At 44.6% G+C, this 144,179-nt stretch overlaps 2 protein-coding genes and 1 pseudogene across 2 annotated transcripts; 1 reads left to right on the top strand and 2 right to left on the bottom strand.

The window, feature by feature from the left end:
- Window positions 1-30,169: 30,169 nt before the first annotated feature.
- Window positions 30,170-47,908, bottom strand: LOC145340761 (alpha-1,4-N-acetylglucosaminyltransferase-like). Its single transcript, XM_080185224.1, has 3 exons — window positions 47,738-47,908; window positions 35,827-36,287; window positions 30,170-31,321 (listed from the first exon to the last, which is right to left on the bottom strand). Exons 2-3 carry the CDS (start codon window positions 36,253-36,255, stop codon window positions 30,719-30,721), a joined length of 1,032 nt encoding a protein of 343 aa, XP_080041350.1. The 5' UTR covers window positions 36,256-36,287; window positions 47,738-47,908; the 3' UTR covers window positions 30,170-30,718.
- A 5,021-nt stretch (window positions 47,909-52,929) lies between these two features.
- LOC145341194 (lactosylceramide 4-alpha-galactosyltransferase-like) lies at window positions 52,930-104,671 on the top strand (annotated as a pseudogene).
- A 19,122-nt stretch (window positions 104,672-123,793) lies between these two features.
- Window positions 123,794-142,158, bottom strand: LOC145340769 (alpha-1,4-N-acetylglucosaminyltransferase-like). Its single transcript, XM_080185235.1, has 3 exons — window positions 142,009-142,158; window positions 129,554-130,014; window positions 123,794-124,950 (listed from the first exon to the last, which is right to left on the bottom strand). Exons 2-3 carry the CDS (start codon window positions 129,980-129,982, stop codon window positions 124,348-124,350), a joined length of 1,032 nt encoding a protein of 343 aa, XP_080041361.1. The 5' UTR covers window positions 129,983-130,014; window positions 142,009-142,158; the 3' UTR covers window positions 123,794-124,347.
- Between the last annotated feature and the right edge of the window lie 2,021 nt (window positions 142,159-144,179).

The following is a 144,179-nucleotide window of genomic DNA, read 5'->3' on the forward strand; positions in this document are numbered from 1 at the left end:
TCTGTTTTGGTTCTCAAGCGTTGTTTACGTGGAAAAGGGGGATGTGGTGTGTATACTTTTAAATGGGATGGTTAAGTTTCTAAGTATTCAACTTGACTAAAAAGGGTTCTGTACAGTGTAGACATCTCTGTCTATGTAGAAGTATCCTTGAATAAAGAATCCACATTAATGTGTCACTGATCCCATCTTGAATGGCCAATATCTTGTGTGCACAGTCACAGATATCACAGAGGCTGACAATACACAACATACTGGACAATGTACCATGGAAAGTGGGAGCAATAAATGAAAGCAGAAACGTAGTGTGGATGCTGAAACATCAGCAAGCTGTTTCTAATTTCAGGTGGTGTTGATGATACAGGGAGAATCTGCCCTCTTGTGGAAAAGAACATGTTTTGTTGTGAACAGCATTCAAATACATTCAGCACTTACCCCAGTAAGTTAGCTTTCACTTGTTAAAAATGGGGAGGGAAGAAAGAGAGGTCCAATTTTGAAACACTGATTGAAAAGTTCTGATTAAAAACCAACAAGGTTCAAAGAATTGAATTAAGATCAAAGACATTTCGAATACTCAGCAGCTCAGGCAACCATTGTGCAGAAAGAAAGTTAACATTTCCCTATGGCAGTTCATTAGAACTTGTTTTCATTATAGATTTGCAACAACTGTAGTATTTTCTTTCTAATTTAAAGCACTGCATTAGTGATAGGTGATTCGATAGTTAGGAGAATAGATAGGCATTTCTGTGGCTGCAGTAGTGAACACAGAATGTTGTTTTGCCTCCCTGGTGGGAGTGTTAAGGAGGTGGAGATGCCGGCATTGGACTAGGGTAAACACGGTAAGAAGTCGCACAACACCATGACTACCATCGATACCGCAAACTGCTGGCTCCAAATGGAGAGGATCTCCAAGAAGATTGCGATATCGACACGGAGGTTGGGCTTTAACCTGGTGTTGTGAGACTTCTTATAATGTTAAGGATGTCATTGAAAACACTGAGTAGCAGCCAGCCAGCAGTAGTAGTCCATATTGGTATGAACAGAGGCAAAAAGAGGGATGTGAAATGTGGTCCTGCAGTCAGAATTCAGGGAGATAGGTAGGAAATTAATCAAGAGTTGTAATCTCCAATTTACTCCCAATGCCATGCTTCTAATTTCATTGCAGTGTTAATGTAAGCCTACTTCTGACACTAATAAATAAACTAAAACTAAACAATTGAGTACAGAAATAGGATGATAAATCAGATGGTGTACAAGGGTGGGCTTGACATTTTTGGGACATTGAGACTGGCTCTGGAGGACATGGGACCTGAACAGGCCAGATGGGTTTCTTCTCAATAGATGTGGGATTCAGTTCCTCGTGGAATGTTTTGTTAGCCTTGTTGAGGAGGGATTAAACAAACTTAACAAGGATATGGGAACTAGGAAATAATAAGAACATAAGAACATAAGAAATAGGAGCAGGAGTAGGCCATCTAGCCCCTCGAGCCTGCCCCGCCATTCAATAAGATCATGGCTGATCTGTCGTGGCTCAGTTCCACATTCCCGCCCTCTCCCCATAACCCTTAATCCCCTTGCCTATCAAAAACCTATCAACCCGCGTCTTAAAAATATTGAGCGAGGCAGCCTCCACCACTTCAACAGGCAGAGAATTCCAGAGATTCACCACCCTTTGAGTGAAGAAGTTCCTCCTCAACTCCGTTCTAAACCGCACCCCCCTTTATCTTGAGGCTGTGCCCTCTAGTCCTAAATAATGTCACATGGCGTTGTTTACCGTCGCGTTGAGCCCAATTTTGGGTGTGAAAATTTGGTAAAGTGGGGTGTGAAGTGAGTAGCACAATCTGCGTTCGTTTTTGCATTGGTTCACACTTCACCATGGCCAAAATATCGGAATGATAGGCAACCCACCTAAAATGGGCGCAACATCAATTTAAATATTTTTGCATATATTTTAATCCAATTAGTGAGCTTCATTCCCCACTTTACCATCCCGTTCGCCCAATCTGGATCAGTCTGGAACAGGCATGCTCTATAAAAGCCGATTCTGGTGTTCCATCAGGGAGAGTTCGTGAGGAGGTAAGTGCCTACCATCAGACGGCTCTACCATGGCAAAATGGCATAAATTCAGAATAGATCTCGGAACTCAAAACTGGACAACCATGAGGGTAGATGGAAATTTGTAATCTCACAATCAATAGATCAGATCTAAGCTCTGCAGTCCTGCAACATCCAGCCATGAATGGTAATGGATAATTAAAAAACATCCTGGAGGAGCATGCTTCACAAATATCCTCGTTGGACTATCTACATAGTGTTTCATGAAGCCCTCCTGGATGCTCCTTACAAATTCTGCCCTATCCATGCCCCTAGCACTAAATGAATCCCAGGCAACATAGGGGAAGTTCAAATCTCCCACCACCACAACCCTGTTACTTTTTCACCTTGCCAAAATCTGCCTACATATCTGTTTCTCTATCTCCCGCTGGCAGTTGGGCGACCTATAGTGAACCCCCAGCACAGTGATTACAGGCTTCCTATTCCTGAACTCTACCCATATTGCCTCGCTGTATTAGCCCTCTGAGGTGTCCTCCTGCAGCACAGCTGTGATATTCTCCTTAACCAGTAATGCAACTCTCCCACCAATTTTACATCTCCCTCTATCCCACCTGAAACATCTGTATCCTGGAGTGTTAAGCTGCCAATCCTGTCCTTCCCTTCACCAAGTCTCTGTAATGGCAACAAGGTCATAGTTCATGTTATTAATCCAAGCTCTAAGTCCATCTGTTACACTTCTCGCATTGAAACAAATGCACTTCAGTCCACCAGATCCTCTTTGAGTAGCAACCACACTCTGCCTGTTATTCTCTGAGCCTTATTGGCCCTGCTCTCTGCTTCCCCTTCAGCCAATTCACTTTTGCTTTGGTTCCTACCCTTCTCCCCCCTGTAAAACTAGTTTAAATCCTTCTGTATGACAATAGCAAACCTCCCAGCCAGAATGTTGATGCCCTTCCAGTCCTTCTTGTACAGGTCCCACCTAGTGTGGAAGAGACCCCAAATGGGTCAGATATCTGAAACCCTCCCACCAGCCACGTGTTAAGCTGTACTGTCTCCCTATTCCTAGCCTCACTAATACGTGGCACAGGAAGTAATCCTGAGGTTACAACCCTAGAGGTCCTACTTTTTAACTTTCTAACTCCCTAAACTGCTGCTGCAGGATCTCATCACTCTTCCGACCTATGTCGTTAGTACCAATTTGTACCATGAGCTCTGGCTATTCACCTTCTCCCTTCAGAATATTTTCTCCCCAGTCAGAGACATCCTGGACCCTCGCACCAGGGAGGCAACATACCATCCTGGAGTCTCTTTCACGTCCACAGAAGCGCCTAACTGCACCCCTGACTAGAATCACCCCCATAACTATTGCTCTAGTGCTCAGGCCCAGGATATCACTGTAGAAGTTCCTCAAGGTAGTGTCCTGGTCCCAACCATCTTCAGCTGCTTTATCAATGACCTTTCCTCCATCATAAGTCAGAATTGGGGAGTTTGCTGATGACATTCAGCAATATTCGCAATGCCCCATATACTAAAGCAATCCATGTCTATATCCAGCAAGACCTGAACAACAGTCAGGCTTGGACTAATAAGTGGCAAGTAACATTTTGCCTCACATGTACCTGGCAATGACCAGCTCCAACGAGAACTGATGTAGCCATTGTCCCTTGACATTCAAATGGGCGGCACAGTAGCATAGTGGTTAGCACTGCTGCTTCACAGCTCCAGGGACCTGGGTTTGATTCCTGGCTTGGGTCACTGTCTGTGTGGTGTTTGCACATTCTCCTTGTGTCTGTGTGGGTTTCCTCTGGGTACTCTGGTATCCTCCCACAGTCCAAAGATGTGTGGGTTAGGTTGATTGGCCATGCTAAAATTGCCCCTTAGTGCCCTGAGATGCATTGGTTAGAGGGATTAGTGGGAAAATATGTAGGCTTATGGGGGTAGGTTTTGGGTGGGATTGTGGTTGGTGCAGACTCAATGGGCCAAATGGCCTCTTTCTGTGCTGTAGGGTTTCTATGATTTCTATGATTCAATGGCATTACCATTGCTGAATCCCCCATTATCACTGGGGGTGGGGTTACCATTGACCAGAAATGGAACTGGACCAGCTATAAAAATACTGTGGCTACAAAAGGAGGTCAGAAGCTGGGAATTCTGCAGTGAGTAACTCCTGACTCCCCAAAGCCTGTCCACCGTTTATAGGGCACAAGTCAGGAGTGTGATGGAATACTCTCCACTTGCCTGAAAGGAAAGTGTTAAATTAAAAGCGGAGGCGTTTAGAGTAGCTAAGAGTAGTGGGCGAGAAGAGGATTGGGAGAGGTTTAAATGTCAACAAAGATTGACAAAGAAGTTGATAAAGAAGGGGTGATAAAGAAGGGCAGGAGAAACTATGAAGCTGGGCTAGCGCTTAATATAAAAAAGGATAGCAAGAGTTTTTATAAATATATAAAAAGGAAGAGGCTGGCTAGGGTGAACATTGGTCCCTTAGAGGATGAGAAGGGGGACTTAGTGGTAGGGGATGGAGATATGGCTGAGGTCCTGAATAACTTTTTTGTTTCTGTCTTCATGGAGGAGGACGTGAATAATTTGCCGGGTGTTAGAGATGGAAAGGTGGTAGGACTGGAGGGTCTTAATGACATTACTGTTACTAGAGAGGCGGTGCTTGACAGACTGGAGGAGCTGATTGTGGACAAGTCGCCAGGACCTGATGGAATGCATCCGAGGGTTCTGAAAGAAATGGCGGAGGTGATAGTGGATGCCTTGGTGGTTATTTTCCAGACGTCGCTGGATTCCGGGGAAGTGCCGGAAGATTGGAAAGCGGCTAATGTTACGCCGTTGTTTAAGAAGGGTGCCAGGCAAAAGGCAGGGAATTATAGGCCGGTTAGTTTAACGTCTGTTGTAGGAAAAATGTTAGAATCCGTCATCAAGGAGGAAATAGCGAGGCACCTTGAGAGGAATTGCTTGATAGAGCAGACGCAGCACGGTTTCGTTAAAGGGAAGTCGTGTCTGACAAATTTACTGGAGCTCTATGAGGATGTGTCTAGGGTGGTGGATAGAGGAGAGCCGGTGGATGTGGTCTTTCTTGATTTTCAGAAGGCGTTTGACAAGGTACCTCACAAGAGGTTATTGCAGAAGGTCGGGGACATGGAGTTGGGGGTAGGGTGTTAGCGTGGATAGAGGATTGGTTGTCAAATAGGAGGCAGAGAGTGGGGGTCAATGGGTGCTATTCGGATTGGCGGATGGTGACTAGTGGAGTGCCCCAGGGGTTGGTGCTGGGGCCTCAGCTATTTACCATTTATATAGATGATCTGGAGGAGGGAACCGAGTGTAGGGTGTCGAAATTTGCTGATGACACCAAGATTGGTGGAACGGCAAATTGTGCGGAGGGTGTGGAGAGTCTACAGAAGGATCTAGTTAGGCTGGGCGAATGGGCCAGGAAATGGCAAATGGAATTTAATGTTGGCAAGTGCGAGGTGGTCCACTTTGGTAGGAATAATGGTAGGAAGGATTATTACTTACGTGGCGAAAAACTGCAGCAAGCGACGGTGCAGAGGGACCTTGGGGTCCTTGTGCATGAGTCGCAAAAACCCAGCTTGCAGGTGCAGCAGGTGGTCAGGAAGGCGAATGGGATGCTGGCCTTCATAGCGAGGGGGATTGAATATAAAAGTAGGGAGGTCTTGCTGCGGCTGTATAGGGCATTGGTGAGGCCGCAGCTGGAGTACTGTGTGCAGTTTTGGTCGCCGTACTTACGCAAGGATATTTTGGCCTTGGAGGGAGTGCAGAGGAGGTTTACTAGGCTGATACCGGAGTTGGGGGGGTTGAGCTATGAGGAGAGGCTGAATAAACTAGGCTTGTATTCGTTAGAGTTTAGAAGAATGAGGGGAGATCTCATTGAGACGTATAAGATGATGAATGGGATGGATAGGATAGAGGTGGAGAGACTCTTCCCGCTCAGAAAGGATAGTAGGGCTAGGGGGCACAGCCTCAAGATAAAGGGGGGCGGGGGCGGTTTAGAACGGAGTTGAGGAGGAACTTCTTCACTCAAAGGGTGGTGAATCTCTGGAATTCTCTGCCCGTTGAAGTGGTGGAGGCTACCTCGCTAAATATTTTTAAGACGTGGGTTGATGGGTTTTTGATAAGAGAGGCGATTAAGGGTTATGGGGAGAGGGCGGGAATGTGGAACTGAGCCACGACAGATCAGCCATGATCTTATTGAATGGCGGGGCAGGCTCGAAGGGCTAGATGGCCTACTCCTGCTCCTATTTCTTATGTTCTTACGTTAATACTCCAACAGAAACTGAGCACCATCCAGGAAACAGCAGTTCACTTTATTGATACCCCATCCACCATGGTAAACAAACACTCTCCCACTAACACATAATGACAGCAACGTGTACCATCGAAAAACACACTGCATCAACTCACCGATGCTCCTTGGAGAGCATTTTCCAAACCTGTGACCTCTACTACCTTGAAGGAAAAGGGCAGTGGATGCATGAGGTTCCCCTGCAATTTACTCACCATCTTGACTTGGAAATACATCACCATTCCTTCAGTCACGCTGCGTGTAAACTCCCTCCCTAACGACACTGTGGGTGTACCTACACCTGAGGGATGGCAGTTGTTCAGGAAGGCTTACCACCATCTTCTCAAGGGCACCGAGGAATGGGTAATAAATGCCCACATCCCTTGAAAGAATAAACAATGATTAAAAATTGTTTCTTTTGAAAGCTTAACCATCTTAGTTTCAGATATGTCATTGCTGCTCAGGTTTTACTTACCTGACTGAATCGACAAGGCGGCTGCCAGAGCAAGTCATCCTGACAAGCAAAGGTGGATTGCGTCTTCCTCAAAAGTTAAAGTTTACATCTCCAGGCAGGATGTGGGCAGCAACTCTGATATAAAAGGCCCGAGTCCCAGTTCTAGGCGTTTAGCAGATAATCTAGACATTGCAATGCTGAGGGAGTGCTGCATTGTCAGGGGTGCCACTGTGACAGTTAATCTTGTAACCTTATGCTGCAGCAACATGCAGCCACATCGATGCACTTTGTGGATTATTGGCATTTTAACCCTTCCCTTTATTCTGCCTGTAATTAGCGCTGCTGCTGCCGATCCCGCTCCAAGCTGCCGGGATCCCGCCAGTTTTGAAGCCCTCCTTCCAACTTTCCAAAGCGTCCCCGTCTCCAGGCAACCGGAAGCTCGCAACGTCCCGTTTCCATGGTAACGCAAGCTCGGTGTTCGATTGCCACAGGAACCATCGCGGGGGAAGGTTCGGGGGTCAGTGGAGAGCGGATTGCATTGACTGTCCGAGGCCGGGAGCACAGAGCGGCAACACTCCCCCCCCCCCCCTCCACACACCCCGAGAATCAAACCCCCACTCCCAGGGGAAACAACCCACCCCAGGGTGATCCCCCTCGCCCAGAGTAACCTCCTCCACTCCCCATTCCCGGGGCAACACCCCTCCCCCACCTCCAGGGCAGCCCCACTCCGCCAGCCCCAGTATAACCAACCCCCTCCCCCATTCCAGACTAACTCCCCCACCCCCACAGCAAATCCCCTACCCCAGCTCCAGGGCAAGCCCTCCCCCAGGGCAATTCGCCCATCCGCAGGGGCAACCTCCTAACCCCAAACCGCTGGTGTAACCCCCCCCTTCCCCTCCCCACACCTCCTCCAAGAGCAACACCCCCCCCCCACCTCATCCCCCGGGCCATAACCCCTCTCCACCACAACTCCCGCTCCACCCCCGGACTCCCAGGACAACCAGCAACAAACAAGACGCCCACCCTCATTCTCGACGGGGCAGGAATCGGCACCGAGTTCCAGGGTCATCATCATCCCTCATGAGTTCACCGAGCGAGCGCCCTGAGGAGAAGCTGGAGGCGGTTATCCAGGTTAGACACAGCTACTACAGCCCTTCCTCTCCCACTCGCCAGTTACCATGTTGCAGACACGGAGGGGGAATTGTCCCCGATCTGCGGCAGTAGAGGAGATGGAGGGAGTTTGCAGACTGTCTAGTCCTTATCACTGGGGGAACTGTGCTGCTATCCTGAGACTGGGGACATCCCGGACAACACATCTGCCCCTCTGCAAGAAATGATGTAGAGATGCCGCTGTTAGACTGGGGTAAACACAGTAAGAAGTCTCACAACACCAGGTTTAAGTCCAACCAGTTTATTTGATCGTAATCCCACAAGCTTTCAGAAACGCTGTCAGGTGTGTGGAAGGTTCTGATCAGAGAAGGGCATGTAAAGGCACACACAGTTTACAGAATACTGATTAGAATGCAAGTCTTTGCAGCTAACCTGCTATTCAAGTCTTAAAGGTGCAGACAATGTGAGTGGAAATAGCATTAAGCATAGGTTAAAGAGAGGTGTATTGTCTCCAGACAGCACAGTAAGTGAGATTTTACAAGCCCAGGCAAGTCATGGGGGTTACAGATAGTGTGACATGAGCCCCAGATCCCGGTTGAGGCCATCCTCATGTGTGTGGAAGTTGGCTGTCAATCTCTGCTCAGCGACTCCGTGCTGTCGTGTGTCGTGAAGGCTGCTTTGGAGAACGTTTACCCGAAGATCAGAGACCGAATGCCTGTGACCGCCGAAGTGTTCACCAACACTGGCATAAAAATTGAAAGCGGCCATCAATTTGACACCCACCAAGGCGGCAGGGGGGAGGGGGTTTGTTTCGTGGTGGTATTGTGAAATTGAGTTTGCGAAATCAGAATTTAATGTTGGTAAAGATGTAAGAAAAATTGTAAAAATGCTAGAGGAAAAGAAACATTGTGTGGTCCTTTTAAAAGCTGATGTTTTGTTTCAGCGCTTGGAGTTTAAAATGTCAAGTACACCCAGGGCCCGATTTTATCTTCGCATTGCACCTGTTTTTGGGACCAAAACTTGGTAAAGTTGGGCATGAGGCAAGTTGTGTCATCCACGCCCTCCTCTGTGTTGGTTCCCCCTTTACCAAAGCCTGAAAATTTGCATGCATTTAAATTGACTTATTGGGCTGCCCACCCAACTTTACTGGCACTTCCCGCTATCTGGAAGCGGCACGAAACAGACATGCTCCACATGAGACAGATTCGGGTGCTCCATCAGTGAGAATTAATGAGAAGCTAAGTGCCGAGCAGCCGATAGCTGTCTGCTTGAGATTGGTGGGACGGCGGAAGGTAGGTCTGATGCCGCTCTGCTTGAGATCGGTATGGTGGGAGGCTAGTTGGGTCCGACAGCTCTCTTCTTGAGATCAGTGCGGTGGGGAGAAGGTGGGTCCAGTGCCAGTTTGCTTGAGATTGGTGGGGAGGAAAGAGGGGTCTGCTGCCACTTTGCCTGATTGGTGAGGGGGAAGGGCCGTGATCTGTCTAGGTGGTGGGGGTATGGAGGGGATAAGGGAGTCATTAATGTTGGTGGGGGGGTGGTGGAGCAATATCAGTGGAGGCCAGTATCCGGCCCAGGAGGGATGTGGCAGGGGAACTGCATTCTATTATTCTTTTTCTGAGCATGCGTAGTTGGAGGTGTCGGTCGGAGCTGCAGTGTTTCGAGTGTGTTAAACCGCGCCCACAGGCTTGTGCAGTGTGATTCAGAATTGCTGATATTTTTACAGGCAGAGTGCATATGGGGGTGCCTCAGAACGGGTCGAAAAGTTGGATCAGAAACACTCCCAGTACTTAGAATCATAATGATAAAATAGGGCTCCCCAGAGTCCAAGCATTTGTATCAAAAAGTGGAACAGTGGTCCTGACAAGGCAGCCTGTTTTTTTAAATTTTGCCCATTCAATATAACGCAGGCACTCATCTACCAAGAACCTATAAGATTTCAATTTGATGATGTTGACAACATCAGACTAATCCTATTGTAGGAAAATTGATAGGTCATAACAGGTATAAAAGTGAGTGCAGAGGGGGAAAAAAACAGGAAAAATGGGGAGAGCAACAGATGAACTGCCACCTCTCAAGCCTCAAGAGATGGAGAGTAGCCCTCAACTCTGCGAACTTCAGATTTTTTTTGAGAACACACCATCTAATTAGTGGAAGGTATCAAATAAGTAAGAACTTAAAGTAAGAGGAATCAACAGAGGAACTGCAAAAGATTCCAAGAACCACATATTTTGAGAGTTACTGAATTCTATTCTTATTTTCTTTTTGGTTAATGAATGAATACTTATTGGAACAACGTTCCATGAGAATCTTATTTGATTCGATACATCACTTGTTTAAAGTTCCCTGTTAATTAAGTAAGTAAGTTGTTTGGTGTTCATTTTAAAGTGAGTGTCAGGTATTTCTGTTAGTTAACCACCAAGTGTTACTGAAGAACAGTTTACACCTCCCCATATATTTTTAACAGATTATAAGGCAAAGTATTTCTCTTTGGGGGATTCGTTGTTAGTCCTCAAAAGGGGATCAACCTCCACATCGTATGTTGCGTTTCGTGTCGTGGGGGGCCTACGAGTGTGTGAGGGGGTGGGGTGCTGCTGTTGTTGATGGGGCCTGATTTTGGTCTCTTAGGACGGACCCGGGTCAGAGCACTGACCTTGGGTGTTAGCACTGATTCTGGCTCCTTGTAGTGGCAACAGCAAGCAATGCTGCTGGTGGGGATGGCTGGAAACTCTCTGAAATGGAAGTGTGACAGCCTTGGGACTTCTTAAGCAGCACTGTCTGTGGCCACGACTGCATGGGTTCTGGGTGTGTGTTTGTGGTTTGGGGGGAATGGTTGTGGGGGAGGGACTGTGTTTTCATTGTGGGGGGGTATGGGAAATGTGTGTTGCAAGGAGACTGTGGGAGAGGATAAGGGGAGTGTGTGTTGCTGGATGTCTGCTTGGGGGATATGGGGAGTGTCTATTGCTGGTGGGCTATGCGGTGTACGGGCAGTGTGTGTTACAGGGCTGGGGTGAACAGAGTTCTCATTCTCATTCATTATCCTCTCCTCTTCCCTAAATTCCACCCCCCTCTTTATATTGAGGAGATCACTTTTGTAAAGCAACCCATTAATTTTTGGTTGTGGCTAGAGCTGAGGAGGAGGAGCAGGAGGATGAATTGTGAGCAGGGGAGGCCCAGGCCTTACCACTCGCAGGGGTAGAGGATGATGGCCACCGGAGGCAGGACGTGGCCTTCATTTGTCCTGAGGTTGAGGGGCTGGAGAAAGACAGAACAGAGGTTCTCAGCAGTTCCGCATGCGAGCGTCCTTCAAGCAAGTTTCGGGCATTGCTTGCTGCTGAAGGCTCCTGCTCTGAAAGGAGAGAGTGCGACACCTGTGCACTATAATGACTTTCCATCCCAGTGCTTCTTTTTCCTTTAACTGAGGATTCCCCTCCATTATGGTAGCTGGGGCCCTCAACTGAATCCATCCAATTTCCTGTATTTCTACCTTTCACCCTTTCGTTTCCTGAACTTCAAACTTTATCCCCTTGTCCTCATCTCTCCAACTCCCCAGCCTCCACTATTTTTGCCATCTCCAGTATGTTGCAACAACTTAATATATCTTTCCTCCCTCCCCTTTCAACATTCCAATGGTTTATTCCCTCAGTGAAATCCCTACCGACACACAATCATCTCTGACTTCTCTTTCCCACATCCGCAACACCTCTCATGCAAGTGCAGGAGATGCAGTCGCTGCATTTTTACCTCCTCCCTCCCACTGTGCAGGGCCCCAAACAAGATTCCTTGGTGAAACATGATTTACTTGTACTTTTTTTTCGAGTTAGTATTCTGTATTTGCTGCTCACAACGCAATATGCTTCACTTCATTCGGTGTTTGGACTCGATTTGCAGCCCAGTTGGATTATAACAACCATGTTTTCGGTACAGTCTGCTAACTTGGCAACCATACTTCAATCGGCATCACCTCATCCAACACAGGCCGTGATCTTCAGTCTGCTTCAACCCATCCAATATACGATGTGAGCTGCGGTCTGCTTTACCCCATCCAGTGTTATACTCATGTTGTAGTTGTCTCACTCCAGAGAGCATATGCAGTAATTTCACACTTGTCATCACCCAAACCAGGAGAAGTTTCCCAAAATTGTTGATCTGGGCAGGATCCCTCAATTTATCTCCATCTGGCTGGGGTATCCTCAAATCGCTACAATCCTGGATGAGGAGGGCAGAACGGTATCTTTATTCAATTCTCCTCTATTGTTTGCAGCAAAATTTAATCTGAAAAGGATCACGTTCCGTGGACACCTTTCCCCAGGCCCAATAGTTATGACTTAAAAAGAGCCGATTTAACCAGCCTTTCTTGAGTTAAAGATAAAGTGAGTTTATTATTTATGAAAGGCAAGAAAATGGGAAAACAAATGGGAAAAACATTCATACAGATTAGAAGACAGGATTGAGTTCAACGGAAGTAAATATATATAAAAAAATGTATGTGTAACAGCTCTTGACTTGTGAAGAATAGATGATTGACTGTTGCGGCCATTATGATTCACAACTTCAGCAGAGCTGACTTTAGTTGTCAAGTAGTGAGTTTTGAGGGTTCCAGTAAAGTTGACTTTCGCACATGAATGGTGGGCTTTGTGATTCTGGTGCTCTGTAGTGCGGCGGAGAAGTTTTGCGGTTTGGTTTTCAGCTGCGGCCTTTGCTGATTTGATTCACATCCAAGTCAGAGAGAATGAGAGACAGAGATTCCTGCAAAATGAGTATTTGTAGGCATACTGTGAATTACCTGAGTGAATCGATTTGATATTAATAATCAAATTTAGATGGGCATTTTACTGCTTCAGAAATAGGCGAATGTAATTTAAACACCAATAATTCAAAATCAGCTTTCCAGATATGATGGGGAAATTAATCAACACACAAGCATGATGGGTAAGCTGCAGCATACTGTGGGAACCCACATAAACAATTGTAGGTTGCACAAGTCTAATTGCTCTCACATCCATGTATGAACAAAATAATAAAGAGAAAGCAAATAGTCATGGATATCCTAGTGTGAGCCAGGAGGGTCAAATTACAATGATAAGGGGCTATCTGTCGTGCTTCCTCCACTACTAACTGAACAATCTATCTGTGTAAGCCATTTTTTTAATGTTTTAACTGATTTAGTGATGTATGTGTATGAGGCTTAGTGTTATAACCTAAAGATATAAATTGTGGTCCAAACGCTTGGAACTGGTGAGAAGTCCTCAGAGGACAGAAGTGCTATGCTTCTTGATATGTCTGTGAATAAATTTTAGTTACTGCAGCCTACAGAACTGAGTGGTTGCAATCTTTCAGCATAACAGTGCTTGCTGGCTTTAACTTCTGTGTTAAAACTTCCAGCACTCGTTGTCACAGCACACACACACACACACACACACACGCACAACTTGGGCAGCTTTTCAGCTGGCTTTTAACTCATTCTTTGTATATTCCAAGCAGGAAAGTAAATCCACAAAATCCATCTGGTTAATACATATAGAATCTCATGATGAGATGACCTATTTGTCTATTTTCCTCCACTGGAGATGGCAATTAGCTTCTGAATGATTTTTAGAAGTTGCCAAGTTGAGTTTACATCGAATGTAAAAAAAATGCTGGAAGGAAAACATTGCATGATCCCTTTAAAAGCTGGTATTTTGTTTTAGTACGTGGAGATTTAAAATACAAAGTACATCCAAAGTCAAAGCTGAAACATTTGTATCAAAAAATCAAGCAGTAGTTTTGACAAGGCAACTTCCTTGTGTTTGAATTTTGCCCAATCAATTTAAAGCAGGCATTCAGCTACCAAGAACATGTAAGATTTGAATTTTATGTTATTGAAAATAGGATTGGTCAAAATCCTATAGTAGGAGAAATGATAGGTCATCACAGGTATAAAAGAGACTGCAAGGGGAAAAACAGATAAAATGCCACCAGTCTCAAAGGGGTAGCTCTACACATTACCAGCTTTATATATCTCTTAAGAGAACACACCTTCTAACCAGCGAAAGGTATCAAATCAAAAAGAACTCACAGACAGAGAAATCAACTGATAAACTCCATTTTATTTGGCATGTTACTTGTTTAGTCAAAGTTCCCTGTTAGTTAAATAAATACATCTTTAAGTGTTCATCTGAAAATGAGTGTCAGATATTTCTGTTAGTTACGCACTAAACATTACTGAAGGACAGTTCAGCTTCCCACAGGGTGTTTTTTTCCTTCATTATGACACACTGAACATCACTACATGCAAGTAGAGCCTCTAAGTGCAGCATGGTGGCTGAGTGATTAGCACTGCTGCCTCACAGTGCCAGGGACCCAGATTCAATTCTAGCCTTGGGTCACTGTGTATGTAGAGTTTGCAAGTTCTCCCTGTGTCTACATGGGTTTCATCTGGGTGGTCCAGTTTCTTCCCACAGTCCAAAGATGTGCAGGTTAGACGGATTGGCCATGGTAAGATTGCCCTTTGGTGTCCCAAGCTGTGTAGGTTGGATGGATTAACCATAGTAAATGTGTGGAGTTAAGGGAATGGGGCAAGGGAGTGGGACTGGGTGGGTAATGATGCATATCTTCCAAATGCCAGCGGATATCCATGGTCCACCAGAAATGTTTGGGGGTTTGCCTACCCTGAAAAGTTGTGCCAGAACTCACGATGCGAGCAGAAGTCTTCATTCTTCAGTGAAGTCATCTCTGCAGACTCAGCGCAATGGAAGAAACCCTAATCATGTCTGCTTATGACACGGCCAGATTGGGAATGTCCATTGAAGTCCAGTTTGGAACTCACAGTTTTACATTGAAAACACAGAAGGATTTTCCTGCTGTGATTAAAGATATGTTATAGTTTTTAAAATTGTTTTTAAAACAATTTAAGTTAAGTAGTTAATACTATTGCTATTGGCTCATTTAAAAAGTACTTTTTTAGTGATTGAAGATGAGTATTATTTAATGTAAAAATAGGTTTCGTTATTTGTTCTAAATCTGTGAAACTATTTAACCCTGCATTATATTATTATACCACTTTCTATTTGGCATGCTTTAGTGTGCATATGTTTTAATTTAGAACATTCTAAATCTGGGAAACTATTTGAGCATGCATTTTATTATTATAATAGTTATATAATTGTACGTAATTTAGATTATGGAAGCTAAAAATTTAATTGAGAAGATGAGACGATAGAACTTTCTGGACCATGATTTGGATGCCTGCATGAGATTGAACAAAGGGGAGTTCACATTTTCCATTAAACTACAAAATTATGCAAATACTTTATTGAAATATACAGAACTCTTATATATTCCTAAACATAAGAATTATAAATGGAATAAGCATGCCAGAAGAATACTAATGATAAACACATTTAGATTTTCCATGGCCTAAAATGTTGCATAAGGTAGATTCTTAAAATAGGGTTAAACACTGCTGAACACTTGCAAAATCCAAATGCTGAAACTTATTCTAGACTCCCCAACCAGGGAAAACATTTTTTCTCTATCTACTCACACCAGCCTTGCTAGAACTTAATACGTTTCAATCAGATCTCTTCTCATCCTTCTGAACTAGCGAAGACAGGCCATTTGAACCAATCTTTCCTCATACAACAGTCCCACCAACCCTGGCACCAGCCAAGTGAACTTCCATTGCAATTGCTCTATGGTAAGTATTTGCTTTCTTAGGTGGGGAGAGCAAAACTGCATGAAATACTTTAGGTGTTGTCTCACCAAGGCCCTGTACAACTTCAGTAAGACATAAATCATTTTTAACTCATTTCTGCTGTTAAAAGGTTGTATCATGGTCAATGTAGAGTTGAGTGGACAAAAAGCAGAGTTGCCTCTCCATATGGTTGGCTGTAATTTTGCATCTCTATATAAGAGATCAAGGTTGGAGGAGATAAAGCTCAACTGGACTGCTGTCACCAGAGTGTTCAATGCTAAAACAGACCTACAGTGCATTCTGGATAAATACAAGAGTGTATTTGAAGAGACACCTGGCTCAATTGAAGGAGTTCAAGTAAATTCAAGATAAAGACTAATGCTCAACAAAATGTCTCAAAGCAAGAGCAGTGCCATATGCAATTCACCCAAAGGTCAAAGTTGAATTAGCATGACTTGTTAACTTTGGTGTGTTAGAGCCGGTTGCGATGAGTGACTGGGCTACCCCCATCGTACTTGACATAAAACCAGATGGTTCAATTCATATTTGTGGTGATTTTAAAACAACAATAAATCCAATGTTGTATGTTTATCAATATCCACTTCTTTTAATTGAAGATTTGTTTACTGGGTTATAAGGTGAGTAGAATTCAGCATGATTGATTTTTCACAAGCATGTAGCTGCTGAATTGCAGCCATTGTTTACTGTCGTAATTCATAAAGGTTCCTTGGGAGCACAACAGAGAGGGAGCGACTGGTGAGAGGAGAGCTTGTGAGTAAGTTACTGTGTTTTTTTTTAAACTAACGTCTCTAGCTTTTTTTAAAATTTTAAACCGGATACAGGAAGTGGGCATAGGGAGGCCTGGGAAGTAATTTTTTTTTCTCTGGACCCCCATAAATTGGTAGTTCCCAGCTGATTACAGCTGCAGGAGGTGCATCCATTTGCAGCTCCTTGAGGACCGTGTTAGGGCCCTGGAGCTGGAACTGGAGGAACTAAGAATTATTCGGGAAGCAGAGGCAGCTATCGACAAAAGTTACAGAGAGATAGTTACTCCTAAAAGTGATGCATGGGTGACTGCTAGAAGGGATAAGAAGCAGTCAGAGCAGCGATCCCCTGACGCTGTTCCTCTCCAAAATGAGTACTCTGATTTGGATGCTGTTGGGGAGGGAGACTCCACCAGGGTAAGCCATGGAGTACAGGTCTCAGGAGTAGAGCCTGTCTTTGATGCTCAGGTGGGAAGGGGGAAGAAAAGAACAGGATTAGTGATTGGGGATTCCATAGTTAAGGGGATAGGTAGGAGAGTCTGTAGGAACAAGCGAGACTCGCAGTTGGTATGTTACCTCCCAGGTGCCAGGGTCCATGATATCTCTGATCGAGTGTTTGAGATCCTTAAGGGGGAGGGGAACCAGCCCCACGTTGTGGTTCATGTAGGCACCCATGACATAGGTAGGAAAAGGGACGGGGATATAAAACAGAAATTCAGAGAGTTAGGGTGGAAGCTTAGGGCTAAAACAAGCAGAGTGGTTATCTCTGGTTTGTTACCTGTGCCGCGGGATAGCATGGAGAAGAATAGAGAGACAGAACATTTGAACTCGTGGCTAAAGGGATGGTGCAGGAGGGAAGGGTTCAGATACTTGGACAATTGGGGCTCATTCTGGGTTGGTGGGACCTCGACAAGAGGGATAGTCTGCACCTGAACCAGAGGGGTACTAATATCTTGGGGGGAAAATTTGCCAGTGCTATTCAGGGGGGTTTAAATTGATCCAGAGTGCGGATGGGAACCTGAATTGTAGCTCCAATGTACAGGAGGATGAGAATAGGGAGGTCATGGATAAGGTTTCTAGGCCACAGCAGTGTATTGGCAGGCGGGAGGATGGTTTGAAGTGCGTATACTTTAATGCGAGGAGCATACGCAATAAGGTGGACGAACTTGCAGCCTGGATTGGTGCCTGGGACTTCGATGTTGTGGCCATTTCAGAGACATGGATAGAGCAGGGACAGGAATGGTCGCTGCAGGTTCCGGGGTTCAGATGTTTCAGTCAGAGCAGAGAAGGTGGTAGAAGGGGGGGAAGTGTGGCATTGTTAGTCAAGGACTGTATTACGGTGGCAGAAAGGACGTTTGATGTGGACCTGTCCATTGAGGTAGTATGGGCTGAGATTAGAAACAGGAAAGGAGAGATCACACTGTTGGGAGTTTTTTATAGGCCTCCAAAAAGTTCCAGAGATGTAGAGGAAAGGATTGCAAAGATGATCCTGCATAGGTGCGAAAGTAACAGGGTAGTTGTTATGGGGGACTTTAACTTTACAAATATCGATTGGAAAAGCTATAGTTCAAGCACGTTAGAGGGGTCAGTTTTTGCTCAATGTGTGCAGGAAGGTTTCATGACACAGTATGTAGGTAGGCCAACAAGAGGTGAGGCTATATTGGATTTGGTACTGGGTAATGAACCAGACCAGGTGTTAGACTTGAAGGTAAGCGAGCACTTCGGTGATAGTGACCACAATTCGGTTACGTTTACCTTAGTGATGGAAAGGGATAGGCATATACCGAAGGGCAGAAGTTATAGCTGGGGGAGAGGTAATTATGAGGCTATTAGGCGAGATTTAGGATACATAGGATGGAGTCGGAAATTGCAGGGGCTGGGAACATCTGAAATGTGGAGCTTATTCAAGGAGCAGGTACTGCGAGTCCTTGATAAGTATGTACCTGTCAGGCAGGGAGGACGTGGTCGAGCGAGGGAACCGTGGTGTACTAAGGAAGTTGAATCTCTGGTGAAGAGGAAGAAGGAGGCTTATGTAAAGATGAGACATGAAGGCTCAGTTAGGGCACTGGAGAGTTATAAATTAGCCAGGAAGGAGCTAAAGAGAGAGTTAAGAAGAGCTAGAAGAGGACATGAGAAACTTTGGCGGATAGGATCAAGGAAAATCCTAAAACTTTCTACAGGTATGTCAAGAACAAAAGATTGGTTAGGGCAAGATTAGGGCCAGTCAGAGACAGCAGTGGGAAGTTGTGCGTGGAGCCTGAAGAGATAGGAGAGGTACTGAATAAGTATTTTTTGTCAGTATTCACGCAGGAAAAAGTCAGTGTAGTCGAGGAGAATACTGCGATACCAGGTAGTAAACTAGACGGGATTGAGAGTGTGAAAATAGATAAGTCCCCTGGGCCGGATGGGATTTACCCTAGGATTCTCTGGGAGGCTAGGGAGGAGATTGCAGAGCCTTTGGCTTTGATCTTCATGTCATCATTGGCTTCAGGTATAGTGCTGGAAGACTGGAAGATAGCAAATGTTGTCCCCTTGTTCAAGAAGGGGAGTAGAGACCATCCTGGGAATTATAGACCAGTGAGCCTTACTTCTGTTGTGGGCAACGTTTTGGAAAGAATTATGAGAGATAGGATTTATAATCATCTAGAGGGAAATAAATTGATTAGGGATAGTCAACACGGTTTTGTGAAGGGTAGGTCGTGCCTCACAAACCTTATCGAGTTTTTTGAAAAGGTGGATAAAAAGAGGTGGATAAGGGTAAGGCAGTTGACGTGTATATAGATTTTAGCAAAGTGTTTGATAAGGTTCCCCATGGTAGGCTATTGCAGAAAATGCAGATGCATGGGATTGAGGGTGATTTAGCAGTTTGGATCAGGAATTGGCTAGCTGATAGAAGACAGTGGGTGGTGGTTGATGGGAAATATTCAACCAGCAGTTCAGTTACAAGTGGTGTACCTCAAGGATCTGTTTTGGGGCCACTGCTGTTTGTCATTTTTATAAATGACCTAGATGAGGGTGTGGAAGGATGGATTAGTAAATTTGCTGACGGCACCAAAGTTGGAGGAGTTGTAGACAGTGAGGATGGATGTTACAGTTTGCAGAGGGACATAGATAAGCTGTAGAGCTGGGCCAAGAGGTGGCAGATGGAGTTTAATACGGAAAAGTGTGAGGTGATTCACTTTGGTAAGAGTAACAGGAGTACAGAATATAGGGCTAATGGAAGGACTCTTAGTAGTGTTGATGAACAGAGAGATCGTGGGGTACATGTGCATAGCTCCCTGAAAGTTGGCACCCAGGTTGATAAGGTTGTTAAGAAGGCGTACGGTGTGTTAGCTTTTATTGGTAGAGGGATTGAATTTCGGAGCCGTGAGGTCATGTTATAACTGTACAAAACTCTGGTTCGGCCGCAGTTGGAGTATTACGTACAGTTCTGGTCACCACATTATAAGAAAGATGTGGAGGCATTGGAAAGGGTGCAGAGGAGGTTTACCAGGATGTTGCCTGGTATGGTGGGAAGGTCTTATGAGGAAAGGCTGAGGGACTTGAAGTTATTTTCATTGGAGAGAAGGAGGTTACGAGGTGACCTGATTGAGGCATACAAGATGATCAAAGGATTGGATAGGGTGGACAGTGACAGCCTTTTACCTCGGATGGTGATGGCTAACACAAGGGGACATAGCTTTAAATTAAGGGGTGGTAATTATAGGACAGATGTCAGAGGTAAGTTCTTTACTCAGAGGGTAGTAAGGTCGTGGAATGCCCTGCCTGCAGCCGTTGTGGACTCGCCAACTTTAAGGGCATTCAAATGGTCAGTGGATAAGCATATGGATAACATTGGAATAGTTTAGGTTAGAGGGTCATTGGATTGGTTCCACTGGTTGGCGCAATGTCGAGGGCCAAAGGGCCTGTACTGCGCTGTAATGTTCTATGTTCTAGGTCTTTTTCCTTATGAAAGATTGCCCTTTGGAATAACACCCGCATCAGCCTTATTCCAAAGATCGATGGATCAGATTTTATGTGGTCTCTGTGGTACACAATGCTACCTGGATGATATTTTAATCACAAGGTCCAGCGAACACTTGAATAATTTAGAAGCAACATTGGAATGTCTTCAAGCATATGGTCTGCATATTAAAAAAGAAAAGCTGTGTTTGCACATCTAGATTCAAGCTAACATACAGCAAGCTTACTAAAAGAGATGTCGTGCACTTCACAGAATAAAAACAAAGTAAAACAGCAGCCTCTGCAGACGCCCTAATGGCATCACCATCAAATGATGTGATCAACTGTTAAAGTGAACAAGCAATCATTTTAAATCCATAAAATCCCTTTCATTGACTTCTATGGTCATGACAACAAATTACTACAATATTATGCATAGAATCAATAATACTCTGGACACAATACCATGCACCATTAATCAATATGCAGAATTAATAAAAAGGTAAATTAGGAGGATATCTATTCCTCTTTTGGCTGGATACGACATTCTGGGATTTGGCTGTCCTTGACTGTAGAAGTATGATTTGGAACGCCAGTAGACACTTCCCTTGGAATATTTCTGTATCATTCTCACTCAATATAGCAGCAGAGACATCAGACAACTTAGATTCAACTAAGTCTTCTGTGGTAATACAAAGGCATTGACTACCCTTGCTCCAGTGTTCAATCACCGAATGGCCAATTTTTGCACATTTGTGTCATGCTTGTTGCTGTTATGACTTCTTATGGGCAGTTTCCAGCTTGTGGATCTTCATTCTTGCACCAAATTGTAAATCATCTTTGGTATGAATTCCAGCAACACTGTGAATTCCATTGCTGTCTTTAAGGTCAAAACATGTTCAGTTAACAATCTTATTTGAATAGGCTCATTTTGAAGATGATGAACTAGACAATCTCAAACAGAATCTTCTAATAACTCGCCAAACTCACAGTGTTGTGCCAGCCTTTTTAATGTTCCACAAATTAAGCAATGATTTCTCCGTTCACTTGATTCCTTCGGGAGAACCTGAACCAATGCGTGAGGATCAGTGGCTTTGGTGAGTAATGCTCTTCAAGGATCTTTGTCAAGTCAATGTAAGTTTTGGTTCCTGGCTTTGCTGAATGAACCGAGTTTCATAACATATCGCAATTTTTACTTTCTATTGTCCTGAGAACAGCAAGTATGAACAGCCCGTTAACAATTTTATTCACGTGTACAAAGTACTGACAGCTCTCGGTATAGGGATTCCATGAGTTGTCTCCCACGGATCCTGGGCCAGGATTCTCCCAAAAAAATTCCAAGCCCCCAATTTCTGGGAAAATGGGAGTAACTCCTACTGCTTTTTTCAGTGTGATTTCCAGAATAAATCTCCAACACTCTGTGCATCAGAGTGCTCCATTAGAACAATCTGTGGACAGGGCCTATTCCCACCTGAAAAATCATCAGCATAGGGCTGAGCGAGTCATTGCGTATGTGCCAATCTTTAGGAGCAAAGTTCGGCGCATGTGCAATGGCCCCACCTTGTTGGCCTCCCCATCGCTAGCCAGCCTCACAACCCCCCATCACTGGTCTTCGGACCTCACCAAACCCTTGATCACTGGCCTCCTGGATCTCCCTGGGCCAGCTCCGATGCCCTCTTCCCCCAGTTAGCTCCAATCTCCCCAAACCAACCCCCCCCATCGCCCAGCCCTGATCCCCTGACTCCACCCCCCAATTTCCCCACAACAGCCCAGGTCTCCAACAGGCTGAACCCCAGTACAACAGTCCTGACCCTGTCCCTTTGGCAGCCCCGACACCTGCACCCCCACGAGGATTGGCCAGCCCCGATTGCCCTCCTCCATCCCTCTGCCATCAATCCCAAAACAAAATGGAAGCAGATCCCTACCATCAATTGCCTCCAATAGCCCCCACCCCAATAGGTCCCACTCCATCTGTCCCCACTCCTTGGCACTATCTGATGCCCAGTGGGCAGTGCCAAGGTGCCTCTTGGGCATTGCCTATTTACTCTTTTGGTAGTGCCCAAAGGACCTCCTTTGTCTCCAACATCAATGGACTGTAGTCCCTCCATATCCACCCTTGCCACCAACCACAATGGCTTCTGTTCCCTTCAACAAGGGTGACCAATTGTTCTCCATTGGTGGGAATCAGCTGTAAACGCTACTGGAGTGAACCACTCATGGTGGGGTGTGGGCAGATGCCAGCAGGTCTGGAGGCTTCAGTCCTGATTTCCGGCATGGAGCCGATTACACTGGAAACCTTTGGCTGGGAGACCTACGGATTTCATTGCAGGCACCAGCAACTTGAGACTATTCAGTTTTTATTTTTTATTTCATTGTCTTCCCAGTCCTCCTTTTTTTAAGGTGAAGACTTGATGCATTCTTTATTTCAAACACCCACAGCTTTACAGCATAGCATCCACTCTTTTCAAATATGTTAGATACTGCCTGGAATCTCAGCCTTCTCTGATCTGAAAAATAAAACCCTCTTTAAGAAGCATAGAGAGAGCTTTTTCTTACTTTGTCTTGCGGCACTGGCACTTCAATCTTTAATAGTATTGTTGCTCCTACCCAGGTTTCTAATATTCAAGTTATGAGGACACAATTATTTTTCTGCCTCGGGATATACTCTTGATATTCTCCATAAAGCAAAATCCCATCCTTGCCACCAATTTACTTTTTGGGTAATGTCCTAACTGCTCGGGGTTGAGGGTATTAAACAAAAAGAAAAACTGTGGTTTGCACATGTCGATTCAAACTAACATTCAACAGGTTTGAATGAGATGCTGTCCGCACTGCACAGAGTACAAAGTGAAAGTAAAACAATAGCCTCTGTAAACACACTAATGACATCACCATCAAATCAAGTGATCAACTCTTAAAGCAACTTGCAAATGTTTTAAATATATAACACATAACATTTGCCTTCCTAATTGCTTGTTGCACGTGTCTCTCCACATTGGTGTACAGGACACCCAGATCCCATTGTACATCTGCATTTCCCGATATATCGCTATTTAAATAATATTCTTCTTTTCTGTTCACATGCCAAACTTTATAACTTCAGATTCAGTCATGTTGTATTGTATCTGCCATTTGTTGCCCACTCACTCAACTTGTCCAAATCATCTTGAAGCCTCCTTACGTCCACTTCACAACTTATAATCCTGCCCAGTTACACATTGTCAGCAAAATTGGAAATGTTACATTTGATTGTTTCATCCAGGTCATTTAAATATATTCTTAACAGCTTGGACCCAAGCACTGATCCCTGTGGTACCAAACTAGTCATTGTTTACCAACTGAAAAACAAACATTTTTTTCCACTCTCTGTTTCTTGACTGTCAACCAATTCTTGATCCATGCCAATACATTATCCATATCCCATGTTCTTTAACTGTACTCATTAACCTCTTACGAAGGATCTTACTGAAAGCCTTCTGAAAGTTCAAACACACCGCAGCCACTGGTTCTTCCTTATCTATTTTACAAGTTAAAGTCCTCAAAAATTACCAGTGGGTTTGTTAAGCATGATTTAGTTTTCAAACAACATGCAGATTTTGTTCAATCCCATTAATTTTTTCAAATGTTCTATTATCATATTTTTTGAATAGACTCTAGAATCTTTCCTACTACCTATGTCAGGCTAACTTGTCTGTAATTCTCAATTTTCTTTTCTCCTCTCTTTTTAAAGACTGGGGTTACATTGTCACCCACCAATCTGTCAGCACTGCCCCAGAGTCTATAGAATTTTGGAAGATGACCACCATTGCATCCAATATTTCCAGGGCTCCTGCCTTTAAAACTCTGGAGTGTGGATTATCAGGCTGTAGTGATTTGTCTTTAATCTCATTAATTTCTCCAGCACCATTTTCTTACTAATACTGATTCCTTTCGATTCTGTCCTCTCACTAGAACCTTGCTTCCCTAACTTTTCTGGGAGATTATTTGTTCTCTCTCTTGTGAAGACAGAAAAAAAGATTATCTTCGATTCTTCAGCTTTTATTTTGTTACCCATTGTAAGTTCCCTGACCTCTGACTGTAAGAGACCTACTTTTGTCTTTCCTAATCTTTCCTCTTCATATATTTATAGAAGCTTTTACGATCGCTTTCCATGTTGCCTTCAATTTTACTCTCGTACTCTATTTTCTCCCAACTGATCAAATCTTTTTGTCCCCTTTTGTTGAATTCTAAAATGCTCCCAATCCTCAGGCTTGTTCCTCATTTTGGTAATTGAATATGGTTCTTCTTTTGATTTAATATTGTCCCTTATTTCTTTGGAAAACCATGGTTGAGATGACTTTCTTCTTTTTTCTTTGAGTCAGACAGGAATGAATAATTGTTACAATTCATGCACACGTTTTTTAAATATGAATCATTGCCTGTCCACCATCAATCCATTTGGTAAGGTTCCCCAATCTATCCTTGCCCATTAATGCCTCATATTCACAATATTTCCTTTATTTAGACTCAGGACCCTAGTTTCCGATTCAAATACTTCACTCTCTGCCTTAATGAAACAGTCTATCGTATTATGGTCACTCTTCCCCAAGTGACCTTGCACAAAAAAAGGTAATTAATCCTTTGTCATTGCACAGTACCAAGACTAGAATAATCTGTTCTCTTGTTTGTTCCTTAACATACTAGCCTAGAAAACCATCATATACATACTCTAGGAACTCCTCCTCTGCAGGTTTGAGCCCCATACCTAAGGAAGGAAGTGCTGGCCTTGGAGTGGGTCTAGAGCAAGTTCACAAGAACGAACCCAGGAATGAAGGGTTTGTCATTTGAAGAGCTGTTGAGGAGTCTGGATCTATATTTGATGGAGTTGAGAAGGATGAGGGAGAATCCTCACCTAGAAAGAGTGGACGTGAAGAGAATGTTTCCATGAATGGGAGAGACTAGAACTCGAGGGCATGAGCTGAGAGTGAAGGGACGCTCCTTTAAAACTAAGATGAGGAAGAATTTCTTCAGCCAGAGGATGGTGAATCTGTGGAACTCATTGCCACAGAGGTCTATGGAGGCCAGGTCACTGAGAGTGTTTAAGATAGAGATAGATAGGTTCTTGATGAATAAGGGGTTCAAAGAGTTATGGGGAGAAGGCTGGAGAATGGGGTTGGGAATCATATCAGTGATGCTTGAATAGTGGAGCAGACTCAATGAGCCGACTGGCCTAATTCTGCTCCTATATCTTACGGTCTTGTAGTCTTATATATTGCTAGTTTGATTTGTCTAAATTAATGCCACGCATGATTGCAGTCATTTCCTTACTGTATGCATCTCTGATTTCATCTTTGAGAGTGGTGGGGGTGGTCTATGCAAATGTCTATTGACTTTGGGTGGGATTTTCATGTTTTGGGCGAGAGCAGGCAGGAAATCCCTCCCAAGTTGTTAAGAACAAGTTGTAGTTGGTAGTAAAGCAGACTAGATGGCATGTGCGAGCCTCTACACTGATCATATATTATAATCAGGTAGATGTGCATCATCTATAATTGGTTATTGTATTTATACCTTATGCAAGATGTAAACCAAATCGATTGTTGCGAGTGGACGTAGATAACCCCTTTCCAAATGTACACCTCTGCTTGGTACCTGCTAATTATTAGTACTCAAATCTGGAAGTATATCTGTCTGTGTGATGCTGTATTCAGAGCTCAATATATCAATGTTCCTTGGGACTGGATCAACTCAGGCAACCTTCTCCCTAATGGCAATGTGGTAGTATGTCCAACTTACAGACCTCAGTGGCTCAAGTAGGCAGCTCACCATCACCACCTCAAGAGCAGTTTGGGAAAGGCAAAATGTTCAGGGTTTTGCCAATAAAATCATGCAGGATAACGATGAGCGAAAGGAGAGACTCATCAGCATTTCCTGTTTCAACAATCTGTTTGCAAGCATCCTGATGAATAAAAGCAGATTGCCACACTGTCATCCACAAGCAGCATCTGCTGAGTGCATCTCTTCATTGGAAGACTCTGGTCTTGTGTTCCACTTTCAGACACTCCCTCACCCTTATAGCACAATGCATCCCACCACCACACACACCTCCTTAATTCTGCCCACCCATCCCTTATCCCACCCACTCCATCACCTTCACATCCCTCCAATGTAAATTCTGATCAAAGTAATTAGTCAAAAGTTCAAATATTTGCTTAATTGCAGTGGCAATATCACCGTTATATTTTCCAAGGATGAATCATTTATGACTGTCTCTAAGTAGTCCCAAATGAGATCATCTGATTCCTCAGAACAACATTTCATGACTTTATTTGACGGATTCTCCTGCTTCAGTTTTTGCTTGTCGGCTGAAATAAACATGTGGCCATAGGTTAGCACTCTATCAGAGAGGCAATGATGTATGGTCTTGTGTTGTCACTTCCTACAAGCAGTGAAACAGAAGAAAAGTATTTTGTGAGCTAGGTGACCATCAGGGGAAGAATTTTGAAAAATTGAACTTTCTATCAGAGTTCTCAGATGAAATATAATAAAGGATTGTCTGTTAATGCATAGGAGAATTAAACTTCAGAAAATGGATTGATGTTACATGGAAGAAATTATTCTGGCTGTTAACAGATTGTGAATAAGAAAGCTGAAATCAACTTGAGGGTCTTTGTATTGGTATTAGTATTTAAATTAATGGATTATTTGAAGATGACTGATTTGGACATGTAACTTCTTTGAATTGGCCTGGAGAAAGCGATCCTGTTGGATCAAATGTCTGTCGCCTTGAACAAAAGTTGCTTGGATACCACTGCCTTCTTTCAGTGTCCATGGACATTTTCCGGTAACAAGACCTCCTCAGCAATTTAACTGGCTGTCCACAAGCCTGCAGAGTTTCTGGAAAATAATACTAACTCATGTGATCCTGAATGATGAGAATGAAATAGGATAACATATGTTTAATTGTAACAATAAAAGATTGAGCAAATGAGGGATAAATTAGAAATAATGTGTAAAAAATATTGCTTGTAAATTTGCTTCTGAAAATCACCATTTTGCAGAAAATATACATCAGAACTTACATTCTTCTGTCACGTATTTATTAGTGGTTATAATTTACAATATCAGAAAATCACCCGCAGTAGTTCTTAAAATAATCATCATAAATTCTTTGTTTCTTGAAACTGATATTAATCAAAAGGTTAAGCTCATTATAAATTTTCTTCACACTTATAGAATACACGATACCATCATTGATTTTATTCACTATCAGATTTATATTTATTCTCAGCCTTTAAGATGATAAAAACTGGGAGCAGGAGTAGACCATCTGACCCCTCGAGCCCGCTCCACCATTCAATAAAATCATGGCTGATTTTTTTGTGGGCTCAGCTCCACTTACCCACCCGTTCACCATAATCCTTAATTCCTTTACTGTTCAAAAATCTATCTTTCTTTGCCTTAAAAACATTCAATGAGGTAGCCTCAACTGCTTTACTGGGCAGGGAATTTCACAAATTCACGACCTTTTGGATAAATAAGTGTCTCCTCAACTAAGTCCTAAATCTGCTCCCCCTTATTTTGAGGCTATGCCCCCCTAGTTCTAGTTTCACATGCCATGGAAACAACTTCCCTGCTTCTATCTTATCTAGTCCCTTCCTAATTTTATATGTTCCTATAAGATCCCCCCTCATTTTTCTAAATTGCAATGAGTATAGTCCCAACCTACCAAGTCTACTTTCACTGCACTGCTAAAATATTGGTCATTTCTTCTTTTAGTATCACCTACCTCAGGCATTCTCATTTCCCCAGAATAAAGCTAAATATTATTAATCACAATATTCAAACATTGCATTGCTGAATTTTTTCTGGTTTCACAACTATACCAGAGAAGCTTCTAAAGGCACATGTTTACATTTTTAAGGCTATTTCCGAACATCAGAATTATATCAGTTTGATTTGTTTCACAGTTAGAGTAAGCAAAGGCACATTATCGGTTCAGCCTCTGTGTGATTCTGATGGTAATATTGTGATTGCAGTGCGATCTCTGGCTTTTAAAAGCTGACCATCATTGGTAAACGGAGATGTTATATGGATATCTCATTGGCTGCTATTGAGTGTAAGTGATCTCTGTAGTATTTGTTTGAATGCTATGTTTTACTTCAATACTAACATTCATATTTTGCAATCCTTCTGTTGAAACAATAATTTCATTTCCTTTGGATACTTTTACTGTTACTCAATAAGTACTGGCTTGAATTCAGTAACCTTAGTTGCTGAATTACTTTCAGGAGGAGCTTCCTTAATGTGCGATTTTTAATTCTTTGCCGTGTTCTCACTACAAGCACAAACAATGGTATATATTATTGCTTTCTCACGCACAAAAAAATTGTTCACATTTTGACAAAAAGCAATGAAATAACACACAAAACTCCTGCAGCTCAGAGCTGAATTACTCATGACCCAAACTGTCCTCACTGATAGCCTTGTAGTTTGTCCCATTATCACACCTTCATTTTAATCACAAACATGTGCAAATTCTGCTACTTTCCCTCCCTTCATTGAGCTAATGATAGAATAATTGCCAGCAGGTACACTAACCACCTGTACCAAAAGGCATTTGATAAGGTGCCTCACAAAAGGTTGCTGCAGAAGGTTAGGGTGCACAGAGTTGGGGGTAAGGTGTTAGCGTGGATAGAGGATTGGCTGTCTAATAGGAGGCAGAGAGTTGGTATCAATGGGTGCTATTCTGATTGGCAGTTGGTGACTAGTGGAGTGCCGCAGGGATTGGTGCTGGGGCCTCAACTGTTTACCATTTATATAGATGATTTGGAGGAGGGGGCTGAGTGTAGGGTAACAAAATTTGCTGATGACATGAAGATGAGTGGAAAAGCAAATTGTGTGGAGGGTGTGGAAAGTCTGCAGAGAGATCTGGATAGGCTGAGTGAGTGGGCGAGGACCTGGCAGATGGAGTATAATGTTAGCAAGTGCGAGGTTATCCACTTTGGTAGAAATAATAGTAGGAGGGATTATTATTTAAAAGGCGAAAAGCAGCAGTATGCTACAGTGCAGAGGGACCTGGGGGTCCTTGTGCACGATTCGCAAAAACCCAGTCTGCAGGGGCAGCAGGTGATCAAGAAGGCAAATGGAATGTTGGCCTTTATAGTGAGGGGGATAGAATATAAAAGTAGGGAGGTCTTGCTGCAACTGTACAGGGCACTGGTGAGGCTGCAGCTGGATTACTGTGTGCAGTTTTCATCGCCGCACTTGAGGAAGGATATATTGGCCTTGGAGGGAGTGCAGAGGAGGTTCACTAGGCTGATACCGGAGATGAGGGGGTTGCACTATGAAGAGAGACTGAATAGACTGGGTCTGTACTCATTGGAGTTTAACAGGCTGAGGGGGGATCTTATAGAGACGTATAAGATAACGAAGGGGATAGATAGGGTAGAGTTCGAGAGATTCTTCCCACTTAGAAAGGATAGCAGGACTAGAGGGCACAGCCTCAAGATAAGGGGGGTGCAGTTTAGATCAGAGTTGAGGAGGAACTTCTCCACTCAAAGAGTGGTGAATCTCTGGAATTCTCTGCCCGTTGAAGTGGTGGAGGCTACCTCGCTGAATATATTTAAGTCACGGGTAGATGGGTTTCTGATAGAAAGGGGAATTAAGGGTTATGGGGAGAAGTGGAAAAGTGGAACTGATCCACTTCAGATCAGCCATGATGTTATTGAATGGCAGGGCAGGCTCGAAGGGCTAGATGGCCTACTCCTGCTCCTATTTCTTATGTTCTTATTGTCACTCCACTAAGCAGCAGTTATTATTATTTGGCACTGAAATCAAATGTCAGCAAGTGAGATAGAGAACATCCTGACATTTAAGAATAGAGAAAGAGGTACCATTGTGAATGGATTGATTTTATTCTCAATGTGATTGTGCCTTATAAACATATGTTCATTATTCAATTTGCATTGTTAATCATTTCTTATTATTTTAACAACCATTTTCATGAGCATTGCACTCAGAAATATTACAGAACATGTATTTACAATTTAAATTATTTCCACTTTAACTCTCAGTTTTAGAAACCATGATATTTTCTCATGTAAGATTGATAATGTATAAAATTAAATGGTCGCAATTGTGACTCCAAAATAATGCCTTAAAGCCTGACAGCCGAAGATATAATTCATTCTAACACTATCACAGAGAACTCCAACACTGTTATTGGGAATTTGAAATGCTCCTCATGGAAGACAATGCAATGTCAGTGCAGATTTGGAGCATTTACAGCAGAACCCAGTTGTGCTCTCAGGTGCTGAGAGTTCGTCTGTGCCTAATCAAATTGTAATGGTGGAATTTCCAGATTCTGTCCCAAATTATACCTGCTTTTTGGATGTCCTGCATACTTAGCATCCTCACTAGTCCCCAAAATCTCAGGCCCTAAATTACTCTGAACTCTTTGGGGATTGAATTAAATGTCTATATGTAGTTGGACAATACATTTGAAAAAGATATTCCATTAATGATCCACTTCCAGCCATTACTTTTCTCTTTTTGTTGGAATTCATATAGTTCCAGACATGTGCTCCATATGTACCTGAGAAGAAGCTTTCTATATCGTCCTTTTTCCAGGGATCGTAGTAATGTTCCCAACTTGGATAGGGGATTGGATAGAACCGCCTTGGGATCCAGAAAGAGATCCCATTGCATCCTTTTGTAGTGAACTTGTCTGTGTTATTCAACTTGCACCATCGCTTCATAACACGGGTTATCAGTATAGGACCTTGATGACCCCAAATGTGCCCAATATAATTGGCCACAAAATCTTTCATGCAGTCCAACAAAAACTGATGATGTTTGAGATGAAATCCCATTACGCCATTACTGAAATCGGATTCCTGTTGCAAAACAGTAAAGTTAGCAAATGGCAAAGGCTTCATTGAGATAACATCGGTATCCAGATATGTACCACCATATTTCCACAGCAGAGCTAACCTGCAGCCATCAGCAAGGACATGGATCCAATACGTTTCCAAATCAGGATTCACCTGCGATAAGTGGACAAAATAAAATAAATCGTTAATGTTCTTTTACAGCATATTTAAACTTATTTCTTCACAGCCCATGTGCCTCCTCCTTCGGTCAAAGATAATTCTCAGTCGGTTTACTGGAGCTCCACATGTTGCCCAAGGATATTCTTTAATGAATAATGGGAGTGTTTTTGTGATGGTTTATTCCTAAATGGATTCTCCCTGAACAATTGTGGGTATGATTGGATCCCCAGCCACTACACGGCACAATATATAGCACAGAAAGTGTTTTTGAGGAAGTCTGTAAAGAAAGACATTGGCCACTGAGAACCTGCTAGAAATGTGGAAGTAAATGGACCCGTGACACACTGGGAAGGATGAGATCATAGTTATTGCTGAAACTTGCTTAAACGACAGGAATTGTAATTCATTTTGTTGACCATTGCCGATGTGCAGATTTGCCACATTCCACTGGTTTCCAACCATGTAGTATTTTTCCCACCCATATGACTGAAGTGGTAAGCACATGGAGCACAGCAAGTGAAGAGAAGTATGTGCTGATTGTACACAACATTGACCATCAGAGCCATGCACACTCTTTGTGTTCAAATACTTTTTCCACCACATGAAATTGACAGCTGTTTTAATCTATGAATGATTAAGCATTTTCTACAACTTGTTATGAAATATTAAATGCATTCAACCTTATTCAAGTATTATCGTTCGTGAACATGCTCGATTTCAATCTTGAGGCCCATTCAGATGAAGGAGGGCCACATGTGGCCCACTCATTAACCTAGGTTGCCCATCACTGATCTTGGCACTAGGCTCCATGTGCTGAGATCAGACTTTCACAATGATTGGGCTGAATTGTGTCCTTGAACATTGGAGGAAACACCCTCATTACAAAGGAGAAGCTAGTATGACTGAGGTATTCTGTTGCTAATGGCACCCAACCAATGAGTTGGCAGCTTTGCAGAGAACTGATGAAGGAGCCTCTGGACTGAGCAATGGGTCTTTCAGTGGAACGCAGACACAGTTGTCTCAGTGATACGAAGAAAGAAATGTTATGAGAGCAGGCAGCCAGGGTGAGGTAGTGAGATTTATTTCATTTGTACAGGTAGTTTCTAACATACATAGGCAGACACAGTCTACAAGTGCCTAACAATTGTGTCCATGCTGTGCACTGAGAGCTTCAGAACCTTTCTAACCTTACCGCTATGTGTTGGTGTGTCCCCAGGATCCGCAGCAGAGATAGAGTTTGCCTGCTTTCTGCAACACCCTGTTGTCTGAGATGATCTTGGTGGGCGTCCTCTGGATGGCAATGTGGCACAGTGGTTAACACTGCTGCCTCACAGTGCCAGGGACCTGGGTTCAATTCCCGGTTTGGATCACTGTGTGGAGTTTGCACATTCTTCCCATGTCTGTCTGGGTTTCCTCCAGGTGCTTCGGTTTCCTCCCACAGCCCAAAGATGTGTAGGTTCGGTGGATTGGCCATGTTAAATTGCCACTTTGTGTCAGGAGGACTAGCAGGGTAAGGATGTGGAGCTATGGGGATTGTGGCTGGGTGGGATTGAGGTTGGTGCAGGCTCAATCGGCCGAGTAACCTCCTTCTGCACTGTAGGGATTCTGTGATCTTGAGGATCCAACATGTTTTCGGGGTGCTGTTGGCAGTGTCAGCTTCCTCAGCATGAGGGGCTAGATCTGATTCAATCAGATGGGCTGGACCATCCCAGAATCTCCTGAGTGGAAGGCCCAGGGCTGTACACCAGCAGATCCTCTGCCCTAAGGGCCTTTATAAATCGGAGTATTGAGTATAGAAGTTGGAGTGTTACGGTAAGGTTGTATAAGGCATTGGTGAGGCCGAATTTAAAGTATTGTGTACAGTTTTGGTCACCTAGTTACAGGAAGGATGTAAATAAGGTTGAAAGAGTACAGAGAAGGTTCACAAGGATGTTGCCGGAACTTGAGAAGCTGAGTTACAGAGAGAGATTGAATAGGTTAGGACTTTATTCCCTGGAGCGTAGAAGAATGAGGGGAGATTTGATAGAGGTGTATAAGATTTTGATGGGTATAGATAGAGTGAATGCAAGCAGGCTTTTTCCACTGAGGCTTGGGGAGAAAAAAAACCAGAGGGCATGGGTTAAGGGTGAAAGGAGAAGAGTTTAAAGGGAATATTAGGGGGGGCTTCTTCACACAGAGAGTGGTGGGAGTGTGGGATGAGCTGCCGGATAAAGTGGTAAATGTGGGGTCACTTTTAACATTTAAGAAAAGCTTGGATGGTTTCATGGATGAGAGGGGTGTGGAGGGATATGGTCCAAGTGCAGGTCAGTGGGACTAAGCAAAAAATGGTTTGGCACAGACAAGAAGGGCCAAAAGGCCTGTTTCTGAGCTGTAATTTACAATGGTTCAACTACGGTTCCTTGGGATAGAGGAAGTTGAGAAGCTCCACCATCCTCCAGCATTGGCAATAGTTGATGCCCAAAAATGCCTGAACCATGTGGTGCACACCCTGCACGATGGAGTGCATATACTACAGTATGCAATGCACATCCTGTGCAATGAAGTGCACACCACGCATAAATGGAGTGCACATCCTGTGCTATGGAGTGTATGTCAGGTACGATGGAGTATACATCCTTCGCTATGGAGTGCACATCCTGCGTTGTGGAGTGCATATCCTTCACTATGGAGTGCACATCCTGCGCTGTGGAGTGTCCATGATGTCCTCTGAAGTACATATCCTGTGCTATGAAGTGCACATCTTGTGCTACGGATTGCACATCTTGCGTTATGGAGTGTACACTGTGCACTAAGGATCACACATCCTGTACTATAGATTCGTGCCCTGAATCAACGCATCGAGGTCTCCACTGCATCCACCACCCTCGCAATGTTGTCTTGGTTTCCTCTCAGTGCCGGCACTATCTCCTCAGATAGAAGGCATTGGGATTCTTCCACTCAGACTTTCAATCTGAGGGGTGTAGCTAACATCCCTTCCTGATGTTCTTGACTTTGAAGCTCCAGCAATTGAGGTATGACTGAGTCTAGAAGATTGTCATCCTATTGGGACTCTGCAGATTCCTGGCCTTCCGCAATCCTCTGAGTCCCAGTTTTCTGAGATGTCCCTGCCTCCATCTGTTGTTGATCAGAGAGAGTGAGGCGCTTACCAGATCCTGACCCTAGGAACTCTCCACTACAAAATCCCCCTGAAGTTATGTCTCTGTGCTGGTGCATGGGTAAAATCTGTGATGTCTCTTCCATTTCCACTTCTGAGAACTCGTCCTCCCTGGTGTCTGGGGGAGACACCTGTGTCTGGCTGATGGAAGCACGAAAAGGAGATGTTATTAATGCTTGGCAGGGGTATAAGGTTAGAAGGGACAGGGCTCACATTAGTTTGATCTGATGGATGATGGTGTACTGGGTGCTCGCTTGTTTTTTTGGCACATGTCTCAGCCTTGGTGCAGGGAAGTCTTCTTGCTTCCCAGTCAACTGGAGAGTTCTGTCCTCAAATGCAGAGAGGATTTTGAATTTGCGCATCCCTCCACCCAACTGGGATCTTTCCCATCTATTGTGAACCAGCCTCTTTTTCCAGAGAACAGATGGGGAATGTGGGAGCAGGCCACGTGCCAGGACAGATGGTCAGGAAGGTCTACGTGTGTGGTTGGTACAGACACCCTCACCCGATGAAGGAGCAGTGCTCTGAAAGCTCATGATTCTAAATAAACCTGTTGGACTACAATCTGATGTTGTGAGACTTCTTACTGTGCTCATCCCAGTCCAATGCTGGCATCTCCACATCATGTGTGGTTGGTGAGTGGGCACAGGGATGTGATGAGGAGACAAAGCCACTGGGGAGATGAGGAAATGAGTGGGAGAGTGAGTGGTGATGTCCCTTGAGCTGACAGTGAGTGAGTTCCTGTGGATGTGTGATGGGTGTGTGAGTGAGTGAGCGATGATGAATGAAAAATCGCACACCCTGGCTGAACAAAGGAGATCATTTGTCCTCCTGCTACATTGGATGGCCATTCTCTGTTGCAGGGTGCTGGTGCCACTGGTGCTGCCATCACCTCCCATGTGGAGGTGGCGAACCTGCTTGAGGCTTTCCACTCTGTTCATGGGTACAGGATGTGCGTCTCTCCTCCACGGTATCCAACATTCTTCCAAGAAATGTCTCTGAGAATCTCGGGGCAGAATTCTTCTCAACAATTCTCATTTTTGGAGTTTGGGCAAGTGCTGGGTGCACTGGGGACACTGATTTGCAGCCTTTATATGGAGCAGCTTAAAGCACTCAGCTGATGGCAGGGTGGGTGAGTAAGGATCTGCCTGCCACAGAGCTGGTGTGAAAGCTGAACAAAATGTTTTCTTTTCCAAGTGGCTAAAAATATGGCATGAAAACTTGCCACCATCAGGGACTACTCACTGTTTTAGCTGTCCAAAATCACACTTAGCCAAAAAAGATCACAAAATTCCACTCAATAACAACAAATATACTCATTAAAATGTTTCTGATAACTGATTACCTTTTGATGCCACTCACGCAAAGGAGTGTTTTCAAATAATTCACTGAGATTCAAGGGTAGAAGGACAACATTACTTATTGCAGATAACAGTGGAATGCCAGTATAATTAGGCTTTGGATATTGTGATAATGTGCCACTGAAACCCTTCATGAAATAATAGATGTGTTTGTCTGGATTTAACCGAGCAGCCGATTCCACTGAACACATCGCCAGTGGTGTGGGCTCAACTCTGTCAGTCGTCTCCACAAATATAATGCCAGGATCCATGACTCTTTCAGATAGACTTGGATCAGCTTTAATTTTCTTCTGTATTACTTCCAAGAAGTTGTTTGTAATAAACTGATAGGTGTCCGGCTTGTGCAAACCGTAGAGAATACCACACGTTGTAATGATAAGAGCGAGCAGGAACCACTTGTACTGGGATCCCATGATGTGGAACTGGACTGTTTCTTCAAAGGTTCCTGTGAAAGTGGAGAATATTATTTAGTAATGGAGCACTGTGATACAGGCCCATAACTTACTGTTTCCCCAGTGTCACATTTGGGGGGTGCTCCTCTGGGAAATCCCTCCCGGAAATTCCCACATATGATTTTACCCGGCAATTGCCCAGAAGTGCTAAATGCCTCTGGGAAATTGCAATGAGCTGGGAACCATCTGACAGAAGAGATTTAAATCACTAACTTCAGATGGTTCTGCCAGTCTTACTCCAACAATTACTTTCAATGAGTTAGAAGGACAAAAACACTCCTAACTTCAGGGTAAATATCTAAACACCCAGATTTAGCCTCGCAGTGGACGCGCTGCACACGCACACAGCCCAGCCGCACCCCAAGGGAACCCACCATGACACTCCCACCCCGACCTGAACCACGGTCCCTGACCCCTTCCTCATCAGGCCCACCCTGGCCTGGGCCCACCCTCACCCACCTCAGGCTCATAAATCCTCCCCCTCCCATAATCTGTGAAGCCCCTCACCTGCTTTCTGTCCTCAGAACTCTCTCCTCTGCCCTGGTACACATCACCTCCACCTCCTCTGGTTCAGGACACACCTCCCCCTTTCTGGTCTTCCCCCAATCCCTCGTCATGGTAGACCTTTTATCTTTGATAAGTATCTGCTCCCTTGTCCCTTTGAACATCCCCTTCTAGGCAGCTACTAATTCCTTTCCTCTCTGTGTCCAAGTTGTTCCACATCGATGTTGCAGGGGGGATGCTGTGCTTCTCCAGTCTCACTCAGCCTGAGTTTGGAAAGTACAGGAGACAGGAGTTTCGCAATCCCAGCGAGGGCAAATCGGTCATGAATGGCTATCTGACGGAGATTGTCCAGTCTGTGGAAGTCATGGGCCAATCATGCTCATCCTGAAATCAACCAAGATTTACACATTGCATTCCATTGCTGAACCAATCTCCTCAATATGATGAATCATTCCCCCATGATCCACAAACTCCACAAGGCCACAAGAAGTGCATGCATCTTGGGAGTCGATGGTGGAAGTCAGATGTTGGCTCCAAAGTGCGTTGCAAAGCCGAAAGGGCTCCAATACCAGGGTTGTTGAATTGGGAGGCCCCAAAACATTTGACGTCTTTAGGCCAAGTGGTTAATTGCCTCATTTCTGTGAAGTACCTGATTTGAATTATTGAGGGGGAGAGGGTTTATAATAGTGGGGAATGGCTGAAGTTGGGGGTGGAAGGAAAGTGGAGTTATATAAGAAATATATTCATTGTGCTTTGAAAATTACTAATGTGATTGACTATTTGAGATAGTTAATTATTGGTATTCTGTTCTTTGTGTAGTAATTCTTTTGATTTAAACTGTGATCCTTGTGGCTAAAGGAAAGGTGGCATGTGGCAGATTGGCTAACACTGCTGCCTCACAATGCCAGGGACAGGTTCAATTCTGGCATCGGATCCCTATCTGTGTGGAGTTTGCACTCCCCGTGTCTGAGGGTAATGCTGCCGGTTGCTTCGCAAAATTTAAGGACGTGTAGATTAATGAGGTCAGTACAAAGTGTTATATGGTTCGGCCTGGGTAAGATGCTCTGTTGGAGAGTCGGTGCAGACTTGATGGGCCAAATGGCCTGCTTGCCTGTAGGGATTGAATGAGTGCCCACAGAGTTCTGAATAAATATTTGCGATTCACCCTGTGAAATGCCTTCTCCTGATGGAACGACAGGAAGGAGCTCAGCAGACAAGGCCTCTGCAAATGTGGATCAGGTCAGGACCAGATGGATGTCATCATGAAGGTTTTGGCCCAGGATTGTACAGGACAGGTCAGGGTGGATCATGTGGCCCAGCACAGTGCCAAGGTGGGCCGACACTGCCCTGACAAAGTTTTGTAGTCCAGGCAAAGGAGGGAGACCGGATGACAACTCTTAAGATGGCAGAGGATACCCTCTTGGGCAGCAGGGTATTCACAGGCCTGCTCTATTCAAGGGGCAATTCTCAATTGCGATACTCTCCTCCAGGAAATTCAAGAACACCCTAAAGAATTCCACTGTCAACCAGACCAGCCCCAGGGTCTTACCCCTGAAGAGGCTGTTGAGAGCGCCATTCATCTCCTCCAGGCTGATAGGGGCATCACATTTTCCGATGCCGTCGAGGCCAAGCTGTGGCATCCTTGTTGAATGGATCCGAGACATTGTCGGCCAGCAGGATAAGGAGTTGCTAATGGATCCCATGTCTTTTTTCCAGTGAGTAGAAGAAGGAGGAGCCACTGTCTAGATCCTTGAGGAACCGGATTGGCAACTTCAAGTACACACCATGGCATCCGATAGGTTGCGGGTCCCTCAGCACACCCTTCTCACTGTACGCCAGCTGCAGGTCCGTGTCATAATTGGGCTGACAGGGCATGACTCCAGGTTGAAAGCATTCTGCTCCAACTCCGACTTTTTGTCGATCCCCTTATGTACTCTTGACATAAGGTACAGATGTGAATCTTGCCTGTATCCCACCATAGCCTCAAAGAGGAGAAGCTTCTCCAGCCTACCCAGAAACAATGAAACAAATCCAGTAGCTGTTCGTCTCCCAGCTACAGGTTGTTAAAGTGCCAGTAGGTGGACACAACTCGAATGCGAGATGGAAAGAATTCCGTCTACACCAGGTGGTGGTCTGAGCATGGCACTGGCTGCATAAAAGACATGATGTGGAGGTGCCGGTGTTGGACTGGGGTAAACACAGTAAGAAGTCTCACAACATCATGTTAAAGCCCAACAGGATTAATCGGTAGCAAAAGCCACTAGTTTTTGGAACACTAACATTCATCTGATGAAGAAGCAGCACTCCGAAAGCTAATGGCTTTTACTACCGAATAAACCCCGTTGGACTTTAACCTGGTGTTGTGAGACTTCTTACTGTGCATGAAAGATGACAGAATGCATGATAGGTACTCCTTCGAAATGTAAAAGCAGTTGATTCTGGACACTCTGATTCCAGGCCTCACGAGAGTGGACACCTGGAGTTTGGATGTGGATGTTGCCAGCCATCTACCAAGTCGAAGGACCCAACGAGGTCCCCCAACTTCACTATCATCAAAGCTTACTTGATGATAAGTAATTATACTTAATTATAAGGCAGTGTGTTCCTCAAGATTGTAGTTGCAATCCCCACTGAGAATGATCCACTCATTCATGTTGATGGAGTTGAGAAGAGTGGGCACTCATTCAAGGAAATTCATTTGCTGCTGGCCAACCAAGGGAGCGTAGAGTTTCATGAAGTGAAACTCCACAACCCCTCTCGTGGTCTGTCAAGTGCCGCAATCAGCCTGGTACAGGCACCTTGACTCCCAAGGTCTTTGGCTGAAAACAGTGCCAAGAAGAGAGCCTTACCGCCAGAATTGCCACTTCAGTAGCCACAAAGCTTCATCTTCCAGAACATATGGGTTGTTCCCTGAGTAGAAGAACAACCTGGGAACCTTCAAGAAGAAGAAAAGGTGGCATTCTACAGAAACAATTTACAACATGGGAATAAAATATGACTTGTGAAGAAGGGAATGCCCAGGAATATGATGAAGAGCTCCAACTGAATGTCTTATCAATAAAGGGTAGATCACATAGATTCTGGGGGATTTCTAAGTTAAGTGGACAACCTATTAGGATGGAAGTTGATACAGGTGCATCACCACTCTAAAAGAGAAAGTTGAGAGCTATATTTTATTTGGTATTAGCTCCAGAAACTTCACAGAAGTAGAGCACCAACAACAATCTCGAGTTGCCAAACAAGAAGTGAGGGCAAAACAATATCATTTCTATAACGAGATTGAATCTTAGTGTGTAATTATACCATGAATGAGAAATGGGTACCAACCATTGTTTTCGCAAAAAATTAAAGATGAACTAGTTTGGCAATGCAAGGATGTCCAATTGTTGTCATCTCAAAATGATTCTCAAAATTGTTGCATGTTTCTTTTAAGAGTTGATAGTGATGTCATTAGGGTGTTGCAGAGGCTGATGTTTTATTTTCAGTTTGTTCTCTGTATAGGCTTGAGCCCCGACCATAAACCTGTTGTGTGTAAGTTTAGATCTACATGTGCAAATCACAGCTGATTGCTTTTATGTAAAACCCACAACCTCTAACATGGTTATTAGTCTCAACACTATGTTGTGAGAAAGAATCTTGAAGTCTTGTAGCTGCTAGAATTACTTGTTTCCTGTGATTCGTGATCCACCTTGTTTAATAAAAAAAAGCACAGAAGATACATTCCACTTGGTGACAAAGTAATTTGGTTGAGATGTATCTGTCAAATTAAAAAAGATAAAAATTCATAATCTACACTTTTTAATTCTCAGTCAGGAAATTGGATGTGTAATGAGCTAACTACTCAACAGAACAAACTTGTCAAATGTAATGACATCATCAGTACACTTTGAAAAAAAGGAACAAAGGAACACATGCGTGGGACTTTCCGGTTTTGGGGTGAGCATGATGGGAAAATTCCGCCATGGTATGCGATTTGAAGGCCCCATTCGCCACGGGTGCAAATCCCGTTAAGGCCACTAAATGTCATGAGAGGGCCACAGCAGGATTTCCAACAGTGAGATCTCAATTTGAGATTGTCTCCGTGCCCTTCCCACCAGCAATGTAATCCGGTTCACACCAGAAAGGTATGACCTAACTATTTGGCTTAATGCCATTGATTCTGGGATCATTAGACTCCGTGATATCACATCAGCGGCAATCATTATTGATTTTTGAAAATGTAACCAGTCATGATGAACATGCCAGGGGTGCGGATGTGTGAAAATTTCAGGGGTGGCTAAGGATATGGCTGGGCAGTAACTAGCACTGCCCCATGGCACCTTGGAAATGCCAACCTGACAAAGCTCCCATTGGAGGGGTTCCTTTATGTGTCTGGGGAGGGAGGAAGAAGTTGATGATGGGGGGGTTTATGTCCTTAATTGAGGATGTGGGGGCAATGGAAACAATGTGGGGGATATGGACGGAGCCATTGCCCCAATACTGGTAGGGTGGAGGGGACAGAAATTGGGTGACACTGAAGATTGAGTTGTGCCTCTGCTTGCATGGCTTGGATGTGTCCCCATGTCTCATGGGTGTTGTGATCTCCAGGGCTGGTCTTGATGTCTGTAGGGGGAGGTGACCTTTAGCTTTACTTTGAGATTGGGGTGCACTTTAAAAAGTGCATCCTAATCTCTGAATCCCAGTTTTGCCAGAGACCCCTCACCTCTGTGTGGCTGTGTAATCCTCACCTGCACTTTGAAATTATACAGAGTGCTTTTCATCAGGTGAGAAAAGGCATCTTTGAAGCCAACAAGTTTCACACAGCTTCTCTTGCAATTCTGGGAAAACTCCACCCACAGTCTCATCATTCTTCAAATTCAAAGCTTCAGATCCTTTGCTCCTCCCAATATTTTGAACTAAGAGCACTCAGGATTATTCCAACCTCAAACTGTTTGTTTCCAAATTCCAATTCATGTATTTTGATTTTAATTCTGACAAAGTAATTGGAAAATTTTCTAGTCAAGTAATTCCCAAGTGTTGATTATTGTGGTGCTGCGCTCCTATGTGCGTGGAGGGCGAGAAGCAAGGAGGGTCACATGACAGATCAGGCCAATCGTGGAGTTAGTGGTTAGGGTCCACGAGTCACTGAGTGTTGTGGCGGCCTCTAAGGCTACAGAGGAGCTTCGATCCCCATCTCCCCTTGGCCTTTGTGCCTTATTAAGCAAGCAAAGGCTCACCCATAAGAAGTGGTCTGTGGGGGTAATCCTTTACTCTATTCGAACCATTGTTGCAGGTCTCAAGGTCAACGCTACCTGACTATGAGCCACAGGCACGGCCCATTCCTTTGATGTGCACTAAAAGGTGTTGGTGATGGGAAACTGGCTTTTGGCTGAATTTCTACATTGACTTGATGGGCTTTTTTATTGCTGTCCTATATAGATATTGTTTCCAAATAAATCTCCTATCCATTTATCTACTCTGTTGTTTGTAGATTAGTTAGAATAATCACAATTATGCTATCTTGCATTGCAATTCTGTCTAGCAACAACAGAAGTTCCAAATACGTATCTGGTTTTATTCAGCCCACAACTCTTAATCAAGCCGACAACTTTCATTTGATTTTAAACTTAATGTTGAAACTACTATTGCAGAATGGCAATTTAGGAAAAGAACAATGTATTTAATCTAGAAAACCTCAACAAAGAAAAATCCACACAAGTTCTTCATTAGACACACACTCATTCACTTATGGAGGCTGCCATATTCACACATTGGGGACGATTCTCCCAAAAAATTCTAAGTGCTGAATTCCCGGGAAAACTGAAATAATTCATGCTGTCTTTTGCAGTGAAAATTCACACGAAAATCTCCAACATTCTGTGCAATGCAGAGGCCACCAGCGTGAATATTATTATATTTCAGGGTGCGGGGTCTATTCATGCTGGAGAGGCTGAAATCACTGGCCTCTATATATGCGCAGTGGCCCTGAAATATCATTCTTCCAATCACTGACCAGCCCAGGATCCCTGCAGTGCTGCAGCTCCAACTGCCTCCACGGCACAATAGTGGCCCCCCGTCCATTCGCAGGCCGGTCCCAAACCTTCCCCCCTAATCCCAGCCTGCCCCGATCTTCAGCCCTTTCCCCAGCAGTGACGATTCCCCCCAACACTACCCCAACAGGTCAACCCCTGGCAGACTCCCCAGGCTGACCAACCCCATTCCCCATGCCCCAGCCTGCCCTGATCAGTGGCCTCCATCCAGCGCCTACCGATCTCTATTCAGGTGGCAGTGGGACCCCCGAACCTCACTGATTGCCCCCAGACCCTTTGCCCACCAGTCCCCGTCCCCTAGGCCCTTCCCCAATAGGCCCCTCCTCCTTGGCACTCCCCATGCCTGGTGAGCAATGACAAAGTGCCTCCTGGGCACGGGTGCTTTTTCCCTTGGGCAGTGCTAGGGGGCACAGGCTGGCACAGTCAGTGTACCCATGCCGACAGGGCACCACCCTCCTGCCACCCAACCCCATGGGTGAGGCCCTGATTGCCCCTCTTCACTCCAGCAGGGTCAGGCCGCCAGCTCCCCAAAAGTGCGGAGCTGCTGTCATCCCCGCTGGAGTGATACACTCTGGCAGGGTGGGAGATTTTAGTAAGCTCAGAAAATTCAGCCTGGGCCCACTAACAGCATTTAAATAGTATGTGAAATAATATTTAAATGCTAGTGCCGCCTCACATTGATTTCTGGTGTCACGCAGACGCCACTGGAAATCCAGGCCTGAGAGATGCAATCGCAGCTCGAACGTTTGTGGGAATCCCACGAATCAGCCGACACACGATTCTCCTGGCTCGCTGCACAAACATTGGCACAATGCGATGGGACAATCGAAGCCATCATGCCCACAGCATTTCACTTTTCTTTCATTCAATTTCAACAATTTAAAACTGAAGTTAGATGTAGCTCTCGAGGCTATAGGGATCAAGGAAAATGGGGAAATGGAAGGTCAAGATATTGAATTTGATGATCAAACATGACCAAAATGAATGCGAGCAGGCTTGAAGGGCCAAATGATCTATTCCTACTTCTGATTTCCATGTCTTCCAAACATGTTTGTTCCATCACTCATCTGAATCTCTCACCATGCTCTAGAGCCCCCAAGTGAGTCACTCAGTTGCGATCTGCGGGAACGCATGCGCGAACCCCACGAATTGGCACTCGCGTGAACCTCCCAGTCTGATCTGCCAGATAATTAGCGGGTCAAAATGGGAGAATTGCCCCCAGATTCTTTCCAGCTGTTTATTTGAGCATCTGCATGGGTACATGCATTTCTGGCAAATCCTGCAGAATGGACTCGATGATCATTCTCACACAACGTATTTTATATGGCATTGGGTGACAGACATTTACATAAAACATGCACTAGTATCATATGGTCACTAGGTATCTGTTCTCCTTCACTTTAGATAACTCCTACATATTGAGTCCTCTTCTTTGATTTAATATAGTCTGTTAAGCCTGTTCCCTCCTCAGATGGATTCAGCGTTAGTGCGTTGTCGGATCCTCGCCCACTCCAATTCCATGACAGGCGAGGTGGTAGAGTTCTGGTCAATGTGTCTGTAGGAATCTTCCATTTTGGATAACAAGACACACACACACATGCTTCAAAAACAGGAAATGCTGGAATATCTCAACAGGTCCCACAGCATTTATGGGCGGAGAATAGAGCCAATGTTTTGTGTCTGGGTGACCCTTGCAGACTCAAAAGGTGGTTCTATTCTCTCTCCACAAATGCTGTCAAACCTGCTGAGATTTTCCAGTGTTTCCTGTTTTTGTTTCAGATTCCAGCAGCTGCAGTATTTTGTCTTTACGCACATATGCTTGCAGTTTTAAATCATAATTGTTCAGTCACGTGAATTGGAAGTTAATTCTGGTTAACAGTTGCACCAGAGAAAGCAAACTTTGAAAATAACTCTTGGATTTCATTTATTTTTCAATCATTTATTCATGGTGTGTGTGCATCGTTGCTGAACCAACAAATATTGCCCATTCCTAATTGGCCGTGAGAAGGGGTTGGGGAGCTGTTTAATCCAATTTGCAAAATGGTTTATTATAAAGCTCAGGCTAATAAAGATACTTTGTTTTTAATTTTTAAGGATCACATTTGTAGAAATTAAAACGAGAGAAGTGAAAATGGGTAAGAAAGGTTTTAAAATAATGGGACTTAAGATCTTTTTTGTTTAAAGGAATCACATAAAATGGTGCACACAGATGCATCAAAGCATGTTTTGTGCCACCCATTTCAGTTCTGCAGAGAAGTTAAGCCTTTTAGCAAACCAGTGACCTTTAGATTATCCTGACATGGTTTGTATATTTTGAGCGTAATTTTATATGTATTGGATGTTATTAATTTTGTTTTTTGGCAGGTGTGATTACACATGTTAACTCAGTGGTTACCTGACCAGAGCCACAAGATTTTTTTTCTTTCCTTCCACAGGTGACAATTGATCTGAATGTGGTGTGAAAAATAAGAGACGACAATACGCATGCTCTTTGAATGTAAGAGAACTGTGATAACGCCCATGATGTGCATGGGGAATCATTAATTGACCTCCTAATTGGGCTTGATGAATACTAGCTCCCTGGGAACTGGTAATTAGCCAACCAGGTGAGGCTTGTATACTGAGTCCTGTATCAATCAAGACTCCATTATCATTTTAGTCTTGCTTGGGACATAGGCCTGATTTTACCAAAAATTAAAATGGCGGTAAATTCGGGTGTCGGGTTTGTAACGCGATCTGTACCTGAAACCGAGCAGATCACGCCTTTACCGACATCCGATTTCCGCATCCCAATCAGGCGGCCCGACTATTTAAATGCATTAGCATGCATTTAAATTGATTTAACGAACCGCGCACCCAACTCTACCACCAAATCCCACTTTACTGTCTTCGGATCCATTCCGGATCCGCACTGTTATCAACCTGCAGATTAAAAATCCGAAGCACGTTCCTATTCAGCAGGGGAACCTCCGAACCCCTGTGAAAAGGAAAAACTTATAAACAAGAGTCACAACCAAGTGACCCACCTGGGCGCTCTAAAGCGTGGTGAGAGATTCAGATGAGTGATCAAACATCAACGCATGTTTGGAAAATGCTAAAAAATTTTGGAAAAAATTTTGAATCACTGCATTCTGAATGTTCATAAAGTTTGATTTGAGGAAATGATTGATTTTATTGAGTGTGAGGTTAAAAGGTATTTTACAGGCGTTTGTCAGTCATTCAAAGCTGGAGGCCGATTTATTTAAAAATGTATGTTTAGCAAGTATATGTGTGTTAGTGTTTATGTGATTTTTCTTGCCTGTGAGTCCGTGTCTGCTGCTTTTATCTTTGAAGCATATTAGTTAATCCTCTATGGTCTGGTACTGGTAGTTGCTTTAAAGTTGCTTCTTTAATGCATACTGTTGTATTTTGAATTAGGCTAAGTGAGGGGAATAATAGGCTTTGATAAAATGATAGAGAAGTTGTTAAAATAGCCCATTAAGGGTTTTGGGGAGCAAACGGGAAAGTGGAACTGATCCACTTTAGATCAGCCATGATTTTATTGAATGGCGGGGCAGGCTCGAAGGGCTCGATGGCCGACTCCTGCTCCTATTTCTTGTGTTCTTATGTTAAAATAATTTGTTCTGGGTGAAAGTGGTGTTTTTGCAGAAATAAAATGTGGTGCTTTACATTCTGGTTAACTTCAAATGTCGGGTCATTGGATATTTCAACAGCATGGATTGGGATATGAATCTACAACAATTTTGGCTCGGAAGTGAAGATTTAACCAAATGAGTTAAGCTGGGACCAGAGGAGCTTTGCTCCAACACGGGCATAAAAGCAATGTACCTTTATCCTTTCATTCCTTATTTGGAAATTTCAGCTGTTATTAACCTTCAGTAACCGTCACCAATGTAATAACTCCAGAAATTGGCAATAAAGGATCTATGCTTTATTGTACAAAATGAAAATAAACTGTAACCACAAGCCTAGGGTGAACACATCAGGCCCGATTTTACCAATTGGAGGCTAAGGGCCGGATCCAGACGTAAAACGGATTCGAGCCCGGAATCCTCATTCCAGCGTGCCCACATGCTTTTTGCCGGCTCCGGTCCAGTCCACGCTGTGGGAAGGGTTCAGCACGGCCGGAACGATCGGAGCTCTGAACTGTGCCTGCAGCACACCGGGGCACGAAAGACAAAACCAGCAGAGAGACAGGGGGGTGGGGGGGGGGTGGTGCGGGTAGGACGAGACACAACAGGACCCCCCCCCCCCCCGCCAGAGGCAGGCCCCCCCCCCCCCCCAGCAGATCCCGCCAGATGAGACACCCCCGGGAGGCAGCCCCCCTCCACCATCAAACCCTTCCTTGGGAGGCAGCACCCCCCAGGTTTGGTGGTGTGAGACTTCTCACTGTGTCCACCCAGTCCCACGTCGATATCTCCACATTAACCAGTGCAGGTCAGAAGGAAAGTTGGGGGAGAGCAGCAATCGAGGACAATTGATTGTGGTCTGATCGCGGGGGCAGGGCTCTGATCTCAGGGGCGATCCCTCCCGGGGGATCTGACTGTGTTGGGGGGGGGGGGGGGTGGGGGTCTGCGGGGTGTTTGCCTCCCGGAGTGGGGGGGAGTCACGGGGGTGGGGGGGGGGGATGGATCGCGGGGCTGTGTGGTCTGCCAAGAGGCGCCTGCATCCTCGAGGGGTCCGATCGCGGGGCGGGGGGTCTGCCTCGTCTCTTCTTCCTCGTCCATTCTCCTGTGATTCAACACCAAAGTCATAATATGCGCTAACTTATCGTGCACTTAGGAATCACTTTCTCCTCCCGCAGAGTTTGAGTCTTTGTTTTTACCCTGATCTGGATTTGTCACAAAGAGTCCAGTTCGGACCTTACGCAGACAGTCTGATAGAGTATTGACAATTTGAATAAGACTCACCAAATTATTGTTCTGCCTTCACGGGTTTCTGGCAATTCATGTTTGTGAAAACAACTGAAGTTCGGATGGTCTCCAGTTTTCCCCACAGTCCAGATAAGACTCAAGTTCTTTCCAGGTGTTTATTTCAGCATCTGCACTTCCGGCAACTCCTGTAGGATGGACCTGATGATTATTCTCACACAAGGTATTTTTTGTGGCATTGGGTGACAGACATTTACATGTCTTTCTTTATCAATTAACCAATCACAGTGCTATACATGTTGTCTTTGTGATTAGACCTGCCTCTCTGCAAAGTCTGAATTCTAACTTTTGTCTTCAAACTGCTTTATTTAAGCCAGTTGCTCTGGACATTCGTATCCACACCATGCAGCAATCGCATGATCCCTAGAAGGGATCTGTTTACACTTCATCACCAGCATTTACAAGATAACAGAACAAAGACTCAAGATAAACAAAGAACAAAGAACAACCCAGCACGGGAAACAGGCCCTTCGGCCCAACAAGCCCACGCCGCCGCATTCTCCTACGCCTACCCTGCCCTGCGTGTATGCAAGTGGAACCCCTAACTTAGCCAGATTCAGGGGAGAATAGTGTCAATTTGGTATACGAATCAGCCTAAGAGCACATCTTTGGGGTGTGGGAGGAAACCGGAGCGCCCGGAGGAAACCCACACAACCACAGGGAGAATGCGCAAACTCCCACAGACACAGGCCCAAATCCATGTATTTGCACAGCTAGCAGTGCTAGTCACTGAGCTGTTGCGGCGCCCGTCTACCGGTCCAGGATCAAGCACACACACCGACACGAAGTACTAGGCCACTCCCGGAACCTCCAAGAGCAGCCCACGCACGACCCACCATGTGCATGCCCCTTGTTTGACAACAAGGTGGACCGCCACCTGTGGAATAAGAAGACAAAAACGTTAACATGTAAGTCTGCATTTCCGGTGTCTCCCGAGGCTCTGACCCTATATAATACCCCCTACTATAACCCTCCATCCTTGTTTCACTCATGTGTCTATCTAAGTAAACCTTAAACAAGTCCAACGTTCCTGCCTCCACCACCCTACTCGGTAGCGCGTTCCATACCCCCACGACCCTCTGCGTGAAGAACCTTCCTCTCATATCCAAATTATACTTCTCCCCCCTCACCCTTAGATCATGACTTCTCGTAATTGTACCCAATCTAGGGAGCAGCCTATCACTATTGACTCTATCTATTCCCTTCAGTATCAAATACCTCTATCATGTCTCTCCTTAATCTCCGTCTTTCCAAGGAGAAAAGTCCCAGTTTCTCCAACCTTTCCTCGTAACTCAGTCCTTCCATGCCAGGCAACATCCTGGTAAACCTCCTCTGCACCCTCTCCAGAGTCTCCACGTCCTTCCGGTAGTAAGGTGACCAGAACTGGACGCAGTACTCCAAATGCGGTCTAACCAACGTTCTGTACAACTGAAGCATTAGACGGCAGCTCCTATACTCTATACCCCTTCCTATAAAGGCTAGCATTCCATAAGCTTTCCTCACAACCTTCTCTACTTGTGTCGCAACCTTCATAGACTTGTGAACCTGCACTCCCAGGTCCCTCTATATTTCTATACTCCTAATCGGTCTACCTTTTATCACGTAGCTCCTCTCTGCATTATTCCTTCCAAAATGCATCACCTTGCATTTGTCAGGATTAAATTCCATCTGCCACCTATCTGCCCAATGTACCAACCTATCTATACCCTGCTGTATCACCTGACATTCCACCTCAGTATCCGCCAATCCTGCCATCTTGGTGTCATCAGCAAACTTGCTGATCACACCACGTACGCTCTCTTCCAAGTCGTTTATGTATACTACAAAGACGAGAGGTCCCAGTACTGAGCCCTGCGGCACACTGCAGGTCACTGGCCTCCAGCCCGAAAAGGTCCCCTCAACAACTACCCTCTGTCCAGGCCCAGCCAGTTCTCAATCCACCTAGCTACCTGCCCTTGTATCCCATGTGCCTTAACCTTTTCTACCAGCCTACCATGAGGGACTTTGTCAAACGCCTTACTGAAATCCATATAGATGACATCAACGGCTCTCCCATCGTCAATCGTTTTTGTCACCTCCTCAAAGAATTCTACCAGATTCGTTAGGCAAGACCTCCCCCTAACAAAGCCATGTTGCGTATCCCTAATCAGATCGCAACGCTCCAAATGCTCATACATCCTACCCCTAAGTATTTTTTCCATTAATTTTCCTACCACCGATGTCAAACTCACTGGTCTATAATTTCCAGGGTTATCCCCACTACCTTTTTTAAACAGCGATACAACATTAGCTACCCTCCAGTCTTCTGGGACCTCACCTGTGTCCAAAGAAGAGACAAAGATTTGCGCCAGAGGCCCAGCAATTTCATCTTTCACCTCCCTAAGCAGCCTGGGATAAATACCATCAGGCCCCGGAGATTTATCCGTCTTTACGCTACCTAAAAGCCTTAGCACTTTCTGCCTCGTAATGGATATTTCCTGCCACTGATCTACAGCTCCCTCCAAGACACTTCACGACACCGAACCCCTCTCCTTCATGAATACCGATGCAAAGTATTCATTCAGGATCTCCCCCATTCCCTCCGACTCAATACATAACTCCCCACCTTTGTCCCTAAGAGGACCAATTTTCCCTCTAACCACTCTCTTGCTCCTAATATAGGAGTAAAATACCTTTGGATTTTCCTTAATCCTATCAGCCAAAGCCATTTCATGCCCTCTCTTCGCCCTTCTAACTCCCCTTTTTAGCTCCCTCCTACTCTCTCTATATTTTATTTAATTTACAAATTATGCGAGTTCAAAATTAAATTTGGAACATTGAGCAACCTGCTGAGTTATAAACTAGAAGTCTTGCTAACACACACAATGAACCCGTTAGCTAACAGGCAGTATTTTTTTGTCTAAGTGCTGGGCAGACTTGAAACTGGGAGAATTTCAGATCCATTTTTTGGGGACATTTTAGGTCCCCCCACGTGCACTCTGGCTGCAAAACTTTGAGCGAGTCTGATTCTCGCTGTAGGAGCCGATGGGCAGGGATTAACACACCCAAAACCCTGCAGCTCCAATTGGAGCCATCATCCGCAAATGCGCAAAATAAATGCAGCTCCGTCCCAGGCCAGGTAACGCCTCCCCCCGGCCCCCACAAACACTGGACCCTCCCCAACATTACTGACCCCCTTACCCCCACCCCCCTGTAATCCAGACTGATCACGGCCCTCCTCCCCCCACCGATCGCAGGGAGAGTGGCAGCGGACCCCCTCTCTTCCACTGATCGCAGGCAGAGAGGAAGCAGCCACCCCACCCCTGACCCACCTGCATAAGAGCCGATTTGCTCCTGACTCCAATGGCTGTATAACACCTCCCTCTTTCTCCCTAGCCCCCAATCATCACAGAGGCACACATCCCCCCTCCACCGTTCCCCACATCAGCACACCTGCAAGTGCTCACTTGCATTCCCCTCATTGCTAACAAACATACTACGTTTAACTTGCTGGAATGCTCTCCCAAACTATCTGCAGCTCATCTGCCCTGACAAGGGGCAGCTCCATTAGAACCCCAAGGATGGACAGGCACACAGTCAGTGCAGGAAAAAATGGCAAAGAAGTCAGCACCCAGATTCACTGAGAGTGATCGCAACAGATTGCTCGATGTTGCAGAGGCAAAGCAGGGTACCCTCTTCCCCCCAGCAGGACACAGACCAAGGGGAGGTGATGGTAAAGCAGCCTGGGAGGCAGTTGCCGCTTTGGTCAGTGCCATGGCACTGGTCCCCAGAACAGCAAAGCAATGTCGCAAAATGTCAATGATTTCATCCAGGCAGCAAAGGTGAGTGTTTAACCCCATCCAGTATCTTACCCCAAATCTCCCCCAGATCACCCCCACCCACAGCACCCTGCATGCTTCCAACCCCTGACCCCCGCTCCAAGCACTTCCTTCCTGTTCAAGAATAACACAACGCTTGCCCTCTGAGGTCCACCTTCTGATACCCTGCAGGAGTCACGCCATCATTTCTTTCATGGCTCTCCACAGGAGAAGAAAGCCCATATGAGAGTGCAAAGACAAGGGGTGGTGAACCTGACATCTGGGTCCCAACCTCTTTGACAAGCGAGCTCTGGAGCTGCGCAGAGAGGGGGACATCCGGGCTATCAGCAACAGCATGGTCGGGCTGTGGTCAAGAAGTGAACACCTGTCAACCCTCCACTCAATTTGAGTCAATTCGGTTTAAGGTGCAAGCGACAAGGTTTCAAGGAGATGTACGAGGCATGTTTATTTACACAGAGGGTGGTGGGTGCCTGGAACTGACTACTGGGGCAGATCATGGACGTAGATACGATAATGACTTTTGTATGATGCATGAATGGGATGTGAATAGAGGCATATGGTCCCCAGAAGGGCAGGAGATTTTAATTCAGATGGGCAGCCTGGTTGCTGCAGGCTTGGAAGACTGAATGGTCTCTTGTGATGTAATCTGCTTTGTTCTATGTTCAGTGGAGAAATGTCAAGCAACTTTCTGGCATCTCAGATTCCTCTCCCTTCCTTGCATTTAACATTGTGTCCCTACGGCAGCTCCTGCCCATCCTGAGACTGACAGCTCCGAAACTACTTGGAGGAAGCAGGTGAAGAGACCTTTGAGGGTGGCACTTTTTTGGCGTTAGCTTCCACCTCGCAAATCACCATCCCAGATACTCGAACATTGGTGGGTCCAGTTATTGGTGAGGCATCTGGGTCACTGTCTGGTGAACACGACACATCTGGTAACGTACATTGGGTAAAGGAGGGAATATCTGAGGTGTTTGGCATGCGGGAGGCATGGACTCAACTGGCCCCAGGATACATGCTGGTCTTCTGAGATCACTTCCTTCTCAGCTACTGGAGATGCAGCAAAAGTGCCAGGGAATGCAGGAGAGGCTGATGGTCACACTGCACTGACTGCGAGGATGTTGGGTGGAGACCCAAAGCTTTGGGACTAGCTATTGCCTTTCTTTCGTGGTTCCCAGGCCAACACTGTAAGAGTGGCAGTGGAAAGTGTGGGGGAGGAGATCTTCAACATCAGTAATAGTCTCCAAGCAATGGCTGAGTCACAACAGGCCACAGCGGAGTCCCAGAGGGGCAGCGGCTGAGTCACAGCGGGCCACAGCTGAGGGACTCAACAGGCTTCTTGAGGCTTTGTGGCCCATGGCTGAGAAGCTGCAGAGCTTGCAGGAGGCCCAGCCAGACAGCATTGAGACACAGCGGGCTACAGCAGCAGCCTTTCAGAACGTGGCCCAGTCTCAGAGGGTCACGGCTGAAGCGCTGCAGAACATGGCCCAGTCTCAGAGGGCACTTGCTGCAGCTATTGACACATGGTCTCCGACTCAGGTTGCCATCACAAAGGGCTTGATGTGATGGGTGTGATGCAGAATGTCCTCCAGGACTGGCGGGACCAGGTGAAAAGTCTGACAACACCAGGTTTTAGTCCAACCTATTTATTTGATAATATACTCGCAAGCTTTCGGGTTAGCCCCTGCGAACAATGGTCTGTTTGAGGTTGTGTGGTTGTCTGAAAGCAAGAAGTGGGGGTGTGGGGATAGCCCTGGCGAGATGTTCGTCTTCATCAATGATATGTTGAAGACTCCAGAGAAGATGTCGTAGCTTCTCCGCTCCGGGGAAGTACTGGACGACGAAGGGTACTCTGTCCACTGTGTCCTGTGTTTGCCTTCTGAGGAGATCGGTGCGGTTTTTCGCTGTGGCGCATCGGAACTGCCGATCTATGAGTCGAGCACCATATCCTGTTCTTATGAGGGCATCTTTCAGGGTCTGGAGGTGTCTGTCACGATCCTCCTCATCTGAGCAAATCCTGTGTATACGGAGGGCTTGTCCATAGGGAATGGCTTCTTTAACATGTTTAGGGTGGAAACTGGAGAAGTGGAGCATTGTGAGATTGTCTGTGGGCTTGCGGTACAGTGAGGTGCTGAGGTGACCGTCCTTAATGGAGATGCGTGTGTCCAAGAATGCAACTGATTCTGGGGAATAGTCCATGGTGAGTCTGATGGTGGGGTGGAATTTGTTGATATCATCATATAGTTGTTTCAGTGATTGTTCACCATGAGGCCAAAGGAAGAAAATGTCATCGATGTATCTAGTGTACAGCATCGGTTGAAGATTCTGTGCAGTGAAGAAGTCTTGTTCGAACCTGTGCATGAAGATGTTGGCATATTGAGGTGCAAATTTGGTCCCCATGGCTGTTCCATGTGTCTGGATGAAAAACTGGTTGTTGAAGGTGAAGACATTGTGGTCCAGGATAAAGCGGATGAGTTGTAAAATTGCATCTGGAAACTGGCAGTTGTCAGCATTGAGTACTGAGGCAGTCGCAGCAATGCCATCGTTGTGGGGGATGTTGGTGTAGAGCGCTGAGACATCCATTGTGACGAGGAGTGTCCCTGGTTCAACTGCTCCGTGTGTGCTGAGTTTCAGTAGAAAGTCCGTAGTGTCGCGACAAAAGCTGGGGGTTCTTTGTACAATGGGTTTCAGGATGCCCTCGACGTAGCCGGAGAGGTTCTCACACAGAGTTCCATTGCCCGATACGATGGGACGGCCAGGTGTGTTTGCCTTGTGTATCTTTGGGAGGCAGTAGAGATCTCCAATGCGGGGAGTACGTGGAATGAGAGCACGGAGGGTGCTCTGAAGGTCCGGATCAAAGGTCTTGATCAGATTGTTGAGTTGACGAGTGTGTTCTTTGGTCGGATCTGTGGGTAATTGTCTGTAGTGTTCCTCATTGTTTAGTTGTCGGTACACTTCTTTACAGTAATCCGTTCTGTTCAGTATGACGATGGCCCCTCCTTTGTCTGCTGGTTTGATGACAATGTTGCGGTTTGTCTTGAGAGCGTGGATGGCGTTGCGTTGTGCTTGGGTGATGTTCGGGGCTGTCTTGTGAGTGCGGCTGATGAATCTGGTGTTAACGCACCTCCTGATGGTTTGGGCATACAAGTCTAGTCGAGGGCAGCGGCCTTCCGGAGGAGTCCAATTGGATTCCTTCCTCTTAGGCTGTTGCACTGCGGATCTCTCTGTCGGCTGTTCTGGTTCATCGACTGTCTCATTGTGTTCGTTGCTGGCCTCTTGGGGTTTGTGGAAAAACTCCCGCAGCCTCATTCGCCTGATGAATTCCTCTGTGTCCGCTGCGAGACTGATGGGGTCCATTTTGGTGGTGGGGCAGAAATTGAGCCCTCGGCTGAGAACTTCGATTTCATCTGGTTGAAGTGTGTAGTCCGACAAGTTGACAATAGACCTCCCTGCGGTAGTGCTGTTTTCTACTGTGGTGCCGGGGGAGGCTTGGTTGTTGCTGGCGGCGATGCCGAGTTTCTCAAGTTTCCTATTCTTGGTGTGCATGTAGGTGGTGTAGTTTCTTTGTCTCATCTGCTTGGCAGAGTTTCGCAGTTGGTCTGCATCCTGAGCACAAGTTGAGAAAATGTATTCCATTTTAGTTTCCAGGGTGCGGCGTTTGCTGTAAAGCTGGTGTATGAGGTGGTTGAGAAGTGTGAGAGAGGTGCGACGGCAAAGTCTCTCAGCGTAGTCTGTGTTATAGGTTGCCCTGAGTGGGTTCGTGATCTGTAGTCCTTTTGGTATCTTGTCTGCTTTCTTGCATCTCTGTAAAAACTTGATGTCTGTGTCGATATGCGCAATCTTCTTGGAGATCCTCTCCACTTGGATCCGGCAGTTTGTGGTGTCGATAGTAGTCATGATATGGGTATGCCGGCGTTGGACTGGTGTAAACACAGTAAAAAGTCTGACAACACCAGGTTTTAGTCCAACCTATTTATTTGATAATATACTCGCAAGCTTTCGGGCTAACCCGAAAGCTTGCGAGTATATTATCAAATAAATAGGTTGGACTAAAACCTGGTGTTGTCAGACTTTTTACTGTGTTTACACCAGTCCAACGCCGGCATACCCACATCGGGACCAAGTGACGTCAGAGCTTCTGGGGCTCACTGTGGAAGCACTACCATCCCAGAGTGGCCCAGAGGCCCGCAGGAGCTCCAAGGGAGTAGAAAGGGCTCAAGTTCATGTCATGGCCTTCCAACCAGGAGACTATGGCTATGGCTACATCTTCTGACTCCCTCGTTCCTGACACCAGGATATCTCAAGTGCAGTGGGATGAAGATGGTATCATGGATATGTCCCTGCTACCTGGAAGCCTGCCTGGGTCCTCAAGTTCCAGACCCTCCAGAAGGCACCTGGCAAGCTCATCACAGGCCTTGGGGCAAGGTAGGCAGCTGGCCCATTCCACCTCTGATGTACATTCTGGGGAGACACCAAGACATAGTGGTAGGCCATGTAAGGTTAGGAGGTTGTAGTTGCACCAAGATGGCTTTGGGTGAACTGATTAGATGGTTTTATTAGCAATTTTCTATTTTCGATCTTATGTTTGAAGTTATTATTAAGCCACATTTATTGTAAAGAGTAAATGTTTTTCATCGCCCACCACTGACTAATTTGTCTCAGATTCGCCTCAAACAGGAACGCTGTTACCCAGACAATCATCAGAGGGATGCTTCATGTTGATATCAGCTAGGGAAGCCCCTCAATGTTGTGTCACCGAGAAAATGAAGCCATTGATTTCCCAGAACCCATGAGCAATTTGTTTCCCCCCCTCCCCAAGGTGCCCCAGGGCCCTTTATGGGGTTTGCAGATCCCTTGCCCATTACACAGATGTGGGCCCAGGTGCCGGCGTGCAAGTGGAGCTGAGATAGGAACCAGACAACATTGCATGGGCATCACCACAATGGTGATGAGTGAGTCAACATCACCCTCCTGCCTGCTATAGAAACTCACAAATACAGCATACCCAGGCCCATCACTCTGGGGTCAAAATGTTGTGAAGAGGTGGGGGTGGTTACTGGTGCCCACAGGCTTCTAGTGAGCAAAGCAACTGGTGATCAGGGCTGTCCTTGCTGCCCTTGCATGCCTGATCCTTGCTGCCACCCCTCCAGCACCTGGATGGTACAGTTCAGCACTGTCCTCCTTCTCTTCCTCCTCCTCCTCCCGCTGGGCAGCCTACTTCCCAGCAACACCTGGCTGGTCGGCTTCCACATCCTCCTCCTCCAAAAGGTCTCCTTGCTACTGGGTCAGGTTGTGAAGGGCACAACACACCATCACAATGTGGGAAGAAATCAGAGAGCTGTACTGTAGAGCACACCAGAGCGATCCAGGCATTTTCAGGAACCTTCCCCACTGTTGAGCGGGTGCAACGTGGGCCTCATTATATCGGGTCTCTGCCTCAGTCTCAGGCCTCTGCACAGGTGTCATCAGCCAAATCCAAAGCGGGGTAGCCCATGTTACCCACAAGCCATCCTTGCACCCTGGGCTCCTCCTCAAAGATCTCAGGTATGTCTGAGTTCCTCACTATAAACTTCTGTGAATGCTGCTGGGGTGTCTGCCCCAGATGTGCACAATGTTCATCTTTTGATCACAAACAGATTGCACATTTATGGAATAGAACCACTTTCTATGCTTGAATCGTCATGGATTCTGAAGCGGTGCCTTGAGGGCGATGTGGGCAATGGCCACGAATCCTGCAGTCCAAACTTCCTGCTGGGTCTGGTCCAAGTCAAATTTGATATACTGGCCAGCCCAGGCATACAGGGATCCATAACCTCTTTCACACAGGCGTGGATAGCTGACTGGGAAATGCCACACACATCTCTGCTGGGGTCTGGAAGGAGCCAGTGGCATAAAAATTTAAAGTGGCCGTCAATTTGACAGCCACTGAGAGTGGGTGCCCTCCCCCTTGCCCTGAGGTGCCGGGTCCTGCAACAAGTGGTACAGGTGTTGCACTGTCTCCTTTTGGAGACAAGCTGTTGGTGGCACACAGTGTTCAACATTTGTTCAAATATCAATTGTGTGTGGAACTGATGGGGTCTCTGCTCCCTTCTTCTCCCGCGCCCCCATTCTTGGTGAATGGCGGCTAGGTCCTGTCTCTGGTGACTGTCTCCCTCAACTCCTGCGAGTGGTAGGCCTGGGTCTCCTCTGCCCACAATTCATCCTCCTGTTCCTCCTCCTCAGCTCCAGAAGTAACCAAAACATCAGGAAAAGCCATCTTGTCAAATTGAAAGGGGGTGAATTTGGAGAAGGAGAGAAATAGATGGAAAGATTCAGGAATGCTGCTTGCCCCTAGCCCAGCAACACACACTGGCTTACTGCTCATTCCCCCCTACACAGGCCCCCCCAACCACACAGCCCTCCATCCCCTCACAGGCCTCCCAGCAACATAGACCCCCCTCCCCATTCCCCACCCTCAGGCCCCCCCCAGCAACACAGCTCCTCTATCCTCCCCCGACTAACACACACCCAGAACTCATGCAGCAGTGAGCACAGACATTGCTGCTTGAAAAGTCCTGAGGCTGCAGCACCTCCATTTCAAAGGGCTTCAGCACATCCCCCAGCTGGAAGAGTGCTGTGTGCACCAGGACTCAGCAGCATCCCCAAGGCCTGAGGTCAATGCTGAGACCTAGTCCGTGCTGCAAATCGGACATCAGATCCAGTGATCAGCAACAGTCCCATTAGCACTGTAAAACATTGTTTCATCATTTTCAGTTTAATGTTGCTGCACTGAGTCACTGAGCAACCTGCATCTATAAAAGTTGGCCACGTTTTAGAAGGTGCAGCTACTAATTCAAACACAGTTAAAAAGATTAATATCTGAATTCTGATCAATGGCTTCAGTTGTTTCTTCTGTTTGAGAATACATTCGCTGCAACTCACACTTACACCCACTTTTCAACATTTTAAAAATCAATAAATTCATTTTATCTATTTTCCTTATCGCAGTCTCTGATGTGTTTGAACCATGTAAATAAAGGTTAATAACAACTGAAATTTCCAGATTCGGGAGATGGAATAAAGGGACAAGGGAAAATTGCTATCATGCTTGTGTTGGTGCAAAGTTCTTCCAGCTCCAGCTTGACTCATTTGGTTAACTCCTCACTTCCGGGGCAAGATTGTTGTCGATTCATGTCCCAGTCCATACTGTTGAAATATCTAATGATCCAGGGAAGCCCTGTCAGCCTTCACATAACACAATAAATAGACAATTCCCCCTCACAGGTTCAGTCCTAATATGTTAAACCAGCCGACAAGAGGAGGAATTGTTTAGGACTGCGCTGTTGTTATTTATATTACCAACTCGGACATTGTGGAGGCTGAACACTAACTCTACCAGTATGTTCTGACCATAAACCTCATCACCAAACTATTGTTTCTCAGACTGGCATTGGCCTCAATACCTCTGGAGATCTTTCTTCCACAGCCTCTCATCTCACAGTCCTCCAACATCCCTGCACTGCTTCCCCTACCCACACAGCCCACTTCTACATTCATGAATCTATGACACCTTCCACCACTTTAACAGTTTCCAGTTCCCTGGTATTCACCATTTCCCTTTCCTAATGAGCATCCAATCCCTGTGCACCTCCATCCCAGTCCAGGACAGCCTGTGAGCCATCAACTTCTTCATGAATGGAGGTCCAATTAGTCCCCAACCAGCACCACTCTCCTCCTTCAGGCTGAATGTGTTCTCAATTTGAAAAACTTCTCCTATGACTCAATTGCCTCCTCCAAAAAGAAGTGTATCTTTATACCAGTGCTATTCAGGCCTCCTTCCTTCACCTCCTATCATGATACATTGATGATTTTATCAATGTCATTTCCTACCCTGTCCCAAAATAAAAAAACTCCAATTTCAAAGAACAAAGAACAAAAAAAAGGCCCTTCAGCCCAACGAGCCTGCGCCGCCATTTTAACATTACCAGTTCCCCCTTCCACCCATGACCCTTATCTATTGTTTATGGCATTCCACATTGAGGGAAACTAATTTAGGGACAATTTATAACCTCCAATCAGCCTAATAGGGGTGTGGGAGGAAACCGGAGCACCCGGAGAAAACCCACGCAAGCACGGGGAGAATGCGCAAACTTGCACAGACACTGGCCTAAATCCATGTGTCTGCACAGCAAACAGAGATAGTCACTGAGCTGTCGTGTTGCCCAGCGTCTGGTCCAGTTTAAGCACACGCTAACGACATGAAGCACTCGGCCACTCTCGAACATTCAAGAGCAGCCCAAGTACGACCCATCGCGTGTATGCCCCTCGTCAGACAACAAGGTGGACCAACTTAAAACCTGTGAATTAAAAGAGAAAAACATTATTATCATACCACATCCTTTTACATTACCAGGGACGTCCCAATGCTAATGAACCTTATTTAAAACAATCTCCTATATCCTCCCATCTCCAACCCACTCATGTGCCTGTCTAAGTAACTCTTAAACAACTCCAGCGTGCCTGCCCCCACCACCTTACTTGGCAGAGCATTCCATACTCCCACTACCCTCTGTGTGAAAAACCTCCCCCTAATATCCGCGTTATACCTCTCCCCCATCACCTTAACCCGTGGCCCCTCGTACTGTGCGTCTCTAACATAGGAAATAGCTTACGTCTGTTTACTCTATCTATACCCTTCATTATCTTATATACCTCTATTAGATCCCCCCTCAGTCGCCGTCTTTCAAGGGAAACAGCCCCAATTTGCTCAATCTTTCCTCTTAACCCAGTCCTTCCATACCAGGCAACATCCTGGTAAACCGCTTCTGCACTCTCTCCAGAGTCTCCACGTCATTCGGTAGTAAGGCGACCAGAACTGGACTCAGTACTCTAAATGCGGCCTAACCAACATTCTATACAACTACAACATTAGACTCCAGCTCTTGTATTCTATACCCCTTCCTATAAAGGCTAACATACCATAGGCTTTCTTCACAACCTTCTCCACTTGTACTGCCACCTTCAAAGACTTGTGCACTTGCACCCCCAGGTCCCGCTGCGTTTCTGTACTCTTTATAGGCTTACCCTTTATCATATAACTCCCCCCTATGTTATTCCGGCCAAAATGCATCACCTCACATTTATCCGGATTAAACTCCATTTGCCACATATCTGCCCAGTGTACCAGCCTATCAATATCCCATTGTATTGCCAGACACTGCTCCTCACTGCCCGCCAATCCAGCCATCTTAGTGTCATCTGCAAATTTGCTGATCACACCACTTACTCCCTCTTCCAAGTCATTTATATATACTACAAAGAGAAGAGGTCCCAATACTGAGCCCTGCGGCACACCACTAGTGATAGACCTCCAGCTAGAAAAGGACCCCTCCACTACTACTCTCTGTCTCCTCATAGCAAGCCAGTTCTCAACCCATCTAGATAACTGGCCTTGTATCCCATGAGCCTTAATCTTTTCTACCAACCTACCATGAGGGACTATGTCAAACGCTTTACTGAAATCAATATAGACGACATCAACGGCTCGTCCTTCGTCGACCGTTTTTGTCACCATTTTGTTGTTGGGTTGTTGTTGTTTGTCCATCATCATCGATGAGGACCTTGACACCATTAGTCATTTTGAGGCTGGTTGCGGTGTGTCTGAAGATGACTGATCAGGCCAATTCGCGCACAGAATGTCCTGGCACATATTGGACAGACTTGTGTAGACATTGTAGCTGTTCTGCTGGTGACTCTGGACTTGCACAGCTCGTGCTTAAGTTGTGCTTCAGCAATGCACCTTGCTTCGTGAGCTTGACAGCCTTTGTGGATGACGCAGCGTCAGGTAGGGCGGTTTTGTGCCAGTGTTTCCCAGGTGGTCGTGTCAATGTCAAGCGACTTGGCAGGCAAAAGGCAGGGAATTATAGACCGGCTAGTTTAACGTCTGTTGTGGGTAAAGTGTTAGAATCCGTCATCAAGGAGGAAATAGCGAGGCATCTTGAGGGGAATTGCTTGATAGAGCAGACGCAGCACGGTTTCGTTAAGGGGAAGTCGTGTCTGACAAATTTATTGGAGTTCTATGAGGATGTGTCTAGGGCGGTGGATAGAGGAGAGCTGGTGGATGTGGTCTTTCTTGTTTTTCAGAAGGCGTTTGACAAGGTGCCTCACAAGAGGTTATTGCAGAAGGTAAGGGGGCATGGAGTTGGGGGTAGGGTGTTAGCGTGGATAGAGGATTGGTTGTCAAATAGGAGGCAGAGAGTGGGGGTTAATGGGTGCTATTCGGATTGGCGGTTGGTGACTAGTGGAGTGCCCCAGGGATTGGTGCTGGGGCCTCAGCTATTTACCATTTATATAGATGATCTGGAGGAGGGAACCGAGTGTATGGTGTCGAAATTTGCTGATGACACCGATTGGTGGAACGGCAAATTGTGCGGAGGGTGTGGACAGTCTGCAGAAGGATTTAGATAGGCTGGGCGAATGGGCCAGTAACTGGCGAATGGAATTTAATGTTGGCAAGTGCGAGGTGGTCCACTTTGGTAGGAGTAATGGTAGGAAGGACTATTACTTACGTGGCGAAAAACTGCAGCAAGCGACGGTGCAGAGGGACCTCGGGGTCCTTGTGCATGAGTCGCAAAAACCCAGCCTGCAGGTGCAGCAGGTGGTCAGGAAGGCTAATGGGATGCTGGCCTTCATAACGGGGGGGATTGAATATAAAAGTAGGGAGGTCTTGCTGCGGCTGTATAGGGCATTGGTGAGGCCGCAGCTGGAGTACTGTGTGCAGTTTTGGGCGCCGTACTTATGCAAGGATATTTTGGCCTTGGAGGGAGTGCAGAGGAGGTTTACTAGGCTGATACCGGAGTTGAGGGGGTTCAACTGTGAGGAGAGGCTGAATAAACTAGGCTTGTACTCGTTAGAGTTTAGAAGAATGAGGGGAGATCTCATTGAGACATATAAGATGATGAATGGGATGGATAGGATAGAGGTGGAGAGACTCTTCCCGCTCAGAAAGGACAGTAGGACTAGGGGGCACAGCCTCAGGATAAAGGGGGGGCGGTTTAGAACAAAGTTGAGGAGGAACTTCTTCACTCAAAGGGTGGTGAATCTCTGGAATTCTCTGCCTGTTGAAGTGGTGGAGGCTGCCTCGCTAAATATTTTTAAGACGCGGGTTGATGGGTTTTTGATAAGCGAGGGGATTAAGGGTTATGGGGAGAGGGCGGGAATGTGGAACTGAGCCACGACAGATCAGCCATGATCTTATTGAATGGCGGGGCAGGCTCGAAGGGCTAGATGGCCTACTCCTGCTCCTATTTCTTATGTTCTTATGACTTCAGGGAGGCTTTGAGTGTGTCTTTGAAACGTTTCTTCTGCCTTCCATGCGAGCGTTTTCCAGCAGAGAGTTCCCAAAAAGGAGCTGCTTGGCTGTGCGCTCATGAACTGGTCCACTGCCTGTAGTTTCTGCCCTTTGATTGCGATTATGGGTGCTGTGTACGGTGCACGAGGAGCAGACTGGTGCATGATTTCAGTCTTTTTAATGTTGATGGTGAGTCCAAAGTTGTCACAAGCCGTGGAAAATTTGCCCATACTGACTTGCACCTCTGGCTGTGAGCCAGCATACAGGGCACAGTCATCGGCAAAGAGGAAATCTCTCAGAACAGTCTCCTTCACTTTGGTAATAGCTTGAAGTCTCCTCAGGTTGAAAAGCTTCCCATCCACTCTGTACTTGAGGCTGATTCCAGCAATACTGTCCTGGAAGGCATCATTCAGCATGGCAGTAAACATCATACTGAACAGTGTGGGTGCGAGCACACAGCCCTGTTTGACACCATTGGTGACTGGGATTGCCTCAGAGGATTCTCTGCCATCCAGTACTCTGGCTATCTTGCCATCATGGAACTGGCATACCATCTGAATGAATTTGGGGGGACAGCTGAACTTTGACATGATCCTCCACAGGCCTTGTCGGCTTATAGTATCGAAGGCTTTCGCGAGGTCATCAAAGGTTGTGTAGAGCTTGCGATTCTGCTCCTGACTCTTCTCCTGAAGTTGGTGCGCAGCAAAAATCATGTCAGTACTCCTACGACCTTTGCGGAAACCACACTGTGACTCTGGAAGCAGGCCCAGTTCCAGATGAGTGACCAGATGATTTAGCAGAACTCTTGCAAGGGTTTTTCCTGTGATGGAGAGCAGCAAGATTCCTCAGTGGTTGTCGCATACTTGCCGATTGCCCTTCCTCTTGTACAAGTGTACGATGGAAGCATCTTTAAGTTCCTGAAGAAGGGATCCTTGCTTCCAAAAGGACTGGAACAACTTGGTGAGCTTCTTGATAAGTGCAGGACCTGCAGCTTTATCGATCTGTGCGGGTACGGCATCTGTCCCTGGGGCTTTGCCACTGGATAGCAGGCTGGCAGCTTTCGCGACTTCAGCTACTACCGGTGGGTCATCCATGGTGCTGTTGATATCAACCTGGGGAATCCTGTCTATTGCCTCATCGTTAATAGATGACGGTCGGTTGAGGATCGCTTCAAAGTGATCAGCCCATCTTTGCAGGATCTGAGCCTTCTTTGTAATGAGAGTTGTACCATCTGTACTCAGGAGGGGGAACTCCTGAGAGACTGAGGTCCATAGAGAGTGTTGAGGGCTTCATAGAACCGTTTCAAGTCGTTTCTGTCAGCGTATCCCTGTATTTCATCTGCCTTGGCGCTCAGCCAGGCATCCTGCATTTTACGCAGTTTATTCTGGACTGTTCTACGAGCACTGGTAAAAGCATTTTTCTTGGCAGCTGAAGATGGATTGTTCTGACAGGCCCGATGAAGATGGTGCTTTTCAACAAGTAGAGCCTGTATCTCCTCATCATTTTCATCAAACATGCTGCTTGCGGGTGGAGGGCCTGAGCATCTTCAGGGCAGATGTATGGATAGCATCCCTGAAGCGTTCCCAGTCGTCCTCAGCACAGCCTGCAAGGTGTAGGTCAGCAAGTTTGATTTCTCAGTTTTCAGCCAGTGCTGAAGCTATGCTGGGGTTCTTTAGCTTGGCTGCACTGATCTTTTTCATAATCTTGCTTCCTTCTGGTCACCTCTTACGTCTGATACGGAGCCTCATTTTGGAGACAATGAGCCTGTGATCTGTCCAGCAGTCAGCATCACACATGGCCTTTGTTACTCTGACATCCTGCCTGTCTTTTCTCCTGACAATGACATAGTCGATAAGATGCCAATGCTTAGATTGGGGGTGCATCCAGGAGGTGTTGTTATGGGTAGGCAGACGGAAGTTTGTGTTGGTGATGAGGAGGTCGTGTGCTGCACAGGTCTTCATTAAGAGTGGGCCGTTACTGATACACTTGCCCACTCCATGCCTCCCAATGACTCCCTCCCAGATTGCAGAGTCACACCCTACTCTTGCATTGAAATCGCCAAGCAAGATCAGCTTGTCGGTACTGCTCACTGCTGATAGTAGGGCATCTAGTTCATCGTAGAACTTGTCTTTCATCTTGTCTGGGTTGTTCGTTGTGGGGATATAGGCGCTGATCAGGGTGGCTTGACTTCTGTTCTGTAGCGGAAGCTGTAATGTCATAAGCTGGTCGTTCAGACCCTTGGGTAGACTATCAAGTTTCTGAACAAGGTGGTTCTTGACGGCAAATCCAACTCCAGCATCACGACACTCATCACTGCCACGACTGCTCCAGAAAAAAGTGTATCCACCTCCAGTTTCACTCAATTGACCTACGTTGGCAAGACGAGTTTTGCTCAGGGCTGCAATGTCAATGTTGTATCTTGTATGGGTAAGATGGGTATAGAGTGATAGGGGCCAAATGTGGGCAATTGGGATTAGTTTAGAGGTTTAAAAAAATGGGTGGCATGGACAAGTTGGGCTGAAGGGTCTGTTTCTATGCTGTAAACCTGTGTGACTCTGTGATCCTTTAGGTTTATTTGGTACTAAACACCACTAGCTTTCGGAGCACTGCTCCTTCGTCAGGTGAGTGGGAAGTTCTGATTACAAATACGGCATCTAAAGGCACACACAATTTACAGAATACTGATTAGAATGCAAGTCTTTATACCTAATTAAGTCTTAAAGGTGCAGACAATGTGAGTGGAGATAATATTAAACATTGGTTAAAGAGATGTGTATTGTCTTCAGAGAGGACAGTAAGTGAGATGTCATGGGGGTTACAGATAGTGAGACATGAACCCAAGATCCCGGTTGAGGCCATCCTCATGTGTGTGGAACTTGACTATCAGTTTCTGCTCAGCGTCTCTGCGCTATCGTATGTCATGAAGGCTGCCTTGGAGAACGCTTACCTGAAGATCAGAGGCCGAATGCCCGTGACCGTTGAAGTATTCGCCAACAGGGAGGGAACAATCTTGACTGGTGATTGTTGAGTGGTGTTCATTCATCCGTTGTCGTAGCATCTGCATGTACCATGCTTCGGGGCATCCTTTCCTGCAGCGTATTAGGTAGACAATGTTGGCCAAGTTGCAAGAGTATGTGCCAAAGGCTGGTGGATGGTGTTCTCACGTGAGATGATAGTATCCATGTTGATGATCTGGCATGTCTTGCAGAGGTTGCTGTGGCAGGTTTGTGTGGTGTTGTGGCCACTGTTCTCCTGAAAGCTGGGTAGTTTGCTGCGAACAATGGTCTGTTTCACGTTGTGCGGTTGTTTGAAGAGAAGAAGTTGGGGTGTGGGGATGGCCCTGGCAAGATGTTCGAAGAGGTCTTGTTCGAACCTGTGCATGAAGATGACTCTAACGCAGGGGAAGTTTTCCAAAATTGTTGATTTGAGCGCGATCCCTCAATTTGTCTCAATCTGGCCGACATATCCTCAAATCACAACAATCCTGGACGAGGAGGGATGAACGATATCTTTATTCAATTCCCCTCTATTGTTTTCAACAAAATTTAATTTAAAAGGGATCGCGTTCCGCGGATACCTTTTCCAGGCCCAATAGTTATGTTTTAAAAGGAGCCAATTTAACCTGCCTTTCTTGAGTTAAAGATAAAGTGAGTTTATTATTTATGAAAGTCAAGAAAATGGAAAAACACATGCACAAACATTCATACAGATTAGAAGGCAGGATTGATTTCAAAGGAAGTGAATATATACAAAAGGTATATCTAACAGCTCTTGACTTGTGAGGGGTAGATGTTCGACTGTGCGGCTGTTGTGATTGGAGATTCCAGCAGAACTGACTTCAGTTGCCAAATAATTTTGAGGTTCCAGTAAAGTTGACTTCAGCAGATAAATAGTCGGCTTTGCGATTCAGATTCTCTGTAGTGCGGCGGAGAAGCTTCGCTGTTCTCTTTTCAGCTGTGGCCTTTGCTGACTTGACTGACTTCCACAGTCAGACAGAGAGAGAGAGATTCCTGCAAAATAGCTATATGTAGACGTACTGTGAAATTACCTGATGTGGGGAATGAATTGATTTGATATTAATAATCATATTTGGATGGGCATTTTACTGCTTTGGAAATAGGCAAATGTAGTTTAAACACCAATAATTCAAAATCAGCTTTCCAGATGTTATTGGACAACAAATTTTATGAAATTGGGCGCACAATATGGAAGCAGACTAAAATTACACCCAGAGCCTCTCCACTAAAAATCACAAAGTAACGGACACAGACTAATAGGCAAGAGCGTGCTTTTAGAATGCAAATGAGGGCTAGCACACAAGGGAAGCTGGACAGGATGGCACCTACAGGAACTAAATTAAAAAAACACATCCCCACCCCACCAAATCAGCACTTCTAAACCAGTGAAACAATCTATGGAGACACCTAAAAATTAGCATAGCTAAGGAAACGTCCCTGGCCCCTCAAAACTCTTTGAGACCAATCACACACCCATTGTTCAAACCCCCGAGATTCTAGACCATTAATAACCAATCAGACAAGAACGATTAACACACACTTAAAACAATCACCCCAACACTCAAAAACATCGAGACAGGATGGCTAAAGTCGAATACTGTAAATAGAGTGTTAGCATTTGAATCGCATACCACACTGAAGTTCAGGTATAATTATGGCCTGTTGTGGCGGATCATTAGAGTGCTTTCGGGACAGTCCGATTGTGTGTCCTGACTGCACCTCCATCGACGTAAGAGAAAATAAAGCAGTGCCGTTATTGAACTACACCCTGAGTCCATAGTGGTCGTTTCGCCCACTCGCGCTAACACAGATATGACGGGGAAATTAGTCAACACACAAGCATGATGGGTAAGCTGTAGCATACTGTCAGTTGCAAAAGTCTAATTGCTCTCACAGCCATGTACGAACAAAATAATAAAGAGAAAGCAAATAGTCATGGATATCCTAGTGTGAGCCAGGAGGGTCAAACTACAATGATAAGGGGCTGTCTGTCGTGCTTCCTCCACTACTAACCTAACAATCTATCTGTGTAAGCCATTTTGTTCATGTTTTAACTGATTTAGTGATGTTTGTGTATGAGGCTTAGCGTTTTCTTGTTATCTAACGATATAAATTGTGGTACAAACACTTGGAACTGGTGAAAAGAACTCAGAGGGCAGCAGTGCTATGCTTCTTAAATATGTCTCTGAATAAATTTTAGTTCCTGCAGTTTACAGAATTGGGTGGTTGAAATCTTTCTCCATAACAGTACTTGGTGGTTTTAGGCACAACACACACACACACACACACACACACACACAACTGGGGTAGCTTTTTAGCTGGCTTTTAACCCATTCTTTGTATATTCCAAGCAGGAAAATAAATCCACAAAACCCATCTGGTTATTACACATGGAATCTCATGATGAGATGGCCAATTTGTCTATTTCCCTCCACTGGAGATGGCAATTAGCTTCTGAATGATATTTAAAAGTGCCTTGTTTTGTGAAGTTGAGTTTGCAAAGATGTAAAGAATATAATAAAAATGCTGGAGGGAGAAACATCGCATGATCTCTTTAAAAGCTGATATTTTGTTTTAGTACATGGAGGTTTAAAATGCAAAGTACATGCAAAGTCAAAGCTGAAATATTTGTATCAAAGGGTGAAGCAGTAGTTTTGACAAGGCAATTTCCTTGTGTTTGAATTTTACCCAATTAATTTAAAGCAGGCATTCAGCTACCAAGAACCTTTAAGATTTGAATTTTATGTTGTTGACAACAGCAGACCAATCTTATGGTAGAAAAATTGATAGGTCATCACAAGTAGAAAAGAGAATGCAAGGAGAGAAAAGACAGATAGTTAGCAACTGCCACCTCTCAAGTCTCGAGAGGGAGAGAGCAACTCTCCACTGCTAGCTTTAAATGTCTCTTTAGAGAACGCACCATCTGACCAGCGGAAGGTACAAAATCAGAAAGAACTCACAGACATAGAAATCAACTGATAAACTCCAGAAGGTTCTGAAAGACACAAAACCTAGTTGTATCTTGTCTTTTGAGAATGACAAAATTCTATTTTATTTTGTTAATGAATGGACATTGCATTTATTTGAACAGTATTCCAGTGGAATCTTATTTTATTCAGTATGTTACCTGTTTAGTTAAAGTTCCTTGTAGTTAAATAAATAAATTGTTGTGTTCATCTGAAAATGAGTGTCAGATATTTCTGTTAGTTACCTACCAAACATTACAGAAGGACAGCGCAGCTTCCCACACACTTTTAACAGATTGTGAGGCAAGCTACTCCTCTCTGGGGGATTCAGCGTTACTTCTTTAGGGGTTCAATCTCTGCATTGTAGCACTTATCTGGTAACAGGGTGGTGTTCCATTGTTTCATGTAGATTCACCCAGTGGCTTACATGTCCATTTAAAAAAAACTCAGGTCTCAATTAATGTCTAATATTTCTGGATGCAATTTGGTGTTTTTTTCCTTCATTATGACACACTGAACATCATGATATATAAGTTGAGCTTCTAAGGACAGCATGGTGTCTCAGTGGTTATTACTGCTGCCTCGCAGCACCAGGAATCCAGGTTCAATTCTGGCCCTTGGTCACTCTCTGTGTGGAGTTTGCACATTCTCCCCGTGTCTGTGTGGGTTTCTTCCAGGTGCTTGAGTTTCCTGCCACTGTCCAAAGATGTGCAGGTTACGTGGATTGGCCATGGTGAAATTGTCCTTTGGCATCCAAAGGTGTGTAGGTTAGATGGATTAATTATGGTAAATGTTTGGGGTTAACAGGATGGGGCAGGAGAGAGGGATTATGTGAAATAGTGACGCATAGCCTCTGAATGACAGTTGATACCTATGGTCCACCAGGAAAACAAGAAATCTTTGGGGGCTTGCCTGTCCTGAAAAATTGTGCCAGAACTCCTAATGAGAGCAGCAATCTTCAGTGAAACCATCTCTGCAGACCCAGCACAACGCAGGAGAACCCTAACCATGGTCCCTTATAGTGTGGCCAGGTTGGAAATGCCCATTGAGGTCCAGTTTGGAACAGACAATTTTACATTGAAAATTGATTTTTCTGCTGTTATTAAAGGTATGTTGTACCTTTTAAAATTGTTTTAAAACACTTTAATTAAAGTAGTTAATATTGTTGCTATTGGCTCATTTAAAATTTTTTTTAATGATTGAAGATGAGTATTATTTTGTGTATAAATAGGTTTCATTATTTGTTCTAAATTTGTGAAATTATTTAAATCTGTATGATATTACTATGCAACTTTCTGTCTGGGAAACTATTTAAATCTGCACTATATTATTATGACAGTTATATGTGTTTGTGTGTAATTTAGATTATGGAAGCTGTAAATTTAATTGGGAAGATGAGAGGTCAGAAATTCTTGGACCATGATTTGGATACCTACATGATGTTGAGCAAAGGAGAGTTCACACTTTAGGCCATGGAAAATCTAAATGTATTTATTATTACTATTCTTCAGCTTGATACTGCATTTATAATTTTCATATTTAACTTTTCTGTATGTTTCAATCAAGCATTTGCATAATTTTGTAGCTTCATGGAAAATATTTATTAACAAAAATGTTATAAATGCAAAACTTTGATACCATATTAACATTTAACAAACATTTTAACTTAAGTAGCTGCACTGATATGTTTAATTGACTCATCTCAAGTTTCTTATGAAACATATAGTTTTCTAACACCAAATAAAATATTTCTATATATTAACACAACACTTCTGTTGTCTCTAAAGAAGGTGAGGGAGGGATATGAGGAGGGAAAAGGAGGGGGAGGGGAGGTAGAGGGAGGGAGAGGCAGGGGCAAGAGTAAGAGGGGAGGGGGAAATGGGAGCAAAGGAGAAGTGGAAGGAGAAAAGGGGAGAGGGAAGGGATTTTCACATGTTGCCTAACTCTTCCATGCCTACATCAAAGCTTCGGAAAGAACTTCAGTTAAGAATCAAGCTAAAAGCACAATGTTCCAGCGGAGGTGGGACGTGACTTATCAGAGAGATAGTTTCCATCAGCTTACAGGAGACATGCATATATCATCATAAGGGATACACTTTCCTAAGGCATTTGAACTCGCCAGTTGCATCAGTGAGACTCTTAAAATAGGACTCTTAAACTATATTGCAAAATCCAAATACTGAAATTTATTTTTGGTTCTAGACTCCCCAGCCAGGGAAAACATCTTCCCTCTACCTACACACTCGAGCCCTGTTAAAATTTGATACATTTCAATCAGATTCCCTCTCATGCTTCTAAACTGGTGAACACAGGCCCATTTGAACCAATCTCTTCTTTTAGAACAGTCCTGCCAACCCTCGCATCAGCCTAGTAAACTTCCATTGCATTTGCTCTATGGCAAGGATCTGCTTTCTTAGATGGGAAGAGCAAAACTGCATGAAATACTTTAGGTATTGGCTCACCAAGCTACTGTATAACTGCAATGAGACATAAATCATTTTGAACTCATTTCTGCTGTTGAAAGGTTATATCATGGTCAATGTAGAATTGAGTGGACAAAAAGCAGAGTTGCCGCTCCATGTGTTTGGCTGCAATTTTGCATCTCTATATGAGAGATCATGGTTGGAGAAGATAAAGCTCAACTGGAGTGCTGTCAATAGACTGTTCAATGCTAAAACCGACCTACAGTGCATTCTAGGTAAATACAAGAGTGTATTTGAAGAGACACTTGGCTCAATTAAGGGAGTACAAGTAAATTCAAGATAGAGGCTAACGCTCAACAAAATGTTTCAAAGCAAGAACAGTGCCATATGTAATTCACCCCAAGGTCAATGATGAATTCGTATGACTTGTTAACATTGGTGTGTTAGAGCCAGTTACAATGAGTGACTGGGCTACCCCCATTGTACCTGTCATGAAACCAGATGGTTCAATTCATATTTGTGGTGATTTTAAACCACCATAACTCCAATGTTGTGTGTTGATCAATATCCACTTCATTTAATTGACTATTTGTTTGCTGGGTTATAAGGTGGGCAAAAATTCAGCATTGATTTTTAGAAAGTGTGTCCCCGCTGAATCATAACCATTGCTAACTGTCATAATTCAGTTTAAAAGATTGCCCTTTTGAATTACATCCACACCAGCCTTATTTCAAAGATCGATGAATCAGATTTTAAGCAGTCTCTGTGGTATAAAATGTTACCTGGATGATATCCTAATTACAGGATCCAGTGAACATGAGCACTTGAATCATTTAGAAGCAACATTGGAATATCTTCAAGCACATGGTCTGCATATTAAAAAAGAAAAGCTATGGCTTGCACATGTAGATTCAAACTAACATACAGCAAATTTATTGAAAGAGATGTTTTCTGCACTGCACAGAATACAAACTGAAAGTAAAACAGCAACTTCTGCAGACACCCTAATGGCATCACCATCAAATGATGTGATCGACTGTTAAAGTAACAAGCAATCATTTTAAATGTATAAGATCCCTCTCATTTACTTCCATGGTCATGACAACAAATTACTACAATATTATGCATAGAATCAATAATACTCTGGACACAATACCATGCACCATTAATCAATATACAAAGTCAATAAAAAGCTAATCAGGAGGCCATCTATTCCTCTTTGGTTGTATATGACATTCTGGAATTTGGCTGTCTTTGACTGTAGAATGATGTAGACACTTCTTGTCTTGGAACTATTTCTGTATCATTGTCACTCAATATAGCAAGAAGTCTGACAACACCAGGTTTAAGTCCGACCGATTTATTTGATAGTAAACTCACAAGCTTTCGGGGTTTGAACATCGCTCGACAATCACCAGGAAAGACTGTTCCCTTCCTGTTGGCGAACACTTCAGCGGTCACGGGCATTCGGCCTCTGATCTTCGGGTAAGCATTGTCCAAGGCGGCCTTCAAGACACACGACAGCACAGAGTCGCTGAGCAGAGACTGATAGCTAAGTTCCGCACACATGAGGATGGTCTCAACAGGCATCTTGGGTTCATGTCGCACTATCTGTAAACCCCATGACTTGCCTGGGTTTGCAAAACCTCACTTACTGTACTGTCTGGAGACAATACACATCTCTTTAACCTGTGCTTCATGCTCTTTCCACTCACATTGTTGTCTCTTTAAGACTTAGCAGGTTAGTTGTAATGACTCGCATTCTAATCAATAATCTGTTAACTGTCTGTGCTGTTATATGCTCTGTCTGAGGCCAGAACTCTCCACTCACCAGATGAAGGGGCAACCCCAAAAGCTTGTGAGTTTACTATCAAATAAATCAGTTGGACTTAAACCTGGTGTTGTCAGACTTCTTACTGTGTTTATCCCAGTCCAATGCCGGCATCTCCACATCTTGATTCAATATAGCAGCAGAGACACAATCATCAGGCAACTCAGATTCAATTAGGTCTTCTGTAGTAATATAAAGGCAAAATACTGTGAATGCTGGAACCTGAAACAAAAACAGAAAATGCTGGAAAATGTCAGCAGGACTGACAGCATCTGTGGAAAGAGAACAGAGCCAATGTTTTGAGTCTAGGTGAATCTTTTCGGATCCACTGAGATTTTCCAGAATTTTCTGTTTTTGCTTCTGTAGTAATGTTCACAACATGGGGGAACTAAAGTAGTTGGTACTTCTGGAGATGACTCTGAGAAATCAGAATCAGTATCATCCTCCATCCTAATAAATTATCCACTTAACTTTAGAATAACCCAGATTCTAAGTGATTGACCTTGTGCAGATAAATGGTTCAGTTGGAGCTCTTCATCATATTTCTGGACATTCTGTTCTTCACAGTCATAATTCTTTTCTTCCATGTTGTAAATTCTTTTTGGAGAATGAACTTCTCCTTCTCAAAAGAACCAAGATTCTTCTTCTGAATATTCTTCTTGGGGGAAGTTGGTCCAGTCCAACAAGCTTTTGCAATGTGACTGTTGTGGGGAAATTCTTTTAAAATGGTGGCCAATGTCTATAAACTTCGACTCAGTTCAAAACCTCAAAAAAGACACAGTCTGTTCAAAAGACAAAAGAACAAAGAAGAAAAAAAAATCACAGTGCAGGAACAGGCTCTTCGGCCCTCCAAGCCTGCACCGATCATGCTGCCTGACTGAACTAAAACCCACTACTCTTCCAGAGAACATATCTCTCTATTCCCATCCTATTCATGTATTTGTCCGGACGCCCTTTAAAACTCACTATTGTATCTACTTCCACTACCTCCCCCGGCAGCGAGTTCCAGGCAGACACCACCCACTGTGTAAAAAACTTGCCTCGTACATCTCCTATGCTCCCTAGTAATTGACTCTTCCACCCTGGGAAAAAGCTTCTGACTTTCCCCTCTGTCCATGCCCCTCATAATCTTGTAGACTTCTATCAGGTTGCCTCTCAACCTCTGTTGTTACAGTGAGAACAAACCAAGTTTCTCCAACCTCTCCTCACAGCTAATGCCCTCCGTGCCAGGCAACATCCTGATAAATCTTTTCTGTACCCTTTCCAAAGCCTCCAAATCCTTCTGGTAGTGTGGCAACTAGAATTGAACATTATATTCCAAGTGCGGCCTAACTAAGGTTAGAACATAGAAGGTAGAAAACTACAGCACAAGCAGCCCCTTGGCCCACAAGTTGAGCTGATCATATCCCTACCAACTAGGCCTACCTATAACCCTTAATCCCATTAAATCCCATGTACTCATCATTTATTTCTATAAAGCTACAACATGACTTGCCAATTTTAAAACTCAGTGCCCCGGCTGATGAAGGCAAGCTCGCCATATACCTTCTTGAGTACCTTCTCCAACTGCATTGCCATGTGTAGTGACCTGCGTACCTATACACCCAGAATGCAATGCCCATTCAGTGGACACTCGCTATCCTGCCACTAAAAAGACTACATCTGTCTGTGAATCTCATCAGCTGATGTAAAATTGCCTGCTACAATTCCCTCTCCTGGCTGATTGGCTAAATCAATATTAGACCATTAAATAAACTTAAATCCAAAGGTGTGTGATTGTTTTTTAATTCTTCCCCTCACATTCTTGATTACTTGAACCACCTCTATGTTAATTGTGTGTAATTGTACCTGAGTTTTGATTCTCATTGATGCTAAAAATCAAAAAGTAAAGTCACTTTATGTATGGCATGAGAAAGTTGTCTTTAAGTAGATATTCTCATATGTTGGAGCACCCAGTGGTATGGATGTCATAGTCATTGCTTCTTTCTTCTACTCGATTGATGCCGCCTTTGCCATTGTTTTGGTTGCCATGGAACAACAATCACAATGATCATCAAAATGAAAATGAAAAATGTGTGATCCCTGCACTGTGCTCATTCCTAGTGATCCTAACCAGCCAGTTGTACACTTCCCCAGAGAAAATTGAGCCAGTTGTTTAAGTTTCTCAACCTGTGTTTCCAAATATGTGCAGCCAGATTAGTTATGTTCTCTGAGGGGTCTGGTGTGTAGGTACAACATTTTGATCCAATCAGGACACATGTTCCACCTGCAACCGCCAGGATAAAGTTTAATGCCATGCCATTCTGTAGCACAATCATGCAACCAACTCATCACTGATCTCTGCAAGGGCTGTACCTGTATCATTGGCAACCTTTTCTAAAATTGAGGTAATGGCTTCTATTTCCATAGACAGTCTCATATGTGAATAAGGTGGCATCATTATCCTCAGGAAATTGTCCAATCCCACCAGCATTGTTTTCTGACCTTTGGAAGCTGGTTAGTATGGTAAATATATGGGACTACATATCCAAGGCAACATGACCCCTTCCATCCAGAAGTCAACAATGGATATGATTTACTTCCACACATCTGTTAAGTTCCATTGAGAGTTGGATAGGTGTTCTCTCCTTCAAAACAGTATATAACCTTGCAAACTCAATCACCATTTAGGCGGATCTAGACAAATTTTACTGGCTATGTCGACTAAATATCTACACTTGTTGGTTCCTAAATCCACTCCATGATCGTTCTTATTCTCGATGCACACTATTCCTTGGGCCTCTGAATCTGCTCTATTCGAAATAGGGCTGGGTTAGCTACGTCAAAGACAGGCGAATATCCATTCATGTGACCTGATCCACCTGTACAAGACCTATTTCTATAAAGGTCTATTCTATCACATTCCTCAATAAAACCTGTCATTGTTGCCCATGGATCCCTGAAAGACTGAATAAGGTGATCTCACACAATCAAATCTGCCCATAATAAAGGATTTACTATCGAATAAATCGGTTGGACTGAAACCTGGTGTTGTCAGACTTTTTACTGTGTTTACCCGAGTCCAACACCAGCATACCCACATCATAATAAAGGCACCAGATGTAAAGGTATCCTTTCTTCCGCATGAATAGGAATGTGTGTGCATACCCAACATTTAGATATGTCAGCAGTTTTAGCATATGCATATGTCACAAACAGGTAAGTATTAGTATGCACTTCTTGATGGACTGATTGTGTTAAATATAGTAAATATGTTTTACATATTTACATACATTTACATATAATGAAATAGGATGCAGTCATCCTGTCAATTCAATGGTGCCCCTCAACCGTTTGTCCATATTGAAGAGATAAATACACTTTACAGAACCGTGTTATAATCTTGTGGCTTTTATCTTCAAATGTTCCAGCTTGACACTCAGCTTGTAGTTGGTAGTCCATCTTCTTTCTTTTCTCAATTGTTGAATCTATCTTTGCTTACGGTATCCTGTAATTATAAACTAATGCCTTAACATTTCTAACATGATAACTAAATTATTCATATTTTAGTCTAATACTTAATCTAATTTCAATCCCATAATTTTTGGCTAACCTATCAATTTTGTTTACGAATCCAATTAACCCTTTCTTCAGTACTGTGGCTGATGGAGCCATTTGATTCAGTGTTCTGCAAGATTATTCATTTACTGGAACATTCTCGGCACTGGCAGCTTGCCAACTAGGATACGGTTTCAACTGTGTTCAGTGTCTCCATCTGGGACCATATTTTTCATCAATTAGGACAGATGGTTGTCCTGCCACAACTACACTGAAGGGCCCTTCCCATCTAGTACCCAACCCTTTCTTGTCTGTCATTAGCTGTACCATTATTTTGTCTCCAGGTGTCGATAATTTAGGAGTGTTTTTCTCTGTCAATTTCATCCAATCCTTGTATTGTTGCTGAATGACTGCGTGCCTCTTGAGAGAATGCAAACAATCTACCAGGTTCCCCATGCATTGAATTACTGCATCTCTTCCAATTTCAAGCTCCTCACCTCCCACTATCATATTTTTTGGGAGGCGCATTGCCCCAACAGTCACCAATTTGAAAGGAGTTAAACTTGTTCCTCAAGATGGGGTAGCTGTCTGTCACAGAAATATTGCAGGAAAGGCCTGCACCCAATTCTTTCCTTCATCCAGAAAGAGTGTTTTTTTAGTGTTCTGTTCATATGTTCCATCAATCCTGAACACTGTGGGTGATAGGGTATGTGAAATTTCTGTTTTATGCCCAACATTCTGCAAACTTACATCAAAACTATTCCAGTGAAGTGAGCTCCTTGATCTGATCCTAACTGAAGGGGCATTCCCCACCTAGGTATTATCTCATTTGCCAATATTAAAGTTATGGTTTTAGCTGTGGCATCTTTACATGGAAATGCTTCCACCCATCTAGTGAATTTGTTAATGATAACGAGACAAAACTTCTTCCCTCTCAATCTAGTAATGGTTATGTGAAATCCATCTGCAAATTTCCCATGGTCCCTTAGGTTTTGGTTGATTACCCATCTTTACTTTACAGTGGTATCCTGGTTCTTCTTGGGCACACTGAATACATCTTTGACAGAATTTAACTGTCATTTGTCCCATTCCCTTCTACCACCAACAGTTTTCAATTAAATTGGTCATCATGTCTCTGCTTGTATGTGCTACCCCACAGTATATCTTCAACAAAGTCTGTTGTATTGCCTCAGGTGCTATTATTTTCCTCTCTCTCCTCCATCTCATCCTTTTTGCCCTCCCAGTCTTTTCCATCCTTGTTTCTCATCTTCTGGACCCTGCACTTGTAGTTGTCCGACATCGATACCTGAACTATCCCTAGCTTGTATTGTTGCCACACCTACTATTTATATTCCTTCCAAATTCTGCTCTAACAGGTTTTTAGCTGCCTTATCTGCTTTACTGTTCCCTCCTTGAGCTTTGCTTGTAATCTTCTTGTAGGCTTGTAATTTAATCACTGCTGCTTCTAAACGAATATGAGCTGCTTGGATTAGATCTTTAGTCAGGTTTTCATGCCGTATGTGTCCCCCACTTGAGTTAACAAAACCTCGCCTTTTCCAGGCTGTCATGTAATCATGAATTACCCCAAAAGCATATCTGCTGTCTGTGTAAATGTTAGCAAGTTTTCCTGCGCTCCATTCTAAAGCTTTAATTAAGGCTATCAGTTCTGCAGATTTGCTTCCTGGAATCTGCTCTCCTGCAATCACTATTCCTTCACCATTTATCACTGCCCATGCAGTGGGGCTGTGCCAGTTAAGCAATTTTAAGACTGTAAAGGTCTGGTTCTTCTTCTCCCCATAAGAAGTCGCTCAACACCGGGTTATTAAAGTCCAACAGGTTTATTTGGTAGCAAAAGCTACTAGCTTTCAGGGCTCTGCCCCTTCATCAGTGAGTGGGGAGTTCTGATCACAAACAGGGCATATAAAGATGCACATTCAGTTTAGAGAATACTGATTAGAATGCGAGTCTTTACAGCTAATCAATTCTTAAAGGTGCAGTGAATGTGAGTATAGATAGCATTAAGCATAGGTTAAAGAGATGTGTATTGTCTCCAGTCAGTACAGTAAGTGAGATGTTGCAAGCCCAGGCAAGTCATGGGGGTTACAAATAGTGTGACAGGAACCCAAGATCCCGATTGAGGCCGTCCTCATGCGTGTGGAACTTGGTTATCAGTCTCTGCTCAGCAACTCTGCGCTGTTGTGTGTCATGAAGGCTGCCTTGGAGATCATTTACCCAAAGATCAGAGGCCGAATGCCCATGACTGCTGAAGTGTTCACCAACAGGAAGAGAACACTCTTGCCTGGTGATTGTCGAGCAGTGTTCATTCATCTGTTGTTGTAGCGTCTGCATGGTCTCCCCAGTGTACCATGCCTCAGGACATCCTTTCCTGCAGCGTATCAGGTAGACAACGTTGGCCAAGTTGCAAGAGTATGTGCCGTGTACCTGGTGGATGGCGTTCTCACGTGAGATGATAGCATCCGTGTTGATGATCTGGAATGTCTTGCAGAGGATGCTGTGGCAGGGGTGTATGGTGTCGTGGTCAGTGTTCTCCTGAAGGCTGGGTAGTTTGCTGCGGACAATGGTCTATTTGAGGTTGTGCAGTTGTTTGAAGGCAAGAAGTGGACATGTGGACGTGTGCGTGATTCCAGGCAGTAACTTATTTTGATAACTCATTCTTTATCTTAAGTAACATCATTGTTTATAGTAGCTTGCTTTAATATGTTTTCCTATGTTGGAATTGTCCCAAACTCAGAAAACAGTGATATGGACTTTTTAATGTCTATTAACATCTATCTTATCACCTTGTTCACTTCCTTCAATGTTTATTTATTGTACTGGATTACTTTCCCTTTGAACCCACCTTGCAATCTGTTACAGTTTTCAACATTCCCATATTCAAAATTTACACCTGGATGTGCTCTGTGCTTTTGGACTATTTCTCTCAGTCTCATGATTGGTTCATTAATTTTAAACATCCACTCCTCACAATGCAACTAAAATGCCGTTCGGTCACTATCATTGTTGAATAGCCCTAAGTTAATGGTGCTGATGTCACAAGTTATCCAATGTAAACTTCACACTCCCCATCCACTCTATCTTGTGTCATTTTTCACTAAACACTCTCCCCCCTTGATTTGAGATAACAATTTCTACTATATTGGCTCGTAGTTGTTGCAAATCTTTAAACCACAAAGATTCATCCTGTTTGGGACTGAATGGGTTAACTCTCTGCTTGTTCCAAAAAAGGGGCAAAGATGAACATCTTGATATCATTATTTTTCCTTGGCTAGCATCCAAAAATTTGTGTTCTCAGAACTTTGTGCTTATCCTGCTTTCTTTCTCTACCTTCCCACTTCATCTACCTTCCCACTTCACCCAACAGAAGTTTATATCATGACCCACTTAACCATAATTACTACACTGCCTTTTAAAATTGTTTCCTGGTTTGCTGTGGCAATCTTTGGCAATGTGCCCTTCCTTTCCCCGCTGAAGGCATGTCTTGATGTGGACTGGGTTACTTCTGCTCATTTTCCTCCTATTTTACTGAAAGTTACTTTAACCCAATTTGTGGTTCCTCTACCTAAAGTTTGCCCGAGTGCCCATTTAAAATTCTGATATTGGTGCTATTGTTCTGTCTTACTATCACTAAAAGAATTTCTATCTCTCTGATTTGTCATTTCCAATTGATTCTCCCTGTCTGTGTCTTCCTCACTTGATTCCAATGAGGAGTGATGGATACAATGATTCTGTTATTGCTTTCCTCTTGGATTCTTTTTTAAGATCTTCCTGAGCATGTTTTTGGGAATAACTGTATACCAGCTGCCTCCTTCTACCATACATGTTATTTACCAAACAATGGCACTGTGCAGCCTTTTCAGTGTCTCTCTTTCTCACAAGACAAGCTTTTGAGATTTTCTGCTGTTGGTTTCTGTATTATTATTCTCTCTTTTTCTAATTCTCCAGACCATTCCTCTGAGAATGCCTTGTTTAAGTTTAACCCATAGCTCTTGCCAAAAGTACAACTTTCCCACAAACTTAACTCCCCTCTCCACAGGGTTATTTTAATGGCTTTTCTAATGTTTTCTTCTCTCTTACTCCTCCACACAAACAATGACCCAAGTCGGGAATCAAACCCAGATCCCTGGAGCTGTGAGACAGCAGTGTTAATAACTGTGCCACTGTGCTGCCCCTGTTGTCTTGATAAAAACTGCTGCTTGGCATCTCAATACTAATATTTCAGTTTAGGCTCTCTATGTACTTGCATTTTATCTCTAAGCACAGAAAAAGTATCATCTTTTAACATACAACTTTACAAACACCAAATTCTAACTTCCTACCTCCCAATCCACCAGGTGGTTCCACTGGTCGGCGCAACATCGAGGGCCGAAGGGCCTGTACTGCACTGTAATGTTCTATGTTCTAATCTACAATTACTCCACTTTTACAATTACTCGCAATACCTCCCCTTGAGAAAAAAATGAACAATCATTATGAAAAGATTGCTTCATTATTTTTAACCTTAACTTCATTACATTACTAGATCCACAGTTTATTAATCTAGAGTTTCACATCTTATATCTATTTATAGATAACATTGAACACTACCATTTCTATCTTATATAAACATTTTATTTTTAAATTCGCAATAAAGCATCTGCAATAATATTTTCGCGACTCACAACATGTACATTCTGTAAATTAAGTGCTTGTAACAGGAGATTCCAATGAAAAAATCTAATGCTCCTGTCCTTAAAACTTTCCAGAAATGTCAAAGAATTGTGTTCAGTATACACAATCATCTCTGATGCACTGTTTGCAACATAAACATTAAAATGTTGAAAGGTCATTACCAAACTCAATAACTTTTTTTCACTGGTTGAATATTTTTTCTGGTGAATATTGAGTTTTTTTGAAAACTAACAGATCGGCCTTTCAATTCCACAATCATTCCCCTGTAATAACACAGCTCCAACATCTACATTGCTGTGTTGATGGCAATTCAAAAATTTGGCGTGGCTAAAACAGGTGCGGCAGTTAACACTGGTTTTAAGAACACTGGAATTGTTCTGTCCACTGAAATTTTGTGATCTTTTATAAAAATCCATCAACGGTGCCACTGCGCTACTAAGGTTTGGTACAAGTTTCCTGTAGAACCTGCTCCATCCCAAAAATCATAACAGTTCCTTCTTCGAGGATGGTCTTTGAAATTCCTCGATGGCCTTCGCCTTCAGGTTTCTCAGTGTCATCTGTCCAATGTTGTGTTCTAAGTATGTCACATTCGCCTTCTCAAATTGTTTTTGCCAATTTTATGAGTAACTTTGCCTTCTGTAGTCTCGAAGAGCTCTGCCAAATGCTCCATGAACGGCTAAAGATAACTAAGTCATCTATGTAGACAGCACAATTAGTCAATCCTGCAACAACTCTGTTCATAGCCTGCGAAAAGTGACGGGTGCGTTTATCTTGCCACAGGGCATTACTTTAAATTGATGTAGCCCATCTGGATTTACAAAAGCAGGAACTTCTTTTGCTCTCTCCGACAAAGCTACTTGCCAGTAACCGCAAAGTAAGTCCAACTGGTGATGTAAGTGGCTTGTCCTATCTTTTCCACACAATCTTCCAGCCTTGGAATTGGGTACGAGTCAGATTAAGTCACGGCGTTGACCTTTCGACAATCTACACAGAATCGTTGAGTACCATCAGGTTTGGGAACCAACACAATCGGCGAACTCCACTCGCTTTGACTCGGCTCTATGATGTCTTCTTGTGGCATTGCTTCCACTTCCTTCTGAATCCGCACTGCTTTGAGAGGATTAAGCCGATAGAGCTGTTGTTTTATCAGAACAGCATTCCCTGCATCAACCTTATGTGCTATGGTATTAGTCCTTTCCATTCTATTTCTACATAGGTCCTATATACCTCTAACAAGTCTTTTCATTCAGTTCTCTGTTCCTGGGACAGATAGTTCACTGCCCTACTCCATTCCTTAAGGATCTCTTCATTATTCAATTTATTCTGAGGGACATCAAAATCCAAATCATCTGAGTTTGATTCCTCACTCTGAGTGGCAGGAACTAATACCATTTCTCTGGTTCCCTTTCCCTGTCATAGTATTGTTTCAGCATGTTCACATGACATACCCTATATTTTTTTCCTATCTGGCATCTTTACCAGATAATTCATTTGATTTAACTTCTTCTCAAACTGATAGGGACCACTAAACCTTGCTTTGTAGGAATCTCCTGTCACTGGTAACAGCACAGTACTTTATCTCCATGGACAAATGTATGAATTTTAGATTTTTCACCTGCTTCTTGCTTTATGTGGGAGTTTGCGCATTCTCCCCGTGCTTGCGTGAGTTTTCTCCGGGTGCTCCGGTTTCCTCCCACACCCCAAAGATGTGCTGTTAGGCTGATTGGCAGTAATAAATTGTCCCTAAATTAGTTTCCCTCAATGTGGATGGCCATAAAACATTAGACAAGGGTCATGGGGGGAGAGGGGGCGCATGTTGGGATGGCGGCGCAGGCTTGTTGGGCCGAAGGGCCTGTTTCCCAGGCTGTTTTTGTTCTTTGTTCTTTATTAGATGCTGGGCAAATGTTGCCCGGCTTATTCATCCACCCTGTTAAATCTTTCTCTCCCCTCAGATACATAATCCAACTGTGAGATCTCTAATTTGGGATCTACCAACTTTTTCTTAATTACTTTTAAAGACCCTTTTACTTTGTGTCCGAATATCAATTCAAATGGAATAAACTGAGTTGATTCATTTGGAACATCTCAAATAGCAAATAACATAAATGGGATACTTTTACCCAATCATTTGGGTAATCCTAGCAATAAACCCTCAACATGGTCTTTAGGGTCTGATGTCACCTTTCCAATGCTCCCTGGGATTCAGGATGGTATCCCCTCAATGTGTAGTGTCTGATGCCTAAACTATCTATGACTTCCTTAAGTAATTTGGCAGTAAAACTGTCTCATTGCTCTGATTGAATCTCCCTGGTAATCCATAATGAGTAAAGAAAGTGATCAACTTTTCCACAACCTTTTTGCTTTGACATTTCGGAATGAAATTGCCTCTGGAAACCTGGTGGACACATCTATTATGGTTAGCAAATATTGGTTCCCACTTTTGGTGAAGGAGGGGACCTACACAATCAATTATAACCCGTGTAACAGTTCATCAAATGTGGGAATTGACATCAAAGGCAATTTCACAACACACATACACATCCCCTTCCCCACTCACGCCTCGTTCCCCCCTCAGAATCCCTTCCCCACTCATTCCCCTTCCCCACTCACACCCCCTGCCCACTCACTCACACCTCCTTCCCCACTCATGCTCCCTTTCGCATTCACACCCCCTTCCTGACTCACTCATATCCCTTTCCCACTCACACTCCCTTCCCCACTCACTCATAAGAACATAAGAACATAAGAACATAAGAAATAGGAGCAGGAGTAGGCCATCTGGCCCTTCGAGCCTGCCCCGCCATTCAATAAGATCATGGCTGATCTGTCGTGGCTCAGTTCCACTTTCCCGCCCTCTCCCCATAACCCTTAATCCCCTCTCTTATCAAAAACCCATCAACCCGCTTCTTAAAAATATTTAGCGAGGCAGCCTCCACCACTTCAACGGGCAGAGAATTCCAGAGATTCACCACCCTTTGAGTGAAGAAGTTCCTCCTCAACTCCGTTCTGAACCGCCCCCCCTTTATCTTGAGGCTGTGCCCCCTAGTCCTACTGTCTTTTTTGAGCGGGAAGAGTCTTTCCACCTCTATCCTATCCATCCCATTCATCATCCCATTCATTCATCACTCACACCCCTTTCCCACTCACACTCCTTCCCCATTCACCCCGCTTCCCCACTCACACCCTTTTCCATTCACTCCCTCTTCCTCACTCCCTCCTCTTCTCCACTCACACCTCTTTCCCACTCACACCCCATTTCACCATTCACATTCCCTCCCCTTCTCTGGGTGAATGTCATTGATGTCTCACTCTCTTGACTGCAAACTACACTTGCTACCTACAGTCACTCTTGCAAATCATGATTCACTGACTAAGGGGGCTCAGAATGTTGTAATGACAGGAAGGTTTCTCGATCTCGGGGTCCTTGTGCATGAGTCGCAAAAACCCAGCTTGCAGGTGCAGCAGGTGGTCAGGAAGGCAAATGGGATGCTGGCCTTCATAGCGAGGGGGATTGAATATAAAAGTAGGGAGGTCTTGCTGCAGCTGTATAGGGCATTGGTGAGGCCGCAGCTGGAGTACTGTGTGCAGTTTTGGGCGCCGCACCTGCGCAAGGATATTTTGGCCCTGGAGGGAGTGCAGAGGAGGTTTACTAGGCTGATACCGGAGTTGAGGGGATTGAGCTATGAGGAGAGGCTGAATAAACTAGGCTTGTACTCGTTAGAGTTTAGAAGAATGAGGGGAGATCTCATTGAGACGTATAAGATGATGAATGGGATGGATAGGATAGAGGTGGAGAGACTCTTCCCGCTCAAAAAAGACAGTAGGACTAGGGGGCACAGCCTCAAGATAAAGGGGAGGCGGTTTAGAACGGAGTTGAGGAGGAACTTCTTCACTCAAAGGGTGGTGAATCTCTGGAATTCTCTGCCCGTTGAAGTGGTGGAGGCTGCCTCGCTAAATATTTTTAAGAAGCGGGTTGATGGGTTCTTGATAAGAGAGGGGATTAAGGGTTATGGGGAGAGGGCAGGAAAGTGGAACTGAGCCACAACAGATCAGCCATGATCTTATTGAATGGCGGGGCAGGCTCGAAGGGCTAGATGGCCTACTCCTGCTCCTATTTCTTATGTTCTTATGTTCTTATGACATGACGTCATGATACTTGTAGGCTACAGAGTTAATGTTGAAAACTCTCTGGGTCATTCACTCCTGAGTGTACACCACTGTACCACCACTTTTGGTTTGTCAGGACATATCGAGATACGATTCTATGGCCTCGCTCAACTCGAAACTGTAAAATTCCACTCCCCCAAGGTCAATGTATCTTTCTATGGTCCGCCCCTCATCTGTTCTGATTCCTGTGGCAGGCGGGGCTGTAAAATTTCCAGCTATGGTAATGTTGGAGCCTGGCTATTACGTCATTTTAAAGGTGATAATACCGATCTTTGTTTCTGTGTACAAGTGGCACATGAAGATTAAGACTTAATCAATAGCAGCCATCCTTACACACAGCACTGCCTTTCTGGATCATGGGCTGATTTTATTTAGGTAGGTGATGATGCCTTTTAAAGTCAACTCTTTGGATTATTGTCAGAGTATTCTTATCATATTGGAATTGGTTTTTAATATGCAACATCAAATTGCTTCTTTACACACTATTATACCAAGAGCAGTATTTAGAATAATACAAATTAGAACAGGTGAAAAGTGATCTGTACGCTCAAACTTGTTTCTTCAGTGATTGTCAGATATAAATTGTGAAACTGTTGGATAGGTCAACACTCGTCATAAAATAATAATCATAATATCATCTGTTCAAGTCAGCAAAATCAATTCTAGAATTTATCTGATATCATGATGTATAACAATGTGAGTCCATTTAAAACTAAACCATTAGTTTCTCATTGATGCTGTCCTGAAAGTTCAGTCATTGACTAACTGTCAGACAGAACAGAAAGGAATGGTCGTCACTATGATCAATAGCTGGAGTGAGATGTTGCACACTGCCAGGTAGTGGTGTATAAAATAGATTAAACATAAAGGCAAATAGAAGGAAAAAGAGAAGAAAATGTATTCCAGTCACCGTGTTCACAATCAATAGCAGCTTTCCTGATCAATACTGTCTGTCATGAACAAGTTTGTCAGCACCATTTAAACACAGTAAGAGGTCTCACAACGCCAGGTTAAAGTCCAACAGGTTTATTTGGGAGCAAATCCACTAGCTTTCAGAGCGCTGCTTCTTCGTCAGCTAAGTGGGAGTTCTGTTCACAAACAGGGCATATAAAGACACAAACTCAAGTTACAAAATAATAGTTGGAATGCAAGTCTTTTACAGATAATCAAGTCTTAAAGGTACAGACAATGTGAGTGGAGAGAGCGTTAAGCACAGGTTAAAGAGATGTGTATTGTCTCCAGCCAGGACAGTTAGTGAGATTTTGCAAGCCCAGGCAAGTCATGGGGATTACAGATAGTGTGACATGAAATCAAGATCCCGGCTGAGGCCATCCTCATGTGTGCAGAACTTGGTTATCAGTCTCTGCTCAGCGACTGCATTGTTGTGTGTCGTGAAGGCCGCCTTGGAGAATGCTTACCGAAGATCAGACGCTGAATGCCTGTGACCACTGAAGTGTTCCCCAACAAGAAGAGAACACTTTTGCCTGGGGATTGTGAGGGGTGTTCATTCATCTGTTGTCATTGCATCTGCGTGGGCTTCCCAATGTACCATGCTTTGGGACATCCTTTCCTGCAGCGTATCAGGCAGTCAACATTGGCTGAGTTGCAAGAGTATGTACCGTGTACCTGGTGAATGGTGTTCTCATGTGAGATGATGGCATCCGTGTCGATGATCTGGCACGTTTTGCAGAGGTTGCAGTGGCAGGATTGTGTGGTGTCGTGGTCACTGTTCTCCTGAAGGCTGGGTAGTTTGCTGCGGACAATGGTCTGTTTGAGATTGTGTGGTTGTTTGAAGGCAAGAAGTGGGGGTGGGGGGATGGCCTTGGCGAGATGTTCGTCTTCATCAATGACATGTTGAAGGTTCCAGAAAAGATGTAGTAGCTTCTCTGCTCCGGGCAAGTACTGGATGACGAAGGGTACTTTGTCTACCATGTCCTGTGTTTGTCTTCTGAGGAGGTCAGTGCAGTTTTTCGTGGTGGCGCGTCGGAACTGTTGATCAATGAGTCAAGCGCCATATCCTGTTCTTATGAGGGCATCTTTCAGTGCCTGGAAGTTCTGTTGTGATCCTCCTCATCTGAGCAGATCCTGTGTATACGGAGGGCTTGTCCATACGGGACGGCTTCTTTAATGCGTTTAGGGTGGAAGCTGGAGAAGTGGAGCATTGTGAGGTTATCCGTGGGCTTGCGGTACAGTGAAGTGCTGAGGTGACCATCCTTGATGGAGATACATGTGTCCAAAAATACAACCGAGTCTGATGGTGAAAACCAAGTTCTGCACACATGAGGCAAGCCTCAACAGGGATCTTGGGTTCATGTCACACTATCTGTAACCTTCACGACTTGCCTGGGCTTGCAAAATCTCACTAACTGTCCTGTCTGGAGACAATACGCATCTCTTTAACCTGTGCTTAACGCTCTCTCCACTAGCATTGTCTGTACTTTTAAAACTTGATTACCTGTAAAGACTCGCATTCCAACCATTATTTTGTAAATTGAGTTTGTGTCTTTATATGCCCTGTTTGTGAATTGAACTCCCACTTACCTGATGAAGGAGCAGTGCTCCAAGAGCTGGTGACATTTGCTACCAAATAAACCTGTTGGACTTTAACCTGGTGCTGTGAGACTTCTTACTGTGTTTACCCCAGTCCAACGCCAGCATCTCTACATCAGCACCATTTAAAACCATAGAATGAAAGGGTCGGTGGGAGCAGCCAAAGGAAGTTCTGGAGTGACAGAAGACAGAGGAGAGGTTTGGACGATTGCTATTTGTGATGAAGAAAGGTATTTAGTGGAGTTCCCTCAGGGTTAATATCAAGGTAACTGTTTTTCTTGATTCATGTTAATGATCCAGACTGAGCTCTGTAGGGCACAACTTCAAACTTTGCAGTAAGATAACAGGGTAAGTTGTTGTGAAGTGTGAAACGAATGGTGATAATCTTCAAGGGGACAGAAACAGGCTGCTGGAACAGGTGAAATGTAATGTGTTCAGTGATGCATTTTGAAAAGACGAATGAGAAGAGGCAATACTTCGAGGAGATGTGAACAAACTGGAGAGAGTACTTAAAACATAAATATAAATGATTATGAGACACTTTAATTATATGAGTGGATTGTGAGAGGTGTCCTCTGTAAGGAATAGCAGTTTGAGAGAAGATTTGATGGAGGTGTTCAAAATCTAAAGGAGCTGGAACAGAGAGGTTTGGAGAAACTGTTCCCATTGGTTTCAAGGTTCCAAGAACCAGACAACACCAATTTAATGTAATTGGAAAAATAATGCAGAGGGGACATGAGGAAAAAGTTTTATCTGCAGCCAGTGGTTAGAAACTGAAATACGCTGTCCAAAGGTGTGGTTGAGATTGATTCAACCTTGCTTTTTAAATGTGAATTTGGTATCTAGAGAAGGTCTGCAAGTCTATGGGGAGAAAGAAAGGCAAGCTCCGACAGAGAGGTGACAAATAATTGAGCAAATTGTAAGTGTGTGGCATTGATTTTCCAAAGCTCTGAAATCAAAAATTGTAACTTTAGGTCGGAAAATTCCAATTTAATTCTATGATTTTGAGAATCCGGGAAATTGTTGAGCTGTTAGTTTAACAGCTATAGTTTGTTAATGCGATCTATAATTAAGGATAAAGTGATTCAGCTGTTTAAGAAATTTAATTGGATGAGATCGAAACGACATGAATTGTAAAGGATGGATTCATGTCTAATTAATCAAATTGAAATTTTTCTTGACGTAACTGAAACGTCGACAAGGGAGTATCTATGAACATGACACAAAGAACGACAACTTAGATTAAAGCAACATTATTGAAAAGAATAGAAAATAACATTTACATACACTGTATGGGCTATGAAAAAGAGTTTGGACTTCTCCATCACCCAAAGTTAATAGATGTGTTGCTGAAATGTGGCATTGACAATACTGATTTAAAAATGAAAATGAGCTTGTCTCAGAACCGGTATAGACCAGTAAGCACAAAGATGATATTGAAACTGAGCTTACCCTGAGGTTAGACATAGATGGCAGATGGTTGGATGACTTCAAGTTTATGGAAAGTAGAATGTGAGAGAGCAGCCAGAAGCATGTTGGAACAGTCAATTCCAGAGATGATGAAAGAATGAATGTAGATTTCAGCAGCTGATGGGCTGAGAGATGGGGAGACATTGAATAATGTTACAGAGGGGAAAAGAGATAGTTTTAGTGATGATTTAAATCTGAGGTCAGAAACTCTCAAAGGATCAACTATAAAAGACAGGCTTAATCTCAAACTGTTACTAAGAAGAAGGTTGAAGTTTGTTGCTTGCGAAGGGAGTTTGAAGAGGAAATCAGTAAAAATAGCTGCAGTTTTCTCAATATATAATTGGAGGAAATTAGTAGTCACCAGTATGGGATGTTGGATAAGGAGTAATTTAGCAACAATGGAGTAGTCAACTGAGGTAGTGATGGGATAGAGCAGGATGTGGACAATGTACATGTGAACACTAACATTGTGTTGTTGAGTGAGTTTGTCAAAGGACAGAATAAAGACCAGAAACAGGAAGGTGCCAAGGCTCGATTCTTGGAGGACACAGGATAAAATGGAGCAGGAAAAGAAAGTGAAGCCATGGAATTTGTGGCTTTGACTCGATAGATAATATGCAGCTAGTTAAGGGCAGTCTCAAACAGTGGAAAGGCATTAGAAGAAGAAAATGTGGTCAATCCTGCCAAATGTCATAAGGTCAAAAGGACATTACAAATGGGAGCAGGATTAGTCCATTCAGCCTATCAAGCTTAGTGATGGTATAAACATGAGGTCAGGAACTCTTTCAGGATCAACTTTGAAAGACGTCCATGTTTGCTTGCTTGTGACTGAGAAGATTGTGGTCTTAAATCCACCTCCTACAATGACTCTTTTCTCAATTAAAAATCTGTCTGATTCGTTTCTGGATATATTCAATATTCCAATCTCCACTGCTCTTTGTGGAAGTGAATCCGAAAGACTAACGACCATTTGGAGAAGGAAATCCTACTCATCTCTATCCTGAATGGAGACCCCTTCTTTTTAAACGGTGTCCCCTAGTTTTGGATTCTCTTACAGGGAGAAACATCTTCGCAGCATCTACACAGTTGGGCTCCTTTAGAATCTGATATCTTCCACAAGTTCATCTCTCAATCTTCTCCACATCAGTTGAAAATGAAGGGATAGTTTACCTTACACACAGCCATGTATGACGTCATCTGTGACGTTATAAGCCATATCTTAGTACAATATAGAAGTCATAAATCTGATTGGAAAAATTCAAATGTGGAACTCTGGGAAAGATGGGAATAGTTTTAGGAGCAGGCAGCAACACAGTCCGGACTTGGGGTTGAAAGTAAGAGCAGAGATGGGAAGATAGTTTTCATGGAAGTTTCACGTCCAGGGTTACTTTTAGGAAAGAGTAATCCAACAAGTTTCTTTGTGTAGTGTCCGGACTCTGTTAGGGGTTGCAGGTTTTAACAAAATGTAATTATTTTTGAGTCTTCTTCCACTTCTTTCAGGGAGTGAATTCCACCTCATAACTCCACAATGCATCAATAGAACTTTTAAATTCAATCATACATTGGCTAGAACGTATGTTAAAATTATTGCATGTGTTAACTATTGAGAGTTTGGATTGTATAAAATTTAAAACTGTTAAAAATACAAAAAGAAAAATGCTCCAGTAAATCGAACAAGAGCAGAACAATCATGAAAGATTTACTGTAAGAACTGTTAAGCTGACTGGAATCAACAGCAACGTCAATTTTCATTACTTGCTGGACCAGTTTTCAGTTCAACTAGTTGAGAACTGAAATCCAGCAAAACAAAACCTTCTTCTGCAGCGTGGCAATGTATAATGGAATGTGGGTTTAACCTTCAACAGTGGAGCACATCAGCAAAGGACATGCGTGAATCGTTTTGATTAGGTTAACATCCAGTTAAATGCCGAAAATGCTTGTTGACCAAAGAAATGTTTGGTTTCACAGTTGACTAAATGTGTAGGTGCTTAGTTTCGTTGACACCCCAAATAATTGTGAAATTTTGGCTCCTGCAAGGACAGTGAATGATTTGCAGAAAAAGTGTCACACCACATGATGCTGATCAGGCAGGCAGGATCATGGACTGTAAATGTTCAATAATCCTGGGATTATTGAATGTAACAGAAAAACTTGTAAGAATCCTAGTAAATCTCTACTAAAGGTTTCCTCACTAAAGAACACTCCATTATTTCATGAAGGGTTTCAGTGGCACATTATCACAATATCCACAGCCTCATTATTCTGGCATTCCACTGTTACCTGCAATAAGTAATGTTGTCCTTCTATCTGTAAATTTCACTGGACTGATTGAAAACATTCTTTTGGATGAGTGGAATCAAAAGGTAACCATTTATCAGAAACATTTTTAATGGGTGTGTTAGTTCTTATTGGGTGGTATTTTGTGATCTTTTTTGGCTAAGTGTGATTTTTAGGTGGGTAAAGCAGTGAGTAGTCCGTGGTGGTGGCAGATTTTCATGCCATATTTTTAGCCACTTGGAAAAGAAAATATTTTGTTCAGGTTTCACACCATCTCTATGGCAGGCAGACCCTTACTTGCCCACCCTGCCATCAGCTGAGTGCTTCAAGCAGCTCCATATAAAGGTTGCAATTTAGCATATCCAGTGCACCCAGCAGTTGCCCAAACTTCACCAACGAGAATTGTTGTGAAAAATTCTGCCCTAAGATTCTTGGAGACATTCTTTGGCGGAATGTCAAATGCCACAGAGGAGAGTTGGCACATCCTGTGGCCATGAACAGGGAGGAGAGCATGAAGCAGGTTCACTAACTCTACATTGCAGATGATGGCAGCACTCTGCAATGGAGGATGGCCAACCAGTTGCCTCCATTTGCCATCACTTTATCTCTTTTTCCCTCACACCATTTTATAAATGTCATACTTACCATCTTATCTCATTCACCTTGTCTAGAGAGACCTTGCAGTCCAATAAAGTATTCTCATGATGACCGGAATTTTACCATCCCACCTAGCACGGGTGAGGGGCAGACAATGGGAAGGTCCGTTGACTGGGTGAGATTTTATGGTTTTGGGACAAACAAATCTGGCAAAATATCTTTAAGTCAGAAATCAAACATTTCTATTTGATCCCAGGCATGTTTTGATTCTTTACCTTCTTTCCATTTAACAACGGGGATGATTCTCCCATCCTGCTGTGCTGCTTTTAAGCACAATGTGAAGATGCCGATATTGGACTGGGGGAAACCCAGTGAGAAGTCTCACAACACCAAGTTAAAGTCCAACAGGTTTATTTGGTAGCAAAATCCACTAGCTTTCGGAGCGCTGCTTCTACGTCAGGTAAGTGGGAGTTCTGTTCACAAATAGGGTATATAAAGACACAAACTCAATTTACAAACTAATGGTCAGAATGCGAATCTTTACAGGTAATCAAGTCTTAAAGGCACAGACAATGTGAGTGGAGAGAGCGTTAAGCACAGGTTAAAGAGATGTGTTTTGTCTCCAGACAGGACAATTAGTGAGATTTTGCAAACCCAGGCAAGTCGTGGAAGCTCCAGATAAAGTGAAATGAACCCACGATCCTGGTTGAGGCTGTCCTCATGTGTGTGGAACTTGGCTATCAGTCTCTGCTCTGCGACTCTGTGTTCTCATGTGTCGTGAAGGCCGTCTTGGAGAACGCTTATCTGAAGATCAGAGGCCGAACGCCCGTGACCGCTGAAGTGTTCCCCAACAGGAAGAGAACACTCTTGCCTGGTGATTCTCGAGTGCTGTTCATTAGCTCTGCATGGTCTCCCCGATGTACTATTCCTCGGAACATCTTTTCCTGATGCGTATCAGGTAGACAACTTTGGCCGAGTTGCAAGAGTATGTACCGTGTACCTGGTGGATGGTGTTCTCACGTGAGATGATGGCATCCATATCGATGATCCGGCATGTTTTGCGGAGGTTGCTGTGGCAGGGTTGTGTGGTGTCGTGGTCACTGTTCTCCTGAAGGCTGGGTAGTTTGCTGCAGACAATGGTCTATTTGAGATTGTGTGGTTGTTTGAAGGCAAAAAGTCGGGGTGTGGGGATGGCCTTGGTGAGGTGTTCGTCTTCATCAACGACATGTTGAAGACTCCGGAGAAGATGTCAATACTTCTTCGCTTCAGGGAAGTGCTGCATGATGAAGGGTACTCTATCCACCGTGTCTCGTGTTTGTCTTCTGAGGAGGTCGGTGCGGTTTTTCACTATGGCGCATCGGAACTGTTAATCGATGAGTTGAGCACCATATCCTGTTCTTATGAGGGCATCTTTCTGGAGATGTCTGTTGTGATCCTCCTCATCTGAGCAGATCCCGTGTATACAAAGGGCTTGTCTATAGGGGATGGCTTCTTTAATGTGTTAAGGGTGGAAGCTGGAGAAGTGGAGCATCGTGAGGTTATCCGTGGGCTTGTGGTACAGTGAACTGCTGAGATAACCATCCTTGATGGAGATGCATGTGTCCAAGAAATCAACCGATTCTGGAGAGTAGTCCATGGTGAGTCTGATGGTGGGATGGAACTTTTTGACGTCATCATATAGTTGTTTCAGTGATTGTTCACCATGAGTACAAAGGAAGAAAATGTCGTTGATACATCTAGTGTATAACATCGGTGGAAGGTCCTGTGTGGTGAAGAGGTCTTGTTCGAACCTTTGCATGAAGGTGTTGGCATATTGAGGTGCAAATTTGGTCCCCATGGCTGTTCTGTGTTTCTGGATGAAGAATTGGGTTTTGAAGCTGAAGACATTGCGGTCCAGGATGAAGAAGATGAGTTGTAAAATTGCACCTGGAGACTGGCAGTTGTCTGCTTAGAACACTGAGGCAGTTGAGTGCCTCTTTGAGGAGGTGACAAAAACGGTTGACGATGGGAGAGCCGTTGATGTCATCTACATGGATTTCAGTAAGGCGTTTGACAAAGTCCCTCACGGTAGGCTGGTAGAAAAGGTTAAGGCGCATGGGATACGAGGCCAGGTAGTTAGGTGGATTGAGAACTGGTTGGGAAATAGGAGACAGAGGGTAGTTGTGGAGGGTACCTTGTCGGGCTGGAGGCCAGTGACCAGTGGTGTGCCGCAGGGCTCGGTACTGGGACCTCTCCTCTTTGTAGTCTACATAAATGACTTAGAAGAGGGAGTAGGTGGTGTGATCAGCAAGTTTGCTGATGACACCAAGATGGCAGGGTTGGCGGGTACAGAACTGGATTGTCAGGTGATACAACAGGATATAGATAGGTTGGTGCAGTGGGCAGATAGGTGGCAGATGGCATTTAATCCTGACAAATGCGAGGTGATGCATTTTGGAAGGAATAATGCAGAGAGGAGTTATGTGATAAAAGGTAGGCCGATTAGGAGTATAGATGTACAGAGAGACCTGGGAGTGCAGGTCCACAAATCCATGAAGGTTGTGTCACAAGTGGAGAACGTTGTTAGGAAGGCTTATGGGATGTTAGCCTTTATAGGAAGGGGCTTAGAGTATAAAAGCTGCCGTCTAATGCTTCAGTTATACAGAACGTTGGTTAGACCGCATTTGGAGTACTGCGTCCAGTTCTGGTCACCTTATTACCGGAAGGACGTGGAGTCTCTGGAAAGGGTGCAGAGGAGGTTTACCAGGATGTTGCCTGGCATGGGGGGACTGGGTTACGAGGAGAGACTGAAGAGACTGGGGCTATTCTCCTTGGAAAGAAGGAGATTGAGAGGGGACATGATAGAGGTATATAAGATACTGAAGGGAATAGATAGAGTTAATAGTGAGAGACTGCTCCCTAGACTGGGTACGAACACAAGAGGTCATCAATTAAGGGTGAGGGGGGGGAGGTATAATTTGGAGGTAAGAGGAAGGTTCTTTACACAGAGAGTTGTGGGGGTCTGGAATGCGCTACCGAGTAGGGTGGTGGAGGCAGGCACGTTGGACTCGTTTAAGATGCAGTTAGATAGGCATATGAGTGAAACGGGAATGGAGGGATATGGTAGGGGCTATTAAATAGGGTAAACCTCGGGAGACACCGGAAGGGCAGGCTGTATAACTAATATGTTTTGTCTTTATTCCACAGGTGGAGGTCCACCTCGTGTCAAGCGAGGGGCATGCACACGGCGGGTTGTGCGTGGGCTGCTCTTGGAAGTCCAGGAGTGGCCTAGTACTTCATGTCGGTGTGTGTGCTTGATCCTGGACCGATAGACGGGCTCCACAACAGCTCAGTGACTAGCACTGCTAGCTGTGCAGATACATGGATTTGGGCCTGTGTCTGTGGGAGTTTGCGCATTCTCCCTGTGGTTGCGTGGGTTTCCTCCGGGCGCTCCGGTTTCCTCCCACACCCCAAAGATGTGCTCTTAGGCTAATTGGTTTCCACCAAATTGACACTATTTCTTCCCTGAATCTGACTGAGTAGGGTCCCATTCGTAGACATGCAGGGTAGAATAGGTGTAGGGCGATGCGGCGGCGCGGGCTCGTTGGGCCGAAGGGCCTGTTTCCCGTGCTGGGTTGTTCTTTGTCTTTGTTTGTAGCAATGCCATCGTTGTGGGGGTGCTGGTGTAGAGTGCCAAGACATCCATTGTGACGAGGAGTGCTCCTGGTTCAACTGCTCCATGTGTGCTGAGTTTCTGGATGAAGTCCGTAGTGTCGTGACAAAAGGTGGGATATCGTTGTACAATGGGTTTTAGGATGCCCTCGACGTAGTTGGAGAGTTCATGTCACATTATCTGTAACCCCCATATTTTGCCTGGCCTTGCAAAATCTCACTAACTGTTCTGTCTGGAGATTAAATGCATCTCTTTAACCTGTGCTTAATGCCCTCTCCGCACACATTGTCTATACCTTTAAGACTTGATTACCTATAAAGATTCACATTTCAACCATTATTTTGTAAATTGAGTTTGTGCCTTTATATTCCCTGTTTGTGAACACAACTCCCACTTACCTGACGAAGGAGCAATGCTCCGAAGGTTAGTGGATTTTGCTACCAAATAAACCTGTTGGACTTCAACCTGGTGTTGTGAGACTTCTTACTGCTTTTAAGCACAGCAGACTGTGAGATTAAGTCCAGCCCCTAATGTGTCTCCCAGCACCAGATACCCAGCGCCATCAGCTCCATGCCAGAAATAGTCGTGGAGCTGCATAATTTATGTTAATTCAAATTTAAATGTAACTTGAGTGTTATTAGCAGGCCCGGAGATTTCAGTCCAGCATTTCACACCCAGCCAGGAGTATTTCACTCCAACAGGGTTTACAGTAACTCCCCACTTTCAGGAAGTTGGTGGCCTGATCCTGCTGGAGTGAAGGGGGGAAATGGAGCCCCCAGGGATTTGGTGCACAGTGGGGATTGCCCCCTGGGTATTGGCATCCTGGCAGTGCCAGCCTGTGCCCCCAGCACTGCGCAAGGGGCAAAGTTCCAATGCTCAAGGGGCACCTAGGCACAGCCCATCAGGCATGGGAAAGTGCCAAGAGGATGGGGGTCTCATAGGGGTAGGAGCTTATAAAGGTGGGACCTAACAGGATGAATCCTGATTGGGCAGGGCCCCTGGGGGGAGATTGATGGGAGTTGGGGGTCCCATTGCCACTCTGTACTTTAGGAGCACAATCAAAAGGAGGGAGGCCAGCAATCGGGGCTGGACATAGGGATGGTTGGGGTGGGGGGGAGGATTTGGCTGGCTGGGGGGCGGGGGGGGAGTTGTTGGTCAGGGCTGTTGAGGGTTGAGGTGTGGGGGTTATAGGTGCTGAACAGGACCAGTGCTACTGAGCTGACAGAGTTTGTTTAATATTTGAGATTTAATTCTTAAGAAACCTTTTTATAGCAATAGAAGCAATCCAGCTGCAAGGGATGACGAGGTGTCATCAGGTCATTAGCGTTAAATTGTTAAAGCTATTTAGTGGAATCTGAGGGCAAATCATTCCAAGTTACAGCGAAGAACAATCAAAGTTTGCTGAATTCACATACTTTGTCTGAACGAGTTAACTCTTCACTATGTGCTCCATCGTTCAGAATGTTTTCTAATGGAACAGCAGTAATGGATATGTCAGTTCAAGGAGTAGCGGATGTGTGTCATGATATAGTTCATTGGTAATAAATGAAAGGAAATAACAGGGAAAGCCAAATGTTTTGCAGCAGATAAAAACAGAAACAGCAAATTTATATCACTGAAGGATGCCATTCAACCCACTATGTTTGTTGAAATAGAGCTCTCCAGTCTGGTCCCACTTCTAACTCTTCCTCTGTATTCCAGAAGGTTCTGGCATTACATGTGTCTATCCAAATGTTTCTATTAAATGTCATTTGTGTTTCCATCTCTCCAATTCTTTCGGGTCGGGTATTCCAGACCATCACCGCTCTCTGGGTGAACAAAATCTACTCAACTTCCTGTCCCTGATTGTTGGCCTCTCTGTTTATAGAGCTAACTCTATCTTATCCACACTATCTCAGCACCCCCATATTTTTGTACAACGTTATCAAATCTGCCCTATGACTGAATCCCTCACAATCAATATCCTGCGATTACCATTGATTAGAAACAGGACTGGACCAACCACATAAATACTGTGACTCCCAGAGCAGTTCAAAAGCTTGGAATCCTGTGATGAGTGACTCATTTCCTGACTATCAAAGTGTCACGGCACAAATCAGAAGTGTGATGGAATACTCTCCACCTGCTGGGATGAATGCAGTTTCAAAATTACTCAAGAAGCTTGACACTTCCAGGACAAAGCAGTCCACTTGATCGGCACCTCATCTGTCAACCGTAACATTCATTCCCTCCAACACCGATGCACAATGGCAGTAGCACAGACCATCGAAACAATACACCGCAGTCTCTCAACTAGGCTGTTTTGATAGCATTTTTCAATCACTACCACCTTGAAGGGCAGGCACAGCAGATGTATGGGAAACATCACCACCTGCAAGTTCCCCTCCAAGTCACACACCATCCTCACTTGGACATATATTGCTGTTCCTTCATTGTTATTGGGTCAAAGTCCTGGAACTCCCTTCCTAACAATGGTTGGTGTATCTACACCACGTGGACTGCAGCGGTTCTGAGAAGGGAGCTCACCACCAGCTTCTCAAGGGGCAATTAGGGAGAGGCAACAAATACTGGCCTTGCCAGTGAGCTAGCCAAGATGCAAACTTTAATGAAATGTAAGCAACATAAAGCAACTCCTTTATTGACCAATATTTGCCATTATTACATATTCCTTTGGCTGAAATCCAACTCTCAGTGATGAACAATTTATAAAGTCTTAAACTTTATTAATTGGATGAACAATTACTCTATGGCGTGAAGGAATGCAAGAAAAAAAATCCCTAGTTTTCTACCAAATCAATCTAAAATAAACAACAGACTCAAAGTCAATTTCTGTTCAGTTTGTTGGGAACTCCAAACTCACTGAAACATTCATATGTAACCAGAGAATGCTGTCATTGCATGCACCATACCGTACCAAGTAAGTAAATTTCATTGGCATAGATATTACAACAGAGAAGGAGACCATTCAGTCTTTTGTATCAGTGCAAGCTCTTCAAAAGATATCCACTTGTTCTCATCCCCAGTATATACCAGTAGCATTTCTTCTTTTTCATTTGTCACAAGTCGGCTTACATTAATACGACAATAAGTTACTGTGAAAATCCAGCACTTGCTCTGGTACACTGAGAGCGAATTTAGCATAGCCAATGCATCTCTGGCATGTCTTTCAGACTCTGGGAGGAAACAGCAGCACCTAGAGGAAACCCACGCAGACTTGGGGAGAACGTGCAAATTCCACACAGACAGTGACCCGAGGCTGGGAGTGAACATGGGTCCCTGGCACTGTGAAGCAGCATAGTGAACAACTGTGCCACTGTGCTGCCTCAACTATCAGTGAAAACACCAGACCCAAACACTGGAGGCAGAGGCGGCTACCGGACATGACCACGCATGTGCTGATCAGAAGTTTTAACAAGTCATTATATGCTGTGGAAATGATTGTGTAACATAGCAGTATGAGGAAACCAACCAACTGCTCTAGCCTGTTTTGCCACTCAGTTGGATCATGACTATTCTGTATCTTAACTCCATCTATCTACCTTGGTTCCATACATTTGCCTACTCCCACCAAACAAAAATCTATCAATATCTGTTTTGAAATTTTCAAGTGACTCCCAGCATCAATCAGTTTTTGGTTTAGAAATTTTCAGATTTCCACTAGCTATTGTGCGATGAAGACATGAATAGGCATGTATCTGCAGTGTCGGGGCTGGGAGCTATTTGATTTTTACACATGACTGAACTGGCAAGCCTATACCTAAAGCATAGGGTGTGGCGACTTGCAATGATACCTACACTATTTAAGGAACCATAAAGAGAAGACAAACATTAAGTGATAAATGTGTTTCGAAATTTCAAATATGCAAATGTTTCTTGCAAGCTGACATCTTTTCCTTGTAGCATAGCTTAAGCTCCAGTTCCTAATCTTAGTTACAACTTTAGATGATGTGCTAAGCAGAAAAGTCACTTCACCACAGGAGTGGGAAGACTAATGGTCCAGTCACATGGATTTCTCTACAGTTACATCATGCTTCAGCATTATTTGAGTCTGGGAGCAGATTGCTTCTTTATGCTGTTCTATAAATTACTGCAGGGAAGAAACAGCAGGAATACAAATCTGTACAAGTAGATAAACCTAAAAAAATGAAATCACAAGGGAATCCAAATGAACCTTTTTGGATAGTAAGGATTAGCAACGTACATTTTGTACACGGAACAGATGTTACTCAACTGTATAAGTGCAGTGGGGAGCAGCATCGCATTCCCATCTGTCATACACACAGCTGAATTAATATTTCTAAAGCCTACCTGCAGAGAAAAGCTCTGTGGCCACTGCCAGGAATGCATCTGACACGATGCTTTCAGAACTGACCGAGATATTCAGCTGTTTTGCAATGTTCTTGTAGACGTTCGGTCTGATATACTCCAACTCGTCACCTGGAGACAGAACGAAACAAAATAAAAGAGAAATTCTGCTGTTTGGTGTATTGCTTTCTGATAAGGGGAATGATAGGGATATCTCAAATCACAATTGGGAAACTATCTGTTGGTGAAGATTTGTAACACTGCTGAGGGTCCATTCAAATTGAAGAGAGGAACAGTAAGTAACAGAATCTCTTGTGTGACTGTTACTTTATTGTTCAACATAGAAATCTTTCTTCAATCCAAAATTCTCCATTCCGGGCAATATCTCCATAAATCTCCTCGGTAGTGCCATCACATCTTTTATTACCGCGATCAAAATTACTACAGTTTTTCAAATGCAGTTCTAACTAGTATTTTATATAGTTCTCACAGAACCTACCTACTTTTATATTGTGTGTCATGACTGTAAACTTCTTCATCTTGTCCTGTACATTTAAGTCTAAATCACTCATAGATTGACCATGAAAACCAAAGGTGTCTTGGTTTCTTCACAACTTTGGATACATTTCATCCAAGTCTTATGATTTATTCACTTTCAAAGATGCTAAAACGCTTAATGTTTCCATTTTGTTTCCTCTGTTCAATCCTAGTCGTCTCCTTTAAAGACCTATCCAGCTTTTCATCCTTCATCACTGCTGCAATTGTTACTTTCATCAATATTGAGACATTTGCTGCTTTTGTATATCCGTCAAACCCCTCTATGGTTGGAAACCGAGAACCAGGAATGTAAAATTACAATTCCTGCCCTTTCAGTGTGTCACTTGTCTGTTTACTTCCATATTTCCAGCAGGTTCTAAGTGACCAATGTCTTTCCTTCCAGACCTCCGAACAAACACTTTCTATGCTATATATTGTGCCATGTAGTGGCTGGGGATCTATGCATAACCACAATTCTTCAGGGAAAATCTATTGGGGAATAAACTGTGACCAAATGGGCCACCTAAAATGGCGATTTACAGAGCACGCTGGAATAATTGGACAAGCAGTGAAACAGCAGACTGCAGCTTAAAAGACAGAGATAAACAGGCTGCAACTCAGACAACTGAATACACAGGAAATAGGCCATCCCAAAGACAATGGACACTTTCTGGTCAAACATACTTGTTTACTTTAACCCCTTATTTGGGAGGGAGGTATGTGACCTATGTACCTCCAGCACCTACAGGCATGGCCGTTGGGTACACACGGTAAGAAGTCTCACAACACCAGGTTAAAGTTCAACAAGTTTATTTGATAGTAAACCCACAAGCTTTTGGAACGCTGTTCCTTCATCAGGTCACTCACCTAACGAAGGAACAGCGTTTCCGAAAGCTTGTGGGTTTACTATCAAATAAACTTGTTGGACTTCAACCTGGTGTTGTGAGATTTCTTATTGTGTTTACCCCAGTCCAACGCCGGCATCTCCACATTGTTGGGTACACACCCAGAGATCAGTGTGGCAGCACCTGATTGGACTCTTATCAGTCAGGGTTATCAAGGCATTTGACAAAGTCCCTCATGGTAGGTTGGTTGAAAAGATTAAGGCTCATGGAATACAAGGCCAGGTATCTAGATGGGTTGAGAACTGGCTTGGTAAGAGGAGACAGAGAGTAGTAGTGGAAGGGTCCTTTTCTAGCTGGAGGTCTGTCACTAGCGGTGTGCTGCAGGGCTCAGTACTGGGACGTCTTCTTTTTGTAGTATATATGAATGACTTGGAAGAGAGAGTAAGTGGTGTGATCAGCAAATTTGCAGATGACACTACGTTGGCTGGACTGGCGGGCAGTGAGGAGCAGTGTCTGGCAATACAACGGGATATAGATAGGCTGGTAGACTGGGCAGATATATGGCAAATGGAGTTTAATCCTGATAAATGTGAGGTGATGCATTTTGGCCGAAATAATATAGGGGGGAGTTATATGATAAAGGGTAAACCTATAAAGAGTGTAGAAACACAGCTGGACCTGGGGGTGCAAGTGCACAAGTCTTTGAGGGTGGCAGTACAAGTGGAGAAGGTTGTGAAGAAAGCTTATGGTATGTTAGCCTTTATAGGAAGGGGTATAGAGTATAAGAGCTGGAGTCTAATGTTGCAGTTGTATAGAACGTTGGTGAGGCCGCATTTGGAGTACTGTGTCCAGTTCTGGTTGCCTTACTACTGGAAAGGCATGGAGACCCTGGAGAGAGTGCACAGGAGGTTTACCAGGATGTTGCCGAGTATGGAAGGACTGGGTTATGAGGAAAGATTGAGCAAATTGGGGCTGCTTTCCCTTGAAAGATGGTGACTGAGGGGAGATCTAATGGAGGTATATATGATTATGAAGGGAATAGATTAACAGTGGTAAGCTATTTCCTATGTTAGAAATGCACAGTACGAGGGGCCACGGGCTTAGGGTGAGGGGGGAGAGGTATAACACGGATATTAGAGGAAGGTTTTTCACACAGAGGGTAGTGGGGGTATGGAATGCTCTGCCAAGCAAGGTAGTGGAGGCAGGCACGCTGGAGTTGTTTAAGAGTTACTTAGACAGGCACATGAGTGGGTTGGAGATGGAAGGATATAGTAGATTGTTTTAAATAAGGTTCATTAGCATTGGGACGTCCCTGGTAATGTATAAGGATGTGGAACGATACTAATGTTTTTCACTTTTAATTCACAGGTTTTAAGTCGGTCCGCCTTGTTGTTCAACGAGGGGCATACATGCAATGGGTCGTACAGGGGCTGTTCTTGGATGTTCGAGAATAGCTTAGTTCTTCATGTCGCTAGTGAACGCTTAAACTGGACCAGATGCTGGGCAACACGACAGCTCAGTGACTATCACTGTTTGCTGTGCAGACACATGGATTTGGGCCAGTGTCAGTGGGAGTTTGCGCATTCTCCCCGTGCTTGCGTGGGTTTTCTCTGGGTGCTCCAGTTTCCTCCCACACCCCAAAGATGCGCTATTAGGCTGATTGGAGGTAATAAATTGTCCCTAAATTAGATTTCCCTCAATGTGGAATGCCATAAGCATAGATAAGGGTCATGGGTGGAGGGGGAACTGGTAATGTTAAAATGGCAGCGTGGGCTCGTTGGGCCGAAGGGCCTGTTTCCCGGGCTGTTTTTGTTCTTTGTTCTTTTTCTGTTCTTTGATTGATTGACAAGAATCGGGATTGACAGAACCAGAGTGCCTGACCAGACCAAAGGACCAGACTACGCAGAGGACCACTGAGACCAGTGCACACATAAAGGCCAATATCTGCTTGGGTACTTGCCAGTCACACAAAGTTAAGTCAAGGTCTTGCATTGGACTTGAACTCTCGTATGTCTGTAAAGATAACTTATTGGTGGTTGGGTGGGTGATTATTGATTGTGTGCCTTAAATAAATATTGATTCTACTCACAAGAAGTCTATTCACAGTTATTTGTCGACCGTCCAAAAATTAAAACAGACTGTGCGGCAGGCACAACCAAACCATTACAAAAACACTCCCATTCTTCACTAAAGATTATCCTTGGGCAACATGTGGAGCTCCAGCAAACTGACTGAGAATTATCTTTGACTAAAGGAGGAGGCACATGGGTTGTGAAGAAATAAGTTTAAATATGCTGTAACAGAACATAATAGATTTATTTTACTTTGTCCACTTATCACAGGTGAATCCTGATTTGGAAACATATTGGATCCATGTCCTTGCTGATGGCTGCAGGTTAGCTCTGCTATGGAAATATGGTGGTACATACCTGGATATTGAAGTTATCTCAATGAAGCCTTTGTCATTTGATGATTTTACTGTTTTGCGACAGGATTCCGATTTCAGTAATGATGTAATGGGATTTCATCTCAAACATCATCAGTTTTTGTTGGACAGCATGAAAGATTTTGTAGCCAACTATATTGGGCACATTTGGGGTCATCAAGGTCCTACACTGATAACCCGTGTAATAAAGCGATGGTGCAAGTTGAATAACACAGACCAATTCACGACAAAAGAATGCAATGGGATCTCTTTCTGGATCCCAAGGTGGTTCTATCCAATCCCTTATCAAAGCTAGGAACTTTACTCTGATCCCTGGAAAAAGGAGGATATAGAGAGCTTCTTCTCAGGTACATATGGAGGACATGTCTGGAACTATATCCAAAACATCCAAAATGGACTTCCAAAAAGGAGGTCCAATTTGGACAGAATCTGGAAGTTACAACTTGATGAGGCACGATAAACTCTCAGCACTTGAGAGCACAATTGGGTTCTGCTGTAAATGCTCCAAATCTGCACTGACATTGCATTGTCTTCCATGAGGAGCATTTCAAATTCCCAATAACACAGTGTTAGAGTTCTCTGTGATAACGTTCGTATGAATTATATCTTCGGCTGTCAGGCTTTAAGACATTATTTTGGGGTTCCAATTGTAATCATGTTATTTTGCACATTATTAATTTTACATGGGAAAATATGATAGATTCTAAAACTCGTAGCTAAAAGTAGAAAAAAATTTTAAATGCACATTCTGTTCAGTTTCTGAGTGCAAAGCTCATGCAAAAAGTGTGTAAATATGATAATTAATTATCAATGCAAATTGGGAAATAAACAAATGTTTGTGTATAATCACATTGAACACAAAATCAATTCATTGACAATGGTACCTCTTTTTCTTACGATTAGGATATTCTCCAAGATCCTGGTTGAGGCTCTTTAATCCAGGTTGAGAACACTTCAGCACGGGCATTCAGGCTCTAATCTTTGGGTAAGCACACTCTTCCAGCTAAAGGATGTGCCTGAAGTCCTTTGAAATGGCAGTGCTGCAGCCTCAGAGCTTTTCAAGCAGCAGTGTCTGTGCTCACTACTGCATGAATTCTGGGTGTGTCTTGTTGAGGGGAGGATGGGGGGAGCAGTGTTGCTGGCAGTTGGGGGGGGTGGGTGTGGTGGTGGGGGATGGGGGGCAGTATTGCTGAGGGAATTGTGGGTAGGGAATGGAGGGAGGCTGTTGCTGGGGGGCCTGTGTGAGGGGAATGGGCAGCAGAGGCAGTGCGTGTTGCTCAGCTACGGGCAAGCAGCATTTCTTCACCTCTCCATGTATTTCTCCCCTTCTCCAAATTCCACACTGCCCTTCAGATTGATGAGATGGCTTTTGTGATGAAACCGTCTGATCTTGCTGTTCTTTTGGTTGTTGCTGGAGCTGAGGAGGAGGAGCAGGAGGAAGAATTGAGAGTGCAGGGGGCCCAGGCCTTACCATTCACAGGAGGACAGGGAGATGGCCATTGGAGGCAGGAGCTGGACGCCATTCGCCCAGGAGAAGGAGGCAGTGGAGACCCTGGCAGTTCCATATATGAGTGCCGTTTGATCAAATGTCAGACACCATGTGCCGCCGATGGCACCAAAAGGAGACAATGCAACACCTGTACCACTTGTTGCAGGACCTCGGGGCAGGGGTGGGGGGGGGCACCCACTCTCAGTGGTTGTCAAATTGATGGGCGCTTTAGATTTTTATGCCACTGGCTCCTTCCAGACCCCCAGCGGAGATGTGTGTGGCATTTCCCAGTTAGCTGTCCATGCCTGTGTTAGGAGGTCTTGTATGCCCAGGCTGGCCAGTATATCAAATTTGACCTGGACCAGACCCAGCAGGAAGCCCTGCTGCAGAATTCATGGCCATTGCGTGGGTGCCTAACGTGCAGGGGGCTAGGGACTACACCTAGGTCGCCCTCAAGACCCAACTTCAGAATCCATGAAGATTCATCAATAGAAGGTGCTCCACTCCCGACACGTGGAATTGGTTGTATGTCTGCACCAGACACCCCGACAGCTTGCTTGACAGTTTTATACTCCGGAGCTCAAACATATCTGAGACCTTTGAGGAGGAGCCCAAGGTGCAGGGATGGCTCATGGGTGACATGGGCTACCCGCTTCGGACTTGGCTGATGATGCCTGTGTGGAGGCCTGAGACTGAGGCAGAGACCCGATATAATGAGGCCTACCTTGCCACCCCCTGAATGTGGAGAGGTACATAGGGCTCCTGAAAATGCCGTTCAGGTGCTTGGACCAATCTGATGGGGCCCTCCAATATAGACCCCTGATTTCTTCCCACATTGTGGTGGTGTGCTGCGCCCTTCGCAACCTGGGGTACCAGAGAGAGGACCTATTGGAGGAGAAAGGGGACGTGGAGGCCAACCTGCCGGGCATCACTGGGGTGGAGGCCCCCCAGCAGGAGGAAGAGGAAGAAGGAGAAAGGGGAGGAGGACCACACCGAGCAACGCCATCCACTCACTGGAGGATTGCAGCTCGAATGAGGCATGCGAGGGTGGCAAGGGAGATTCTGATCACATAAGAACATAAGAACGTAAGAAATAGGAGCAGGAGTAGGCCATCCAGCCCTTCGAGCCTGCCCCGCCATTCAATAAGATTATGGCTGATCTGAAGTGGCTCAGTTCCACTTTCCTGCTTTCTCCCCGTAACCCTTAATCCTACCAAAAACCTATCTACCCGCGTCTTAAAAATATTTAGCGAGGTAGCCTCCACCACTTCAACGGGCAGAGAATTCCAGAGATTCACCACCCTTTGAGTGAAGAAGTTCCTCCGCAACTCCGTTCTAAACTGCCCCCCCTTTATCTTGAGGCTGTGCCCCCTAGTCCTATTATCCTTTCTGATCTTCACTGGGCCATGAAAAGATGTTTCCTACATTGGATCACCATTGTATTGTATGGTAACTATAAGCTGGATCTAACTTACATATTTATTTAATTTGGAGGTTGTTTGGGAGTGGAAAAGTCTTAAGGAATCATAGAATCCCTACCGTGCAAAACGAGGCCATTCAGCTCATCCAGCCTGCACAGATAATATCGGCGTGGTTCATGACACTTAGATTCAGGAATGGTTAGTGAGAATAGGAGAAATTTAAGCATTATAGCCTTGTTCAATAAAGGGTGTGTAGCAACTATAGATCAGTCAGATTAACTTTGGTGGTGGGAAACATTTCAAAACGATAACTTGTTATAAAATTAATAGTCAGATGGACAAATGTGGGATCATTAAGGGAAGCCAGCATGGATTGTTAAAGAGAGAATCATGTTTGCTTAATGTCCTGGAGTTTTTTTGAATAGACAACAGAGTGTTGATGAGGGTAATGCTGTTGATCTGGTGAGAATTTCCAAAAGGCATTTGTTACAGTGTCACACAATAGACGTGTCAGCAAAATGAGAGTACATAGAACAAGAGAGAAAGTGGCAACGTTGATTGAAAATTGGTTGAGTGACAGGATCAGTTAAGTAGTTGTTAATGGATAATTTTTGGGCTGGAAGAAAGGTTGTAATTGAGTTCCCCATGAGTCAGTGTTGGACTCATATTTTTCTTAATATAGATTAATGACCTAGACCTTCATGTACAGGGCTTTATTCCAAAGTTTGCACCTGATATGAAACTTGGAAGCATTGCGAACTGTGAGGATAGTGTAGAAATTCAAAAGGTACAGACATGTTGTGGTATGGGTACACAGGTGACAGATGAAGTTCAATGTGGAGAAATATGAAGACATTCATTTTGGTAGGAAGGACATGGAGAGAAACTATAAAATAAAGGTCACAATTCTAAATGGGATGCAAGGAACAAGGGGACCCAAATGTAAATGTACATAAATCATTAAAGGTGGCAGTGAGATTGGTTAATAAAATATACGGCATTCTACGCTTTGTTAATGGGCAAAAGAATGCAAGATCAAGGAGATTATGTCAAACTTGTATATTACAATCGTTCAGCTACATCTGGAGTAATGCATCCACTTCCAAATCGTAGAATACTGGGCGTATAATTGAAGATGCATAGTGAGGAAATTCTGTTGCACAGGTCCTATGTTGGAATTACTCAGGAAGTTTAAACTTATGATAGGAAATTCCACTGTCCCTTTGGAACTTCCTCAAGCATAGAAACTGGATTATTCCTTAGCACTTAGCTGCATAGTTATTTAGGACATGTTAGACTGATTAAAACCTAGTCTAACATCCAGGTAACTTCACAATTGACCTTTCAATCGCACCAAATGACCACCCTTCCCATACCTGACTATCCCACCCTGTGTAACTCACTGGGGAAAGGGAGAATCTGGAGTCCCTCTTATCTGAACATAGGTTTAGTCACATAGTGAAGAGAACTCAGGCACACACTCCCCTTCCCTCACCCTACCCTCCCTGCCACGCACTGGTCGAACCCAGTTCTTATTTGTACTTAAAAATAATGCCCTAACCTTTCCTCAGTTATTAGTATGTGTTCTCATTTACAACTACAGCATTCATTTCATTGTGACACTATTGCAATATTAATACCCCAACCTTCCAACCGACCCAGTTACTTTCCCCGAAGGCCACCCGACTATTCCTAATCTGACCCAACTACTGTCTTAATCACTTACCCACCTATCCACCTCACCCACTGACATACTCTAGCTTGCTCACCCACCGACACACTCTAGTTAGCTCACCCATTCTCCCACCTACACACCCCAGACATCTCACTCATTCACCTGCTCACCCACCTCCCCACTTGCTCATTCAACCACTTAATCATCCATTCACCAACATTGAAAGAGCTTGGGGTTGGGGGTAGTGTATTGAGATGGATAGAAAACTTGGTTGACACACAGGTAACAAAGAGTAGGAATAAATTAGTCTTTTTCCAAATGGCAGGCAGTGATTAGTGGGGTACTGCAGGGATCAGTGCTGGGACCCCAGCTATTCACTTTATATACACATGATTTAAATGAGGGAACTAAATGGGATGTCTCCAAATTTGCAGATGACACAAGCTAGGTGAGCTGTAAGGAGCATGCAGAGACACTTCAGTGCCATTTGGACAAGTTAACTGGATGGGCAAATGAATGGCAGATGCAGTATTATTTGGTTAAATGTGAGGTTATCCATTTTGGTAGCAAAAGCGCAAAGGCAAATTACTATCCGAGTGGCCATAAATTAGCAGAGACCTGGGTGAACTCATACACCAGCCACTGAAGGTAAGCATACAGGGGCAGCAGGCAGTAAAACAGGCAAATAATATGAAGGCCTTCATAGCAAGAGGTTTCCAGTACAGGGACAAAGATGGCTTGTTGCAATTATACAGGGCCTTGATGAGGCCACACCTGGAATATTGTGTGCAGTTTTGATCTCCTTCTCTCCTTAAGAAGGATGTTCTTATTCTGGAGGTAGTCCAGTCTGATTTCTGAAATGCCAGGATTGAAGAACAATCCAATTGGTTAGAATTATTTTTGTTGGAGTTCAGAATAATGAGGGGGGGTGTCTCACAGATACCTATAATTCTAACAGGATTAGACAGGGTAGATGCAAGAAGGATGTTCCTGATTGTGGGGCTATCCAGAACCAGGGGTACAGCCTGAGGATACAGGGTGGACCATTTAGGATATAGATAAGGAGAAATTCCTTCACTGAAAGAGTGATCAGCTTGTGGAATTCGCTACCATAGAAAGCAGTTGAGGTCAAAACTTTGTATGTTTTCAAGAAGCAGTTAGATATAGCACGTGGGGTGAAGATGATCAAAGGATATGGGGGAAGATGAGATCAAGCTATTGAGTTGGATGATCAGGCATGATCATACTGAATGGTGGAGCAGGCTCGAAGGGCTGAATGGCTGACTCCTACTCGTATTTTCTATGTTTATATATTTCTATGCGATGAGATCTTGTGGCATCAGGTCAAATATAGGCAAGGAAACCTCCTGCTGGTTACCAATGACCACTTCCCCAGCTCCTGAGCCTCAGCTGAGGAACCAGAACTCTTTCATGTTGAACGCCACTTGGAAGAAGCACTGAGGATGGTAAGGATGTGGGACTTAAATGTCCATCACTAGGATTGACTCAGTCGCACCACCACTGACCATAGCTGACTGAGTCCCACATAGCTGCTAGACTGGATCTGCTTGGCCTTGCCTTCACCAATTTACCAAGTGCAAGTGCACATGTCCATGGCCACATTAGTAGGAGTGACTACTGTACGGTCTGAGTGAACATAAGAACATAAGAAATAGAAGCAGGAGTAGGCCATGTAGCCCTTCGATCCTGCCCCGCCATTCAATGAGATTATGGCTGATCTGAAGTGGATCAGTTCTACTTTCCCGCTTTCTCCCCATAACCCTTAACTCCCTTGTCTATTAGAAACCTATCTACCCGTGACTCAAATATATTCAGCGAGGTAGCCTCCACCACTTCAACGGGCAGAGAATTCCAGAGATTCACCACTCTTTGAGTGAAGAAGTTCCTCCTCAACTCCGATCTAAACTGCACCCCCCTTATTTTGAGGCTGTGCCCTCTAGTCCTGCTATCCTTTCTAAGCGGGAAGAATCTCTCTACCTCTGGCAATAAAGTCCTGTCATCATACTGAGGATACCTGCCATTGTGCTGTTTGGCACTACCATGGCAAAATGGTATAAATTCAGAATAGACCTTGGAACTCAGAACGAGACAATCACGAGGCACTGTGGGCCATCAGCAGCCACAGAATTGTACTCAATCCCAATTTGTAACCTCATGGCCTGGCTTATCCCCTACTCTACCATTACCTGTAACCCAGGGGATCAACTGTAGTTCAAAGAAGAGTGCATGAGGACATGCCAGGAGCAACACAAGGCATACCTACAAAGGTGAAGAAACAACACAGAACTACCTGTGTGCCAAACAAGAAACCACATGAGGGTAGATGGAGATTTGTAATTGCACAATCAATAGAACAGATCTAAGCTCTGCAGTCGTGCAACATCCAGCCATGAATGGTAATGGATAATTAAAAAACATTTTGGAGGAGCATGCTTTACAAATATCCTAGTTGGACTATCTGCATAGTGTTTCATGAAGCCCTCCTGGATGCTCCTTACAAATTCTGCCCTATCCATGCTCCTAGCACTAAATGAATCCCTGTCAATATAGAGGAAGTTCAAATCTCCCACCCTGTTACTTTTGTATCTTGCTAAAATCTGCCTACATATCTGTTCCTCTATCTCCCGCTGGCAGTTGGGTACCCTATAGTATACCCCCAACATTGTGATTACAGGCTTCCTATTCCTGAACTACATAAGAACATAAGAAATAGGAGCAGGAGTAGGCCATCTAGCCCTTCGAGCCTGCCCCACCATTCAATAAGATCATGGCTGATCTGAAGTGGATCAGTTCCACTCTCCCGCTTTCTCCCCATAACCCTTAATTCCCATGTCTGTCAAAAACCTATCTATCCATGACTTAAGTATATATAGCGAGGTAGCCTCCACCACTTCAACGGGCAGAGAATTCCAGAGATTCACCACCCTTTGAGTGAAGAAGTTCCTCCTCAACTCCGTTCTAAACTGCACCCCCACTTACCTTGAGGCTGTGCCCTCTAGTCCTGCTATCCTTTCTGAGCGGGAAGAATCTCTCTACCTCTACCCTATCCATCTGTACCCATATTGCCTCGCTGTATGGGCCCTCTGAGGTGTCCTCCCGCAGTACAACTGTGATATTCTCCTTAACCAGTAATGCAACTCTCCCACCAATTTTACATCTCCCTCTATCCCACCTGAAACATCTGTATCCTGGAGTGTTAAGCTGCCAATCCTGTCCTTCCCTTCACCAAGTCTCTGTAACGGCAACAATGTCATAGTTCATGGTATTAATCCAAGCTCTAAATCCATCTGCCTTACCTGTTACACTTCTCACATTGAAACAAATGCACTTCAGTCCACCAGATCCTCTTTGAGTAGTAACCACACTCTGCCTGTTTTTCTCTGAGCCTTATTGGCCCTACTCTCTGCTTCTCCTTCAGCCAATTCACTTTTGCTTTGGTTCCCAACCCACTCCCCTTCACCCCCCCGCCACCACAAAACTAGTTTAAATCCTTCTGTATGACAATAGCAAACCTCCCAGCCAGAATGTTGATGCCCTTCCAGTCCTTCTTGTACAGGTCCCACCTACTGTGGAAGAGACCCCAAAATGGTCCAGATATCTGAAACCCTCCCACCAGCTGTTTAGCCACATGTTAAGCTGTACTGTCTCCCTATTCCTAGCCTCACTAATGCATGGCACAGAAAGTAATCCTGAGGTTACAACCCTAGAGGTCCTGCTTTTTAACTTTCTATCTAACTCCCTAAACTGCTGCTGCAGGATCTCATCACTCTTCCAACCTATGTCGTTAGTACCAATTTGTACCACGACCTCTGGATATTCACTTTCTCCTTTCAGAATATTTTCTCCCCAGTCAGAGACATCCTGGACCCTGGCACCAGGGAGGCAACATACCATCCTGGAGTCTCTTTCACGTCCACAGAAGCGCCTAACTGCACTCCTCACTAGTCATCCCTATAACCATTGCTCTAGTGCTCAGTCCCAGGATATCACTGTAGAAGTTCCTCAAGGTAGTGTCCTGGTCCCAACCATCTTCAGCTGCTTTATCAATGACCTTTCCTCCGTTGTAAGTCAGAACTGGGGAGGTTTGCTGATGATATTCAGCAATATTCGCAATGCCCCATATACTAAAGCAATCCATGTCTATATCCAGCAAGACCTGAACAAGTCAGGCTTGGACTGATAAGGGGCAAGTAACATTTTGCCTCACATATACCTGGCAATGACCAGCTCCAACAAGAACTGATCTAGCCATTGTCCCTTGACATTCAAATGGGCGGCACAGTAGCATAGTGGTTAGCACTGCTGCTTCACAGCTCCAGGGACCTGGGTTTGATTCCTGGCTTGGGTCACTGTCTGTGTGGAGTTTGCACATTCTCCTTGTGTCTGTGTGGGTTTCCTCCAGGTACTCTGGTATCCTCCCACAGTCCAAAGATGTGTGGGTTAGGTTGATTGGCCATGCTAAAATTGCCCCTTAGTATCCTGAGATGCATCGATTAGAAGGATTAGTGGGAAAATATGTAGGCTAATGGGGGTAGGGCCTGGGTGGGATTCTGGCTGGTGCAGATTCAATGGGCCAAATGGCCTCTTTCTGTGCTGTAGGGTTTCTATGATTTCTATGATTCAATGGCATTACCATTGCTGAATACCCCATTATCAACATCCTGGGGGGCGGTGGGGGGAGGTTTATCATTGACCAGAAATGGAACTGGACCAGCTATAAAAATACTGTGGCTACAAAAGGATGTCAGAAGCTGGGAATTCTGCAGTGAGTAACTCCTGACTCCCCAAAGCCTGTCCACCGTTTATAGGGCACAAGTCAGGAGTGTGATGGAATACTCTCCACTTGCCTGAACGAGCGCAGCTCCAACAACACTCCAACAGAAACTGAGCACCATCCAGGAAACAGCAGTTCACTTTATTGATACTCCATCCACCATGGTAAACAAACACTCTCTCACTAACACATAATGACAGCAATGTGTACCATCGAAAAACACCCTGCATCAACTCACCAATGCTCCTTAGAGAGCATTTTCCAAACCTGTGACCTCTACTACCTTGAAGGAAAAGGGCAGTAGATGCATGAGGTTCCCCTGCAATTTACTCACCATCTTGACTTGGAAATACATCACCATTCCTTCAGTCACGCTGCGTGTAAACTCCCTCCCTAAGGACACTGTGGGTGTACCTACACCTGAGGGATGGCAGTTGTTCAGGAAGGCTTACCACCATCTTCTCAAGGGCACCGAGGAATGGGTAATAAATGCCCACATCCCTTGAAAGAATAAACAACGATTAAAAATTGTTTCTTTTGAAAGCTTAACCATCTTAGTTTCAGATATGTCATTGCTGCTCAGGTTTTACTTACCTGACTGAATCAGCAAGGCGGCTGCCAGAGCAAGTCATCCTGACAAGCAAAGGTGGATTGCGTCTTACTCAAAAGTTAAAGTTTACATCTCCAGGCAGGATGTGGGCAGCAACTCTGATATAAAAGGCCCGAGTCCCAGTTCTAGGCGTTGAGCAGATAATCTAGACATTGCAATACTGAGGGAGTGCTGCATTGTCAGGGGTGCCACTGTGACAGTTAATCTTGTAACCTTATGCTGCAGCAACATGCAGCCACATCGATGCACTTTGTGGATTATTGGCATTTTAACCCTTCCCTTTATTCTGCCTGTAATTAGCGCTGCTGCTGCCGATCCCGCTCCAAGCTGCCGGGATCCCGCCAGTTTTGAAGCCCTCCTTCCAACTTTCCAAAGCGTCCCCGTCTCCAGGCAACCGGAAGCTCGCAACGTCCCGTTTCCATGGTAACGCAAGCTCGGTGTTCGATTGCCACAGGAACCATCGCGGGGGAAGGTTCGGGGGTCAGTGGAGAGCGGATTGCATTGACTGTCCGAGGCCGGGAGCACAGAGCGGCAACACTCCCCGCCCCCCCCACCCCACACACCCCGAGAATCAAACCCCCACCCCCAGGGGAAACAACCCACCCCAGGGTGATCCCCCTCGCCCAGAGTAACCTCCTCCACTCCCCATTCCCGGGGCAACACCCCTCCCCCACCTCCAGGGCAACCCCACTCCACCAGCCCCAGTATAACCAACCCCCTCCCCCATTCCAGACTAACTCCCCCACCCCCACAGCAAATCCCCTACCCCAGCTCCAGGGCAAGCCCTCCCCCAGGGCAATTCGCCCATCCGCAGGGGCAACCTCCTAACCCCAAACCGCTGGTGTAACCCCCCCCTTCCCCTCCCCACACTTCCTCCAAGAGCAACACCCCCCCCCCCCACCTCGTCCCCCGGGCCATAACCCCTCTCCACCACAACTCCCGCTCCACCCCCGGACTCCCAGGACAACCAGCAACAAACAAGACGCCCACCCTCATTCTCGACGGGGCAGGAATCGGCACCGAGTTCCAGGGTCATCATCATCCCTCATGAGTTCACCGAGCGAGCGCCCTGAGGAGAAGCTGGAGGCCGTTATCCAGGTTAGACACAGCTACTACAGCCCTTCCTCTCCCACTCGCCAGTTATCATGTTGCAGACACGGAGGGGGAATTGTCCCCGATCTGCGGCAGTAGAGGAGATGGAGGGAGTTTGCAGACTGTCTAGTCCTTAGCACTGGGGCGACTGGTGCTGCTATCCTGAGGCTGGGGACATCCCGGGCAACACATCTGCCCCTCTGCAAGAAATGATGTAGAGATGCCGCTGTTAGACTGGGGTAAACACAGTAAGAAGTCTCACAACACCAGGTTTAAGTCCAACCAGTTTATTTGATAGTAATCCCACAAGCTTTCAGAAACGCTGTCAGGTGTGTGGAAGGTTCTGATCAGAGAAGGGCATATAAAGGCACACACAGTTTACAGAATACTGATGAGAATGCAAGTCTTTGCAGCTAACCTGCTATTCAAGTCTTAAAGGTGCAGACAATGTGAGTGGAGATAGCATGAAGCATAGGTTAAAGAGATGTGTATTGCCTCCAGACAGCACAGTGAGTGAGATTTTACAAGCCCAGGCAAGTCATGGGGGTTACAGATAGTGTGACATGAACCCCAGATCCCACTTGAGGCCATCCTCATGTGTGTGGAAGTTGGCTGTCAATCTCTGCTCAGCAACTCCGTGCTGTTGTGTGTCGCGAAGGCCGCTTTGGAGAACGTTTACCCGAAGATCAGAGACCGAATGCCTGTGACCGCCGAAGTGTTCACCAACACTGGCATAAAAATTTAAAGCGGCCATCAATTTGACACCCACCAAGGCGGTGGGCGGGGGGGGGGGTTGTTTCGTGGTGGTATTGTGAAATTGAGTTTGCGAAATCAGAATTTAATGTTGGTAAAGATGTAAGAAAAATTGTGAAAATGCTAGAGGAAAAGAAACATTGTGTGGTCCTTTTAAAAGCTGATGTTTTGTTTCAGTGCTTGGAGGTTTAAAATGTAAAGTACACCCAGGGCCTGATTTTATCTTCGCGTTGCACCTGTTTTTGGGACCAAAACTTGGTAAAGTTGGGCATGAGGCAAGTTGCGTCGTCCACGCCCTCCTCTGTGTTGGTTCCCCCTTTACCAAAGCCTGAAAATTTGCATGCCTTTCAATTGACTTATTGGGCTGCCCACCCAACTTTACTGGCACTTCCACCTTTACCACTGCATTCACCTATCTGGAAGCGGCACGAAACAGACATGCTCCACATGAGACAGATTCGGGTGCTCCATCAGTGAGAATTAATGAGAAGCTAAGTGCCGAGCAGCCGATAGCTGCTGCTTGAGATTGGTGGGATGGCGGAAGGTAGGTCTGCTGCCGCTCTGCTTGAGATCGGTATGGTGGGAGGCTAGTTGGGTCCGACAGCTCTCTGCTTGAGATCAGTGCGGTGGGGGGAAGGTGGGTCCAGTGCCAGTCTGCTTGAGATTAGTGGGGAGCAAAGAGGGGTCCGTTGCCACTTTGCCTGATTGGTGAGGGGGAAGGGCCGTGATCTGTCTAGGTGGCGGGGGTATGGAGGGGATAAGGGAATCATTAATGTTGGGGGGTGGGGGGCTGGTGGAGCAATATCAGTGGGGGCCAGTAGAGGCATTATCTGGCCCAGGAGGGATGTGGCAGGGTAACTGCATTCTATTATTCTTTTTCTGAGCATGCGTAGTTGGAGGTGCCGGTCGGAGCTGCAGGGTTTTGAGTGTGTTAAACCCCGCCCACAGGCTTGTGCAGTGTGATTCAGAATTGGTGATATTTTTACAGGCAGAGTGCATATGGGGGTGCCTCAGAATGGGTCAAAAAGTTGGATCAGAAACACTCCCAGTACTTAGAATCATAATGATAAAATAGGGCTCCCCAGAGTCCAAGCATTTGTATCAAAAAGTGGAACAGTGGTCCTGACAAGGCAGCCTGTTTTTTTAAATTTTGCCCATTCAATTTAACACAGGCACTCATTTACCAAGAACCTATAAGATTTCAATTTGATGATGTTGACAACATCAGACTAATCCTATTGTAGGAAAATTGATAGGTCATAACAGGTATAAAAGTGAGTGCAGAGGGGGAAAAAAACAGGAAAAATGGGGAGAGCAACATATGAACTGCCACCTCTCAAGCCTCAAGAGGTGGAGAGTAGCCCTCAACTCTGCAAACTTCAGGTATTTTTTTGAGAACACACCATCTAATTAATGGAAGGTATCAAATAAGAACTTAAAGTAAGAGGAATCAACAGAGGAACTGCAAAAGATTCCAAGAATCACATATTTTGAGAGTTACTGAATTCTATTCTTTTCTTTTTGGTTAATGACTGAATACTTATTGGAACAACGTTCCTTGAGAATGTTATTTGATTCGATACATCACTTGTTTAAAGTTCCCTGTTAATTAAGTAAATAAATTGTTTAGTGTTCATTTTAAAGTGAGTGTCAGGTATTTCTGTTAGTTAACCACTAAGTGTTACTGAAGAACAGTTTACACCTCCCCATATATTTTTAACAGATTATAAGGCAAAGTATTTCTCTTTGAGGGATTCGTTGTTAGTCCTCAAAAGGGGGTCAGCCTCCAGATCGCATCAGTGGCCTTGTTGCTTTTCGTGTCATGGGGGGCCTACGAGTGTGTGAGGGGGTGGGGCCTGTTGTTGATGGGGCCTGATTTTGGTCTCTTAGGACGGACCCGGGTCAGAGCACTGACCTTGGGTGTTAGCACTGATTCTGGCTCCTTGTAGTGGCAACAGCAAGCAATGCTGCTGGTGGGGATGGCTGGAAACTGTCTACAATGGAAGTGCGACAGCCTTGGGACTTCTTAAGCAGCACTGTCTGTGGCCACGACTGCATGGGCTCTGGGTGTGTGTTTGTGGTTTGGGGGGAATGGTTGTGGGGGAGGGACTATGTTTTCAGTGTGGAGTCTGTGCGGGGGTATGGGAAATGTGTGTTGCAAGGAGACTGTGGGAGAGGATAAGGGGAGTGTGTGTTGCTGATGTATGCTTGGGGGATATGGGGAGTGTCTATTGCTGGTGGGCTATGCGGTGTATGGGGAGTGTGTGTTACAGGGCTGGGGTGAACAGAGTTCTCATTCTCATTCATTAACCTCTCCACCTGTCTGTCCTCTTCCCTAAATTCCACCCCCCTCTTTAGATTGAGGAGATCACTTTTGTAAAGCAACCCATTAATTTTTGGTTGTGGCTAGAGCTGAGGAGGAGGAGCAGGAGGATGAATTGTGAGCAGGGGAGGCCCAGGCCTTACCACTCGCAGGGGTAGAGGATGATGGCCACCGGAGGCAGGACATGGCCTTCATTTGTCCTGAGGTTGAGGGGCTGGAGAAAGACGGAACAGAGATTCTCAGCAGTTCCGCATGCGAGCGTCCTTCAAGCAACTTTCGGGCATTGCTTGCTGCTGAAGGCTCCTGCTCTGAAAGGAGAGAGTGTGACACCTGTGGACTACAATGACTTTCCATCCCAGTGCTTCTTTTTCCTTTAACTGAGGATTCCCCTCCATTATGGTAGCTGGGGCCCTCAACTGAATCCATCCAATTTCCTGTATTTCCACCTTCACCCTTTCGTTTCCTGAACTTCAAACTTTATCCCCTTGTCCTCATCTCTCCAACTCCCCAGCCTCCACATTCAATGGATCATCCTCCACTATTTTTGCCATCTCCAGTATGTTGCAACAACTAAATACATCTTTCCTCCCTCCCCTTTCAACATTCCAATGGTTTATTCCCTCAGTGAACTCCCTACCGACACACAATCATCTCTGACTTCTCTTTCCCACATCCGCAACACCTCTCATGCAAGTGCAGGAGATGCAGTAGCTGCATTTTTACCTCCTCCCTCCCACTGTGCAGGGCCCCAAACAAGATTCCTTGGTGAAACATGATTTACTTGCACTTTTTTTTCGAGTTAGTATTCTGTATTTGCTGCTCACAGTGCAATATGCTTCACTTCATTCGGTGTTTGGACTCGATTTGCAGCCGAGTTGGATTATAACAACCATGTTTTCAGTACAGTCTGCTAACTGGGCAACCATACTTCAATCTGCATCACCTCATCCAACACAGGCTGTGATCTTCAGTCTGCTTCAACCCATCCAATATACGATGTGAGCTGCAGTCTGCTTTCCCCCATCCAGTGTTATACTCATGTTGTAGTTGTCTCACTCCAGGCAGCATATGCAATAATTTCACACTTGTCATCACCCAAACCAGGAGAAGTTTCCCAAAATTGTTGATCTGGACAGGATCCCTCAACTTGTCTCCATCTGGCTGGGATATCCTCAAATCGCTACAATCCTGGATGAAGACAGATGAATGGTATCTTTATTCAATTCCCCTCTATTGTTTGCAGCAAAATTTAATCTGAAAAGGATCACGTTCCGTGGACACCTTTCTCCAGGCCCAATAGTTATGTCTTAAAAAGAGCCAATTTAACCAGCCTTTCATGAGTTAAAGATAAAGTGAGTTTATTATATATGGAAGGCAAGAAAATGGGAAAACAAATGGGAAAAACATTCATACAGATTAGAAGACAGGATTGAGTTCAACGGAAGTAAATATATATAAAAAAAATATATGTAACAGCTCTTGACTTGTGAAGAATAGATGATGGACTGGTGCAAACGCTTGGAACTTGTGAGAAGTCCTCAGAGGACAGAAGTGCTATGCTTCTTGAATATGTCTGTGAATAAATTTTAGTTACTGCAACTTACAGAATTGAGTGGTTGCAATCTTTCTGCATAACAGTGCTTGCTGGCTTTAACTTCTGTGTTAAAATTTCTAGCACTTGTTGTCACAGCACACACACACACACACACACATACACAACTTGGGCAGCTTTTCAGCTGGCTTTTAACTCATTCTTTGTATATTCCAAGCAGGAAAGTAAATCCACAAAATCCATCTGGTTAGTACATATAGAATCTCATGATGAGATGACCTATTTGTCTATTTTCCTCCACTGGAGATGGCAATTAGCTTCTGAATGATTTTTAGAAGTGCCTTGCGTTACCAAGTTGAGTTTACATCGAATGTAAAAAAAAATGCTAGCGGGAAAACATTGCATGATCCCTTTAAAAGCTGGTATTTTGTTTTAGTACATGGAGATTTAAAATACAAAGTACATCCAAAGTCAAAGCTGAAACATTTGTATCAAAAAAATCAAGCAGTAGTTTTGACAAGGCAACTTCCTTGTGTTTGAATTTTGCCCAATCAATTTAAAGCAGGCATTCAGCTACCAAGAACATGTAAGATTTGAATTTTATGTTATTGAAAATAGGATTGGTCAAAATCCCATAGTAGGAAAAGTGACAGGTCATCACAGGTATAAAAGAGACTGCAAGGGGCAAAACAGATAAAATGCCACCGGTCTCAAAGGGGTAGCTCTACACACTACCAGCTTTATATATCTCTTAAGAGAACAACCTTCTAACCAGCGAGAGGTATCAAATCAAAAAGAACTCACAGACAGAGAAATCAACTGATAAACTCCATTTTATTTGGCATGTTACTTGTTGAGTCAAAGTTCCCTGTTAGTTGAATAAGTACATTTTTAAGTGTTCATCTGAAAATGAGTGTCAGATATTTCTGTTAGTTACACACTAAACATTACTGAAGGACAGTTCAGCTTCCCACAGGGTGTTTTTTTCCTTCATTATGACACACTGAACATCACTACATGCAAGTAGAGCCTCTAAGTGCAGCATGGTGGCTGAGTGATTAGCACTGCTGCCTCACAGTGCCAGGGACCCAGGTTCAATTCCAGCCTTGGGTCACTGTGTATGTAGAGTTTGCAAGTTCTCCCTGTGTCTACATGGGTTTCATCTGGGTGGTCCAGTTTCTTCCCACAGTCCAAAGATGTGCAGGTTAGACGGATTGGCCATGGTAAGATTGCCCTTTGGTGTCCCAAGCTGTGTGGGTTGGATGGATTGACCATAGTAAATGTGTGGAGTTAAGGGAATGGAGCAGGGGAGTGGGACTGGGTGGATAGTGATGCATATCTTCCAAATGCCAGCGGATATCCATGGTCCACCAGAAATGTTTGGGGGTTTGCCTACCCTGAAAAGTTGTGCCAGAACTCACGATGCGAGCAGAAGTCTTCATTCTTCAGTGAAGTCATCTCTGCAGACTCAGCGCAATGGAAGAAACCCTAATCATGTCTGCTTATGACATGGCCAGATTGGGAATGTCCATTGAAGTCCAGTTTGGAACTCACAGTTTTACATTGAAAACACAGAAGGATTTTCCTGCTGTGATTAAAGATATGTTATAGTTTTTAAAATTGTTTTTAAAACAATTTAATTTAAGTAGTTAATACTATTGCTATTGGCTCATTTAAAAAGTATTTTTTGAGTGATTGAAGATGAGTATTATTTAATGTAAAAATAGGTTTCGTTATTTGTTCTAAATTTGCGAAACTATTTAAACCTGCATTATATTATTATACCACTTTCTATTTGGCATGCTTTAGTGTGCATATGTTTTAATTTAGAACATTCTAAATCTGCGAAACTATTTGAGCATGCATTTTATTATTATAATAGTTTTATAATTGTATGTAATTTAGATTATGGAAGCTGAAAATTTAATTGAGAAGATGAGATGAGAGAACTTTTTGGACCATGATTTGGATACCTGCATGAGATTGAACAAAGGGGAGTTCACATTTTCCATTAAACTACAAAGTTATGCAAATACTTTATTGAAATATACAGAACTCTTATATATTCTTAAACATAAGAATTATAAATTGAATAAGCATGCCAGAAGAACACGAAAGAATACATTTAGATTTTCCATGGCCTAAAATGTTGCAGAAGGGAGAATCTTAAAAGAGGGTTAAACACTGCTTAAACTATATTGCAAAATCCAAATGCTGAAACTTATTCTCGACTCCCCAACCAGGGAAAACATTTTTTCTCTATCTACTCACACCAACCTTGCTGGAACTTAATACGTTTCAATCAGATCTCTTCTCATCCTTCTGAACTAACGAAGACACGCCATTTGAACCAATCTTTCCTCATACAACAGTCCCGCCAACCCTGGCACCAGCCAAGTGAACTTCCATTGCAATTGCTCTGAGGCAAGTATTTGCTTTCTTAGGTGGGGAGAGCAAAACTGCATGAAATGCTTTAGGTGTTGTCTCACCAAGGCCCTGTACAACTTCAGTAAGACATAAATCATTTTTAACTCATTTCTGCTGTTAAAAGGTTATATCATGGTCAATGCAGAGTTGAGTGGACAAAAAGCAGAGTTGCCTCTCCATATGGTTGGTTGTAATTTTGCATCTCTATATAAGAGATCAAGGTTGGAGAAGATAAAGCTCAACTGGACTGCTGTCACCAGAGTGTTCAATGCTAAAACAGAACTACAGTGCATTCTGGATAAATACAAGAGTGTATTTGAAGAGACACCTGGCTCAATTGAAGGAGTTCAAGTAAATTCAAGATAAAGGCTAATGCTCAACAAAATGTCTCAAAACAAGAGCAGTGCCATATGCAATTCACCCAAAGGTCAAAGTTGAATTCGCATGACTTGTTAACTTTGGTGTGTTAGAGCCGGTTGCGATGAGTGACTGGGCTACCCCCATCGTACTTGACGTGAAACCAGATGGTTCAATTCATATTTGTGGTGATTTTAAAACAACAATAAATCCAATGTTGTGTGTTTACCAATATCCACTTCTTTTAATTGAAGATTTGTTTACTGGGTTATAAGGTGAGTAGAATTCAGCATGATTGATTTTTCACAAGCATGTGGCTGCTGAATTGCAGCCATTGTTTACTGTCGTAATTCATAAAGGTTCCTTGGGAGCACATCAGAGAGGGAGCGACTGGTGAGAGGAGAGCTTGTGAGTAAGTTACTGTGTTTTTTTAAACTAACGTCTCTAGCTTTTTAAAAAAATTTTAAACCGGATACAGGAAGTGGTCATAGGGAGGCCTGGGAAGTAGTTTTTTTATCTCTGGACCCCAATAAATTGGAAAGGTGAGGGGGTTCGCCTCTGAAGAGAGACTAAATAGACTGGGTCTGTATTCGTTGGAGTTTAGAAGGCTGAGGGGGGATCTTATAGAGACGTATAAAATAATGAAGGGGATAGATAGGGTAGAGGTAGAGAGATTCTTCCCTCTTAGAAAGGATAGCAGGACTAAAGGGCACAGCCTCAAGTGGGGGCAGTTTAGATCAGAGTTGAGGAGGAACTTCTTCACTCAAAGAGTAGTGAATCTCTGCCCGTTGAAGTGGTGGAGGCTACCTCGCTGAATATATTTAAGTCACAGGTCGATAGGTTTCTGATAGACAGGGGAATTAAGGGTTATGGGGAGAAGCGGGAAAGTGGAACTGATCCACTTCAGATCAGCCATGATCTTATTGAATGGCGGGCAGGCTCGAAGGGCTAGATGGCCTACTCCTGCTCCTATTTCTTATGTTCTTATTGTCACTCCACTAAGCAGCAGTTATTATTATTTGGCACTGAAATCAAATGTCAGCAAGTGAGATAGAAAATATCCCGACATTTAAGAATAGAGAAAGAGGTATCATTGTCAATGGATTGATTTTATTCTCAATGTGATTGTGCCTTATAAACATATGTTCATTAATCAATTTGCATTGTTAATCATTTTTTATTATTTTAACAACCATTTTCATGAGCATTGCACTCAGAAATATTACAGAACATGTATTTACAATTTAAATTATTTCCACTTTAACTCTCAGTTTTAGAAACCATGATATTTTCTCATGTAAGATTGATAATGTATAAAATTAAATGGTTGCAATTGTGACTCCAAAATAATGCCTTAAAGCCTGACAGCCGAAGATATAATTCATTCTAACACTATCACAGAGAACTCTAACACTGTGTTGTTGGGAATTTGAAATGCTCCTCATGGAAGACAATGCAATGTCAGTGCAGATTTGGAGCATTTACAGCAGAACCCAGTTGTGCTCTCAGGTGCTGAGAGTTCGTCTGTGCCTAATCAAATTGTAATGGTGGAATTTCCAGATTCTGTCCCAAATTATACCTGCTTTTTGGATGTCCTGCATACTTAGCATCCTCACTAGTCCCCAAAATCTCAGGCCCTAAATTACTCTGAACTCTTTGGGGATTGAATTAAATGTCTATATGTAGTTGGACAATACATTTGAAAAAGATGTTCCATTAATGATCCACTTCCAGCCACTACTTTTTTCTTTTTGTTGGAATTCATATAGTTCCAGACATGTGCTCCATATGTACCTGAGAAGACGCTTTCTATATCCTCCTTTTTCCAGGGATCGTAGTAATGTTCCCAATTTCGAAAGGGGATTGGATAGAACCGCCTTGGGACCCAGAAAGAGATCCCATTGCATTCTTTTGTAGTGAACTTGTCTGTGTGATTCAACTTGCACCATCGCTTCATAACACGGGTTATCAGTACAGGACCTTGATGACCCCAAATGTGCCCAATATAATTGGTCACAAAATCTTTCATGCAGTCCAACAAAAACTGATGATGTTTGAGATGAAATCCCATTACGCCATTACTGAAATCGGAATCCTGTTGCAAAACAGTAAAGTTAGCAAATGGCAAAGGCTTCATTGAGATAACATCGGTATCCAGATATGTACCACCATATTTCCATAGCAGAGCTAACCTGCAGCCATCAGCAAGGACATGGATCCAATACGTTTCCAAATCAGGATTCACCTGTGATAAGTGGACAAAGTAAAACAAATCTATTATGTTCTGTTACAGCATATTTAAACTTATTTCTTCACAGCCCATGTGCCTCCTCCTTCGGTCAAAGATAATTCTCAGTTGGTTTGCTGGAGCTCCACATGTTGTGGATATGCCGGCATTGGACTGGAGTAAACACAGTAAAAAGTAAACCTGGTGTTGTCAGACTTTTTACTGTGGCTCCACATGTTGCCCAAGGATATTCTTTAATGAATAATGGGAGTGTTTTTGTAATGGTTTATTCCTAAATGGATTCTCCCTGAACAATTGTGGGTATGATTGGATCCCCAGCCACTACACGGCACAATATATAGCACAGAAAGTGTTTTTGAGGAAGTCTGTAAAGAAAGACATTGGCCACTGAGAACCTGCTCGAAATGTGGGAGTAAATGGACCCATGACACACTGGCAAGGATGAGATCATAGTTATTGCTGAAACTTGCTTAAAGGACAGGAATTGTAATTCATTTTGTTGACCATTGCCGATGTGCAGATTTGCCACATTCCACTGGTTTCCAACCATGTAGTATTTTTCCCACCCATATGACTGAAGTGGTAAGCACATGGAGCACAGCAAGTGAAGAGAAATATGTGCTGATTGTACACAACATTGACCATCAGAGCCATGCACACTCTTTGTGTTCAAATACTTTTTCCACCACATAAAGTTGACAGCTCTTTTAATCTATGAATGATTAAGCATTTTCTACAACTTGTTATGAAATATTAAATGCATTCAACCTTATTCAAGTATTATCGTTAGTGAACACGCTCGATTTCAATCTTGTGGCCCATTCAGATGAAGGAGGGCCTCATGTGGCCCACACATTAACCTAGGTTGCCCATCACTGATCTTGGCACTAGGCTCCATGTGCTGAGATCAGACTTTCACAATGATTGGGCTGAACTGTGTCCTTGAACATTGGAGGGAACACCCTCATTGCAAAGGAGAAGCTAGTATGACTGAGGTATTCTGTTGCTAATGGCACCCAACCAATGAGTTGGCAGCTTTGCAGAGAACAGATGAGGGAGCCTCTGGACTGAGCATTGGGTCTTTCAGTGGAACGCAGACACAGTTGTCTCAGTGATACGAGGAAAGAAATGTTATGAGAGCAGGCAGCCATGGTGAGGTGACAGCAAGTGAGATTTATTTCATTTGTATGGGTAGTTTCTAACATACATAGGCAGACACAGTCTGCAAGTGCCTAACAATTGTGTCCATGCTGTGCACTGAGAGCTTCAGAACCTTTCTAACCTTACCGCTATGTGTTGGTGTGTCCCCAGGATCCACAGCAGAGATAGAGGTTGCCTGCTTTCTGCAACACCCTGTTGTCTGAGATGATCTTGGTGGGCGTCCTCTGGATGGCACTGTGGCACAGTGGTTAACACTGCTGCCTCACAGTGCCAGGGACCTGGGTTCAATTCCCGGTTTGGATCACTGTGTGGAGTTTGCACATTCTTCCCATGTCTGTCTGGGTTTCCTCCAGGTGCTTCGGTTTCCTCCCACAGCCCAAAGATGTGTAGGTTAGGTGGATTGGCCATGTTAAATTGCCACTTTGTGTCAGGAGGACTAGCAGGGTAAGGATGTGGAGCTATGGGGATTGTGGCTGGGTGAGATTGTGGTTGGTGCAGGCTCAATCGGCCAAGTAACCTCCTTCTGCACTGTAGGGATTCTGTGATCTTGAGGGTCCAACATGTTTTCGGGGTGCTGTTAGCAGTGTCAGCTTCCTCAGCATGAGGGGCTAGATCTGATTCAATCAGATGGGCTGGACCATCCCAGAATCTCCTGAGTGGAAGGCCCAGGGCTGTACACCAGCAGATCCTCCGCCCTAAGGGCCTTTATAAATCGGAGTATTGAGTATAAAAGTTGGAGTGTTACGGTAAGGTTGTATAAGGCATTGGTGAGGCCGAATTTAGAGTATTGTGTACAGTTTTGGTCACCTAGTTACAGGAAGGATGTAAATAAGGTTGAAAGAGTGCAGAGCAGGTTCACAAGGATGTTGCCGTAACTTGAGAAGTTGAGTTACAGAGAGAGATTGAATAGGTTAGGACTTTATTCCCTGGAGCGTAGAAGAATGAGGGGAGATTTGATAGAGGTGTATAAGATTTTGATGGGTATAGATAGAGTGAATGCAAGCAGGCTTTTTCCACTGAGGCTTGGGGAGAAAAAAAACCAGAGGACATGGGTTAAGGATGAAAGGAGAAAAGTTTAAAGGGAATACTGGGGGGGTGCTTCTTCATGCAGAGAGTGGTGGGAGTGTGGGATGAGCTGCCGGATAAATGTGGGGTCACTTTTAACATTTAAGAAAAACTTGACGGGTTCATGGATGAGAGGGGTGTGGAGGGATATGGTCCAAGTGCAGGTCAGTGGGACGAAGCATAAAATGGTTTGGCACAGACAAGAAGGGACAAAAGGCCTGTTTCTGAGCTGTAATTTACAATGGTTCTACTATGGTTCCTTGGGATAGAGGAAGTCGAGAAGCTTCACCATCCTCCAGCATTGGCAATAGTTGATGCCCAAAAATGCCTGAACCATGTGGTGCACACCCTGCACTATGGAGTGCATATACTACAGTATGCAATGCACATCCTGTGCAATGAAGTGCACACCATGCATAAATGGAGTGCACATCCTGTGCTATGGAGTGTATGTCCTGTATGATGGAGTATACATCCTTCGCTATGGACTGCACATCCTGCATTGTGGAGTGCAAATCCTGCATTATGGAGTTCACATCCTGCGCTGTGGCGTGTCCATGATGTCCTCTGAAGTACATATCCTGTGCTATGAAGTGCACATCTTGTGCTACGGATTGCACATCTTGCGTTATGGAGTGTACACTGTGCACTAAGGAGCACACATCCTGTACTATAGAGTTCGTGCCCTGAATCAACGCATCGAGGTCTCCACTGCATCCACCACCCTCGCAATGTTGTCTTGGTTTCCTCTCAGTGCCGGCACTATCTCCTCAGATAGAAGGCATTGGGATTCTTCCACTCAGACTTTCAATCTGAGGGGTGTAGCTAACATCCCTTCCTGATGTTCTTGACTTTGAAGCTCCAGCAATTGAGGTATGACTGAGTCGAGAAGATTGTCATCCTATTGGGACTCTGCAGATTCCTGGCCTTCCGCAATCCTCTGAGTCCCAGTTTTCTGAGATGTCCCTGCCTCCATCTGCTGCAGATCAGAGAGAGTGAGGCGCTCACCAGATTCTGACCCTAGGAACTCTCCACTACAAAATCCCCCTGAAGTATGTCTCTGTGCTGGTGGAGGGCATGGGTAAAATCTGTGATGTCTCTTCCATTTCCACTTCTGAGAACTCGTCCTCCCTGGTGTCTGGGGGAGACACCTGTGCCTGGCTGATGGAGGCACGATGCCTGCAAGGAAAAGGAGATGTTATTAATGCTTGGCAGGGGCATAAGGTTAGAAGGGACAGGGCTCACATTAGTTTGGTCTGATGGATGATGGTGTACTGGGTGCTCACTTGTTTTTTTGGCACATGTCTCAGCCTTGGTGCAGGGAAGTCTTCTTGCTTCCCAGTCAACTGGAGAGTTCTGTCCTCAAATGCTGAGAGGATTTTGAATTCGGGCATCCCTCCACCCAACTGGGATCTTTCCCATCTATTGTGAACCAGCCTCTTTTTCCAGAGAACAGATGGGGAATGTGGGAGCAGGCCACGTGCCAGGGCAGATGGTCAGGAAGGTCTACGTGTGTGGTTGGTACAGACACCCTCACCCGATGAAGGAGCAGTGCTCTGAAAGCTCATGATTCTAAATAAACCTGTTGGACTACAATCTGATGTTGTGAGACTTCTTACTGTGCTCATCCCAGTCCAACGCTGGCATCTCCACATCTTGTGTGGTTGGTGAGTGGGCACAGGGATGTGATGAGGAGACAAAGCCACAGGGGAGATGAGGAAGTGAGTGGGAGAGTGAGTGGTGATGTCCCTTGAGCTGACAGTGAGTGAGTTCCTGTGGATGTGTGATGGGTGTGTGAGTGAGTGAGCGATGATGAATGAGAAATCGCACATCCTGGCTGAACAAAGGAGATCATTTGTCCTCCTGCTGCATTGGATGGCCATTCTCTTGCAGGGTGCTGGTGCCGCTGGTGCAGCCATCACCTCCCATGTGGAGGTGGCGAACCTGCTTGAGGCTTTCTTCCCTGTTCATGGATACAGGATGTCCGTCTCTCCTCCACGGTATCCAACATTCTTCCAAGAAATGTCTCTGAGAATCTCGGGGCAGAATTCTTCTCAACAATTCTCATTTTGGGAGTTTGGGCAAGTGCTGGGTGCACTGGGGACACTGATTTGCAGCCTTTATATGGAGCAGCTTAAAGCACTCAGCTGATGGCAGGGTGGGTGAGTAAGGGTCTGCCTGCCATAGAACTGGTGTGAAAGCTGAACAAAATGTTTTCTTTTCCAAGTGGCTAAAAATATGGCATGAAAACTTGCCACCATCAGGGACTACTCACTGTTTTAGCTGTCCAAAATCACACATCGCCAAAAAAATCACAAAATTCCACTCAATAACAACAAATATACTCATTAAAATGTTTCTGATAACTGATTACCTTTTGATGCCACTCACGCAAAGGAGTGTTTTCAAATAGTTCACTGGGATTCAAGGGTAGAAGGACAACATTACTTATTGCAGATAACAGTGGAATGCCAGAATAATTAGGCTTTGGATATTGTGATAATGTGCCACTGAAACCCTTCATGAAATAATAGACGTGTTTGTCTGGATTTAACCGAGCAGCCGATTCCACTGAACACATCGCCAGTGGTGTGGGCTCAACTCTGTCAGTCGTCTCCACAAATATAATGCCAGGATCCATGACTCTTTCAGTTAGATTTGGATCAGCTTTAATTTTCTTCTGTACTACTTCGATGAAGTTGTTTGTAATAAACTGATAGGCGTCCGGCTTGTGCAAACCGTAGAGAATACCACACGTTGTAATGATAAGAGCGAGCAGGAACCACTTGTACTGGGATCCCATGATGTGGAACTGAACTGTTTCTTCAAAGGTTCCTGTGAAAGTGGAGAATATTATTTAGTAATGGAGCACTGTGATACAGGCCCATAAGTTACTGTTTCCCCAGTGTCACATTTGGGGGGTGCTCCTCTGGGAAATCCCTCCCGGAATTTCCCATGTATGATTTTACCCGGCAATTGCCCAGAAGTGCTAAATGCCTCTGGGAAATTGCAATGGGCTGGGAACCATCTGACAGAAGAGATTTAAATCACTAACTTCAGATGGTTCTGCCAGTCTTACTCTAACAATTACTCTGACTGAGTTAGAAGGACAAAAACACTCCTAACTTCAGAGTAAATATCTAAACACCCAGATTTAGCCTAGCAGTGGACGTGCTGTACACAGACCACCACCCGCAGCTCAAGGGAACCCACCATGACACTCCCACCCCGACCTGAACCACGGTCCCTGACCCCTTCCTCATCAGGCCCACCCTGGCCCAGGCCCACCCTCACCCACCTCAGGTTCATAAATCCTCCCCCTCCCATAATCTGTGAAGCCCCTCACCTGCTTTCCGTCCTCAGAACTCTCTCCTCTGCTCTGGTACACATCACCTCCAACTCCTCTGGTTCAGGACACACCTCCCCCTTTCTGGTCTTCCCCCAATCCCTCGTCATGGTAGACCTTTTATCTTTGATAAGTATCTGCTCCCTTGTCCCTTTGAACATCCCCTTCTAGGCAGCTACTAATTCCTTTCCTCTCTGTGTCCAAGTTATTCCACACCGATATTGCAGGGGGATGCTGTGCTTCTCCAGTCTCACCCAGGCTGAGTTTGGAAAGTACAGGAGACAGGAGTTTTGCAATCCCAGCGAGGGCAAATCGGTCATGAATGGCTATCTGACAGAGATTGTCCACTCTGCGGAAGTCATGGGCCAATCATGCTCATCCTGAAATCAACCAAGATTTACACATTGCATTCCATTGCTGAACCAATCTCCTCAATATGATGAATCATTCCCCCATGATCCACAAACTCCACAAGGCCACAAGAAGTGCATGCATCTTGGGAGTCAATGGTGGAAGTCAGATGTTGGCTCCAAAGTGCATTGCAAAGCCGAAAGGGCTCCAACACCAGGGTTGTTGAATTGGGAGGCCCCAAAACATTTCACGTCTTTAGGCCAAGTGGTTAATTGCCTCATTTCTGTGAAGTACCTGATTTGAATTATTGAGGGGGAGAGGGTTTATAATAGTGGGGAATGGCTGAGGTTGGGGGTAGAAGGAAAGTGGAGTTATATAAGAAATATATTCATTGTGCTTTGAAAATTACTAATGTGATTGACTATTTGAGATAGTTAATTATTGGTATTCTGTTCTTTGTGTAGTAATTCTTTTCATTTAAACTGTGATCCTTGTGGCTAAAGGAAAGGTGGCATGTGGCAGATTGGCTAACACTGCTGCCTCACAATGCCAGGGACAGGTTCAATTCTGGCGTCGGATCACTATCTGTGTGGAGTTTGCACTCCCCGTGTCTGAGGGTAATGCTGCCGGTTGCTTCCCAAAGTTTAAGGACATGTAGGTTAATGAGGTCAGTACAAGGTGTTATATGGTTCGGCCTGGGTAAGATGCTCTGTTGGAGAGTCGGTGCAGACTTGATGGGCCGAACGGCCTGCTTGCCTGTAGGGGTTGAATGAGTGCCCACAGAGTTCTGAATAAATATTTGAGATTCGCCCTGTCAAATGCCTTCTCCTGATGGAACGACAGGAAGGAGCTCAGCAGACAAGGCCTCTGCAAATGTGGATCAGGTCAGGACCAGATGGATGTTATCATGAAGGTTTTGGCCCAGGATTGTACAGGACAGGTCAGGGTGGATCACGTGGCCCAGCACAGTGCCAAGGTGGGCCGACACTGCCCTGACAAAGTTTTGTAGTCCAGGCAAAGGAGGGAGACCGGACGACAACTCTTAAGATGGCAGAGGATACCCTCTTGGGCAGCAGGGCATTCACAGGCCTGCTCTATTCAAGAGGCAATTCTCAGTTGCAATACTCTCCTCCAGGAAATTCCAGAACACCCTAAAGAATTCCACTGTCAACCAGACCAGCCCCAGGGTCTTACCCCTGAAGAGGCTGTTGAGAGCGCCATTCATCTCCTCCAGGCTGATAGGGGCATCACATTTTCCGATGCCGTCGGGGCCAAGCTGTGGCATCCTTGTTGAATGGATCCGAGACATTGTCGGCCAGCAGGATAAGGAGTTGCTAATGGATCCCATGTCTTTTTTCCAGTGAGTAGAAGAAGGAGGAGCCACTGTCTAGATCCTTGAGGAACCGGATTGGCGACTTCAAGTACACACCATGGCATCCGATAGGTTGCGGGTCCCTCAGCACACCCTTCTCACTGTACGCCAGCTGCAGGTCCGTGTCATAATTGGGCTGACAGGGCATGACTCCAGGTGGAAAGCATTCTGCTCCAACTCCAACTTTTTGTCGATCCCCTTATGCACTCTTGACATAAGGTACAGATGCGAATCTTGCCTGTATCCACCATAGCCTCAAAGAGGAGAAGCTTCTCCAGCCTACCCAGAAACAATGAAACAAATCCAGTAGCTGTTCGTCTCCCAGCTACAGGTTGTTAAAGTGCCAGTAGGTGGACACGACTCGAATGCGAGATGGAAAGAATTCCGTCTACACCAGGTGGTGGTCTGAGCATGGCACTGGCTGCATAAAAGACATGATGTGGAGATGCCGGTGTTGGACTGGGGTAAACACAGTAAGAAGTCTCACAACATCATGTTAAAGTCCAACAGGTTTAATCGGTAGCACAAGCCACTAGCTTTTGGAACACTAACATTCATCTGATGAAGAAGCAGCACTCTGAAAACTAATGGCTTTTACTACCAAATAAACCCTGTTGGACTTTAACCTGGTGTTGTGAGACTTCTTACTGTGCATGAAAGATGACAGAATGCACGATAGGTACTCCTTCGAAATGTAAAAGCAGTTGATTCTGGACACTTGATTCCAGGCCTCACGAGAGTGGACACCTGGAGTTTGGATGGGGATGTTGCCAGCCATCTACCAAGTCGAAGGACCCAACGAGGTCCCCCAACCTCATTATTATCAAAGCTTACTTGATGATAAGTAATTATACTTAATTATAAGGCAGTGTGTTCCTCAAGATTGTAGTTGCAATCCCCACTGAGAATGATCCACTCATTCATGTTGATGGAGCTGAGAAGAGTGGGCACTCATTCAAAGAAAGTCATTTGCTGCTGGCCAACCAAGGGAGCGTAGACATTCACAAAGTGAAACTCCACAACCCCCCTCGTGGTCTGTCCAGTGCCGCAATCAGCCTGGTACAGGCACCTTGACTCCCAAGGTCTTTGGCTGAAAACAATGCCAACAAGAGAGCCTTACCGCCAGAATTGCCACTTCAGTAGCCACAAGGCTTCATCTCCCAGAACGTATGGGTTGTGCCCTGAGTAGAAGAACAACCTGGGAACCTTCAAGAAGAAGAAAAGGTGGCATTCTACAGAAACAATTTACAACATGGGAATAAAATATGACTTGTGAAGAAGGGAATGCCCAGGAATATGATGAAGAGCTCCAACTGAATGTCTTATCAATAAAGGGTAGATCACATAGATTCTGGGGGATTTCCAAGTTAAGTGGACAACCTATTAGGATGGAAGTTGATACAGGTGCATCACCACTCTAAAAGAGAAAGTTGAGAGCTATATTTTATTTGGTATTAGTTCCAGAAACTTCACAGATAGTAGAGCACCAACAACAATCTCGAGTTGCCAGACAAGAAGTGAGGGCAAAACAATATCACTTCTGTAAGGAGATTGAATCTTAGTGTGAAATTATACCACAAATGAGAAATGGGTACCAACCATAGTTTTCGCAAAAAACTAAAGATGAACTAGTTTGGCAATGCAAGGATGTCCAATTGTTGTCATGTCAAAATGACTCTCAAAATTGTTGCATGTTTCTTTTAAGAGTTGATAGTGATGTCATTAGGGTGTTGCAGAGGCTGATGTTTTATTTTCAGTTTGTTCTCTGTATAGGCTTGAGCCCCGACCATAAACCTGTTGTGTGTAAGTTTGGATCTACATGTGCAAATCACAGCTGATTGCTTTTATGTAAAACCCACAACCTCTAACATGGTTATTAGTCTCAACACTATGTTGTGAGAAAGAATCTTGAAGTCTTGTAGCTGCTCGAACTACTTGTTTTCTGGGATTCGTGATCCACCTTGTTTCATAAAAAAAGCACAAAAGATACATTCCACTTGGCAACAAACAAAGTAATTTGGTTGAGATGTGTCTGTCAAATTAAAAAAAGATAAAAATTCATAATCTACACTTTTTAATTCTCAATCAGAAAATTGGATGTGTAATGAACTAACTACTCAACAGAACAAACTTGTCAAATGTAATGACATCATCACTACACTTTCAAAAAAAAAGGAACAAAGGAACACATGTGTGGGACTTTCCGGTTTTGGGGTGAGCATGATGGGAAAATTCCGCCATGGTATGCGATTTGAAGGGCCCATTCGCCACAGGTGGAAATCCTGTTAAGGCCACTAAATGTCATGAGAGGGCCACAGCAGGATTTCCAACAGTGAGATCTCAATTTGAGATTGTCTCCGTGCCCTTCCCACCAGCAATGTAATCCGGTTCACACCAGAAAGGTATGACCTAACTATTTGGCTTAATGCCATTGATTCTGGGATCATAAGATTCCGTGATATCACATCAGCGGCAATCATTATTGATTTTTGAAAATGTAACCAGTCATGATGAACATGCCAGGGGTGCGGATGTGTGAAAATTTCAGGGGTGGCTAAGGATATGGCTGGGCAGTAACTAGCACTGCCCCATGGCACCTTGGAAATGCCAACCTGACAAAGCCCCCATTGGAGGGGTTCCTTTATGTGTGTGGGGAGGGAGGAAGAAGTTGATGATGGGGGGGTTTATGTCCTTAATTGAGGATGTGGGGGCAATGGAAGCAATGTGGGGGATATGGAGGGAGCCGTTGCCCCAATACTGGTAGGGTGGAGGGGACAGAAATTGGGTGACACTGAAGATTGAGTTGCGCCTCTGCTTGCATGGCTTGGATGTGTCCCCATGTCTCATGGGTGTTGCGATCTCCAGGACTGGCCTTGATGTCTGTAGGGGGAGGTGACCTTTCGCTTTACTTTGAGATTGGGGTGTGCTTTAAAAAGTGCACCCTAATCTCTGAATCCCAGTTTTGCCGGAGACCCCTCACCTCTGTGTGGCTGTGTAATCCTCACCTGCACTTTGAAATTATACAGAGTGCTTTTCATCAGGCGAGAAAAGGCATCTGTGAAGCCAACAAGTTTCACACAGCTTCTCTTGCAATTCTGGGAAAACTCCACCCACAGTCTCATCATTCTTCAAATTCAAAGCTTCAGATCCTTTGCTCCTCCCAATATTTTGAACGAAGAGCACTCAGGATTATTCCAACCTCAAACTGTTTATTTCCAAATTCCAATTCATGTGTTTTGATCTTAATTCTGACAAAGTAATTGGAAAATTTTCTGGTCAAGTAATTCCCAAGTGTTGATTATTGTGGTGCTGCGCTCCTATGTGCGTGGAGGGCGAGAAGCAAGGAGGGTCACATGACAGATCAGGCCAATCGTGGAGTTAGTGGTTAGGGTCCACGAGTCACTGAGTGTTGTGGCGGCCTCGAAGGCTACAGAGGAGCTTCGATCCCCATCTCCCCTTGGCCTTTGTGCCTTATTAAGCAAGCAAAGGCTCACCCATAAGAAGTGGTCAGCGGTGGTAATCCTTTACTCTATTCGAACCATTGTTGCAGGTCTCAAGGTCAACACTACCTGACTATGAGCCACAGGCACGGCCCATTCCTTTGATGTGCACTAAAAGGTGTTGGTGATGGGAAACTGGCTTTTGGCTGAATTTCTAGATTGACTTGATGGGCTTTTTTATTGCTGTCCTATATAGATATTGTTTCCAAATAAACCTCCTATCCATTTATCTACTCTGTTGTTTGTAGATTAGTTAGAATAATGACGATTACGCGATTTTGCATTGCAATTCTGTCTAGCAACAACAGAAGTTACAAATTTAGCTTTTATTGGTAGAGGGATTTAATTTTGGAGCTGTGAGGTCATGTTACAATCGTACAAAACTCTGGTGCGGCCGCACTTGGAGTATTGCGTACAGTTCTGGTCGCCGCATTATAAGAAAGATGTGGAGGCATTGGAAAGGGTGCAGAGGAGGTTTACCAGGATGTTGCCTGGTATGGTGGGAAGGTCTTATGAGGAAAGGCTGAGGGACTTGAGGTTATTTACATTGGAGGGAAGAAGGTTACGAGGTGACCTGATTGAGGCATACAAGATGATCAAAGGATTGGATAGGGTGGACAGTGAGAGCCTTTTACCTCGGATGGTGATGGCTAACACAAGGGGACATCACTTTAAATTAAGGGGTGGTAATCATAGGACGGATGTCAGAGGTAGGTTCTTCACTCAGAGGGCAGTAAGGTCGTGGAATGCCCTGTCTGCAGCAGTTGTGGACTCGCCAACTTTAAGGGCGTTCAAATGGTCAGTGGATAGGCATATGGATAACATTGGAATAGTTTAGGTTAGAGGGTCATTAGATTGGTTCCACTGGTTGGTGCAACATCGAGGGCCGAAGGGCCTGTACTGCGCTGTAATGTTCTATGTTCTAAACATTGACCTGGTTTTATTCAGCCCACAACTCTTAATCAAGCCGACAACTTTCATTTGATTTTAAACTTAATGTTGAAACTACTATTGCAGAATGGCAATTTAGGAAAAGAACAATGCATTTAACCTAGAAAACCACAACAAAGAAAAATCCACACAAGTTCTTCATTAGACACACACTCATTCACTAATGGAGGCTGCCATATTCACACATTGGGGACGATTCTCCCAAAAAATTCTAAGTGCTGAATTCCCGGGAAAATTGAAATAATTCATGCTGTCTTTTGCAGTGAAAATTCACACGAAAATCTCCAACATTCTGTGCAATGCAGAGGCCACCAGCGTGAATATTATTATATTTCAGGGTGTGGGGTCTATTCATGCTGGAGAGGCTGAAATCACCAGCCTCTATATATGCGCAGTGGCCCTGAAATATCATTCTTTCAATCACTGACCAGCCCAGGATCCCTGCAGTGCTGCAGCTCCAACTGCCTCCACGGCACAATCCGCGGCCCCCCGTCCATTCGCGGGCCGGTCCCAAACCTTTCCCCCCAATCCCAGCCTGCCCCGATCTTCAGCCCTTTCCCCAGCAGTGACGATTCCCCCCAACACTACCCCAACAGATCAACCCCTGGCAGACTCCCCAGGCTGACCAACCCCATTCCCCATGCCCCAGCCTGCCCTGATCAGTGGCCTCCATCCAGCGCCTACCGATCTCTATTCAGGTGGCAGTGGGACCCCCGAATCTCACTGATTGCCCCCAGACCCTTTGCCCACCAGTCCCTGTCGCCTAGGCCCTTCCCCAATAGGCCTCTCCTCCTTGGCACTCCCCATGCCTGGTGAGCAGTGACAAAGTGCCTCCTGGGCACGGGTGCTTTTTCCCTTGGGCAGTGCTAGGGGGCACAGGCTGGCACAGTGTACCCATGCCGACAGGGCACCACCGTCCTGCCACCCAACCCCATGGGTGGGGCCCTGATTGCCCCTCTTCACTCCAGCAGGGTCAGGCCGCCAGCTCCCCAAAAGTGCGGAGCTGCTGTAATCCCCGCTGGAGTGATACACTCTGGCAGGGTGGGAGATTTTAGTAAGCTCAGAAAATTCAGCCTGGGCCCACTAACAGCATTTAAATAGTATGTGAAATAATATTTAAATGCTAGTGTCGCCTCACATCGATTTCTGGCGTCGCGCAGTCGCCACTGGAAATCCAGGCCTGAGAGATGCAATCGCAGCTCGAACGTTTGTGGGAATCCCACGAATCAGCTGACACACGATTCTCCTGGCTCGCTGCACTAAAACATTGGCACAATGCGATGGGACAATCGAAGCCATCATGCCCACAGCATTTCACTTTTCTTTCATTCAATTTCAACAATTTAAAACTGAAGTTAGATGTAGCTCTCGAGGCTATAGGGATCAAGGAAAATGGGGAAATGGAAGGTCAAGATATTGAATTTGATGATCAAACATGACCAAAATGAATGCGAGCGGGCTTGAAGGGCCAAATGATCTATTCCTACTTCTGATTTCCATGTCTTCCAAACATGTTTGTTCCATCACTCATCTGAATCTCTCACCATGCTCTAGAGCCCCCAAGTGAGTCACTCAGTTGCGATCTGCGGGAACGCATGCGCGAACCCCACGAATCGGCACTCGCGTGAATCTCCCAGTCTGATCTGCCAGATAATTACCGGGTCAAAATGGGAGACTTGCCCCCAGATTCTTTCCAGCTGTTTATTTGAGCATCTGCAATGGGGCATGCATTTCTGGCAAATCCTGCAGAATGGACTCGATGATCATTCTCACACAACGTATTTTGTATGGCATTGGGTGACAGACATTTACATAAAACATGCACTATATCATATGGTCACTAGATATCTGTTCTCCTTCATTTTAGATAACTCCTACATATTGAGTCCTCTGATTTAATAGTCTGTTAAGACTGTTCCCTCCTCAGATGGATTCAGCCTTAGTGTGCTGTCAGATCCTTGCCCACTCCAATTCCATGACAGGCGAGGTGATAAGAGTTCTGGTCAATGTGTCTGTAGGAATCTTCCATTTTGGATAACAAGACACACACACATATGTTTCAAAAACAGGAAATGCTGGAATATCTCAGCAGGTCCCACAGCATTTATGGGGGGAGAATAGAGCCAATGTTTTGTGTCTGGGTGACCCTTGCAGACTCAAAAGGTGGTTCTATTCTCTCTCCACAAATGCTGTCAAACCTGCTGAGATTTTCCAGTGTTTCCTGTTTTTGTTTCAGATTCCAGCAGCTGCAGTATTTCGTCTTTACGCACATACGCTTGCAGTTTTAGATCATAATTGTTCAGTCACGTGAATTGGAAGTTAATTCTGGTTAACAGTTGCACCAGAGAAAGCAAACTTTGAAAATAACTCTTGGATTTCATTTATTTTTCAATCATTTATTCATGGTGTGCGTGCATCGTTGCTGAACCAACAATTATTGCCCATTCCTAATTGGCCGTGGGAAGGGGTTGGGGAGCTGTTTAGTCCAATTTGCAAAATGGTTTATTATAAAGCTCAGGCTAATAAAGATACTTTGTTTTTAATTTCTAAGGACCACATTTGTAGAAATTAAAACGAGAGAAGTGAAAATCAGTAAGAAAGGTTTTAAAATAATGGGACTTAAAATCTTTTTTGTTTAAAGGAATCACATAAAGTGGTGCACACAGATGCATCAAAGCATGTTTTGTGCCACCCATTTCAGTTCTGCAGAGAAGTTAAGCCTTTTAGCAAACCAGTGACCTTTAAATTATCCTGTCATGGTTTGTATTTTTTGAGCGTAATTTTATATGTATTGGATGTTATTACTTTTGTTTCTTCACAGGTGTGATTACACATGTTAACTCAGTGGTTACCTGACCAGAGCCACAAGAGATTTCTTTTCTTTCCTTCCACAGGTGACAATTGATCTGAATGTGGTGTGAAAAATAAGAGCTGACAATACGCACGCTCTTTTAATGTCAGAGAACTGTGATAACGCCCATGATGTGCATGGGGAATCATTAATTGGCCTCTCAATTGGGCTTGATGAATACTAGCTCCCTGGGAACTGTTAATTAGCCAACCAGGTGAGGCTTGTATACTGAGTCCTGTATCAATCAAGACTCCATTATCATTTTAGTCTTGCTTGGGACAAGGGCCTGATTTTACCAAAAATTAAAATGGCGGTAAATTCGGGTGTCGGGTTTGTAACGTGATCTGTACCCGAAACCGAGCAGATCACGCCTTTACCGACATCCGATTTCCGCGTCCCAATCAGGCGGCCCAACTATTTAAATGCATTAGCATGCATTTAAATTGATTTAACGAACCGCGCACCCAACTCTACCACCAAATCCCACTTTACTGTCTTCGGATCCATTCCGGATCCGTGCCGTTAACAACCTGCAGATTAAAAATCCGAAGCACGTTCCTATTCAGCAGGGGAACCTCCGAACCCCTGTGAAAAGGAAAAACTTATAAACAAGAGTCACAACCAAGTGACCCACCTGGGTGCTCTAAAGCATGGTGAGAGATTCAGATGAGTGATCAAACATCAACGCATGTTTGGAAAATGCTAAAAAATTTTGGAAAAAATTTTGAATCACTGCATTCCGAATGTTCATAAAGTTTGATTTGAGGAAATGATTGATTTTATTGAGTGTGAGGTTAAAAGGTATTTTGCAGGTGTTTGTCAGTCATTCAAAGCTGGAGGCTGATTTATTTAAAAACGTATGTTTAGCAAGTATCTGTGTGTTAGTGTTTATGTGATTTTTCTTGCCTGTGAGTCTGTGTCTGCTGCTTCAATCTTTGAAGCATATTAGTTAATCCTCTATGGTCTGGTACTGGTAGTTGCTTTAAAGTTGCTTCTTTAATGCATACTGTTGTATTTTGAATTAGGTTAAGTGAGGGGAATAATAGGCTTTGATAAAATGATAGAGAAGTTGTTAAAATAACCCATTAAGGGTTTTGGGGAGCAAACGGGAAAGTGGATCTGATCCACTTTAGATCAGCCATGATTTTATTGAATGGCGGGGCAGGCTCGAAGGGCTCGATGGCCGACTCCTGCTCCTATTTCTTGTGTTCTTATGTTAAAATAATTTGTTCTGGGTGAAAGTGGTGTTTTTGGAGAAATAAAATGTGATGCTTTACATTCTGGTTAACTTCAAATGTCGGGTCATTGGATATTTCAACAGCATGGATTGGGATATGAATCTACAACAATTTTGGCTCGGAAGATTTAACCAAATGAGTTAAGCTGGGACCAGAGGAGCTTTGCTCCAACACGGGCATAAAAGCAATGTACCTTTATCCTTTCATTCCTTATTTGGAAATTTCAGCTGTTATTAACCTTCAGTAACTGTCACCAATGTAATAACTCCAGGAATCGGCAATAAAGGATCTATGCTTTATTGTACAAAATGAGCCGGGGGAAGGCCGGTGGGGGGGTTGGCGGGGACGGGGGGAGGTGTAGGATGAGCCACGATCGGACCCCCTTAGGAGGCAGGGCCCCCTCCCCAGCAGATGCCCCCAGATCAAGCCCCCCGGGAGGCACCCCCCTCCACTGATCAGACCCACCCTTATAGGCACCACCACCGCCCCCCCCCACCCCTCCACGTCAGACCCCGCCCCGGGAAGCAGGCCCCTCCTCGGCAGAGCACACCCCCAACCTACCTCGATTGCTGCTCTTCCCCCCACCATCCTTCTGAGCTGCAGTCGTTGATGTGGAGATTCCAGCTTTGGACTGGGTGAACACAATAAGAAGTTTCACAGCAGGTGGTGTGAGACTTCTCACTGTGTCCACCCAGTCCCACGTCGATATCTCCACATTAACCAGTGCAGGTCAGAAGGAAAGTTGGGGGAGAGCAGCAATCGAGGACAATTGATTGTGGTCTGATCGCGGGGGCAGGGCTCTGATCTCAGGGGCGATCCCTCCCGGGGGATCTGACTGTGGTGGGGGGGGGGGGGGTGGGGGTCTGCGGGGTGTTTGCCTCCCGGAGTGGGGGGGAATCACGGGGGTGGGGGGGGGGGCTGTCCCGGGTGGGGGGGGATGGATCGCGGGGGTGTGTGGTCTGCCAAGAGGCGCCTGCATCCTCGAGGGGTCCGATCGCGGGGCGGGGGGTCTGCCTCGTCTCTTCTTCCTCGTCCATTCTCCTGTGATTCAACACCAAAGTCATAATATGCGCTAACTTATCGTGCACTTAGGAATCACTTTCTCCTCCCGCAGAGTTTGAGTCTTTGTTTTTACCCTGATCTGGATTTGTCACAAAGAGTCCAGTTCGGACCTTACGCAGACAGTCTGATAGAGTATTGACAATTTGAATAAGACTCACCAAATTATTGTTCTGCCTTCACGGGTTTCTGGCAATTCATGTTTGTGAAAACAACTGAAGTTCGGATGGTCTCCAGTTTTCCCCACAGTCCAGATAAGACTCAAGTCCTTTCCAGGTGTTTATTTCAGCATCTGCACTTCCGGCAACTCCTGTAGGATGGACCTGATGATTATTCTCACACAAGGTATTTTTTGTGGCATTGGGTGACAGACATTTACATGTCTTTCTTTATCAATTAACCAATCACAGTGCTATACATGTTGTCTTTGTGATTAGACCTGCCTCTCTGCAAGGTCTGAATTCTAACTTTTGTCTTCAAACTGCTTTATTGAAGCGAGTTGCTCTGGACATTCGTATCCACACCATGCAGCAATCGCATGATCCCTAGAAGGGATCTGTTTACACTTCATCACCAGCATTTACAAGATAACAGAACAAAGACTCAAGATCTTGTGTGATACCTGTTCTCCTTCATTTTAGATAACATTCCTCAATTTTGAGTACACTGCTTTGATTTAATATATTCCATTGAGCTTTGTTCCCCTTCAGCTGAATTGAGTCTCATTGAGTTGGATGAAAAATCAGGTGAGAGACTGGAGAATTGGAAGGTCCTGCCAGTGGGATGGGCCCTTATTCCCGGAACAGAAAATTCCAGCCTTCTGCTTTAGAACAAAGAACAAAGACAATTACAGCACAGGAAAGGCCCTTCCGCCCTTCAAGCCTGCACCAACCATGTTGCCTGACTGAACTAAAACCCTTCTGGTGACCATATCCCTTTATTCCCATCCTAACATAAGAACATAAGAAATAGGAGCAGGAGTAGGCCATCTAGCCCTTCGAGCCTGCCCCACCATTCAATAAGATCATGGCTGATCTGTCGTGGCTCAGCTCCACATTCCCGCCCTCTCCCCATAACCCTTAATCCCCTTGCCTATCAAAAACCTATCAACCCGCGTCTTAAAAATATTTAGCGAGGCAGCCTCCACCACTTCAACGGGCAGAGAATTCCAGAAATTCACCACCCTTTGAGTGAAGAAGTTCCTCCTCAACTCCGTTCTAAACCGACCCCCCTTTATCCTGAGGCTGTGCCCTCTAGTCCTACTGTCCTTTCTGAGCGGGAAGAGCCTCTCCACCTCTATCCTATCCATCCCATTCATCATCTTATATGTCTCAATGAGATCTCCCCTCATTCTTCTAAACTCTAACGAGTACAAGCCTAGTTTATTCAGCCTCTCCTCATAGTTCAACCCCCTCAACTCCGGAATCAGCCGAGTAAACCTCCTCTGCACTCCCTCCAAGGCCAAAATATCCTTGCGTAAGTGTGGCGACCAAAACTGCACACAGTACTCCAGCTGCATCCTCACCAGTGCCCTATACAGCTGCAGCAAGACCTCCCTACTTTTATATTCAATCCCCCTCGCTATGAAGGCCAGCATTCCATTCGCCTTCCTGACCACCTGCTGCAACTGCAGGCTGGGTTTTTGCGACTCATGCACAAGGACCCCGAGGTTCCTCTGCACCGTTGCATGCTGCAGTTTTTTGCCACGTAAGTAATAGTCCTTCCTACCATTATTCTGACCAAAGTGGACAACCTCACATTTGCCAACATTAAATTCCATCTGCCAGTTCCTGGCCCATTCGCCCAGCCTATCTAGATCCTTCTGCAGACTCTCCACACCCTCCGCACAATTTGCCGTTCCACCAATCTTGGTGTCATCAACAAATTTCGACACCATACACTCGGTTCCCTCCTCCAGATCATCTATATAAATGGTAAATAGCTGAGGCCCCAGCACCGATCCCTGGGGCACTCCACTATTCACCAACCACCAATCCGAATAGCACCCATTGACCCCCACTCTCTGCCTCCTATTTGACAGCCAATCCTCTATCCACGCTAACACCCTACCCCCAACTCCATGCCCCCTGACCTTCTGCAATAACCTCTTGTGAGGCACCTTGTCAAACGCCTTCTGAAAATCAAGAAAGACCACATCCACCGGCTCTCCTCTATCCACCGCCCTCGACACATCCTCATAGAACTCCAATAAATTCGTCAGACATGACTTCCCCTTAACGAAACCGTGCTGCATCTGCTCTACCAAACAATTCTCCTCAAGATGCCTCGCTATTTTCTCCTTGATCACGGATTCTAACATTTTTCCTACAAC

The sequence above is a fragment of the Carcharhinus amblyrhynchos genome, chromosome 3 (genome assembly GCF_965287045.1).
Source record: "Carcharhinus amblyrhynchos chromosome 3, sCarAmb.v2.hapA, whole genome shotgun sequence".
Lineage (NCBI taxonomy): Eukaryota > Metazoa > Chordata > Chondrichthyes > Carcharhiniformes > Carcharhinidae > Carcharhinus > Carcharhinus amblyrhynchos.

Bases quoted from the DNA above. Each gene is read 5' to 3' on its own strand.
- LOC145340761 (XM_080185224.1), bottom strand. From the start codon at position 36,255: ATGGGATCCCAGTACAAGTGGTTCCTGCTCGCTCTTATCATTACAACG. The intron at 31,322-35,826 runs GTAATCAGTTAT...CACTTATCGCAG, and splicing joins TGCGTGAGTGGCATCAAAAG to GTGAATCCTGATTTGGAAAC.
- LOC145340769 (XM_080185235.1), bottom strand. From the start codon at position 129,982: ATGGGATCCCAGTACAAGTGGTTCCTGCTCGCTCTTATCATTACAACG. The intron at 124,951-129,553 runs GTAATCAGTTAT...CACTTATCACAG, and splicing joins TGCGTGAGTGGCATCAAAAG to GTGAATCCTGATTTGGAAAC.